General features: G+C 37.2%; 1 protein-coding gene and 1 long non-coding RNA gene across 2 annotated transcripts; one reads left to right on the top strand and one right to left on the bottom strand.

The window, feature by feature from the left end:
- Positions 1-36862: 36862 nt before the first annotated feature.
- LOC127470465 (uncharacterized) lies at positions 36863-65822 on the bottom strand. The gene is made up of 4 exons (XR_007904304.1): positions 65788-65822; positions 63999-64069; positions 45581-45673; positions 36863-37696 (listed from the first exon to the last, which is right to left on the bottom strand). It is a non-coding gene; the product is annotated as an uncharacterized LOC127470465 (long non-coding RNA).
- Positions 65823-67018: 1196 nt separating this feature from the next.
- Positions 67019-121664, top strand: MEOX2 (mesenchyme homeobox 2). The gene is made up of 3 exons (XM_051785995.1): positions 67019-68007; positions 107508-107680; positions 120362-121664. Exons 1-3 carry the CDS (start codon positions 67497-67499, stop codon positions 120584-120586), a joined length of 909 nt encoding a protein of 302 aa, XP_051641955.1. The 5' UTR covers positions 67019-67496; the 3' UTR covers positions 120587-121664.
- The last annotated feature ends 232 nt before the right edge of the window (positions 121665-121896 follow it).

Raw genomic sequence — 121896 nt, forward strand, 5'->3', positions numbered from 1 at the left:
CAGAAAAGAATATAATCTGAACCTCAGGCAAGCCCTAAGCCTCACCAACAGATTGTACTTCTTTACAGCAAAACTTGTCTCACTGCACCTGTTTTGCCTTTGCTTTGCCATTTTTTTTTTTTTAATTCACCCATGTGCATAATATGGTCAGTATGGTGGGTCTGAAAAGCACACTTTCAATCCCTGTGCTGTAATACATGAGCTTGGAATAATTCTGTATTTTCACATAGAACTAGATGGGTCTGCAGCTTCAGGACTCCAAATCTCCAGAGATGAATAAAAATTCTGAGGAAGACTGCATATTCACTACATTGTTTCATGTTCAGCTTTAAGATCATGCAAATGGCTGTACTGACATTTCACCTTTTGAGAAAGAAGTCTGAATCAGTGCTTGCAGCTGTTGTAGAATTTTCTCCAAACTGTTGTGAATCAAATCTCTTCCCTTGAATACCTTGCTACTTTACAAGACAAACTATGCTGAATATAATATATATTTTGCACAATTTGCTGCAGTTAGAGTTCCCAGATCTTCCAATATGGGGCAGCAGTTGCCAAATCCTGGCAGAAGAGAGTCACTTATTTCCATCTGTGAAAATATAATCCTCTTTCTCTATGTAGGCAGAGAGACGTTCCTAAAATAAGCCACTGAAAATGTGGAAGAGATGGAGTTTGTTTTATTCTTTTTTTTTCTTTCTATTTTTTTTTAATTTGCTGGCAAAGCAGAGGTACTGTGGTCCAGGAATGTTTCCATTTGTTACATTCCTTATGATGGCGAAACCTACACATTAATCTTTCACGTGATGTAGTTTCTGGTCAGAACTGTGAATCATCCTTTGGTTGCTGAAGGTGTTTTTAACTCATGTGAGTTGTTTTTCTAGCTAATTCAGTGTTCAAGGCCACATTATAATTTCTTTGCGATAGAAACTGATGCCTTGCTCACTAGATGCCACTATGATATTTTAAAAGACTTCTGGAATGTATAATTTCTCTTCTCTTTTGTGGAACTTTGTTCCACCCGTGGATCATATTTATCCCATATTTGGAGGTATAACAGATATATATGAGGCTTTTGTATCTGAAAATATTGTTCTTCAGTATAGCAGTTTAGAAGCATTTGCTCATACTTACCGACAAAGAAAACCTAATAAAACAAACAAAAATGATGATGATTTTGGCTGAATCTTTCATGGTTTTGACTAGATTCTCTCACTAAGCAAATAGACCATTAGCTTCAAATTTCTCCCGATTCCTCCCATCCTCTGACAGTCCTTTCACATATGCCCATGCCTTTGATTTGCTTTGTTTTCTATGCTCAGTTCTATGTCCCTACTTCGCTTCATTCTTCATTCTTCAGTTCTTCCAAAAAATTGAAATGCTGTGTGCCCCCAGTGCTGCATTATAGGCTATCTTGCCTAATTTGATTTCAGTAAAGGGCCTTGCTTATGCTTAATATTCATACCTTGCCTATCAGAATAAACCATAAATAACCATAATAATAGTCATGACTGAGTACTTGCTTTTGAACAAAGCACTGTTCTATCTTTTCTTTCCTTTTTCAGTCTGCAAAACACATTGCCACATTTTCCACAGGCTCATCTTCCACACCTATCAAACTTCAGCTGTTATACAACCAGCGTCCATTTGGTCAGCCAACAGTAGAAATGTTTTCATTGAGACCTACACTGAACTCAGCATAATAGCTAACAGGTGGTCAAATTAGAAGAAAAACAAGTTTTAAAAAAATGTGAAGCAAATAAATACTCAGGATCTTAAATGCTGATCAAACAGTGATTAAAAATTAGCTTATATTGACATGCGGTTTGGGAAAGAGCCATCAAAACAGTCCACGTCTTGTGGGAAGGACTCAGTCACTGATGAGGTTGAGAGGAAAACCCAGCAGATAATTCAGATGAATATTGTTTGGTCATTTTCTTCGTTCAGTTTACCAATGGAAATGAATGTGAACTTTGGTAGATGTATATAAATGTATTTAGTTGATAAAATAAAATACAAGCAGCAATGTGCTGTTGGAATTTGGAAACTCATACTGCATAATAGTATTGCTTCTTGTTGACTGGCAGAAGAATAGCATGGGTTTACATCCCTCTTCTACCTGGATGAGTGTTGTTGCTGAATCAGAATATGAGCACAGACAGTCTCACTTTTACTGAACAATTTTAAAATACACATTTCATCTGATTGAGCAAGCTTTAACCTTTTTTTCTGAGTGCTAAATGTGAATAAAATAATTATTAGAAAGGAAAGCAAATATTGTACAAAAAAGTATCAATATCTCAAATAAGCAGAAGCACATATATGCCTGTAGCATATAAAAAATGAAAGAGCAAATCGCTAACAACTGAAAAGAAAATGCCAACGTTCAGTAATTTCTAATGGCAACAAATAAAAAAATATATCTTTTTCACAGTAGACATAATGATAATTCTGGCAAACATATAAGATTATTACTCAATAATTTCATAGATTTTTACCAAATGAATAATACTGCATCATCCCAAGGGGAGAACCTGAAAAAACCCTCATTTACGTTGGTATAGCACCACATTAAGAAGTTGCCATAAAACTGAACCTTCATAAAGCTTCACTGATGTTTGTTTACCCAAGAAACATCATGAAAAGTACTTAAACCCAGTGCTTTGGCTGCAGCAAATGGACCTACCCTATAGTAAGACTGCAAAACTTATTTATAAAGAGCAGTGATAAATGCAGTTAACTTTTTATTTAAACATTAACATTAGAAGTGTTTAACAAAGGGAGAGGAATCAGGAAGCTCAGTTAAAGTTGCAGATCTGTTCTGAAGTCTCAGCATTGTTCCTTTTATTTTTCTCAGCAGCATGGGTTCAGGATGGAGTTGTTAGGTTTAAGTTAGAATTTCCTGGCTTTTTTTTTTTTTGGTTTGTGTTAAACCTCAGTATTTTTAAACATACTTTCACAAGGGATTCCACTGGTCAATTCTTGTCCCTTTTTCCTTTTCCCCCAACGTTATTTTATGCATATGTAATCATTTTACAGATGGCATACAAGAATTTGAAATGAACTCCTTCTAAGTTGTCCATTCCAAACAAAAATAACCAAATTTCACAACTATTTTCTCTATTGCTGTTTCAGTGCTTTTTCTGTGTTCAAATCACACTGGGATTTTTGGAGGGAGGGAAAAAATAAAAGTGGTTTTTTTAATGCTCTCCAGGAGATCCAGCTCCAGGCTCACTTCTACAGATAAGAAATGGTGTCTGGCTTCCTCTCACTTCTGCTATCTGCCTGCTACTGCTGTAGCATGGTATTCCTACCTTCAGTGGCAGCATACAGCTACTGCTTCTCTTTCCTCTTAGATCCACTATTATGAAAGGTACTAGCTGGAAATATGCAAACAAACTACACTACCAAAGAATTTTGAGTCCTTTTTAAATTTCATCAGAAATTTATTCTTAATTGTAAGAAGGTAAATGTGATGAGTCAATACCAAAACATTAAAGTAGAAATGTTGAACTTGAGTCAAAGTTAGTTTTTTCCCCTGTTTGTAAGAAAAGGATAACTAACTTGATTTCTTTTCTTGTTATTAATTTGGATTTGTTTGATTATCTTATCTATTTATTTTTTTATTTCCACAGCTTACCAGGATGTGCTGTAATGATGAGCTCGAGTTTCCTCACTTTCATTTTGCCAGACCAGACCATCCTCCTGTGATTTGTTGGGTTCTTGTGGCTGAGCTACCTTGGAGCAGGCTTGCAGTAGTTTATGCAATGAAATGCTGAAGTACAGGAGGGCGACACTGAAATGATAAGTTTTAAACTTCGTATTTCTTGAATAACATTTCTCTTTTCGCTCTGATTTGGAATTGATGTCAAAATAATGGAATTGGGCTTTTATGCACACTCCCACTGCAATGAGAATACACTGTCCTTATACATGTATTTCACTGGCCTGAGTTTAGATTACATGCATGAAGTATCCAACAGGTGTTGCTCCCTCCATCCTGATGAAGTACTCATTGGTGCTCCCTGGTGCTGTGATGATAGCTGTCTTTTAAACATCACTGTTCAGGAAAGAGCATCTCTCTATTTCTGATTCTGGTTCCAGAATTTCTTCAGTTTGTTCTGATCACCTTTTCGATCAGATCTCCTAAACAGTAAGAATGAGGGACTTATTAAAAGAGAGAAACCAGCTGTAGCTTTCAGGAAAATCATTAATATTTTTGAGACTATTGATAAAGTTGTAAGATTTTAAAGTGACTCCATTCCTATGGGATATTAAATATTTTGCGCTATACATTTAGAGTTACTGTGGGAACATTAATTATTTTCAGTGGTGAATTTAGTGACAAACTCTCTGCCTCACTAAACTGCTCCAGATACGCAGCCACTACCTGGAAGTCATTCTGAAAAAGCTAATCTTAATTTTCTTCTCATAGACAATAGTAAAAATGAAAATTGACCTATTTTTAACCACTTCTTGACTCATAAGTTGTTCTACTATTGCTGTTTTACTGGTATATTAACCATGAACTCTGAAGCCATGCATTATTTAATGTGCCAATATTGTATAACTTTGTCTCAAGAGAAATCTAATGGTATATTTTTTTAAAATTAGAAGTGAGCTCACCATTTTGTTCCAGCAGCAGTTTTCACTTGAGAAGTGTAAACATATTCTGTGGTTACAGTTTCTTGATAAAATAATACAAATATAAAAGCATTCCTTTGTGGAGTCCATTTGTGGAATTTTCGTGCTTTCTATCATTCTGAGGGGTGTGTGCACCATGAGGATCTGTGCTTTACAAATAGAAATTACCCATCAGATAGATGGATAAGATTATCCCCAATTCCTGTTACAGGGAGCTAAGCATGCAGATCCTTTGGATGTTTTCAGATATTTCAGCCAAAGTGGGTATGTGGTCTAACTTTATTACTGTGAGAAAGCCACAGGCAACATTCTCAGTTGTGTAAACTGATCCAGTAAATTCAGCTTTGCTGATTTATGTTAACTGATGATCTGACCCAGTGTTTTAAAGCTATTAAACATATCAGACATACAATAAAATATAATTGTTGATTGACTGTTTCTTACAGAACACAAACACAGAGAATGGGCATTTAAGACTTTCATAGTCATTCAATATTTTAAATGATGGTTGAACGCAACAGAGCTATTCTAATCTATGCCGGCTCAGCATCTGACACAATAGTGCTGAATGCTGTTAGATCATCTGGCTGTTTCTGTTTACTATAGTATAATACAAGAGCAATGGGACACTTGGCAAACTTAAATGGCAACAAGATTACTATAGATAAAAAGAAACATTTTCAGAGTACATAATTAACTATTGGAGAGTATCCTGCTCCTCAGTATTTTAAGGCAAGAAGGTTAGGATTATAAAATCACTTTGTCCAGGATAAAAATATAAAACAGTCCTGAATTCTTCTGTTTCACTTCCTGAGCTGACCGCAAGTTTCTGCGTGCTAGGTACATGCTTTCTGTTAGGCATAGTGTTGCTTTGTTTTCATTATGGATGAGCACAATGGTGGTCAGAGGAAAAAGATTCTGTTTTCCTTTGAAACATTTGACACTTTTCCCTGCCAGAGGAAATGATCCTGGCTCAAAGGACTCATCAGCCTGACCAAAATTAGCAATTTCCAAACTATTAGGTCAATGAAGGGATTTGCTGGATATCAATTCCTCAGCCTTTTAGGCAGTTTAAAAAGAACTCTGTTCTGGCATTTCTCCAGATTTTATATTGTGCCTGGAATTTCAGCCTCCAGCCTTTCACTCCAGTTCACTGGAGTTTACCCAGTGATCATTTGATGTTGATGTTTTGCTTTGACACGGTGCTAACATGATGTGCTGAGGATGGAGAAAATATCAAAGAGCACAAAAAACTCTTTTGCTGTTTAAAAATATTTGAAACCAAATCTAAACTTTGCTGATAGCTGAATCCTTTCTTTTTGTGATTTTTGGAACAGATAGGCTTTTTATCCAAACTATTTATCCTAATCAGCAGTTGGAGGAGAGGAATGTTAAATAAACCATTTTATTCTGATTCTTTCTCTGGATGTTTACCAGTCTGTTGACAAAGGCCAGAGAATGTTTAATGACTTTGCGGGGAGACTTGAAACAGAAGTGGGGATCACACTGGATGCTCCGTATTTGCTTTCTTTCACAGTGCAACAAAAGGGAAATGATGACAGACCACCTCTTGATACCCAGTTTGATTAAGAAAATTTATCATGTTCCTTGTCATGAGTTCAAGTCTCCCACATTGAATAATATAAACATTCTCAAACGGAGCCAGAAATAGGCAGATAAGACTCAGATGTCTCTACTAGAGAATCATATTCAGTCTAGAAACGTGAACATGACCTCAAAATAACTCTCATGTAGAACTAGGGAGGATTTAAAAGTACTTGAAAGCCTTCTCCCTGTGCGATTGACTCAGGACTCCCAGTCTGGTGAAAGGAAAAGTAGTCTCTTCCATTTCTGAATTCTGTGCATTCCTTGAGCTGACAGTAATAAGACACATATCGGGAACTCATTAGTTCCTGGAACTTTGAATTCATTTTTGTTCTGTCAGTTCTCATATAGAAAATTATCCCCCAAATTAGAGCAGCATTCTGACAGTCACGTTAGAGAATGCTACAAAGGAGATAAAAGTGGCATAGAATAAAAATATATTTCAAGACTATGTCATCAGATTTATCTCGTGAAAGCAAGAATATAATTTTTTGACAATAAGAGCTACATATAAACAAAAAATGTACACATTTTTTATTTGAAGAATTTGCTCTGTTTGTGGGTTTGCACACTTCTGAGTCTGCACTGCAGGACATAACCAAAAAGCCCATTTCTTTAGTGGCTTACTCATGGAAATCATGCATTTTAGTAGTGTATTCTGAATGCACTTAAAATGAGCAATAAACACCTTTAAGAAACAGATCTCAAAACTTGTACTTTCACATGGAATATTGAACTCCAGGTTTGTATGAATGTTCCAATGAAGGAATAAAGAGGAAATCTGACATCAGAGGTAGTGTTGGTTTTGTATCATCCAAACTTATGTTGTTGTAGGAACACTGTAGAATGAAGATATCCCATCTCAAATAATGACCATCTCCACAAGTATGACATTAAGTAGAATTTTTCCAGTTGAAGGAAAAACTTTTTAGAGCTTCAGTACAGCTCTAAACTGTACATTGAATTTTGAACAACCAGGAAACAGAAAACGGATTAAATACAATAAAAAATGTGCACAGACAAATAGTTTTTCCATTCCTAGAATCAAGGCTTAATGCCCTAGCTCTTCATCTCTGGAGACCTGATTCTCATTCTAGGGTGGGTAATAAATAACATGCTTGTTTGGTCAAGTGGTTATCTTCCATTTGCCAACTTTAAGGATACTTTTTGTGTATTGTAGAGTGGCTTTTCATAGATTGATTATCTTCTATGTAGAGTAAATTCCCCAGCAGAATTTTCAGCACATTTGGTAGCAGGATAGTCTTTATAGGTGGGTGGTAGAAAAATAACCTTTATTTTTATACAATACATATGGTAGACATGTGGCAGAAAACAGAAAATGACAGGGGATTTAAAACACCATCAAAAAAAAATCAAAGGGATAAAGTCAAATGAAGCAGATGGGCTTATGATGTTAGTGATAGTTGATATGAATATTTAGATAGAAATTACATAATAATTTTTGCTTACTAGATGTCTTCTATTTTTACCATAAAAGGTATGTCTGGTCCCTGAAAATTTCAGGTGCAGTAAAAAAAGCTCAGGCAATGCTTCTTTAGATAAAACAGCTCTGAAGGATGCGTCATAGCTTAAATCTAGGGAACATGGTTTGCTAAATAAAATGACTGATATTGCATTCATGCAAAAGTATGTGAAGAGTATTTGAAAAGGTTTTTCCACGTGTAATATTGAAATGTTTTGTTTGGAAACTTTTAAGTCTGTAACTGTTCAGATCTTTGACCTAGGGGTGAGAGGTCAAGCAATAACTAAGGTTAAATGGTGGGCATTTCTGGTCTACAGATATTTCACCTTGAGATGCTCTTCTTGTATGAATAGCTTTGTATGTGCATCCTTTCAGACCTAATTCTTTTATCACATTCCTTAATTCAGTACCTGAGCACCTTCAATAATACACTGAGCAATAGCATGGAGTATTTGTTTTTTCAGATCTCACTCCCATAGGAAAAACTATGTCTAGATTTTCTTTTGTAGAGCTTCTTTTGGTTTGATCTTCTCTGTTTATAGATACAGTTTTGGTTTTACAAGTCCATCTAAAAGAAATGTGCTTTGACCTTGGAGCAAAAGGTGGTGAGATTTCTGAAGTTTATTACTTGGTGAGTGGGCCCATTTCACAGTTTTGAAATGTCTTTGAGAAAATCGTGTCTTTTGCCTAGACAAACACTTTAGTTACTGTAGAGCATTGCACTATTCTGTTTTTAAATACAGTCTTCACTTCAGACTTGAAGAAGTTTTATAAATGCCCTGAGACATGGATGTTGCAACAGCAGGTCTGAGATTGATGTAATGATTTGTGATAATGAGTTTCCCCGGTGACTTCATATTCTGTGCCTGAAACTTGCCTTAAGCTGATGCTCCAACCAAGGCAGGAGTTTCACTCTATATTTAGATTTAGATTTGGATTGAACAGTATTGTCTTCTTTGAGACAGTGTTTTGATGTTTGAGAAAATGAATGAATTTCTGTCTTTCCTCTGAGCCTGTTTTAATCATACACATTCCACTTTTTTAATCTAGGCTATCATCACGGTTTTACCCCAACCAGCAACCAAGCACCACACAGCTCACTCCCTCACCAGCAGGATTGGGTAGAGAATCAGAAGGGTAAAAGCTAGAAAACTTATAGGTAGAGATAAAGACAGTTTAATAGGAAAAACAAAAGCCATGCACTCAAGCAAAGAAAAACCAAGAAATAATTCAGTGCTTCCCATGGGCAGGCAGGTGTTCAGCCATTTCCAGGAGAGCAGGGCCCCATCACACCTAATGGTTACTTGGGAAGACAGAAACCATCATTCTAAACCTTCTCCCTCTTTGTCCTTCTTCCCCCCACTTTATATACTGAGCATGATGTCACATGTTCTGGAATATCCCTTTGCTCAGTTTGGGTCACCTGTCCCAGCCGTGTCTCCTCCCATCCTTCTATGCACCCCAACTCCCTTGCCAGCATGGCAGTATGAAAAGCAGAAAGGTCCTTGGCTCTGTGTAAGCACTGCTCAGCAACAACAAAAACACCTCTATATTATTAACCCTGTTCTCAGCACAAATCTGAAACTCAGCCCACTGCAAAGAAAACTAGCTCTACCAAAACTAGCACAGTAATTGGGCTCTTAACATGTTTCCAAATATCAATGATATAGGCTCTAGTGAAAATCTCATTCCTGAAGAAATAGGTTGTTTTCTGGTTGCAGCTATTTCATGAGTCATCAGTGACTTTAGCATTTCCCTCTTCCCTGAGTAGGACAGGACATAAATGTTTGGAGTATGGATTCTTTTTTATCCTTTTACATTTATTGACAGCTCCTGGTGTTTCCAACTGTAATATAAGGAAAGCAGTATGGTATCATGATGAGTTCATCTGGAAGAATATCCATGTCTCTTATTTAACATATAGGAAATGAAGGCCTATTTCATATTATAAATTGTGTAGGTCCAAGGAATGAGTTAAATTGGAGCTTGTGTTTTTGCAAGAAGTGGAAACACAGGGGCATAACGGAAGTGGAAGTAACTTCCTGGTTGTCAAAGCAAATTCCCATTGGATTGAAGATAGATTTGAGGTCTTTATGTATTAGTACAAGAAGAATTTAGGAAGGTTGTGTTTTAAAAAAATCAGATAAACTTTGGAAAAATAACAATACCACAATAATTAGCCCAGAACCTGTGGATAATCATGCAATTATTATCCACATTAGCCAGATCCAAACTGATCAGTGGGGTTAGATAAAAACATACAGATTTTTATAGTTTGCATGAAAAATTTGGAAACAACACATGTGGACTGGGCATCTGCATTGCAAGTCCAATGCAAGGGGAATAGAAAAACAACAGGAAACTAAATTGTAGAAGAACTTTCAAGTTAAAGATTTAAAGATTTATTCAACTGACCAATAAATTGTGCTTACAAGAGTAAACAAACATATAACCTTTCTCAGTAGGTAGCGGTGCTCAATAAGACAGAAATTATGTGTGCTGAGTAATACATTTAAGATTATTTCACTATTTCATGTAGTGTTTTCAGTGGAGGTATGAATATTTCTGGCAAGATAGTTGTCTGATGACTGTGAATAAGTATATGCTCCCATATTCTGTTGACATGCACTTTAAAGGCATACGGCAAACATTTAAATCAGAGATGGAAGTGTGTATGGGAACAATTTTCGGCTGTATAACTCCATGCAGATTTGGTAGTAATATTCCTTGTTATTTATCTGTGCATAAAGCTTCATGACCTGATACACAACTGCAGCATCAACATAGCACTGCACAAGCAATTACATCTGAACTTCAGAAAAGTGTGTTCATGCTGCCATTTTGTCTTATATTTTGGGAGAGATTACTGAATCTAAGAAACATAAAAATGGACTAAAGCAAACTGGGTTTGCTCTGTAAAAGGGAGTCTACATCAATCACTGAAAAGTTGTGTGATGGTAATCATCAGAAAACTTTGGGGAATGGGAAGCCTGCTGTGGCTTGCAGTTACTGTTACACTCACACCAAAGTTAATGGGATATGAATATACATAACTGTCATTTGCACCTTGGCATGTCTTTTGCACTACTGTTTGTTTATATGATGTTTTTATTATTATTTTTTGTAGTTGGGGACAGTAGGGCATTACAGCAATATGGGCATAGACTGTAAAACTTATCAGATGTTCACTGCTTATAAACACAATACACTCCCTCTCTCAGTCTTTGATCTTATAACTAGCAAAAAAAAAAAAAACCGGGGGGGAGGGGGGAAATGACACTTAGAACCTTTTGTTTAAGGTCTTTAATTTAGCTTTATAACACTCAGATTGTATACTGCTGCATCTACTTAGTAAATCAAGAAACTGAGACAGCGAGATTAAGTGATTTATCCAAGTTACAAGAGACTCAGTGACAGAATTGGAATTAGAAGCCAAATGTGTTATTTCTTGAATCTTTGGTCCAACTCATCAGATTCAAGATTAAATATCAGACAAAACTCAGGAGCTTGGCTGCTGAGGAAACTGCTAAGTTTTGTTCAGATATCCTTAGGCTTACAAGTAAGTTTGTTTGTAATTCAGGTGCCAAGATAATAAATGAGATATAAATTATAATGCAAGTCATACTTTTGTATGATTATTTTTATTGGAAAATGCAGAAACTAAATCAAACTTTGCAGGGAAGCATGTTTGTTTCAATGATTTTTTTCCTCAGGAGAGCCTTTGCAGGTTCAAGATGGAATTTCTAGTTACAGAAACCCAACACAGAAATACTGAATGTGATGAGGGCTAAATGGTTGCAGTGCTTACCTTCAGTTTAGGAAAAAAGGGCTCAATCTGTGTTGCATCAATTCAGGATGGTGATTTGAGTCTTGTTCTTTTGCATCACCTAGAGACACTGGTTATTCTGGTGACCCTCTTGCTGTTTTCTCTCAAAACTCTGTAACAGTTGTCTGTTTCATCCAAACACCACACAGAAAAATCTTCAGAATTTTTTTTTTTTTTTGCTATAAAACTGTCCTTTCTCACGCAGCTTCTAATATAGGTACTTGAATGGTCTGTTAGTAACATGTTCAAAGTTCAAAGCAGCAGTGATCTAAATCATCATTCTACAGCCTATATGAAATATCTGAGCCATCAAGACCAGGTGTTTACAACACAAAAATTGCTAAAGTAAATGCAACACATTTCCATTAGTTTCTGACAGTTTTACTAAGGCAGCCAAAGCCTGAATGTACTTTGTGCCAGAGTCTCCTGCTCAATAGTAGAAATTATCTGTTCTGTTGAGGGCAGAGATATGTTGCAGCAGAAGGCAGAGGCGAAGCACAGTTGTGATGCGGAGAGAGGAAGGAGGAGTGGAGCTCTGCGAACCATATGACTGCATGTAACCCAGAGTTCGTGGTGTGCTAAGTGATGCTAACTAGAGGGAAAAAAGAAAGAGACTCCCTCCTGAGTTTCCACTACAGTCCAGCCCTAGGAAGAAGCCTGCATTTGTGTGTTTAACAAGGACTTCTAGCCTTCACTACTGTTGATTATGTTTATTTCTTAAATTAAATTATTTTTTAAAAATAAATTAATTGCATGCATGAATCCAACTTTTTAGTTAACATATTGGGATGCTTGGACTGGTGCCAATTCTGTATTTTACTTTCTGATTTTTGGAACGTTATGTCATGATGAAACCAGAGAAAGTGTGTAATAGATCCATTCCCTTGTTATCTGTGATCTTACTAGTTCCACAGCTTGCAAATCCTCCAAATTAGGTTCACATATCAGCACTTCAGCAGTCTTCAGCAGCATCAGCCTGACACAACATAACAAGCTTTCTGATACTGAAATGAATGGCTGCTCTTTAGCAGCAGTGATATAAACTGGATTTCACTTTCTTTAATGGCTGAGTAACTTTTGTTCAAGTATAACAGGAATTTATTTCAAACCCTCCCTCTACTTTGTGTGTGTGTGTGTGGGTGTCTGTGAATTAAAGTTTGTCAGTGAATGGTCTCTTTCTCTGCAGAAAGCTTGGGCCAGCTGAAGCCTAATATAAAGTGCAGAAGTCCTACTGATCTGTACATAAAAGAACATTGCAAATGTACTCTTCAAAAGTTAGAAAATTATCATTATGTTTTTATAGATAACATCACCCTGGTTTCCCTGCGCATGAGAACTGCAAGTAGTACATTTAATGGCATAATTGTAGACAGCACTTGTGGGAGGCATACTGAGCACAGGATGAACAATCCTCTTCCTGCAGCCCTTTGCCTCATTTACCGGACACCTTCTAAGCTGTGCGGCAAGTGAGGCAAGGCGAGGGACTGAGAGACAATGGGCTCATTCACTGCAGAACACTGATTCATTTCTGCATCACCTTTCACTCTGTACAGCAGATGAATCGGGGGGGGGAGAGAGAAAGGGGGGAGTGTGTGGAAAAAATAGTATGAGTTTTGTGTAATTAAAAATTGTATAATAATCTACAAGCACAAGAAGAACAGTTGAAAAAACATGCCTGATTTGAGAATTTCTTAACCGTTGCATGTGAAATATACCAGAATGAGTGTTTTCTAGTAGTTTTTTGATATTGTTGTAAGGTATGTGTACTCATTTGCAAGTGGCTGTTCTTTATGTTCATATAGAGTTGACAGTAATTTTAATGTATGAGATGATTAAATTTGAACGGGATTTTCCATGTCAGTAAATGTAGGGTTATCAAAATAGAAATATTCAGAAGAAAGCAGCCTTTTTTTTTCTTCCCCTTTTCTGAAGATTTCACAGGAGATGGAAATATTTGAGGTCTGTCAGTGTTTAATTTCTGCTTCAGTATAAGTTTAGCAATGACATATAAAAATTGTTGCTTTGGATCTTTCATGCTTCTCTTCCCAGTAGAAAAGATGCTGTGCATCTGGACTATGTTTTCCATACTGCATGGCAGTCAGTCCCTGGGGATGCATGCTAGTAGAGAAAATATATCCTTTTATTTCAGTTTGCATTTGACAGATCAGATAAAATACATTGATTCGATGATAGTAAAATAATTCAGCTTAAAAAGCTAAAAAAGAATAAGGAGATTTTTTAAACTTTTGTCTCAGTTAATTATAAAAATAAGTACCAGAATATCAGACTTTCCCCTGGGGTGGAAAGTTCATATTTTATCATCTATGCCACTTACAGATTAGGCAAAGTAGATGATTATATTGCAAATCCTGATTAAGACATACCAACTTATTTTCATCTTATTTTTTTTATGATTTATATTCTCATACAGGCTCTTTGTGTGGTCTGGACAGGGCCTCAGTAGAGCAAAGACTTCGAGACTTGTGCCAAGCTGTGCAATGTTATGGTGGTCTGATGATATGGGTTGCTGCTATTTTCTATTTTAATAACAACTGTTTTCTTTTAACATTATAGAGCTGGCAGTTGTTAGTGCTTTTAATTGAACTACCCATGAAGTGGGAATGATAGGTGGAGCTGGCACAAAGGATGATCCAGAATAAATTAATAATATTAATAACGTGGCTGGAGTTTATTTTGTCTGCAGAAAATCCCTTCTCTGACTAGCCAATAGACTCAGCATTTGTGTGTGTGTGTCTCTATCACCACCACCGCAGGCCTTAATACTTTGTATAGTCTGTTTCCCTTTAAATGCTGCTTTAGGCTTGAGTTCACATGTCTTTCCTTAGCTCATACTATTTTTGTAGCAGAGCCAACAGCCTGACAGCACTTTTGAAAAAGAATGAATAGGGTTAAAGTACCCAAGTAGTGATATGCTGTTTTGATGGCTGTTCCCCATAGTTTTGACTGCTGAGCAGTCAGTTATTGGCAAGTAACTGAGAACAAACAATTCAAATTCAAGCTGTAGTTTTCTTGTGAGCGATATCACAACTTTTGTAGTCTAACACTGAAATACTTCCTTTAGAAGAGTCCCCTTTCATAATGTCACTGTCAGAAAGATTACTCCAGTCTGTGTTATTCCAGTCCTATCCTCCCTAGATAAATTAATTTATAGAGGTCGCACTTGTTTCAGTGTACATGTTATCTAGCCTGCACTGTGGTGTGCCTACTGGCACAGCAGCTGCAGCTCACTGAGTCAACATGTGTGGGAAGAGACTTGGGAACCTTCTCCAGGACAGGCCAGTGGGCTCTCATTATCCAGCCATCTGGACCCCAGATTATTCCAGATGTGACATGTGCAGTAAAGGCTGCCACACAAATACGTGTTATGAATTCAGCTCATTTTATTTTGAGTTATAGAGTTTTGAATTCACTCTGTTCCTTCATCTACAATAAACAAACACATGTGTATGTGTACACACACACACTACTGCCTTTATATGCTGTACCTACGTCCTCACCCACTCACACCCTGAATAGCTTTACCAAACTTGCTCCTGTGCAAGTCCATCATTCAGCTTCTACGTGCTTCACCTCTGGGAGGTTGTCATTTCCACTCTTATCTCATATTGGTCCTTCTGGCTCTCTGACTGGCTTCAGTGACATTTACAGTGTTCCAGGAAGATGATTTCTCTCTTTATCTCTTTCTTAAATGAGTGCCATGACTGTATCTGGAGGGAGAAACCTGGCAGTTCAAGAATGGGAAGCAATTATGCATCATACACCCTTTAGCCTTTATATTTATCTTTTATATTAACAATTTCTGTGGAATGAGAAGCCAAGTCTTTGAACAAAGAAATATATAACAAGCTGGGACAAGTGTGGTGAGGCAAATGTTCATGTGGAACAAATATTTCTATAAACCAATTCAAGAGCACAGGAGAATTTTTTAGGGACTCATTTGCAGGACATAAATGCTGACCTTATGTAGTCTCTATGTATAGGAACCTTCCTCAGACTTATACGACAAAATACAGAGCAGACTTAAGGAATTAGTTTATATAGAAGGTTGGTTCCTAAAGCCTTATCTTACCTTGGGATAAGGAATTGATTGGGGTTATCTACTGTCTGACTTTGGGCACTCAAATGAAGCACCCCATCTGGAAGATTAGCCTTTCCAAACTCCTTACATGTACTCAATGGAGGATCCAGATGCATGTAGAAACCACTTCTGAAAAACTACCTGACAACTGCCTGTCCCTCTCTACTCACTGTAGGGAGGCAGACAGAATCCTAAGTCAGTAGACTAAGGTATGTGCTGTGAAATGCCTCTATGAGGCATGTCAGTTCTTTTTTTTTAATTATTTTTCTCAACAAGATTAAATTATATGAAAATGGAGCAAGTGTTTTGCTTTTTTTTTCAGCTTGGAAAGAACAGACATATATGGCATCAAATGTATTTTGGATGAGCATCCTCTACTATAATGCCTGCTGTTCAGTTGTCTGAAAGTGTGGAGGAATGGATGCCTTAACACATTCATTGCTCCAGGAAGAAACTGGTACAGTGCCCTTTATGTGTCTAGATCACTGTAGGAAAACAATCCGTTACTCTGAGGATGCTAAGTTTATTTAATCATATTAACTATTTACAAGTTCATATGTCAGTGGACTTTTTGATAAAATTGTGACTGGATCTGTTACTGGATCTCCATTCCCTGGCTCCTTTCTTTTTCTCTGAAATAAACACCTTTTGGTTTCTTGCAACCACATTTTTTTTCCTATGTAGGTTTTTTATTCACTTCTAGCTGCTTTTCTTTCTTAACCTGGCTCTCATACTTCCTTTTGACTGTAGCATAGTGGTTTCTCAGTTAAACACATTTCCTCAGCATTTCCTTGGCCCTCTTTCCAGTTAAGTTGAATATAAATAGGTACAAATTGCCATTCCAGTAATTTCTCTGTATAGTCATTGCTTCTGGTGTCATGCTGTAGTAAGGTCAGACCCTCTTTGAACTGGTATTGTCTCTTCACTTGATAGGTAACCTGACATGTTTTTTCACACTAGAAAAATAATAAGGTCAGTTTACAGAAATTCCTTTAAAACTTTATTGACCATCCTGTCTGGTAGTAGAGATGAACCTCTCTTTCTACATTTAGATAGTTATCCAAATCCATTTTGTCTCAGCCCTCTTGTGCATTGTTCTGGGAGTTTTCTTCCTGTGGACAGCTCAGCAGATCCATGTGGACCATCTCCAGGTCAGTCCCAAGGTTTTGCTGCTTTACAGCTCCTAGTTAAGAAATATTATGAAAAAAAGGGTCATTATTGTCTCTGTTCCCTCTTGTTCAATTTGGAGGATGTTCTGGCGCACACTAAGCTTCAGTGAATCCCAGTGATCTGGCACTGGGTCTGGGCTTTGCTTACTTCCTAACTTAGGCTTATAGGCCAGGAAAATGTTGTAATGTAGTTTCTTCTCTCCAGTTAGTCCTTGGAGATTCCTCCTCTTCAAATTCAACTGTAGACCTTCATATATTATTTTCTCTGCTGTTTTTCAGCTCAGCAGATTTCTTGTAACTTCCTGCCTAATGGATCCATCTCCTCCTCTTCACTCCTTATATGAACATGAGGTCATGGTGAGGTTGTTTACTCCTAAGTCTGCTTCCAGAAACTCTTGTCCTTTCAGTTTGTAACCTTTTAAACCCTTGCAGGACTTTAAACACTTTCAGCTCAGTTGATTCTTCTCTTCCGAGTTTTCAGTTTATGTGATTAATCTTTATTTTTCAGTGGGTGTACTTGAGTGCTACAAGATTCTTATGCAAACACAGAAGACAAGAAATAAATATATTGCAGAAAAGGCAACTGGATAGGAATGAGAAACAGTAACTTCAGTTTTAGCCTAACAAAGAAAAGAAAGAAAAAGGGAAGATGTGATCATGATAGAAGAGCTCCAAAAAGCAGAAATTAGGCACCTGTTCTTCTGGCATTTCACAGTTGGGATTGATTCATTAATTGTTTGATTCCCAAAGGTCAGCATTGTAAAGTTATCACAGTGAGGTTTGACACTTGTGCTCTTTTCCCACATCTCTACATTTCTGGTCACAGTTGACAGTACAAAACTATACTCACAAACTAGAGTCCTCTCTTCTGTGTTCAAGGAGGTCTGCACACTTAGTGTGGAATAGACACAGTGACAGCAATTTAGAAAATTCTGGACATTGTTACATTAATGCGAAAAATGTTCCTTGACTTTAAGAATATTATCTAAAAGCTTTACCAATGGTTGAAAGCTGAGCAATAACACAAGGAGAGACCGTCAAAATTATCGCTATTTACCCCTGGGCGTATAAAAAGCAAGCACATGTGGATGGCTGACCCCTCTGGTAGTGGGATAGGGGAGCCAGAACACAGCAACCTAGTCTATCAAGTTATGTTCCCAGATCAAAGGTAGCTAACAGCTGCTGGAAGGGAAAATAGGATAAGGAAACATGCAGACCTTTGGAATTATATGAATCAGTGCAATAAAAAAGATGTCTTGAGATGAATCCTGAAGCAGCTGATATTGGAAAACCTGCTAAGTATACAGTTTGTGTTAATTTAAAACCTAATTACCTTTCAAGGTAATACAGATGGGCATTTGGGGGCTTGTCTTCAGTCTGCATTCTAGGTGAGTTCAGCAAATATTTGAAACATAGGAGTTAATTAAATGTCCTGTGCAGGACAGGATAAATGTGATTTTGCTATTAACACAACAAGCTCACTGCAAGTGAGTTAGGCAGATTTAAATGAAAAATTCATCTTCTCTCTGAAAAAGAGAACATATCTGACAGCCAGGATACTGAGTTTGATGGGTCATATATAAAAAGAGGTTTGGAACTGTTGGCTACTTCTTTTCGTATTTGAAGGAAATTGGATTTGCAAAATTCTTCTTGTCCAGAATTAGGAGGAGAACTTAATTTTGAGCAGCAAAAATCCCACAAAAACTCACCATCCTTCACTCCTTCACCCTTTCACTTTTCTAAAGGTTTGGAGAATGGACCTGTAGGCTGATAATTATGTTGTTTTCAAAGTCGAAGTATGTTTTAATGGAAATATGCATCAAATAGTTTCCTTCTCACTGAAAATGCCTTTAATTTTAAAAACTTCAGAGTGTTTCAGGAAGTATTTTGAGTCTTATAGTTCTTCCCTCCTACTGACAAACACATACTAAAAAAAAAGAATATTTCCAACTAAGTATCAGCAATTGCCCGTGCTCATATAACCAAACATGCTGTTTTAGTAATATCTTGTCAGCACTGCCATGGTTTCATAAAGCAGAATTTCACTGGAAATGTTCTTTCTTTCTTTTCAGATAAATACTTATATATTCATATATACATATATATATACACATATATATACATATGTAGAGAAAGTTATTTTATTTAGTTGCAGTCTTTTCATGACCTGTGTAGTAGGATCTGTGCTGTAACCTCTCCCAGACAGAATCTACTGTGTAGACATCTGAGAAATATAATTATGTGTTTGAAGTGTGTGTACATAGCACTCTTCCTTCACTTTATTAGATCAAGTCATAGTATTTAATCTCTTTGCACACTTTGGATTGTGCAAAAAGAACAGAAACTGGTTTGTTCATTGTCAGTACCTGACTTTATAGACCACACTGAATTCTGGAAGTTCAAGCCAGAGCTTCAGTGTCTGGTTGTCATTCTCCAAACCACAGCCAGCATTGGGCAATGCCCTCCCTTGTGGTGCAATGTAAAGAAAAAAAGGATTTGGAGGCATGACAGTGATCATTCTTAACAGATATGTTACCTGTGGTGTTTCATGTAAGATTTTAATAATAGAAAGCTTTTGCCAATAGGGATGTTGCTTTCTGTTGATATAACCTCTCTTCTGAAAGGAAACCCTAGGAAGGTGGTGACTATGAAGAATTTATTCACCTTTTCTTTGATGACAGTGGTCAGCAGATGGGATTTCTGACACTAGAGTTAGAAATCTTTTGGAGAATTACACAGTGGTGGGGAAAAGTCTGAATGATTTGTCATTGGAAGACTTTCTACAGTTCTAGGACTTGATGTACCTACTAATAGGAGAGTAGAAAGAAATATGAATGAGTCTAACAGTAGTGATTTTTTACATTTCTTCTCATATATAGTCAGTTGATATTTTTTTTTTTACTGATTTATGAGAATTTCCTCTGGCTATTCTTGGTTCCCATGAAGTTAAAAATGAGCATCAATGGTTTGAGTTACTTTGCACTCAAACTCTTTGAACTGCCTTTTGTTTCTTGAATTTTGTAAGTGGATTTTGTAATTGAAGACAGACTACTCTAAAACTGCTTTTCCAATGACAGGTAAGATTAAGTGAGACACATCTAGTATAGTACCTGCATTTGCATTTATTGGTCCTGTAGATGTGAACTAGAAAAATGTTACTCATGACAAAATTGCTATAAAAGCATAACAATATTTAACTTTAAGCATACCGACCACACACACAATCAGTTAAACAGATGAGGTTCATCACTTCCAGAGCCTTAAACATAAACCTCCACAGGATTTTTCTCCTAGGAATTCTTACGTGATAAGAATTCTCTAATGCTTTACTTAACTATTATCAAACTGTGGCCTAGATTACATTTATAAATAAAAAATATAGAATAAGACTTCAGTTCTCATGTTTCCTACTTTAATCAACATGAATTTGAGGATATTCAGGGCTTTCCAGCATCAGATATGTTATATGGCATTCATTCTTTTCCCTCAGGACTCTGAATAAATACTAATTAAAATGAAGCTAAAATGTTCAACTTTTTAAATATGTATCTTTTTTTTTTTTTCCAGATCTACTTTTCTTCTGGATAACAAATGTGAATACAGACTTATTTCCTGCCTAACTTACTTTCCCATGCCTGTGTACTTTCTTCTTTTTTGTCCTTTTTTGTATGAAGGAAAGAAATAGTTTTGAAGAAAGTTGAACCCTCAAAATCCACTGGGTATTGTTGTGTGCTAGAGATTGCTAAGCATAGTATGCTAACAATGGGCCAAATACTGTACTAATTTCTCTGGGATAACTTTTGGAACCTGAGGATTGTACTCATTGAAGGAGGATAGCAGAACACCCAGAATACTTTCCTGAGCTCATTTGTCTATCCTCCTGTATAAAGTTTCCATGTATCACTGGTTTTTCACCTGGCAAGGTCCTATATCTTAAAATATTACAAAAATTCTAATTCTCTAGGTCTTTCTGTTAGCACCCAAATATCAGGCCAAAGTCTGATATTGTTATCTGGAATATGAGGAAAGAATTTTTGTGATTATGCACCATTTTGGCTCACCCTTAAATCTTTAAACTGATTGCTAACATGTCTCAAACACATTTCAGAGTTAATGCTCTTTGTTGTGGGACACGCGTTAATTGAAATGAAGCTTTCCAATGCAGTGAATGTGGAAATGTGAGGAGAAGATAAAGTTCGTGTGTAGTAAGAGTGTTTATGTGATAGTAGAGCCTACAGAGCTCAGTAGCTCATGGGCTTGGGTCCTTAGTGTAAGAAGAAGTACAAACTGGACAATAGAGAATAGAACAATGATTAGATATCATGATTTGGACATCAAGAATAATCTTGGATGTCAGGAGGAATTTTGGACATGAGGAAGAATTTCTTCATGGAAAGGGTTGTTAAACATCGGAATTGATTGTCTGGGGAGACAGTGGAGTCACCATCCCCAGAGGTGTTCAAGAAGTGACTGAATGAGGCACTTAGTGCCGTGGTCTAGTTGACAAGATGGTGATCAGTCAAAGATTGGACTTAATGATCTTAGAGATCTTCTGCAACCCAAATGATTCTGTGATACTGTAGTGCATGGTAGGGGTTAGGTCTGATTTTAACAATGGGCTCAAACTTCTGGCTAACTGACATTGTCAACATACCTTTGTGTAAGATTTCAGTGTCCTCTACATGGCTGTGGAGATGGGGATAATATAGAGCACAGAAAGCACAAATTTCTCACAGAACACTTCTGTGTATCTCAGCATAACTCTTCCTTGAAGCCTGGGCCAGAGTTCTCACTTTGCAATTTCTTGGAAAGTACAGCATGGAGTCAGATAGGGGTTACGGAATTTATAACCTTAAATGTTGTTATTAGTAACAATTTCCAGTTGCTGACAAAGGCAAAGCACCACACAGTTGCTCCATAAGCAAATATTTATGTATAATACATGAAAAGTAAACAGCTTTTACAGTGTTTCTTAAATAATTTCTCAATGTGATCAAGAAGTTAACCTACAAGTGTTTCTTCCTGAACAGACTAGTACAATCTGTTATTACGAGATACACTCACAGAATTTAAGTTTGTCTTGTAACATTGACTTATAATGTAAAGAATCAGTACTGCATTTGGATTTCAGTGCTTTAACAAATGTATATAAGGACATTATTTCCTGTGTCATCTCGATTTCAGAAATTATTTCAGTCTGTGTGGTCTGGAATACAGAGGTGCAACTTGGATTTTTTTTTTAAACCTGACAAAAAGATTTTGAGTGGTTCTCATGACTTTCAAAAATGTTTCTCTTGTCAGCAAACAAAGGTTTGGCAGAGCCCTTGTAACTAGACATATTCAGCACTTTTTCTTGACTTGTTTGCGTCAGCTTGTGTGGGAACAAAGAAAAAAATCAAGTATTGCCAAACCTGTGGACTCAAACGTTATCAATTGGGCTCCAGAAATTCAGAAAACTTCCTAAAATTAATAAACTTAAAAGAATATATATTGAAGAAAAGGGTCTTTCTGCCCACTCTGTGATGGTTGACCGTTTTGACCCATAATTTGAAACTTTTCTCTGTGGCAAATACAAACCTGAATCTACTCTAAAGGGGGAAATTGCACTTAATTTCACATGTCTTTACAAGATTCCAGAAGTTGGGCCTTTAGGAAGACCACCAAATAACAACAGACTTGTAGTAAAACTATAGTATGTTTTTGTTTTACTATAGTGAAACAATGCTGACATTGAAAGTGTTTAATCTGTAGCAACAGCATTACAGGTTTTGGGATGAAACCTGACAGTAACATTATTCTTTATCATTCAATTTAACCTCTAGCCAAACCCCTTGGTCTCCTAGTAACATCTCTGTGTATGACGAGAACAGGGCAGAAAGCAGCAATGTCATTTCACAGGGTATTTGGATATATCTAAATTTAGTTTCTTTCACGCAAAACAAAACTTAGACATTCCCTTTGAAATAAAGCTATCTGCAGACAGCTTTATTTGAAGTCCATACTCTGAGGAAGAACTTTGGAAAATTGCATTGATCTCATGGCATCCTTCAAGCACTCCAAAAAATTTTGAGCACAGTCATAACAAAACCTTTACTGCACTGGAGTTTCCAAAGAATATGGTATTTTGTAAAATGGAAACTTTTAGAAATATATGAGGTTATTTTGGTTGCTTTTGGGAGGCAACACATAAGTGAAAAAATGTTTGTGGTCCAGGTTGGAAAAAAAGGGGTAGGCCTCACTCAGCTTTTTTTATTGTTGGATGCATGAAAAACTATTCTTTCAAGAATTTGAATCTCTGATGTCACAGGCTTTTGTAAAAACCATCATGTGAGAGACAGTTGAATCCCTCCAGTGTAAATCTGCCACACATGTACAAATTGGAGAACTGTTTTTGTTCCAGTATGGAAGACTTTCATGTTTGGTAAAAATAAAAATGAAAATGAAATGAAAAAGAAAAAGAGAAAGAAAAAAAAATAAGAAAAAGAAAAAAGAGAAAAAGTTGTTCTGGAGTCAGCTTGTAGGGAAATGTGCCTGCTCTGGACCCTATGGGACAGGGAGTGAGGTAGGGAGGATCCTCCAGCTACTCCTTCTGGCTGCTGATTCAGCTGGGGGAACTTCTGCTGGACTGGATGCAAATGCAGTTGAACAGGAGACCTGGGCCTGCTCTACCTGGTATCTGACACAATCTTGACAGATGGCAATTTTATATCTATAACTATACTGACAAAGATTTTCCTCAATCTCTCTCTTTGCTTATATACTTACAGGTATTTATGCATATAAACTTTGAGAATTTAACTCTGACAAATACTAATTGAAATAAAAATTGCTGCTGAATTTTTGTGACTTACTTTCTTGCTGACCAGTTTCCTGCCTAACTCAGCCCCGAGCCTTTGAGAGTGCAAAAAGTACTAAACAGCCTGTCTGCATGGGTAAGTTATTCAGGAAAGACTCCTAAATGTGCATGTCTAATTACCCTACACTCTTCCATCTGAAGTCTCCACTTCTGCTGTCTGCATGTTGGCCATTACATGGTTCAAACATAACATGGTTCTTCCCTCCTTTTTAGAAATAACAAAATGTTGACATTTGACACATCAGTTGTACAAGTAACAAGGAAGCTGGATGTGTGTGTTTTTGAAAAGCATTAGTTTTTCTTTTCCCTCTCTTTGGGAACCTCCCTAAAAATTTGACTTAGTTCCAATTTCTTCAACAATTGGCCAAGACATAATTCCCAAATTTCCCTTTCCATCTCTCCCCACTGAACAATATTCTACTTCCCCTGACATGCCTGCTAACTTTTCTGGGAATCTTTATCCAGACCACAATAAGCTCAATATTTTCAAGATGAAAATCCACAGCAGCTTTTCTTTTGCCAGCCTCTGACCATCATTTCTTTTCTTGTTTTCTGTTTAATGCCAATGCTAATGTCAGCCTTTCTCTTCTTCTGTCTGCAGCTGAGCTGTTACTTACATGCATCCTTTGTATATTATTTCCCTCTGCTTAGTCTTCAGCCGCATCCCTTTCCCTTCATTCTCCATTTCCAAGATTATAGTTCATACTGTGCTTATCTCATGTCCTAACTGCACTTCTTTTCCAGTTTAGCCTTTCCAAATATGCTATGAAATCATTACGCATAGCTTCTGAGAAATCCTTCCTGTACCTTTTCCCAGCCACTCAGGAGGACTAGAAATCAGATGAAGATACGAAATTAAAAATGTTCTACGTGTCTCTCACTCAGTTGTTTTCTCCTTTGCCATATCCCGAAGCCTCTTCGGAGCAATTTTACAGTGGTTCCCCATTTAACTATTTAATTCCCATTTTAAAGTATCCTACTTCACAAAATCTCAAATTATACTGCTGTAAAGGTTTAGTGATTTTTCTACTTACCTTATAGACCTGGCCCTTTTTAAACACTGCCACTAACTTATTACAAAGAGAAATTTTTATTACATTTTGGCACAGCCAATGATGTGCATAGAGAGGTGTATATATACATATATATATATAACTCAAGCATCTGGCTCTTAATTATTAGACCGCATCAACCATTTGTCCATCCAGGGACTATCTGTAGCAAAGTCTTTTATCAATGGGAAACACTCATTCTTCCTTCTTTCTTTATGAATGCTCCAAAGGGAATCATAAAATCATCATAGAATCATAGAATGTTTGGGGTTGGAAGGGATGTGAATGATCGTCTAGTTCCACTCACATAGGTAGGGGCACATTCCACTAGACCAGGTTCTATCCAGCCTGGCCTTGAACACTTCCAGGGATGGGACATCCACCACATATTTGAAGGCAACATGTACCAGCATCACAGTAAAGAATTTTTTCCTATTATCTAAACCTTCTCTCTTTCAGTTTAAAGCTATTACTCCTTGTCCTATTTGTATAGTCCCTCTTGTGAAAAGTCCCTCTCCAGCTCTCTTGTAAGTCTCCCCAGAGCCATCTCCTCTCCAGGCTGAACAACCTCAGCCCTCTCAGCCTGTCTTTATAGGAGTGAATTAGCTATATCAAATACACTTTTTAAATCTGGAATGACATTGTTCTTTAGCTATTACACCATCCAGTAAAAATGACATACGAAACTGTGTAATTTCATCTCCCCAAAGCAATAATGGTTTATGCCTGCTCAACTGTTATGCTTCATGGCCTTAATTCCTAGGTAGAACTTCTGAAATCTGCTTTCTGAGATTAGCAGTGCCCTCTCGCCTGATTTGAAACAAAAATAATTGGAAAGGCACATATACCAGCTTCCAGTTTATAAGAGTTCATTATTTGAAATCCCCTGAGCTCCTCCAATTAGAAAACAACTTTTTGACTTAATATCCTTCAATTGTTAAAAACTTGCGTCATTGAGAGATCACAGTGAAACGTAAAGGTCCCAGCACATTGGCACTTGATTGTGAGGGGATGTGATTGTTCCACATTTAGACTGGAAAGGGTTAGGAACTCCGCTTCCCAATGTGCTTAATGAATGAAAGGAAAATTGGACCCTTGAGCCAGAGGCAATGACCTAACTGAGTGAAAAATGTTTGCAGGTTAACAAGGGCAACTGTTCCTTGCTATAATTCCCACTGGAGGTGAATGACAAAAAAGGCCAATAAACCTCAGACTTTGGATTATTTATTAACCTGTTTTCTTCCTAGAAGAAAAGACCCTAATGTAGCTCTTGGAAGACAGAACTGAAAAAGTGTCCTTTCACAAAGGGTAGATTAATGACCATGTGCACCGCTTAAAAAGATTAAATTATAATATTTAGTATCATTATATTTAGTATAATTTAGTATCATTATCTCTGTGATCAGTCAGATTTTTAGAAAGTCAACTTTACTGGGACTGAAACACAAGGAAATAAAAAATAAAATTGATTAAATGACTCTAATTTAAGCCATATTAGAAGAAAATGTAACTGGAAAGGACATATAAGCATTGCTGACACTGAATCAGAGAAACATATTTTATGTCTTGTCTTTACAAGCACTGCTGCCTAACATGCTGACACAGCAAATCCATAGCTTTCCTACAAGTACTCAGAAACTAGGGTGTGGTGGGATAGCCAAGTGTCCTGATGGAGAGTGGAGCCTCTCTAGTTGGAAGTCACGCAATTCACTTCTCACCCTGGAAGACAGACTTGGTTTCCAATCTTAACCATTTGTAATGAAGTAATGGAAAGATTCCTGTTGTCTTCACTGAGATCAGGTCTGGAGCCTAACACAGAGGTGATGGAAAAAAATTGCAGGGTAAGCACAGAACAATGCAGGAAAAGACTTAAGACTAGTAATAACCAGTAGAGCAGCTGTCAAACTACCTTTGCAAAAACTTCTGTGATGCCTTTTCAGGAAACAGTGTAGACTAGTCAGGAGAGAATTGAAGGGTATGATCCAAAGTTGAGCCCTTTCAGTGTGCTTTGTATTGTATTAGTCCCTAACAGAATATACAAATAACATATTGCTTCCTGTATTTGAAGTGCCAAAAATGAGATAGTTGCAAGCATTCTGCAAACCATATGTCTGAATCAGTCTGAGGCTGAAGCAAAAGGAAGGAATATGCATTTACATAATGCAACTCTCTCTGCAACATAGATAGGATAACCATAATGCACAGATGTACTATTAGTAATGGGAACTGCATTTGACTTCGTATTAAAACAACCCTGTATTTTCAAAAATGCTCTTTCCTCACCCTGTTGTGTACCCGCACATGAAAAAGCGAACACTGGGTTTATGTACTGATTTCCTCTCAGAATGACAGAACTGCCTTCCTGCTCAGATCTCTTCCTGAAAATGTATGATTAAATTTGTAGGGTCTTTGGCTGTGGGCTTACAAGTCTCATTGAATTCAAAATGGCTAACCAACTTATATTTGATTATTAATTCTTAGGTAAAGAAAATGTCTGAGAGAAGCAAGCTGTGCTTTCTATCCCAATGACTTTTAAGTAGTGCAGGTCGACCAGCATGCCAGGTCCTTTTTCACCAGCCAGCTTTCCAACTACTCTGCCCCCAGCCTGGAGCACTGCCTGGAGTTGTTGTGACTCAAGTGCAGGACCCCACACTTGGTTTTGTTGAACCTCATACAATTGGCCTCAGCCCACTGATCCAGCCTGTCCAGATCCCTCTGCAGACCCTTCCTACCCTCAAGCAGATCAAAACCCCCACCCAACTGGGTGTCTTCTTCAGAATGACTGAGGTTGTACTTGATCCCCTAATCCAGATCATTGACAAAGATATTAAACAGGGCTGGCCCCAACACTGAGCCCTGGGGAACACCACTAGTGACTGGCTGTCAGCTGGATGTAACTCCATTCACCACCACTCTCTGTGACCAACCATCCAACCAGTTTTTTACCCAGTAAAGAGTACACCCATCTAAGACATGAGCAGTCAGTTTCTCCAGAAGAATGCTGTGGGAGACAGTGATAAGACCTTCACTAAAGTCCAGGTAGACACATCCACAGCCTTTCCCTCATCCACTAAGTTGATCATGTTGTCACAGAGGGAGATCAGGTTAGTAAAGAAGGACCTGCCCATCACAAACCCGTGCTGTCTGTGCAGCTGCCCTCAAGAAGATGTTGAGAGTAGCTGCCCAGGAGCAGGTGGCAGTGCTTTTCATGGAGATTCCCAGCTTCTGTGTTAAATCTTCAACATCATCTCTAGCACCAGTAAGTAGGTGTTACAGCTGTTTCTCACAGCTTGAAGCTTGGTTCAGTTGTAGGGAAGTCTTCTAAAATCAAGAAGCTGTAGATAATAGAGAACCTGCCCTCTATCCTCTCTTTATGAGAGACAGTGCTCCTAAGTTGGGTGCCTAAAGTCTTAAGTCTGTGTCTTTGTCTAGACAGGCCAGATGTATTCCTGATTTTAAGAGGAAATTAAGTGAAAACTTGCCCAGTGTTGCTGGATATTGCCTGCAAAGTTTCATCTCTTGTCTCTTTATTGCATATTCTAGGAAACTGTGAAAGCCTGCGTAATGAATCTTTTTATTAAAAAAAAAGAGGAAAAAAGAATGAAAATAATTAAAATGAGACAATAACAAAGGAGAAAAAAAGTAACTGGTGAATAATATTTAGGTTAGTAGAAAAATGCTTCTTTGAGAAAGTAGCCAAATTACTAACTATAAAAGGGTAGAAACGAAACATTTTGGTACCATGAAAAATTAATGAGTGAGTAGGAGGTCAGAACTATAGTGACTTTTATTCAGCTCAGCTTGCCTTAAACTTGGATATGAACTTCTGAACTTGGTTTTCCACAACCTTTCTAGTTTGGGATATTGGTTAAGAAATTATTAATCATGATATATATATCACTTACTTTCTGAGTTATATGGGATATTGATGAATCATCTGTACTGCTCAGAGATTTGAAAAGCTTGCTACTCTCAGTAATCATTTATAGTCCATTATACATATATGCTTCTGTTTGTAATTCTTCTATATGTATAGTTTCAAGGTTTAAAAAAATAGAATTTTCTTGTTTAGAGTCCTTTAAACATGGATAGACATTTTTTCTCTGTTAAATTCTAAAGAGGAAAAAAACTAAGTTTTTTTACACAAAACTATTCTTTCACTCTGCATAAACTCTCTTTTATTCTTTATCTCAATTTTTGGTAGGCAACCACGCTAGCACTTGACTACCACTTTTGGATGTTCTGGAGGAGAGAAAAAAAATTGGCCACATTCTAGTGTTTCAAAACATAATCAGTATGTATTAAAGCTTTTGTGTTATTTCCAACAAAAAATGAAATCTTCTTTTCTTTACTGGGCACTTTTCCCAGGCACATAGTATGCAAACTGAATAGGCCATGAAAGTTCACTGACACAGAATTTCATAAAGGTGTTATAATGACCCTAAATGCCTACTTCTGCACCAGTTGTTTCATACAAAATTTGTAACCTCACAAATGTTACTATACATGCTTGCAGTCACATCATCACTGGCTATGATCTTGTCTCATAAATTAAGTAAGGTTGGGTCTTGTCAGTTCTTGGATAGAAGGCCTCCAAGGAAAACCCAGATGGTGCAGGCATTGATAGCAATTCAGTGGGAAGACCACCTACTGTGTTAGTACTCATTTTTCTTCTGGATTGAGAGCATTGTGTTTGGAAGGATGTTGCTGTTTTTTTCTGAGGTTGAAAATAAGAACCTGACCAAAATTAAGTATTTCAAGGCATCATAATAATAATAATCCTACATTATGAAACGTAAAAGTACAGGAGTGGTTCAAATATTGCCAGCTGAAATCAGAAAAATATTAAAATTAATTGGAAGTATCTTTTTCCCTTTTTCTTCCATTCTGTCTTCATTCAGTGCCTGTCCACTCCCTCTGTGAAATATTCACTGATAACTGACAACTAAAAGCAATTTTTATCTTCATCAGCATTTCCTGCAAGCTTTTGTAAAACATTTAAAACTCAAAAAGCATTACTGCAACAGAAACTGGAAATTCTCTCAGATGGGAATTTGTAGAGGTTTTTTTTAAATCTTATTATTTCCTTCTGTGGCATAGAACAAATAAAATGTTAAAATGTAATCTGTTCTGCCTTATTTCACTGACAAATTTCATCATGTCCTGTGCCTCCATAACCCTCTGTGGGCTAGAATACCTGGTTACACCATAGGTTTTTGGTGGAGCAGGGAGGGGTGCAGGCAATAAATGGTGCTACCTGAAAACCCTGGGCCAGGGGCACTGTGGCAAGTGAAGCACTATTTACTATTTGTTGTCTCAGTAGCGTGTATATTCTTCTTATTTTCTCCCCAAGTGCTAAATCACTATTACAGTGCATCACAGCAAATCTTGTTTAGGAGTGGTTTTCAGTTGTGGTTTTTTGTCATTTCCTCTAATATGCTTTAAAAAAAATAAAATGATTCATGAATCACAGACATTTGTCATGCTAAAGAGTCTTAAACCCAAAAATTTGGGGAGAAGCAGTTATAGTAGAAACAAATTGTTAAAGTTCCTGGTAGGATATATATATATATAAAAGACATTCTAGGCCTTTTGTTCCTCCTCATTCCCCTAATAACACTTGCCATATATATATACACACACACATATACCTATATAGGCTTCCTCACAGCTAAAATATGAATAATACTGTTGTGATTTTTGTATGCAGATTGACAAGATTATAACTGTTTCCGAAGGTTTAGCAACTAGTTTTAACATGCAAAAAGATTTTTTCAAAACCTAGAAGATTTCACAGCATTAGAAAGAAAAATCTTTGAAAGTGATGATTGGCTAATTTATTCGTAGCTATAAATAATGGGTCTTTTTTCACAGAGGATGTGAAAGACACATTTGCCTTCTACTCTGAGAGCCCAGCTGCTGTCAGGGTGCTATGTCAGAGAGTGTACAGTGGAGTAAAACTTCACATACATTTGCAAATACTCAGTCCAGAGGGGGTTCACTGAACTTGATGTTGATTATTCATAAACACAAAGTAGTTCTCAAGTCAAATAGTATTTTAAGGGAAAGTCACAAGGAAATTACATGTTCTGAAGATATCAGCAAGAAATCACAACCAAGTAGGGAATAACTGTAGACTCTAATAATGTGAAAGTCCTATTCATCCAAGCATGTTTCAGTAAAAATAATTGTGGTTGGTACTAGGCTTTATTTATATTTCTTAGAGCTAAATCTAACTGGAATAAACTTTGTTTCTTCTATTCTGTATATTTTTCCTTTTTCAGTGATGGGCTTCCTTTTATACTTCAGCTTTATTATCAAACTATGAGGGCATTTAAGGACTGTTGAAGACAGTGTTCAAATGAAGAGTTCTTATTCCACAATACTAGTAAATTGGGAGTAACCCATTTGTAATCACACTTGCAGTCTGCTAAACTGGAATATCCAGTGCAAAACTAAGCTCTTTCAGAACTTTGAATTTTGATTCTAGATTTGTCAAATCTTACTACCTCTGGAAGGTTTAAAAAAACCCCAAGACTGTCATTTCAGTCAGCAGAGGGGCTGACTTACTCAAAAGCACATTGATGTAATAGGAACCAGGATGGATTAAAAGCTCTGATGGGAGGGTATAATTAGACAGACTTTATATTGTGTTCCCCAGATCCCTGTTTGGTATCTTGGTGAGATGCCCTCTCTATTCTTACTAATAACATGTCTGTTTGATGGCCAGAATATTCAAAGTTGATTAAAGACTCTGAATATTGTCAAGTTCTGAGTGTTCGACATGAAACATTGTTTAAGTCCTCTAATATTTAGAAAGTGCTCAACACCTCTTTTATGAAAATCTGTTTTCTTTGAGCCAGGCCTATAAAATTATTGGGCACCTCAGAACATATAGGTCAGTCTCCTTCCCCACTAGCAACAAAATCTCAGCTGGGCAAAACTGCGATTGCTTCTGCAGCTTACCATGAATATCAAACCTCGGGAGGATTTCACTACCTTCAGTTTCTCCCACCAGCAATTCATAACAGTAATTAAATAAGTTCTGTCCTCTTTTGGAACATGGCCACAGTTTAAACTGTTCAGAGGCAAGTGAGTCAGATCAGGCTGAGTACTACCACCAAGCTAATCCCCTTTTCTCCAACAGTGTTCCCTCCTGGCCTTTGTGGTTTCCTCTTTGCAAAAAGCACCCCTCCATATTGTATTGGTTAACTGCTTCTGAATTTGTATGCAATACAATGTGAGGTAGCAGACTCCTTGGCCCACAGGTTATGTAATTTTACAACCTTAAAAGGTAAATTACTGAGAGATTTCTGGTGCTCCAAAAATAAGTAAGGGGAATATTTACAAAGTAAGATCTGGATATGATCTTTGCTTGAGTTTATGATCCTGCCTGTTGTTCCTCCATGTTTCCCATGGCTCCAGACAGACTCAGTTTATTATCCATCTCAGATATACTGCCATCTCCAAGCTTCTGGCAGTCACTGTTATCTGTCACACTGATGTGCTGCACAGGAAAATTTTTCTGCATTTTTTGGTGGAGAAATAAAAAGTTATTGGCATAGGTAGTTTGGAAGCCAGAACAGCTTTCTTACCCAGTGAGATATTATTGTGTTTCAGAAGCATCTGAAGGGAGTCAAACCTCGTCCACACATATGTTCAATTTTACATGGTGTGCTTAGGCCAAAATTTGGGGCCAGCTGCTCCTAAGTCTTTGGCATGTGCTTTTCTTTAACCACATAGAGCACTGGCTGTCTGTATCTGCTTGCACCATTGTGACCTCAGTTTCAGAGCCATATATAGGTTTCTTACCCTCTGAGTGTCTTTAAAAGAAAAAAAAAAAAGAAAATACATCATTTGGAGTTAAGTCTAGAAAAGCAGTTTGCTGTCTTTTGGCTTATTAAACTGCAGTAGTACTAGAAAATATAATGTGACAACTACTGCCTGAATTTTGCATCTATATGGAATAGATTTTAATATTGTTTTAAAACTTAGACAGTATAGGAAATGAAGCCTCAAAACTCATGTATTCTGGTTGCATGTAAACTGGTACTTTTTTGTCACACATGAGGACAGAGATTAAAAACAACTTTATAAAGTATTTATGAGGTTTTGATTTACCACAATTATTTTCTCTGGCTTTTAGAGTCTCTGAATAGTATCTTAATGCTAGATCATATTTTCTGACAGCAAAACACCAGATACACTGTAATGATTTGGCATTCAGCCTTTTGGAACGAAGGCCAAAACTAGCTAAATAAATCTTTTTCAATAGCAAGGAGCAATGATTGCATTGTAAACTCTGCATAAATCTGTGATATTACAGAAAGCAAATGTTTTGCAATAAAGTGACTTGAAAAAAAAATCTATGGAAAAAATTTCCCATACTGGAAAGATGTCAACATGGCATTTTGCTACCAGAGTCTTCTATACTGTTGCAACTGAACATTTAATAATGTGACAAAAAGTGTTTTTCTTGATCATTGTGCTCAAGACTGGGTGAGAATCTCAGACTGGAGTAGTATTTAATAAAAATATTAACTTTATTAATAACATAAAACACATTTGGATTCCTAGTAGTCAGTTCTATACAAGGTTAAGAAAAGGCAGGTGATCTGTGAAATTGCTTGAGCTCATGCTATGCAAGATTTCTATGATGAGAGGCAAAGCTCTGAGTTAGTTCGTATTCAGCTGGAGACAGTGGCATAAAATATTCACCGATGTGCATTTACTGATAGTGGTGTATGACTGTAGGTGTTAGAAGTGATGCAAGACATTAAGGTTGTTGTGCTAAACACTCTGCAAGGGTGTAGGCAGACACCCTCACCAACCTCACCCAAAAGAGCTTATACTTTAAAATACAGATGCCTCAGACCTGGTTGAAAGGGAAGCAGACATTTAAGAGAAGCAACTTATGCAAACCACAAAACTGCCAGTGGCAGCAGTGAAAGGAGGAGCGTTTTGGAGGCTGAGCACCATGGTGCAAGCTGTGACTTTCAGTCCATGGGAGGGTGGGTTTGTTTATTTACCCTCAAACTTTTGTGCGTGGAATGACTGTATGGAAACACAAAGCCATACGCTGATGTGACCATGCAGCCTCACAGGTCCCTCCAGCAGCTCTGTGTGTGTCAGACAGGAGAAACAAGAGGGCCCCATGGTGCTCCTCAGGTCAGAGCCTGTGAGCAGAGGGGTGGGTGCCCTCTGTGACCCCCTGCTCTATTCTCTTCTTGAGAAACTACCTCGGTTTGGCTTTAAAAAGGGCCAGAACCAGCTGAACAAATTTATGGCTATTTGGTGTAACATTTCCGTGCAGTTCAGGTTAATAGTTCAGTTGCAGTGCGAAGACTAAATCCACGTTCTCCAAATCATACAAACTCTATCTCAAAAGAAATAACAATAATGATAACTGTAACAATAACAATAATACTTCTTCAACTTGTTACATTATTAAAAAACCCAACATCCCGGCAAAGATTATTGGCCGAAACGGGGAGGGAAGGACAAACAAGGATGCAGAAGCCCATACTGATGTGAAATAGATGGCTCATAAAGTCCTGCGAGGGCAGATTTTAACTCCTCGGGCTTTATGATGACCCTTTGTATCACCATTTGGAGCTATTGCAGCAGCTACAAATAAAACCGGGTTGAAGCGACGCCTTGCCCAGGCTCCCCGCGCCGCTGCTGCCAAGGGGCTGTGCCGGCGGCGGGCGCTGCTCCGGAACGGCGGGAGTCGGCAGAGGGCAGAGCTCGGTCCTGGTCCCGGTGCCGGTCCCGATCCCAGCCCCGGCCCCTCAGGCTCCCCGCGCTGCCAGGGACGAGGCACCGTCCCCGGAGCTGACGGCAGAGGGGAATCTCGCAAAGGATGGTGGTTAGGGAGGGCTGCAGCGCGTACAGGCATGTAGGAGAGGAGCCTTGGAATAAATCCAGAGACCAAATCCTTGAGTCTTAGCAGCTGAAAGATGTTGAATGCTCTCCTTAGGCTGAAAAGCGCTTGGCACGCTCCCGGAGAGTGTGTCAGGACAAGACTGGCACTGTGGCGCTCCAGCGACCACGCGGAAAACCTTAGGATTACAGCTGTAACTTGGCCACTTCCTCACTTACCGCCTTCGGTTTCAAACCTCTCAACCCATCTGAAGCGGAGCGTCCCAGCATGATGCACTTCGCACATCTGATTGCTTAATTATTATCTGAGTTTCCACACATGTAGAACCACAGTTTCACCTGCTCATGTGGCACCCACATGTGCTGTCCTGAACACCAGGGTGTGAGCAGCTTGGGATCACTGCCAGTTTGCCTGGTATCTTCTGCCTTTGCTCATGCTCTTCATTCCAACTGCGGCTTCTGCATGCTTCCCTAGGTATGAAAATGTAAATGCATGCACAAAATAATTGTGCAGCTCATATAATACTTAGCAGAATCTTTGTTAACTGCTTTGAAAGTGAAAAGCGCCTTCTAAAGACAAACGGTTAAAAAGAATCTCTGCACAATAACTAAACAATTGCCAGGGAAAGTAAATACAGTTTTTAAATTTTAGGGTTTTTTTAAAAACTTCCCATCATTTAAAGCCACATGGACTTTAATTTAAAATGTTATCATGATGGCTGTTCATCAAGTGTATATTAAGTATTGCTCAATAAACAAAACAGGTGTTCTCTCAGAACCATGTCAGAAAATACATTTTTATTCTGAAAAAAATCCACTACAAGTGTTTGCACTTTTGTTATGCAAGAATACATCCCCTGTCCTCATACTACAGAACTTTTTTTAGAAGTTATTGTTTATCTGTCTTTCCAGTGTAAAAAATATTGATCTGAAAGAGTCTTCAAGAAAAAGTCAGAGGCAGGAAGACACAGGCAGAAAAACGGTTTGAGAAAAGCTACCAATACATTTATGTCCAGCAAATGAATGCAGGTTAGAAGAAAAGGGAAGTGGGAAACAGATTTCAAGGAACCAGGTACTTGCTGTGTGTACTAATTAGATTAACTTGCTCCTTGTCTAAAGCAAAGTACACTGCAAAATACAGAGAGAGGAATCAGTGATGGTTTTTTGGTGCCTGTGATGGTCCATTTGCATTGTTCTGGGACTTTATGAAGAATTTTGTTGTAAGGGCTGGTTTCCTTTGCCAGCCATTTCCTCTGGCAGGCTGGCAGCTTGGTGACACACAGATAGCAGCATTGCTTATGTTCTTGCAGCAAAGGTGGAATGCAGCCTCTCTATTTGATGTTGTGGCTCTGGGTTCATGCTATAATTCAGTCATTCAGGGTAAGGGGGCCAGAAGGCAGATAAGCTCTTTTCCAAGCAGCTGTTAACAGAGTTTGCAGTGTGTGCTTGAAATGTCACCTGAGCAGAGGCAGATTGATTTAGTAAACTGAGATCTGTCTTGGAACTTTGCAACCTTTCCCATCTTTGCCATTGCTTTCCTGCTGAATCACCTTTTTAGCCTAATGCCTTGGTTTCTTCTGTAAAATGGATGCAGTAAGCACTGCAGAAGCAATCAGTAATGTGTTCTTCTTTCTAGACAGAAAATGTGATGTATAATAACTGAACATTATTTATTTTTGTCTATGTTTTAGAAGACAGGGCAGGTTTTGTGTGGTCCTATTGGCTCCTCTCTCATCCTGCCAGTACTATAAGAACAGTGTTAGTGTAGGTTTTTTTTTAAATTTCCACTTGATTGTTTCAATCAGTTCAGAATAAATGAGTATCCATGTGCTTTTGGGCCAATTTTGAATGGTTCTTTCTTAACATTTTCTCAAAGAACTTGAAGATACATATGAAGTCCCTGTCATGGCAGAGGATTCTCGCAGTCAGGAAGCAATTGGTCATAGACCACCAAAATTAGAGGTAGGGAGTAGATAAGAAATCTTAAGAGTCATTTAAGTTTGGGAGAGTTTTAGATATGCAGAAGAAGGAGGTACATTCCAAAACTTAAGGGGGCAGCATTAAACAGATACTTAGTTTAGAAAAATATCTTAAACTTTGTAGATTGTTCTCTATTTTCATATCAATAATGTATTCAACATTTTCAAGTGATAGCATGTCAAGAACATCACAAACATCCACCCACTGTCTAATTGTGCTGACTAGTTATTTCTAACCTGATAATAAGCAGTGAATTGGTTAACAGTGTTGGTACTTAAGTGTACATATTTTGCTTCAAGGCGGACACTCCAGCAAGATGAATGGGGGAAGTTAACTTTGCTTGATGCTATTGTTTTAGCTGGTAAGGATGAGGACTCAACAAGATGAAAGTATGTTGGTTTACATTGTCAAGGCTATCTTCACAACCAGAAGCTAGAAACTTCCTTTATTATGAGAAAACAAACACATAAATTCTGGGAAATAGAATAAAACATTTCATTAATCTGCATGAAAGTCTTAAATCATTCAGATTCGTAGATTTGCCACCTATGGTAATCTTTTTCTTCTGCATTTGGAATAAGAGTTTGTTGGGATCAGACAGCATTTTTGCTTCCATTCATTGATGGGCTAAGAAATGACAGTAATAACAGATACAGCAGGCATCTTTTCTTCAAAATATAGTTCTTCGGAAATGGCACAGAAGCCAAAAGAAAGGCTTATGGAATGCTACCCTCTTCTATTGAAATCTGTTCAGAAAAATAAATGAGATTCTGTTCTTGGCTTCCTTTGCCTCGTTGAACAATATAGGATAAGTCATTTGATCTAGCTTTACACCAGCTTCTAAAGTGTGAAACAAGAATGAATGAGTTATGCATGTTTTCTAAAAGTGCTGGTAAATGCAGATGAAAAATTATGTCATCCCTAAGCACCAAATTGGGTGACCCTTATTCATATTGAAATAATGAGGACTATTTACAGAGTAGCCTGCTATTCACTGTGACTAAGGATGACAGAATCCAGGCAGGTTTTGCGTTGGCCCAAAGAATACTTCTGAATTGCTCATTTTGTTCACTTTTACAGTTCCATTTTCATAATATTAAAGGGACCTGAAAATTAATAAAATTGCAGGTTAGTGAATGATACTATATGTTTGAAGATATCCACACTCTAACAATCTTTGACTATATCTTCAAATACCAGTATCTCAGTTGTAGTATTACTGCTGGGATTTTCAGAAAAATAGCATGTAATGTCAACTCTCCACTTAAACTGTAACCAACAAACCCTGGGGAGCTATCAAGTTATCAGTCTTTAGTACCGAAAGCATAACACTGGTTTTAAGTATAGCTACTCAAAATGGATCAAGTTACAGATGGGTTGTGTTTTAGTGAACTAAAATTAATAAGATATTTTTAACCAAACAGAAAAATTCATAAGTGTAGATATCTGTAGCCAAGTTCCTGATTCTATAAGTTAATTTTTATTTAACCCTGTGAAAATTAGTTGTATGCACACATACATGCATGCAAACCACCTGTGAACACTGAAGTTTTCAGTACTTTGTTGCCCATAACCTCAAGCTGGAATAGAAATACTTCAGCACTCAAAATCTGGATCAGCTGCTAAGGTCTAAGATGTTTGCATTTGAACTTTGTGTACTTTAGAGGTATATGATATATATTCTGATCTGAATTAAAATATGTGGTAATTGGTAGGAAATAAGACAAAACCTTTCCTTGGGAAACTGAAATGTTTGTGTGTCAGATGTACCCATAAATGTTTTCTCTTTCTAAAGGAAAAAATATTTAGAGATCATTATGTGAGGATCTAAATCTGAGCAAGTCACTTCTGAAGAAACAGTGGAGGAAACATCTTTGGTGGCCTGAGGAAAACAATTAGCCATTGTCCTATGTACACTTAAACATGTAAAGACAAATCTGCTTGTCAGATCAGCTACAAAACTGGGAATTTGACGGCTTGTAGCAGCCAGTATTTCACATTTGCATTCACTATTTTCTGTCATTCTGTAAAGATCATGTCTCTATTTTCTGTCCAGTTCCACTGGTGAATCTCCAAGAGACAATATCAGTTTGGCTCCAAGTAATTAGTCTTTTTTTTTTTTTTTTCAAAGCACATAAATTATTACTGGGCCATTAATTTTGAGTGAATCTAATCCCAGTTCACTGTTGATTTTGGAGGGAATAAGTTATACTTTTCAGCCTATATAGCAAGGTTGTCACATTACCTGTCTGTACAGACTCTTTAGCACATGCTTCAGTTAAATAGAAGATCAGGACAACAAATACTAAGTTTACTTTTTGTGACTTTCACTGAAAAGTCAGAAAATCCACAGATGTCTAAATGAATTACAGAGCTACAAAAACAACTTTAAAATACCCCATGGAAGGTATTTATCCATTATTTTTAAAATGTTTTGAGATTTTTAAACAGAAGGAAAGGAAATAAAAAATCCTTAGTGCTATTGGCTTTTTGCATGCATATGTAATATTTAATTTCAAAATTAAGATGTTCATTAAGACGTTCAGAACTTCTAAAGTGAAACAAAGACAAAACTGAGTTTTCCAAACTGTACTTTTCAAAATGCAAATAGCAAAGGAACACTGGTTGCAATTTTATCGTTTTTCTGCACCTAGTCTTGTGGTGGATACAGATCCATTAATCAGAGATATTTATATGCTTTTCTTAGCATACTTTCCTAGACATCACATAATTTTGTGCATATAAACATAATATCTATCTATATTAGAAAACTGTTATTTCAGTTTTCCTGATGGGGAAGTTGAGGCACAGAGAGACTAAGGGACCTTTTCCAGATCGCAGAGGATATGAGTTAAAGCAGGCTAAAAGATCTTGAATTTATGATTAACTTCTAAATCACTATATACCTTTTCTTAGGACAAATCAATGCAAACAATTAATTAAACTGCTAAATGTTTATTTGAAAACCAAACAAAACATTATTAATTTAATCTGGCAAGTAAAAATCCCCCAACAACCCAGAATATTTCTAGAGTTAACTTTATTTTGAAGTGTATTTTATGGAAAGGAAGAGCAAGATTGTTATTTTTTTCCCATCAGAAAGATCTGTGCAGTTTGCCAATATCTGCCTTGGCAATACTTTTGTAGAAATGTGTATATTTTGTCTTTTAGAAAACTGATTTCCCAAGGCTGAGAAAAACTGTGAGCAAAATTATTTGGCAGGAAACATTTAAACGTGAAAATATGAAATATAATTCAGATTTGATAATTCTGTGTCAAAAGACACACTACTTAGCAATTCTTTAAAGACATCTTTAGCCTAAAAATATCCTATTGGTTAAGAAGAAAATGAAGGCAGCAATAAAAATTCACATAACAAAAACAAGAGCAATAGCAGTGAGTTTAAAACTGACTCTGGGGAAATATAGACAATAGATACAGGAAGCTGAAAATATCTTTAAAAAACTCTGTAAAGGATGGAGGAAAACAAGAAACAATACATTAAGTATATATAAAAAAGTGAGATCTTATTAATGGTTCAAATCCTGTACTCAGCAAGTATAGTAAAAACATGGATCACTATGTGCAAAAGGCAGATGTGCTCATACGTATCTGTTTTTCCAGAAAAGACAGGAAGATCTATTTCTACCTTACAGCTAATGTAAAGTATTTTCTATCCCATCAGTAGCTGGAAACTGAACAAATATTTTTTTTTTCCAAATGGGCAGTATCAGGCAATAGACTTAAACTAAAGCTAAGGTAATTTATTTCAGTGTACTAATAATTTTTTAATTACAGAATGCTGGGGAATTTGCAGAAAATGAATGCTGAGATTTTAAATGAAAAATCTGTTAAAAAGCATGGAAAAGACTGATTAAAATGGAGGTAATAAAGAAATAAGTGTAGATGACTTATAGTCAAATAGGGAAAAATATTTCTAATGTGGTACTGTGAGGATCTGTTTTTTAATACCAGGCAATGTCTTTAGCAAAGTCTGGAAAATCTTCAATTATCAATAGCAAAACTTACAAGTGACAAAAGCATTTAATGAACAAATAATGATGATGAAAGAGGAATGAGTTAACCTGGAGTGCTCATTACAATAAATTCATTACAACAAGATATTTTTGCATGGCCAAAACTGAGGCCAAAGGAAAAAGAATTTACATAAAACTTATTATTGGGAAGCTGAATCCTCTAGAAAAGACTTAAATATGAAAATAAGCTAAAAGAATAATGTTATGATTAAAATGTAAGATGCAATCCTTTCATGTCTAAGCAAGAGAATAAAGGTGGTGATACTCCCTCTGTTACTGTCATTAGTGAGGACGTTCCTGGAATGCTCTGTCAAGTTCTAGCATTAATGCTTTGTGAAGGACCTTTACAAACTGGAATGGGCTCAGAAGACGACTGCAAGAAAGGTATGAGGTCTGGGAAATGTGCTTCATTTTGAGACACTAAAGAAGCCCAGTTTACTTTAGGTTAGAAGAAGACTTAGTCACAGTCTGTAAGCCCATCCTTGGAAAAGATTTCATTGACCAGTTCTATTACAAATGAAGTATAATAAAGTATTTAAAGTTAATTTTTTTTAATTATTAGTGTTACTTGATCATTATCCAATTAATGATAAAGGTGGAACTACTGGAAATTTAATTTTGACAATTCTGATCTGGAAACAGAGCACAAATATCAAGTGATAGTAATTAATGTTTGGAACAAATTCTGACATAGCAATGTGCTGGATTTTCCATCTGTTGCAGTTCTTAAATTGAGCTGTAACATATCTCTCAGAAAAGACACCTGATGCAGAAATTGCTGTGTCCTGGTCTATAATTTATATAGCAGGTCAAGTTAGAAGACCAAAAGGTATCTCATGGCTATAAAATCAGCAAGGAAAAAGTAACTAGGGTACACTGTGGTGAAAAAGACAATACATATATACTACAAATACTACTATCATAATAAAAATAAAGTGGAAAGGGAAAATTATATTAAATAATAGAAGAAAGCATCACTGTTTTTAATGCATTGCTGACAATTAAAAGACCATATTTCTGATACTAAACCTTCCTCTAACTTCCTTGCTTTGTCCAATTCAAGTAATTTTTACTAGGTACAGTTCTGTCTAATTTGCTTTGTAATTTCTACTGATGAGTTGGAATTAAGTTTAAAGCATGTAAATCAAACACAATGACCACTTCAAAAAACACTGAATTTTATATATGGTTTCTGTATGCACCAGGGAGGCACAGAGAGTTTTTCTCCAGCTATTCTAAAAAGAACTGGAGTGCAGATGGGTCTGATTGAAAAAAAAAAAGTATACAAATATATCACGTGTGTTTATGGTCTTCTGTTCTTCTTAAATCAGGCACTTCATTCTACTCCATTGTTAAATGGATATACTAACAGTTACAATATTTTGCTAGGAAAGATTACAGATATTAAGACTTTGGGGGTTGTGGGTTTTTTTTATTTTGGTTGGTTGTGGAGTTTTTTGGGGTTCCCTTGTTGTTTTGTTTTGTGTCTTTTTGTAGTTGTTGTTTTGTTTTGGTTTTTGTTTTGTTTTGTTTGTTTTTCCCAATGAGAAAGCATTAAGGTCTATGATGAGAAAGTGCTTTATAGCAGCAATGGCACGTGTATTCATTTAAGAAATATAAATCCTTTAGTGTCATCTAGCAATTTTTGGGAAGACTCATAGATTCAAATGTGCATTATATTTTGTGTTCTAAACATATGGGCCAAAGTGCAGCTCTGTTGGCTCAAATCTGTATATAATGTTATCTGATGCACTGTCTTCATTTCTACTGTAACAGGCAGACTTCTCTTTAGTGACCAAAACCATATGTGGTTTTATGCTCTTCTTCATTTTGAGAAAATGCCCCTGTGTTTATATTTCAGGCCCTCTTATTAAAACACATATATCTTTCTTGGACTCATTAACAAAACGACTTCACAAAAATGTCTGGGGGGGACATCAAGCAAAGCATTGTCAGCTGGTCGAGGGAAGGGATTGTCCTGCTCTGCTCTGCACTGGTGCGGTCTCATCTTGAATATTGTGTGTGGTTTTGGTCACTGCAGTATAACTTAGAGAGCATCCAAAGGGGCAACGAAGATAGTGAAGGGCCTTGAGGGGAAGCCGTATGAAGAGCAGCTGAGATCACTTGGTCCGTTCAGCCTGGAGAAAAGGAGACTGAGGGGAGACCTCATTGCAGTTACAACTTCCTCGTGAGGGGAAGATGAGGTGCAGCCACTGATCTCTTCTCTGTGGTGACCCATGACAGGACTGAGAGAATGGCCTGAAATTGTGTCAGGCGAGGTTTAGATTGTATATTAGAAAAAGTTTCTTCACCCGAAGGGTGGTTGGGCATTGGAACAGGCTCCCCAGGGAAGTGGTCACAGCACCAAGCCTGACAGAGTTCAAGAAGCATTTGGATGATACTCTCAGGCACATGGTGTGACTCTTGGGGATGGTCTCCTGTGCAGGGCTAAGAGTGGGACCTGATGACCCTTGTGGGTCCCTTCCAACTCAGCATATTCTGTGATTTTGTGATTGCTTAACAATGTTCATTACAGACATTACAACCTCAACAACATGACAGTGTTAAAATTGAAAGCTTCTTCAATTAGACAGCTACTTTACAATACTTTACCTGAGAGCTTTTATCATTTACATTGACTAGCTTTTTCTCTGCTTCCTCTTATGCTTCTTCTGCCAGTGTTTGGCATTTGCTAAACTTTCTCTTCTACTTAGAATATTTTTTGAGCTTGGAAACTTTCCAGGTGGAAGAAAAGACTTTCTGTGAACTTTGATAAATGATTTTATTAATAGTGCAAATTTGCTAATTTCTATTGTAAATACAGGTACTATATGATTTTGTTTGTTTGTTTACTTGCTCTGTTTTTACATCCTAATAAATTATTCTGCACATGTTTTGTTCATTTCTGCATAGTTTTAGTCTCATAGAGGAAGTCTTTACAGATTTCATCTGTATCATTAGAAAATACTCAGAGGGTGGGAACATCTGGAAATAAACTGTATGACCCACTTTAGCATACTTTGCACTGTGAAAGCTTGTATATTATTTCAGTGGCCCCTGGAGCTGCTATTCTGGACAGTTTTGCTCAGCCTGGACCTCAAAACAACTCACCTCTTCTATCCCTTGCTCCCCCAAAATAAACTCATAACACTGAAGATGTGAGGGAGGATTGTGACCATTAATGTATAGATTACTTTTGGTTAAAGATTACTCTTCCCAGTACAGCCTGTATTCCTCCATTTCAAGGCTTCCAGTGCAGCCATGAAGAAATTGCTTCCTTGTCTCACCAAGAGAGTCATGATGGCAAGTACCTTGCTTCTTACTGCTATGTGGTGTATTAAAGGCATCTGTATTGAATCATTCATTTGTGCAGCACTTTGCACACAGCTTAGTGAATGAAGCAGTGAGCTAATGAATGAACATTCCTACTTAAAACAGACATATATATCTTTCAAGTTGCATTCCTTCATCTTGATGGCATACCTAAGCCCATTGGTTCAGTCCAAAGTAAATTCATAACATGTCATAGCTGGACAGGCCTCTGATGAGATTCTTTTCAACAAGTTAGCATGCTGTTAAGTCATTATTTTCAAGGTCTCTAACACAGAAGTCCCTTGTTGAAAAACTTTGCTTTATTTGGCCAACTGTATGAAGGCACGTTTGAGTGAGATTTTTAATTCCCAATTCATGAATATTATTCCAACACAAATGTAAATCTTTGTAAGCATCGGACTACTGCTGTGCATTCTAATAACATGTGGAAGATAATACCGTGCCCATTCTTAATCACTTAATTAAAATAATTGCTGGAACAACTTTATATAGCAATATATAGTTGTGGGATTTTTTATTTTTAAAAATTTGTGTTATTAGAATTAGTCACAGGGAGGGATTTTTACTGACTGGTCAACGGTGGTGAGTCTTAAAGCAATAACTTTAGTAACAAGACACTATATTCATTCCCAACTGGACAGAGTCTTGAAGAGGACAGAGTGGGGCAGTGGTGCAAGCTGCTGCTGGGACTTGTTTGGGGATCTCTGGGCTCTGTTGTAGAGAGGAAACCAAGCAGAGTGTTGGTTGGCTCTCTGAACCTTCTGGCTGTATTGAACCTGTCATATTTTTAAAACGCTTAGGCAACTGCGGGTGTCTTTCGGAGGAAGTAATTTCTTTTAGCATTCTTTTCCTATTGCTTTCTGACTATCTCAATACTTTCGTAAGGTGTTGCCCTTTGTAACAGGAATGTGAACTGTACTTAGGCCTGAAGAAAATTAAGTGACTCAGAAAATGAAAATTATCTGGAAAAACTACATTCCTCAGGAATACAGTATCATGGAGACTTGATTATTTCTTCTTGTGGAAGGGGCCAAGGTGTTTTATGATACCATGCAGTTGTAGCTGAGATTGGCCTGTAGCCCAATCAACTAGTCATTCCTTTCTGGTATATTTCTGCATTGGACTTGTGCTGAAATGCCCACAGGAGATTTGGGTAACTCTCTACAAATGCTTTTGCAGGTAGTGAGTGTTAATATAATTTAAAAAATCTGTAGTTTTCCCACCCGTCTCCTACTCTTCACCTCTCTTTGTGAAAAAGGTAAATCATTCAGAGGTTCCTTTCAGCATATACCAGTTTGTTGAATTTACAGGAAGGGCTGCAGTTCCTTTATGCACGTGATGCTTTCTAACACATCACAGGCATCTTAAATAAAATCCATAAAAAACATACATCAAACAAGCAAACAAAAAATCCTTTCCTCTCAAATATCCACACAGGAAAATGCTATGTAGCTAAGTGTGCTATTACAACTGTACCAGTAGCTTGTAGACTAAATTATGCTCACTGAATTGTGGATATTCTTTTAAAAAATGAGGGCATAAGACTCCTTTCTTGTACCAGCACAAGTTCAAAAACCCAGACATATTTAACCATCAGCTGCCTAAGGAAATGTCACTTACCAATGTTCAGGATGATCGATTGCATCCTTTAGATGTGCCATTCTCTCTCCTTCCTCTCCAAGGAGATCCATTCTCAATTTTTTACCTTAAAACCTAAAAGAATCATAACAAAAGCTTCTCACTTAATTCATCACTTCCACTTCCTCCATTTCGGGAGCATTTATGTAGCATAAAATATGCTGCTTGTGGTACTCTGCTCTTTGCCTACATGTGAGCTTAGAATCAGCTATGCTGATCAGACAGAAGGAACTGTGTTTTTGAAAATTTTAAAAAATAAAATCCTGTCTCAACCACTTTTAGAAACACCCGTGTGAAAAGAATTTGCCCCTTTCTCCCTGCTGTGTGCAGTATTAGAGTATTTGGAAGGTGTGCCTTTCAAGGCCTTCTGTCTTACAGCACTGATATCTCCTCTACAGTGGCAGCTATACTCAGTGTGGACGAGGCTCAATACATATACACTTTTTTGTTATAGTGTATGAGTATTATCCAGAACAGAAATGTGCCTCTGGGCCACCTGAGTTAGATCAGAGCAGCCCTGGGGGTGCAGCATTACGGAAATGAGCTCAAATTGCTTCTGAATTTGAAGTAGCCATACAAGTAATACAGATCACAAGTGAATAGCCCATACAGGGATCAAAACACAACCTTGACATTAGTAGCACCATGCTCTACCTGAGCTAACTGCTACTCTAACATTCACCTGTGATGTGCCTGAACTAATTACTCCTCCAAACATGCAAGCCCTGTGTCTATAGCAGAGATACTAGTTGCTTGCGTATGGTGGTGTACTATTATGGACACTTTGGACATATATAAAGAGGAAAACAAAACCCATCTTAACTCTGCCTGAGAGAGATCCAGTACTGTTTCTAAGAGAAATGGTCTGGATCCTGTCAGAGATTCTGCAGGTCAGTAACACACTACTGAAAATAGACAGCGACAGAAATTAAAGGAGAAGGGAAGGAAAAAAAACCACAAATGAACAAGCATGAATTTGATATTTCAAAAAAACTGCTCAGACTCTGACAGTTTATAGTTCAGGAATATATTCATCCACAGTGTTGTTTCATGTTTAATAGTTGCTGGTTATAGCCATGAATTTAGCTGGTGACCGTGGCAAACTAGTTTTTAAACTGGAGGAAAAAATATTATTCCTTATTTACCCTTTTCACACCACTCATGATTCCATAGGCATCTATTATACTGCTTTGTTCTGGGACCTCCTTCTAATTTTAAAATTAACAATTTAATTATTTTGTGTCCCTCTGACCAGTTAAACTCTGAAAGCATTGTTTCTTATCTCAAGCTGTTTAATTTTTTAAGAGGTTTTAGTGAAAGATTTTGTAAAGGAACAGTTAAGCTCTATCTTTTCCTGTAATTTATTTAGTGAATTCCCTCTGTAATTTCAGTTTACTTATCCATTAATTTTACCGTTTTACTCATTTTCTACAGAAATAATTTATTAACCTGCACTTCTATAGATCTCTTATTTCTCAGTATTTGTAGGTATTGTATCACTTCAGCTGCCTTCTTGACCATCAATACGAAAGCATTTTTAAGAGAAGGCACTGAACAGAGCTAATACAGGTTTATGTCCCGTTAATGTGAAGAAAAGGCAGTCGCACACAATTCTTACCTGGCATGAATGGCAGCCCTGATTCCATGTCAAAGTAAGAGTGTGAGTCCTCCTTCAGTTCTGTGAATCATACCCCTTATTTCTTCTTTTACATATCCATGAAAACATACTATTTTGCTTCAGTAGAATGCTGTGTACATTGCTTTGTATTGGGCAAGGGAAGCATTTTTTAAAAACGTATTTTGACTCAACTGGAATGAACTGTGTTCTTCAGTTTGTTTGTTTTTTCCGCTTTGTCTTGAAAAAATAAAATTTCTATTTGCACAGACTAAATACTTCCCAGGAAACAGATTATGATATTTGATTTTGCTCTGAATATGTACTAAGTTTTAACTTTTTTTCCTGTAAACGCAATATAATGTCTCAGTTCATATATCTGTGAGATCAAAAATGCACAGTTCCAAAGCACTGTGTAGGAAATCTATAAAAAACGCCAGGTGTCTGAGCAACAGTTTGACAAGTGGAGAGACAAAAGGAACATAGGGAAAGGAACAGTGTCAGAGAAGTGTGAAGACAAAGGGTCTGGAGGCAAGGTTCGTGCTCAGTGTCATAAGGGAAATAGAAACTCCACCGGTGTCAGTTTTCTCTCTGTAATGCATCTCTGTCTCAATTCATGCTAAATAGATTGGCATGCACTGCTGACTGCCTATTATTTTACAATCCATGTGTTTTTTAAATATATATAGATAATAGTACACTTCAGTCCCTTAGCTAGGTTATCAATAGGACATAATGAAAATCCACATATTTATAGATTTGGTATATGGTAGCATAACAGTTCTGGGGACTCTGGTGACTCCTCTAATGGAGTGGAGAGAACTGTGTCTTAACTGGCCTCTGGGCGAGAGCCGCTTCGAGATTGAGTCACGGGAGTCTAGAGAATGGCTCAATCATACAAAGTAGGTATCTGCAATAAATCAGATGAGTTGTGGTTGGAAGTACCTGCTTCTTCCAAATGTAAGTTTTCATTTTGTCTTTAAGCTACAAAATAGTTAAAGTTATACAGGTGAAACTTAGTTCAGGATGCTGCATCTTTTTACCACTAATGCTGCTGTATTACTTCACGCTCTGAGAAGAGCTCAGTCGGTTAAAGCATGGTGCTAGTAACATCAAGGTCATGGCTGTGATCCCTGTATGGGCCATTCACTTAAGAGCTGGACTTGATGATTGTTGTGAGTCCCTTCCAACTCAGAATGTGATTCTGAGCCAGCACAACAATACTCAGTTCTGCTTCTGAAAAAAAGAAATATTTCAGTGAAAAATTAATAAAGTTTTATTTAGAGTTTGTCTTGCTTCTGTCATAGTTTTAATTAATTTTAAGACAGAGGAAGTTGTCAAGCTTTGTTTTGTATCTATCTCCTGTAACAGGAGTTATCAGGAGAATACAACAGCAAAAGCTGGTCCATCCAACTTGTTTGCAGTGGTTCACTTTCAAACAAACACCACTGGGCATCATTCCCGCAACATATCAAGAACGACACATCAGGAATATCTATGTATGAGGACATGTGTAGATAACAGGTATCATCTGAGGCTTGTTTGTGCTGGGGGTCATATATTTCACTGTATTAAGGAGATAGTACTAATAGCTTGTGCATGTGTAAATTTTCCGCCAGAAAGGGTGATTTGCCAATCTCTAGGCCTTGCTTAATGCATTATCTTTCTGTCCTACAATGCTTTTTCCTCACTGTAAATTCCTTGTACTGTTCCAGAAATGCTTCCCAGTCTACAGCCAGGCAATCAGGCAGAGATGGAGGTGGCAGCTGCAGACTTCACCTGTTGAAGAGTGATCCCTTTTTCAGCCCTTTGTACTGAGTGATGCAAGAGCAGAGTTCCCACAGGGCTGAGGTTCAGTCTAACTGAGGTGACAGGACCTTGCCGTACCAGTATGAATGTCCCTGATTTTAAAATTAACTTCTTTCAAAGGAATATAAATACTGGTCTATGAGGTCCAGATACAAGTTCAGTGACTTATTTTGCTTAAACTAATCAAGGAGGGCTGTACTAAAATAAATGTGGTTTTAGCACAACTGAAAATTTATCCAAAAACTTCTTCTGTTTGGATGGTTTAAAATCAGGTTAATTAAACAAAATCACATTTACAGCTGGTACAGACAAGCTATAGCTATTATATTTTATGAAAATATAATAAATTCAGATCTTAAAGTTATGGCAGTAATGTTAAAAATATGATTTATGATAAAAGTTTACCAATGTGTCTATATCCAACTGTTGAAAAATGCTGAAAACTTTTTATGCCAAGGCCTTAAGGATACCTTCATTCCATATCTGCTTTTATGGTCCCTATTTTTTTTCCAAGATGCAGTATAATTCCACATTTTAGCCAAAGACTCCAGTCTTATGCTATATAGACTGTCAGTTGATTCTTTCTCTTCCTGCTTTTCTGCAGCATGCCAGCACTATTTCTTGCTCTCCAGCTTTCTTTTGGAGAGCAATTTAATTGCATTTGAATGCCTGGTCCCTGGACTGTTCTGTGGAGCCAGGTAGCTGATGATCAGGAAGCCAGCCTTTGGAGTCCAAGATTGCAGCTGGAAGCTGCTGGAACAGGCCAAACGAATCAGAGCTGTTAAAAAAATAGACTAGCACATGGGCTGTAAAAGATTGTCTTCAAATTCTCCCTCCTGTAGAGGGAAGTAAGTGCAACCCTTGCTATCTGGAAAACCCCATGAGACCCCAGATCGACAGGGATTATTATTTTTTTCATTAAAAATAAAATGTGGTTGCTTGTGGGTTCTGAGTGCTTGCCCATACAAGACAGTATATGGGGCTTCTTCGCAGTTTTTCTTTTGCTCCTACTGAAATCAGCAGGAAATTACAGTTGATCTGGGTGGAAACAGAATCTACACAAAGTTCAACTGGCTTTTCAGCTGAAAGCTCACAAGGATTTTATCACTGGTCAAAGATTCCTTCCTGTCTTATGAAGAACTTTCTATTAACCATAAAAGCTGAATTTTTCCACACTATCGTATGTTCACAGAAGTATTAGAACTGCCATACCCAATCAGACCAGTGAGCCATCTAGGCTAGTATCCTTGGCTCCAGATGCCTCAAAGGAAGGTGCAAGAAAATTCATAATGTCATATCCCAGAGGAAGTATCTTCCTAATCGTTGGCAGTTTTTGGCTAGCTATTGCCCTGAGCATGAGTGTTTATATTTGTTATACACTTTTATCCTATCTAAGGGTTATCTATCATGTATGTTCTATTGTTTGAACTATTCTCTACAGGTTTAGGCATAAATGTCACAATAGGACAGAGGTCATAAGTCATAGTAGATCAAAAGCCATAGTGTGTCAAATGTTGTAATATAATTCATGCTCGTGTATACAGCTCATATATAAAGTGATAGCTCATGCTAAGGCATTGCCTCACATTGCTCTTATAGCTACAGCTCCCCTAAGAGCGTTATAATATGCTATTGACTTTCTTGTGGATTCATCGTGCTGTGAATTATTTCTGGCCAGTGGAATGCATGGAGTTACCTTTTGGGTATTATTTAAGCAGGCGTCTTGTGATTGTGCCAGAGATCTTTTTTGCAGAAGTCAAGGTGTGTATTGTTTCCCTAGATTTTTTTTAAAGGAAAAAAAAAAAAAGGGAAGAAACTGAAGATTTACACTTTGGCTTAAAGATATATTGGGTATATGAAAACAGCTCTTTTTTTTCTCTCCCATAAAAGAACTGATCCCATGGTCTCAGCAGGAATATGTATATGAAGCCATATTCAATAAAACTTAGGTGCCACAATTTTTCTCTATTTCCTTTTAAACCAAAGAATAGACAACTGCCACGTATACTTTTGTCCCCAGCATTCCATCTTTTTAATTTCCTACATACAGTTGCTCAGTTTTTTCCCTCCTTCTTTGTTCTTTGTCTTGGAATAAAAAAGAGATAAGAAATAAAACAAAAAACACTGTAAATGATCCTCTTCCTGAGGACGCTTTACTCCTTCTAACTGTTTAACTTTTCACCCTTTGGGTGCTTCGTGGAAAAGCCATTACTTGCTTGCTGAGGAAAAAAGCATTTAATGAATCACAAAATCATTCAATTATTCTTAAAAACACTTCACATCACACATCTTTTTCCAAGTACAGTGAGCATTTTTCACATTTAAATGGTGCATAACTGCCTCATAGAATGTGTCCCTAGAGTTAGAGACATTTTAACAGAAAGGTTCCAGGAGTATATAGAGTTATTTTGATATATATCAAGTATTAAAGACATAGCACTAAAGATGCAGAATTTCCTCTTCTCTCTTCACTGTCTTTCAACAACATTTATGCAAAGTTGCCTTTATGCTATTGTGCAACCTCTAACTTTGTGCTGAGCTGAGATCCGCATGCTGTGCTTACTTCGGCTTGCTGCAGTACCACATGATAAAAATGAAGTAATAGTAAAGCTATTAGCTAGTATAGGGCAGCAAAGCATTTAAAATGTGTTTTGTAAATAAAATTGCAATTTATCCAGGAAGGGAAGTAAGAGACTTCGTCACAAAAGTACATTATTTTCAATTGCTGTTGAGGTTGTTGCTGATCTCTTGCTACTTTTTCTCTGCTTTCATAAAAGAAGTGCTTTCTGCAGACTGCAGTAGCTGCCACTTCCTACACAACTTTCTCTTTTTAGTTTTTTTTTTTCCCTCTGAGGTGTTTTGTTTGGTTGGTTGGTTTGGTTTTTTTTGTTTGTTTGTTTGTTTTTGGTTTTGGTTTTGTTTTGCTTTGTTTTTTTTTTTTAAAGGACTTACATTGTTATATTTTCTTTTCTGTATTTTATGAAAATATATGTGCATTTCCCAACAAAATCAGGTGGCTGACTTGATTTGTAAAACCAGCTTGAAGGCTGCACTTTTGCCAGGGCAAATGGGAGTCAGCCTGTTTATCTGAATGCCAGCGTATGAGCTGGCTAAGGAGCTGGCCTTGAATTTGTAAACTTTCCTGCACTTTTATATCCCTGTAGTTTAAACAAGTAATTTTTTCCATAGCAATGATTTTTTCCTTTTATTTTTTTTTTAATTTAATAGGAAAGAGTGGTATTTATACAATAGCTTTAGGCTAACTTAGATATCCGACTTAGGCACAGTTTTAAGAACTAAACCTAGGTGTTTGTACTTGCCTGCGTAGCTGGCAGCAAGACAGAGGTGCCGGGGGGCTGTAGGCAAGGGGGTGCTGCTGCAATTCAAAGGACCTAAATCAAATGCCTGAATAGACAGTGTGAATAAACCTCTAGATGACTGGAATTATTGGACCACATTAGAGAGAGAGCAAAAAAGTGAGGCTGGCATATGGTGAGTGTCCTACATATGGTATGTTGTTTATATGTGTTTTTTTCCGTTAGCATTTCTCTTTCCTTTGTTGCTCCACCTCCTCCTGCAGTCTCTCCTAACAACAATGTTAATTCAAAAACTTCTGTGGTTGAAGTGAAGTTTTTGGACCTGCGCTACTCTCAAAAGCACAAAAATCAGGCGAAATGAGTTAGCTCGCTCTCCCATACTCTGCCTCGCCTAAACAGTGCCCTAGGTGCTTGTGTGTAATTTCCTATTTCCTTTTACTTTTCTGGAGCCGATAAGGTGTGGGGGGGGTTAAAATCACTTGTCATAAAATTTACCATATTTCACCCCTTAAAGCCTGTGTTTTCTACTTACTCAAATATCAATAAAATTTTCAATAACTAGAAAGGGTAGGCATCAATATAATAGACACACACTCTTCATACTGTATTAATTCCTTTGGTCCAGTCAAATCCTGGTCTTATCCAAAGTAGCTTCAGGGGGAATCTCCCTTGTGCAGCAAAAAGCAGGCTCCACCTGGTTCCGATTAACTTTCCACTGGTTGGATCTGCCCAGTGATGGCGTAAGAAAATACAGAGCGGAGAAGCCTGCAATTGAAGCCGTAGATTCATGGCCTATAAAACTGAAAGGCTATTATGATCATCTACTCAGTCTGCCCCCCCCCGTGTAAGAGGCAACAGAACTTTTCTGAATTACTCTTTTTTCTCTGTGTGTGTGATTTTAACAGAAAAAAAAAGTCTTCCATCTTGATTTAAACCTTCCGGTGTGTTTCTCCAACTACATCTTCTTGCCACTGGCTTCTGTTACACCTTTGTCACCAGACTGAAAACTGTAGTGTTATCAAATTTCTGTTTCTCACATAGTTATTTATAAGCTGTGATCAAGTAGCTTTTTAAATGTCTCCCTGATAACCTAAATAGATCGAGCTCCTTGAGTCTTTCATTACAAGGAATGTTTTCCACTCCTTTCATCATTCTTGTTGCTTTCCTCTGAACCTTTTCCAATTTTTCAACAAACTCTCTTGAATTGTGGTCACAGTATTTCCAGAACTGGTTGCGTCTGTGCCAAGGACAGAGGTAACACAACCATACTGTATATTTGTCTGGTGATGTGCCCATGGGTTGTTTCAGATTTGTATCTACCCTCTTGTACTCACAGTTTTTTGCACTGATTATCTGCTCTACGGCCTTTTTCAGACTGACTTCAGTCTGTGAGCAGGGTCCCTACCTTGTAGCAGTGGTATAGTCTTTGTTATTATAGCAGTGTCTTATCTTTCCCTGGATCGAAATCTACCATTTGTTAACTGTGGCCAGTTTCCTGAGCAATCTGGGTATACAGTGACTGGGCTTGCTCTTTTTTTATTAATCTTTCAATAATTTCAAATGCAAACTTTCTAAATATATTTTTTTAAATTTGATAGAAGAGTCACAGGAAAAAAAAGTGACAGGGTCACGCGTTTGTGGATCACTGTTAAAACAAACACCACTATTTCTCTCCACTTAATACATGGCTGAGACTGATATTTGACTCTAATAGGTACAATATTGATTTTAATAATTTTTTTCTTCATCAAAATATTATGATTAACAATGAAAAGACTTTCCAATATTCCTCTACATATTTAATAATACTAAAATTACCTTTATCCTACCAAATTTATACCCTTATTAAGTGATATCTAGTTAGCTTTGGCAAGATGGTTTTCCAGAAAATTCTGTTCTCACTGCTTTGATTAAAATGAACTAATATTCCTAGAAGCCATTCCTTATTTTGCTTTAGATCAACGTGTGGTTGCAATGCTTACTGACATTTAGGTCATCACATTTATTCTTTTTAACTATTCACAAAAATTTTTACATAGTTCCCTTGAACCTCCCTAGTTCTCCAGGATATACTAAAAATCCTCACTAACCATGCAGACAGGTTCTCTGCCAAATGTATTAAAATACCTCCATGCAAATTATTTGGGTCTACTGATTTTAAAAATGTCTAGTTTTATTAGCTGCTATTTAACGTACTCCTGTGTAACTACTGAAATAGAGCATCATATTCATCTGATATGAATACATCATTTGAATTTTTCCCAAAATGCAGAAGAAAAGTATTTGAGAATGCTTTTTTCCTTTTTTTTTTTTTTTTAAATGTTATTACAAAAAGTCCTGGTTATTTCCATTTAGTAAGGATTTTTTTGTTCATAATGTAATTTCAAAATGTCCTCATATTGTCCCTGTCTCTGTTTTCTCTTTGTGATATTTGTCTTTCTTTAAAATGCTCTATAATTCCCAGCTTGTAATTTGCATTAATTGTTACTTTCCCCCCTTCTCCTCCCTTTTGTTTGCTTGTTGTTTTTTTATAGTATTACTTTCACATACAAAGTCATTTTATTATTTTCAACAAAGGAGTAGAAGATTTTCCTTGATTGTGACTTTAACAGACTGAAGATGTCAATCAATTTTTTCTTTAACACTTTCTCTGTATAACTGTTTCAGAGTCGCTGTCAACTTTGTAAAAGCTGATTGTCTTATACCAACAAATGTAAATATTGGATGTTAATGCATTTGCTCGTAACAAATATAATCGAGTTTTAGCTATGTGCGCATAAGCAATTAATTTTTAATACTGTGATTCCTCTGTCACTAGACTGAAGTCTTGTAGAGAATTCCTCCTTGTTGGATTCAGTTAGGGAAAGAGTCATTTTTAATTTGTTTTATTATGGACACTCTGAGGTTTCCCGTTTAATACTATTCCATACCTTGTAAGCATTTTTAACATGTTAAGCTATTTTGTGACCTGTATGAAAGAAATACAGACTTTTAAAATTATTATTTAAATGTGACAGCAATGAGAATCTTTCAAAGGAGGCATTAAGAGTAAGACAAAATGACAGCTTGATTCAACTACAGTTTAGATTATTGCTTCATAATAAAGTGTAGTTTTAAAAATATTGACACAGTTACTGAGAGGTGTGAAAGATTTAACGCACAGAAGCTCTTTTAGTTTTTTGGTAGGAGTAAAGTGTGAACCTGTAGTCACAGTGTTCTCTTGTAGCCTCTCTTTATTTACAGTATCACATGCAGATTGCTCACTTCAATGCTTTAAGCAGAAATACAAAACATACTGAAAATGCAGCTACAATTATAACAAATTATAAAATTCTGGAAATTGTGTCTGAAGTTCCAGACTCTTTGAAGTCAGTAGCACTCAAACTGTTAGACTTTCAGTAGTTTTCTTCACAAAATGCTGTTCCATATTATAATAATTTAACTTGCCACTAGCCTCATGGTAAAGTTCGCTAACTGGATCAAAACACCCTATTACCTCACCCTGATTTAATCCCATTCTTTAAGAGGGTGAAACCTATTAAAAATGGTATTAAATAAGAATGTTTGCAGGGAATGCATCTCCTAATTCTTGCTACATGATTTCCTGGAAACATTTTTAAAGAGGAATATTGCATTTCTATTTGTGTCGTGAGCAGACTATTCTTAACGACAGACCTGAACTGAATGTCTACAGTATACGTTTCTAATTTTAGGTATAGTTGCCTTATAATGATCTGGTTTAATTTCTTTTGCCCTTTCTCTTGCCTATTTTGATGCAAAGCTCTCCCGTTCAGTGCACAGCAAAGATCTCTACAGAAATCCTATTAAAAGATTACTGATAATTCAACTGGTCACCATCTAAAATTAATTGGTAGAATTTTAAACATTTTATCAGCAAAACCACAGTATCTTACCTGTTTTCAGCTATTTTTTTGCCAGTGCCTTATGAACGTACAATACTGACTTATATGGCAGTTGGGAAAGGAGACACCAAACATATTTGGAGAATAAAATAAGTATTAAAATGGATTAACAATCAATTTGGCTTCAATGCAATAAATGCAGAGCGACTCTGCAAGCACAAGAACTAGCTACATTTTCTACACAGATTTATTTCCTACTATGTAATGTACATAAAACACGTGAATTTAATTTGTTATTGGTATTCTGTACCATGAGGAGAGTCAAGGAAAAAAATCCATATAACCACACGAGTGTAATGTTAAATATGAGAAAAACCCTATTGTACCAATCAGACAAGAATTAATGCCACGAGAGTTATTAGGGGATGTTCACATGTGCAGGAACATTTGGATGATTTGAGAGAGGCCGAGGCTGACCAAGCCCAGTGGCTGATACACCCTATCACCAGTACAAAATAGTGCTTGAGGCTATGTATCTGGGAAACTGGACTTTCTCTGCTCATGCTCTTTCTGATCAGACTTGTCTTTTTCTGGCAGCTTTTGCCAGCAATCAGATCCACTGGAAACATAAAAGAGAAAATGACTGCTGGAGTTGTGCTGAACAAGCGGAGCGTTATTTTTCTTCTTGCTCTGTTTGCCCATATGCACAATGAAAGGAAGCTGGCAGAGGTCCTGATCCAGGAAAAGAATTAGGAGCTTTATCATCCAACAATAAGTTGAGCAAATTGAAGACCACAAACTACTTCTCTTCAGAGTACCCTTGAAGGATTCGGTGCCTTAGAGGTAATAGAAGGAAGTAAAGGGAGGTTGTAAAGATGAGTAGCCAGACAATGAGGGATGCTCGTACAAGGTCTGCTGTCGAGCATTGGGCAAAGAACACATGCAAAAAAATCTAAAATTCTAGATCTTGAAGTCCTGGTAATTTTAATTATTTTCAAAAGGTGCAATACTTTTTATTCTAAAATTTTGGTTGTTCACATAATAATATTTCAAAGGACAGCACATTTGATGAAAGATTACAGTAATATACATGGATTATTAAATATATATAATGAAGCTGGTAACTAAGAAGAAGTTGTTCCATTCAATAGAAATAAATGAAAGAGAATTTTAAAACCAGGGAGTTAAAACCCAAGAAGTCTTTCATGACCAGCGAAATACAATCTTTCTGCCCTTTGTTATCATATAACCCTTCCTCAGATTATGACTCAAGGAGCACACGGGAGAGGTTTTAATATCCTGTAAAACTAAAAATCTTAAAACAGAACTTTGACATGGTGACTGAACCCCTTTGAGCTTTTGAGCTGGTCTTTGGAAATTTGGAAGGAGTCCAGATTTTTGCTAACTCTTTGTTTTCAATCCAAAATAATCTGGAAATAATACCTGTAACATGAATGATATTAATGTATACCTGTAATAAGGACATAAACTGGTGGAAATATGACTGCTTAGTCTCCTCAAATAACAATATGAACTTTACCTTAACATGATCATCTCACACAAATTCTTTCAAACATCAAATGGCTAGAGTGTTATTTAAAGGACATTTTTTCCCGTTATAAATTGATGTGCACACAGAAAAAGATCTGAAAAATATTGAGCAGAAATCTAATCCACCCAAAATCTTTATGGATAAACTGTTCCCCTAGTAATCCCTCAACCTATAAACACCTCAATAAGACATCTAGAGAAAATTGTTTGAAATTCTTATAGACTCAGTACCTCTGAAAATGCTGCAAAGTTGGTCTACTAACACTGATTAACCAGTTACATAAGGAACTCAGGAATCATAAGCACTGCTCAATTTACTGGAATGAGAGGCTTTCTTCTTTTCCCTGCCCCTTGCTTGACAATCAAATTTTCCATACAAATTGGCATGGTGTGGTAGATTTTCCCTCTACTATTCCATATCCTTGATATTCTCTGCGTGGGGAACTGCCACTAATGCCAAAGGGATGCTTGGCCCGTTGTGCTCTCCCGATAGCTACTTCAGAAATGCTGTTGGATTAAATAGCGAGAGACAGCAGTGTTTCGGTCGTGATCCGTCAGGCGGATCTGAGAGGAGCCGTTTGCCCTGAGAGAGGATAGACTTTCGAGACATATGGTGCTATAATGGGGGGGTGGGGAATTTTCAATTCCAATCCACCCATTCCGGATGAGAGAGACTGAGCTAATACCCTCGTGTATGGTGCACTGCATCTAGCTACGGAAGTAGCGTTAGGATGGAATTTATGGACTCTCTAAATTGTTTGCCAGGAAATGTTTACTAGCTATGCACAATAAATGACTGTGAAAGCGTATTCCTGTGTTTAATATGGTATGGTTATTTCCTTATATTTTGGTCATACTATTATGATACCAATAAAGGAAACTTAGAAAAACAAAAAGAAGACAAGAAAACAAACAAGCAATGCATGTTCATATTTATGGGACTTCATTTGGGAAAGTCTGATTGACTACAAATTGTAAAGGGTAAACTTACTGCCTGCACCCCTGGATACATGCCATGCCTGCCATATTAAAAATTAAATATATGAGTTATTTTTAAAGCAAAATATTCTCATCATCAAGTCAAGGTATGTTTTTAAGAAAGCCCATTACCACTGCAGGGGGTCATATGTAATGAAATTACTGTACATGTATATGAGAAGGCTACCTACCAACTTTCCAAAATGGATACACAGCTTCATAATTTAGAAATTAAAGAGGCAGTTTTGGACTGCAGGCTGAAATCTTGGCATTTTGCTCTGAGATGTGACTCTGTCTTCCATACAGCTCACTGTTATACCAGGGACTACTGCACAGTTTTATAGGGTGTGTTAGATTAGATACATTCCCAAACATTTTACTCTGCTAGGAAGCAAAGTCAGAACTTTGTCTGGTAATCTGTGCAAGGAGCTTTTTCTGCTCCTTCATTTGATTTAATGTGAGACTTCTTTTTTAGTATAATGCGTCTAAGAACTCTCCCTGTTATTAAAAGAAAGCGGGCACTAACCCAATTTGTTTTAATTGTACATTAAGGGTTTGAGCCTGGAGGTAAGCTTGTATTTCTGCACGGCTGAACACCCTCTTTTAGCGTACACATATGTGTATTTATACATCCAGTATGCAGTTCATGATGGGATTTTCAAGTTTAGTGTCTTAGTAATAATGCAGTTTCTCAGTTTCCACTTGTATTTTCTGCAAATAAGAATAAATATAGGAGACAGGCATACTTTGTCCCTTTTTTCCTATGAATATAACAGAGGAGATTAGCTGATAAAAGAAAGAATGAAAGAGAATTTAAAATTAGACATCTCAACTTCTATAGCAGATCATTTAACAATTTTAGTGCAATAAAAAATTGAAAATGCATTAGTAAAATATTTTATCCACCAGGTTTGGTTCAAAATGCAATTTTCAGTGTGTTGGTGTTGGTTTTTTTTTTCGTAGTCACAGGGAACAGTATTTACATTTAGCTGCACTTTTAAAAATTGCTACTACAGTCTAACAATGAAGTTGATCCTGTAAGGTCATTGGGGAAAAGAAAAGACTCAGCACTTCTCAAGGTCAAGTATGAAGACAGTTCTTGTTGTAAAACACTTAGAGTGGGTTGTTTCTCTAAAATGTTTTTCTCTAGCAAGCTGATCACAGTAGTAAAAGTATATGAAAAATACATTATTTTTAATACTACTAGGAGGAAAAAGTGGTACTACAAGTTATCTTGGTAACAGCAAAAAGGGGTTTCAAAAATGGGAATGCGTAGGTTTGGATGCACTATGAACACAATTCATACCGTGAGATGTTAGTTTTGATTTGAATTTCATTGTTTCAAACAAAAGAACAGTATTTAAGAGGTTTTTTTCTATTACATAGTAAAAATCTATCTCAGCTTAAACCCATTGCCTACAACTAGCAAGCTGAAAAACGCAAAATGCTATGAAGGCAGTTTACCTGGACAGTGTCTGTTTTATTAGTTTTAATCAGAGTTGTATTGGGTATCGTGAAGGAAAAAACACGGCTTTCAGCGTAACATAGCCAAGAAGCTGACATGTCTCGTGCCTTTCTCTTCCATTAGAGACATGCTATGCCTCCAGATGCTGCAGTCTGGATTTAGGGGCATATACTGCTCTTGCACAAATAAGAGTTGCATATGTTATGAGTTAATTCCGTTTTGTTGTGTTCTCTTACACATGGCGTTTTTGAAACAGTTAGATGGAAAATATTTTTAGTTTACCATCTTGTATTAAAATATACTTGGATTATGAAGTAAAATCTAAATCCCTGAGTGATATGTTCTACAGCTCAAATACACAAATGCATGAAGTTCATGGACAAATTACCTATGAGGGAATAACACAAAACCAGACAGTGTCCCCACATTGCTGTACTTTGCATTTGTGTCTCAGTCAGCTGAAAAGTATTCCAAATAATACACCTCTTCTTACAGCTGAGCTTCACCAAGCCCGCAGTGCTAGGCACTTTTTTTTCGAAAGAGAAGGGATAGGAATAAATGGTCTTCACACTTTTATTGTGGGCATCAAATTTAAATGAAATATCTGAGACATACATTAAACAAGAGAGGACAGTGGCTACAGTGATTCAGTGCACCAAAATGCAATATGTAAACTTAGATGATGTGAAAATGACTCAAAGGCAGTCCCTTGCTAGAATAGTTTATTGAACCCAACCTGAGACCTATCACATTTTATCAAAGGACATGCAAGTGTGATGCTTAATAAAGCATGACAAATAAAAATATACTGGAAAGGTTTCTTTCAAGGAGTAGTACAATATATTCACAGCTCATCAGTAAAGCTGCATTCTGTTTCGGTGAAATAAAATATAAAATGAGTTTATGCAAACATGGATTTGGAAGTTGTCAGTCTCAAGGTATGTCACTCGAATGCTTCTCCATGACAGTTAAGAACTTACCTATTTTTTTTTTTAGTGTCATTGATGCCTGCAAACTTAAAATAGCTTCCTTAATCAAAATCTTTGAGACTTTATCTGCAAATTAAGCACTTCTTGGCATGTATTTTTTAGGGAAATCTATCTTTCCCCCCCCCCATTCTTTCACAAGCCAAAATATCTGCATCTAAAACCCCCCTCAATTTAATCTAAAATTATGATTTCAAACAATTGTTATTTTGCACTTAATTTCTCCTATCTGTTGTTAGTGTTACCTGATATTAGGTTTTGGGGTGCATGATGCAGTTATGCATTAAAAAGTACATCCAATTTTTAACTCTTTCTTTCCTACAGCTATTATTAATTAAGATTGCAATCCTGAAAATGTTTCTAGTCAAGAAAATCGCCATGAACGCAAAAAAGGACTCTGTAAAAACACAGGATTACTCCCATGTGAAACTGGTGAAATGAATAAAGCCTGAGCTCTGCAGGGCAGTGAATATCTTTCTGTTCCAAATACTAGCTAGTTAGGGGTTTCTGCTCCAAGTCTAAAGCTCATCACACTATAAATCATAGCATACACACCTGCAAAGTAAATAACATAATCCCAGCAGCTATAAAAACCTAGATATTTTGTAATTATTTATTCTTGGTGCATAGATATAGGCATATGTGTCTTTTTCTCCCTCCAGAGTAGAGAAAATTAGGAATTACTACGAATACACACTGTAAAAGTAGTATTTTACTCATTAACCTGTAAAAAGAGATGACGAAAATTAGTGACTTATCACTCTCCTAATGTCCTCTGATGGAGGCAGAATTATGAAATATGCCCCCTGCTGCTGATCCTGCAAGGACTTGGAAACGTCAGCCAGGGGGCAATAAATATTTCAGGTTGTGGTAGGTTTTTTCTCCATTTAAACCTTTGTAATGTAAGCATACTGTGTATTTACCCAGTAAATGAGTAAGTCATAGTGTAAATCTTTGATGCACAAAGTTTTCAATCATCTGTATTTTTTGTTCTGGGTGACTCAGACTTGAAGTAGAATCATCAAGATATTAACTTTGCAGCACAGTAAGAAGCAAACGTTGTTAGAAATATAAAGAGATGAAAATACACTTTGCCTTTCTTCCATGCACAACGGTATCTGCATTTTTAACGAGGACTCTGGTAAAATGTCTTTTCAATGCATATACAGATCAAAATCCACAATGTGAATTGTATCAAATAATAAATGATTAATATGTAAAAATACAAGCCTTTTTTTCCTCTGTGATTAGTAATTTTAACAGGAGAATGGACGGAGGGTAGCGTGTAATTGTCAAGATCCGGAGACAACAAAATGAAAAACATTTTTCAGGCATCATTGACTTGCCTGCATATGCATTTTGAATGCATTTCTAAATACAACTTAAAGATACACATTATTAAAGTGCCCTACAAAGCTTGTCATAGCTGTTTGCTAGTTCAAGTATTTTTAAGTGGAGATAATACTAGAATAAAGACAATTGTTAAATTGTAGTATAACATGCAGATTGGGAAACAAATAGTATTGTGCAAGATGGTTCAGTTTGCAAATAAATTATCTATTAAAAACAAACACACCCCAAAGTTTTGAATATAACTTGTTCTGGAACTTTTGAGTATCTAACACAACTTTCCCATAGCTCAAATTGTAGAAACGTTCCTGAAACATCATAGTTCAGGTGTGAAGCCTCAAGTACTTTACCATTTTAATATTTCATCAGTTTATTAAATTAAATAGGAAGCATAAGACATTTTATTTGTTACAGTGGGCTGACAATTCAAGTAACTTTTAGTGATGCAATGCAGACTTTTACATCATTTTCAGTGAGGGCCTCATAACTAGGCACAACTTTTCTATAATATACTAAATTGTTGGCATAACTTTTAAGATTTGTAATACTCAGAGATCATGAAAATTAGAACAGAAGCCATATGTATATGGGAGAAGTAGCTGAAATATGGATTCAGGCTTTTGTAGATCTGTTGTAGAAAAAATTGTGTCTGATAAGTGTTAAACCATGGCACATGTAAGCGCTACAGAGAGTGAAATGGAAGTATACCACAGAAATGCAATGTTAAAATTATGTGGTAAGCATTGTGGTAGTGTAATTTCTCAGAAAATGATGGTTTTATGGAGAAGTATTGTAAAGATACTGGTATACCATAGGTTTATGAATGGTAAATGTGATTATTGTCAATTTTCACTAGTCAGGGATTCAGTATTTTTGACTACTCAGTCAACAAATTATTCATTTTCTGTGCAATGATTTTCACTTAAGGCATTCAAGCATCTCTGTAATAATGCATAATCCCCCGGTTTTATTATTGCTTTTATCTGTGGGTTTCCATTGCAGCACAGGTATCATGAGAAACGAATCATATTGCTTCTAAGAGAGTTAAACAGGCAAAAATTATGGAAAAAAAGAAAAGGCTGAAAATAAGCATGCATCTGTTGTGAATCTGGATTGACTCTAAGGTTAAATGATGCCTACCTTCACCAAATTGCCATGGAAAAATACAAACTGATCATGTTTACAGTAGAATGAAACCTCGTCCTCTTGCTTTGGTAGGCTCTCGAGTACAATAAAAACTTTGGCTAAAATAAACTGAATTCATATTTGTAAGCTTTATCTTAAGTAAGAAGAATATTCTTAAATGGTGTAAAATGCCATCCTTTTACTGACTTCAGGTAAGTTACAACGATTTTGTACCACTCAAATGGTGGTCCCCAAGTATGACTATCTGATTTTACTGTAATACGAATACTGCAAATACGCAAACCATGCACTAGAAAGAACTGATCAAGAATCCTACTTACATTCTGATAAATATTCAGGAAGGTGATCCTTTCAGTCTCCAACATAAAAAGTGAGCAAGACTACAAAAGTCCTGAAGAGGAGGAATTGTAAATTGGTTCTTTCAGGTCAATTTTATATGATCTCTTTCCACATAAATTGTAAGTTAAAAAAACCAAAAACAACCCACCACCAAAAGCAAAATACACAAAGTGAATGCAAATAGTAGCCCATACATGAAAATATAGATAATGTTCCAAACTGTGTTGGCTCCAGATGTTTTTATAAGTTAAACAGTTTACTGTTTTCACATATTTAAAACATTCTATTTTTTCACTTGATGTTTATAAGCTTTGGGCAAACTTGCTGGCATTGATTTAAGTTATGCTTTTGTACCACATGTAGGTCAAACACACGTTCTGAAAAAATACAATATGAACAAGAATTCAATCATTAATATTGAGAGGTAATTGTAACTGCTTACACTTTCTTCAGTAATTGTTTCACTGAGACACTTTGCACTGAAGGTTTAACTAAAAAGTGTATTTTTTTACAAAGAATGGTATCATATAGCCATAGGTATTTGATAACTCTGCACAGAAAGTTTTTGAATCATTTCAGTAAGCATTTGAAGCTGCTTATTTGCCTTAACTTCAGTTGCCTATATTTGCATTCTCCTTTTATAGTTTAAAATGAAAGCATAAAGCTCTGTAGAGAATTGCATTTCCAGTTCTTGTGTGCTTAAAACCTGTTATTAAAGAAGTAATAAGAATACTTGATGTAGGACTTGTGAACTTATTAGGGTACTCAAAAACCCTGGGAAGCACAGTCCCGAATATTCAGATTTGACTATGAAGCTAATGGCAAACACTAAGTTTTGCCATTATAGCTTTGCTATTGCAGTCTTCTTTTTCTTCTTCTTCTTCTTCACCTTTTGGAGCCTCTCCTACCTCTCTCTAAAAGGTCCTATTTGGCTCCGTTTCTTATTTCTCTTGGAAACCTAATCTTTCTTCCTCCCCCTCGCACCCTCTCACTTTCTTCATTGTACTTCAGTTATTTCAATTTTTTTATCGTGTGCGAGAAATCCTGCGTGGCCATGCCCCAGAATTAAGAAAAGGCATTTTTACACCGGCTTGGGTTCGGGACTTCCCCGACCCGTTCGCAGCTGTGGCAGTGTCAGGGCTTCAGCGGCAGCGGCCCTTGAAGGAGGGGTCCTGGCCTCCTCGACGGGGTCTCGCCCCCGTGGCCGGGGCGGACGGACGGACGGACGGACAGCAGCAGGTTGGAGAGCCGCGGAGGGCAGCGGTGCGGTGCGGGGGGGCCGCGCCGCCGCTCCCCGAGCTCCCACCTGGGGCCGCCCGGCCCGGCCTCGCCGCCCGCCCGCCCCCGCAGCCCTCGGGCCGCCGCTGGCGGGGCCGCTGCGGGCGCGACGCACCGCGCCGGTCGCTGTCTCGCAGTTATTGCTTCATGGCAGCGCCTTGTTTGTGAGGGACAGCAGCACCCCTGTGCTGCCAGCCCGGCGAGTTCCCAAACCCAAGAGGGGTTAAACCATTGAGATTTCTTTGTCCTCCTCTCTTCTAATATTAGAGCACATATTGAAACGATAAACACAATGAAAAGCACGAAATATTTCATCAGTGTTGTAACTGTATATTTCCTTTATTCTGAAGAAATATCAAGTTTTGAACGGTGCACAGAGGCAGCAACTTCTGCTTTGGACTCTGCTCTCTTTGTAAAGACCGCGTTGTTACAGTTAAATCTAAAGACAGTTTTTAAAAAGCGTTAGATGTCAGAAAAGGGGGGAAATCTTACCGTCGAAAGACTGCTGCAGGTTCCAGCTCAGTCTGAAACTGCAGAGAAAAGCAGAGCAGCTGCTGAACAAAAGTTTTAGATTTTTTTTTTTAGAAAGTCTGCAAAACTAATTTCCCACAAAATAGGACTCAATTTCCGTTTAAGAAACTAGCTCTTGCAAATCTCATACAATTGCTGATTTTTTTTCCACTAGCAATTGAAATTCATTTTATCTTTCACACATGGACCCAAGAATTTACACTTAAATTGCAGAAATGCAATGGTTTTCCTTTTTATTATTTTTTTAATGTTGATTTGAGGGGAGGAGGAGGAAGGTACTTCGAAGGGTAAGAACAAAACCTTTCCATAGTGGGCACCTCTTTGGTCAGTGATTAATAAATGTGTTATCCTGATTTAAACCAGTTATGAGCCGCGTTCATGGCTACAGTGAATTCTACTACACACACGAAAAAAAAAAAAGGGAAGAAAAAAAAAAAAAGACAGGCCCAAGCTGTCCAGGTTGTCTCTCCTGATCTACTACGGACCGCAACGAAGCAAAGGAAGATACAAGAAATAAAAATTACGCGACTTCTTGTTTTGAAGGGGCAGGGGGCAAGAAGGAAAACTTCTCCTTCCGCAACAAGATTTGCAGGCACGGTGGGCGCCGGTGGGTTCGTTGCAGAACCAGCCCCTGATGCCAGGGAATAGTGTAAAGTGCATGCGGGCAGCCCGGGCAGCGCCGCGCTCACCCCGGGTGCGGGGCCGTGGGCACGGGCGAAGCGGGAGGATGCCCCGCACCCGCACCGGGAGCTGGGCGCGAGGGAGCGGCGTTCGGCCCCGGCCTCGGCCCGCTCAGCTCCTCACGCTGCTCTCGCACCTGGGCGCTCAGGTGAGGCGCTGCCGGGCGCCCTCGAGTTCCCGGGGAAATGGGGCGGTGGTGGTTCCCGCACGCCCGCCGGCCGCCCCAGAGTCACCCTCCGTATTTCGCCTCACGTCTTTATTGCGCTCCCCCGCCCGCTGCCCCCGAGGGGCGGCAGCGCCCCGAGCGGTCCGGTCAGCCCCGACGGGGCGGTGATAGCCCTGCGGGGGCCGCACGACGGGGGGACACGGCCGCCCCCCGCCCAGGGCGGGGTGCGCGGGCGGCCCCGCCGGCTCCGGGGCAGCCCCGGCGGGTGCCGCGGCGGGAGGCGCTCCCCGGTCCGCCTGGGGGCAGGGAGAGGCGGGCGGGCTGCGCCCCCGCGGAGCCGCCCCCCCGCACGGCCGCGGGTGCCCGGGGCGCGGGCGCGCAGCGCTGCCGCCCCGCTGACGGAGCGACTCGGCGCGGGGACGGCGCTGGCGTTTTGGAGGGAGTTTGCATGTGGTCAGTGCTGTGCTGCTGAGCCAGCCCCCAGCTCACATTACACACTACTGTATTTATAACCTCTCGAAGCTGTTTCCCCCTTCAAGCAGTTCTCTGGGACCACCTTCTATTGGCTTCAACCTCTCCTGCTTCTTGACATCTGAGCAGCTCTGAGAACGGCTCATCTAGGTCCGAGTGTTTATGCAGCGGAGACTGGCCACTAGGGCTAAAGACCTGGATTATCTGAGCTCAGCTGCCTGCTGCAGAGTCTGTCGGTGCCGTTTTGGAAAAAAAATCCCAGCCCCGATCTGTTTACAGTGAAAGTTGACAAAGGGTGGTGAAGTTGGATCTTTCCTAAACTCTCCTGCCTGGAACCTGAGACTTGCATGCCATGGATCACACACTTTTTGGCTGCCTGCGCAGCCCCCATGCCACTGCGCAGAGCTTGCACCCTTTCTCCCAGTCTTCTCTTGCCCTGCATGGAAGATCTGACCACATGTCCTACCCTGATCTGTCTTCTTCTTCTTCCTCTTGCATAATAGCGGGATACCCCAATGAGGAGGGCATGTTTGCCAGCCAGCATCATAGGGGGCACCACCACCACCACCATCACCACCACCATCACCACCAGCAACAGCAGCACCAGGCTTTGCAGACGAACTGGCACATTCCTCAGATGTCGTCTCCTCCTGCCGCGGCCAGGCACAGCCTCTGCCTTCAGCCCGACTCAGGAGGACCCCCGGAGCTGGGCAGCAGCCCCCCTGTCCTGTGTTCGAACTCTTCCAGCCTGGGCACCAGCACCCCCACGGGGGCAGCGTGTGCGCCAGGGGACTATGGCAGGCAAGCTCTGTCCCCGGTGGAAACAGAGAAGAGGTCTGGCAAAAGGAAAAGCGACAGCTCAGGTAAAGACTCGCGCGTTCCCCTGCGGGACGGGATCCCCGGGCGGCGGGTGCCGGGGGGAGGACGCGGTCGGGCCCCTCGTACCCGCCGCCGCTCGGCTCGGCTGGTTCGGCTCGGCTGGTTCGGCCCGGCCCGGCTCGGCCCAGCTGGGCTCGGCCGGCTGGCCCAGCCACGGCCGCCGCCGGGGGCTCGCCTCCGGCTGACACCGGACTGCCGGGGTCTCTCCTTCCCTCCAACGCACTCTCGGAATCTCCATCACTAACTCAAGCTTTATTGGGGCTACGCGAGGGGAAAATAAAAACAAAAAATCCAACACGTGATAGAGTATGAAATGAAGGTGGTGGTGGGGGGGAGAGTTCCCTATAGCGAAGGAGAGAAACGGTTGTAGTTTTCGTGCGGATTCTAGCATCTGGTCCTGCGGCCCCCTCCCCCCTGACCGATACGACACCTCTGCTTCAAAATTCAGAATCCAGCGCGCTCCTTCCCCTCCGCCCCTTCGCCACGGAGCTAACTGCGGCTCCGAGGCGATTGCACAACGCTTGGAAGCGCTGCCTTGGAAGCAGGGATTTGGGAGAGGAGCTGATGCCTCGCTACCCTGTAGGATCTGTGTGATCCTGAATCAAATCCTCAGCGTCTAAAGGGCAAAATTTGGAGTCCGTAAAGCAAACGGGTGAATGGGAGCTTAGGAAAGCTGCTTCATTTCATTTGATTTCAGTTTGCTGGTGGAAGGGGCAGAGGGAAGAAAGGAACCATCTGATTTTTAAAATCGCCATAATTCTTATTTAAAGGTGAACATAAAAACATATAGATCCACAGTCATTCCAGAGCGATGATTTGGCATCATAGAACATGCAAGAAAACTTGACATTATCTTTGCTTTCTAAAGCAGCAAAGCCTGTCAAAGTCCCGCTCTGACAAAAAAAAAAGCCACTCAGCGAAGGCAACCCGACTGATGGGACTTCCATTAGGGCACAAATAAACTGGGGGGTCACTAGCAATACACTGAGATAGGCAGGAGACACTTGAAAACGAGAGGGCTCAACAGATTGAAAACTCGAGAGCTGGCGTAGCAAATTGTTTGTTATCGCGGAAGAGAAAGTGAAAGGCTTTTCCAAATATTTATGAAGTTCACAACTGAAACCGTCACCTCTTTCATTCAAAAAGTTGTAAGCTTGGTAAAGTGGTAAGCAACAGAAACGATTTTTAAAAATGACCCTCAAGAATGCCATAATTTCCTTCATTGTCCATTACATTAAAAAGATTTACAGTAGTTTAGAACGTGTTTAACCGAATTTCATCTTATGTAGTGGTATACACACAGAAAACTCCTCCCAAGATTAAAAGCCATATATAGTTAAAACACTGTTGGTAAAATCTATTGTTTTGTCTTCTTTACATTCAGTGACATAAAATGAATTATCTGATTTTGTGATGTGCATCAGGAGTCCCTGTTACTACTGGGAGAATAACTGGATGCCTGCCGGTGTAAGGATTTGTTGTATTTGTCAGTCTATTTAAAGCTAAAGGAAAAAGGGAAATTGGTCCCTTTCACTGTTAGGGAAGTATCTGAATCACTTTCTGTTTATTTAATTTTACAATACAAGCCAAAAAAACACCAATGGGGAATGTCCTAAACCTTACCCTGAAGTGACTGGAACCTTCCACTGGATTAGTGGACAAGGGTTCGAGCTTAAGCCATGGTTACATTTATCTTGTGCTGTACTCTGATTCTCAGTTTCTGAGACTTTCTGAAGATCAAGGCAGGTAACTATTTCCTTTTCTCTTCCACTAAGAAAAAAATATTATGGCCATTCATACAATTGTGTATCTCTCAAACTGAAAATAGATGTCTTTTGACAACAGCTGAATAGCTGCTGTATCTTTGTTTTTTCTTCAGGAAAAACCCGAGTTTTGGACTGAACATTTAAGCCCACCCCTTTATTAATCTTGAACCCTGGTGCCCTTCTAATGTATGGCAGCAAGAACTATTTTTAAGTCACTATGTTTCTATATTTGTCATCCATAATTGCCCCTCAGTTGATTAAAAATCATCTCCTTTATTTCTCATTAATCTGTTTTTTTTAAACAAATTACTGTGCTTGAAAGAATTTCATCTATGCCTTCATCATACTTGGAACTACTTCAATAGACATTTGTAAAAAATCCTAATAGTAAATAAGTAAGAGGTAAAGAGAGAGAGACTTTTAAGTTTCAGTGCCAGCATTCTGAGACAGTTATTAATGCTTTTGAGTATTTACACATATATTTCCTCTTCTGAAGCATTTCACTTAAAGCCACAGAATGTTCAGTGTTTTCTTGAGCACTGAATCTGTTCCGCATTTCAGGGCTGAATTAACCTTAGGCTACCCCTTTCTTGCACTACTCTGCTTTTGTTTCTGTATGTTTTAAGATCAGAAACATTGAGTCATAAAACTGAGTTTGTAGATAGTTTAAATAAAATAAAACATGATCGTTCCTTCTTTAATTTGTCTTTTAAATAAGTAACTGCTGCTCAGCCATGTAGCTACTCTGAAAATTTACCTGCGGGGATACCCCATTTTACTTATTTGTTATGATGGTGGGAGTATAATTTTTTATAATTATAAACAAAAATCCAGAGGGCAAGCAAAATTTCGGATGATCGACTGTGTTTTCCCTTGGACTTCACATATTGGAGGAGAATGGGAGGATACAGAAATATTTTCCTCTATGCTTTTGTTTGGGATTGAGAAAGTGAGGTGAAATGCACTTTCGTGGTAGTTTATAAACTGACTTACAGTTTTTTTTAGCCCTAACCCAGATTTTAAACAGTTTGGGAAGTTCCCTTTGAATATTGGATAGGCTGCTACAGAACAGGGTGAAATTTTCAACTGTTCTCGTAAAGGACTGGGAAATACTGCCTACTTAGTCATCGACCCCTGCATGCTACAGTTGTCAGTGTATCCAGGTTTTGTAGTCGCTCTCCCATTATTTGCAGAACGTTCCTTTCAACCTGTGTAGGCCCAGAAGTGAGTCAGTAATCTAGACAGTTTACTGACCAGAAGTGGGCCAGTAAACTCTTCAGGTTGAGGAGTGATATACACAAATCTTTATATATTAACATTTTGCAGTGAGTAATGGTATCTGCACCCTTACCTTTGTAACTTAGCTCTGAGTGTGTCAAGGAAGTAGTAGTAAAAAGACAATACTAAATTTGAGGATAGGTTACAAATAAAATAGCTTATTTTAAAGTGCACTAATGATCAGAATTGTCTGTGTGCTAATGAGGTGCGGATGAAAACCATGCTGAGTGTACACAAAACGTATTCCTGGAGTGCTTTGTTGCCTTGTGGTACAAGTTGTTCTATATGGAATATTTTGGATTTTTTAATGCCTTCCCTTCTCATTATTTGCCTGTGAGTTTTGGGGACATTTTATTTCTGTTTATTATAGAGTAGGTTTTGATTCTCAGATGATGCAGGATACATCAAATGAAAAGTTACTGCCGTGATTTCCTAAGTTGCGTTACTGGGATCCAAGGTTTCTTAAAACTTCAGTCAGAAGAAAAGCATATTAATGCCTTCACAGGAAGTGTAATCTAGGTTTACTGAAAAATACGAAAAGAGAGTCAATCTGGTAGCCTTAAGGAAGCCTAAAATGCTACGGTGAAAAAAACATCTGTACTATGCTGAAAAGACCAGGGAGAGGTTGAGTACTGTCAAAGGAGTTCTTAAGCACTACATATAAATACATACAGATAAACATAAATTGTAAGTAAATTTCATTCCAATTAAAGTCTATTGTATTTAAACACATGCCCACAGGGAGAAAGGCATGGGAAGCCTTTTTATAAAAAAAATAACCACCAGCCAACTTTGACATGGAAAAATGTTTTTATTTGGCACAGATTTCTAAGGAAAGGCTAGCAGACTGTATTTACAATAATATAATCTAGAAACACTTCTGGAAAAGCATTTCAGGAATCCACTATTTCAGTAGTTCAATCCTGTGTTTCAATAGCTGTTCTGCTGGGTTTTTTTCATTGACAAATTGCATGAAAAGAAAATAATACTCTTTTTTCTCCAAAGTTTTAACATTTTATAACTTACCTATTCTCAACATGCAAGCAGTACATCTCTCGGGAATTTATTTTAAACACATCTAAATATCATAAATCATACATTTTTGTTTGAAATGGCCTCTAAAAAGCAGGTCATTTTGATAAATGATTATAAATACTGTGAAATCCTGAGTTTTGAGGACTTCTGATTGGTTTCTGAAACACGTCAGTAAGAAAAATGAGCTGCACACTTGTAGTCAAAAAGCACTGTGTAACTGATTCATCAATATGCCTGTGCTTTTCAGCATGGTTATAAACGGAAGTGAGAAAAACTACATAATAAAGCACAGTTTTCTGGAAAGAGTTAATTTGTTTGGTATCCAGTATAAAAGCATCACTTATGCATTAATAAATAAAAAACCCAAACAGACAAACAAAAAGCACCTCTATAGATTTCATAAATGAAACAATTTAAAAACCTGATGAATAATAATCATAAGTTTAGGAGAAAACTTTCAAGTCTGATTGCTTATCAAATGTTAGGCTTACTACTTGCTGAATTGTTTAATACATGAAAACTTGCAAGAAGTTCACTTTTGTTCTCAGGAAATATAATCAGGAATTTTTCTCAGACTAAAATTTCGAAAGACTATTTCACTGATACATTCTCAGAATTCTTTGCCCCTAATCAAAGAGGAAAAAAAAAGAAAAAAGGAAATAAGTATGATTTCTAATTATGCATTTCTGTCTTTTGGTATATATGATTCAGTAAGATTTATACTTTCCCTCCCTCCCTTTCCCCCCTCCCCCTCTCCCCGCCAACCCACCCTTTTAGAAACATCGGGAGCCCAATCCAGACGTTCACTGGAGCACAAATGTTTTTGTAAGAAGGTCCATTGACTCTAGTGGAAGTACTGAAGTGCTCAAGGTTTTTTAAGCCATTGGAGCTTAATTCTGTTACTCTGTTTTAAATTTTGGCCACAGAACTGTAACTCCATGTTATTCTTTTATTATTTGGTAATAAGTACTATCAAGGATTCCGGTCTTCAAAGCAAAGTCACCGAAGAGTCTGGATGAGTGGTACTAGAATCAAATGCAAAAGGAGATATGGACATGGGGACAAAAGATTCAAACATTCTGGCAATATCTGGATAAAATTTCCCTAAAAAAAATTTAAAAAGCATAGTTGTAGTTATCTTTTAGAATTTTTAAACTTTAATTACATGATAGAGAAAGACAAATGCTTTATAACTCTTGCAGATATTTGTTGATGAAATATTAGGATTGCCTGATTGAAAAATACCAATTGAGCATTATACATATACATTGAATTTTAATTACATTGGTTTAACAACCTAGGATAAAATTTGTCCCAACATATTTAGTGTGACACTTCTCTAGGATTTTGTAAAGTAAGTAATTGGATTCTGATTTTTTTTGTTAGACTTGTTGCCATTTTTAGACATGCTAATTATTTGATAGATGCTTTTCAATTGAGCCTGTTAGTCTTCATATAGTTTGCCATTTGGAAATATTCTTTAGCGATGCGATGACTTGATATGCGGTATTTCTGAATTCCCCAAGAGAAGGATTAAGCTCTGTGTCCTGAAATTCAAGGGAAGGTGACATTATCTTTGCTACTGTCTGTAATACCCTAGTATTGCTCACTGGATTATTGCTTTCAGCAAAGACACTGTTACTTGACAGCATGAATGGTTGTTGTAGCATGTTTCTCTTAGTAGCAAAATGTATTCTACCAAGTAATTTTGATAGTCTCCAGAAAGGAAGGGAAATAAATCTGGTTTCATCTGCTAGACTGAGCAAAGTTTAAACCCATCAGTAAAACATAGTTATGGTGGATTTGGGTCCAGTCCTTAGTTTTACTATGTTACCCTGTCTCCTTGTTCTAATACACTTAAGAATGCAACTTGAAAGGATGCAAAAGGAAAGTCATATTTTTTAAATATAAATACTTGCATATGTCGCTAGTATGATTTCTAACTGAAATAGTGTGGTGTTAGAGAATTTTGATAAACAGTGTTTGAGGCTACTTCATTACATCTGCGCACAGCTGGGCACTGAACCCAGCCTTGTGATTTGTCTCGAGCCTGTGCCTTGTCCTTTTATGACTGTTTCCCCAACCTATACAATGGCCATACCAGTGCTTTCTTTCCATTTGCAAAGTACTGTAAGTTCTATTAAATGAAAAGCTTTGCGTGCATCCGTGCTTTTTTTTCCTAGTAGGCTTTAAAGACTTACAGATCTGCATCACCATTTCTCTGCCAGTGGCAGAGTAGGAGCGAGACAGTGCGCAGCCACCACGCAGAAAGAGCCTTCCTCCCGCTACTCAGCAGGGCGGTCGCATCACCTTTATCAGCATGAGCTTGTGTGGCTGCAAAGGTGCGCGCAGCAAGAAGTCACTTGACTTCTGCGCTCGGTATCTGGGGTCGTTGATGTGTTGGTAGCTGCTTTTCTGTTGTATTTAATGAAAGTCTGAATTCAAAAATAACCTGATGTTATTGTGCTGGATGCACACAGTCTAGTCTTGTATTTTAAGTATTTGAGTCACTACAAAAAAACCGCAATTGAAATAAATGGTTTATAAACAGACGTGCTAAGGGAAATTTCACCAGGAAGATAGTGATGACAAAACTCATACCGATTTTTGGTAGGACCAGATTTTAAATTGTGAGTTCTTATTATAAACCTAGTTTAACTTGGGAGAAGGAGGTAGACCAGTTAGCCATACTAATGCTCATGTTTTTTTGTGATCCGCTGTCTTGAATTCTTCCACTGGAAAATATGGCAAAGGAAAGCTTATTTAAAAAACCAATGCTGCCATCAGTCTTAGTTTTCTAGCATGTGTTGTCCTTGTTATTTATTAATACATATTGCAAAATCTATGTACTTTGATAAGTTTACCTAAACTATATCAATTTAAAATAACATTTTAATAGGCAATAATCTAAATTACACTGATGTTATTAATTTTACTCTGCAAATTTTATGCATATATCTCTAATATCACTAGTGCAGAGTTGCATCAGTGTATCCTAGCATTCAATGAATGATGCAAAGTAGGAAAAAACCCCATTAATGTAATTGGATATAGTAGTAGATGGTTCACTGTAATATATGAAAATTTTCTTCCGAAGTCTTCTACTAAACATTATAAATAGACTACTTGGACTGTCAAAGTTCTACTTGTTAACATCAGTGATATTAAAGATGTAATGTTCACGGTAGATTAGGGAGGATGTCCTTTATTTTGAGATCTTAGACCTACAGAAGACAGTAACAGAGCTCCTGTTCAGAATGAGAGTTTATTTTCTACATGGAAGTGTAAATTTTTAGAAACAGTTTGGATGATAGGTTACTTGATTGGAAGTTGAGCATATTAGTAAGTAGGCATGTGATTTTATGTCAAAAGAGAAATCTGGAATCATGTTTGGAAATTTGTTACTGAATGTTTTATTGTTTAATGATGAATGTAATCACTGAATGCTATGCAGTCTGAAGTCCCTGGAGCTTCTTGCTCTATGGAAGAAAGCAGTCTGAACTTTATATTGAAAATTACCTGTGCTGAATAAACCTTGCAGTGGTGGGAAAAGGGGACCTTAAAACACATGAACAGAAGAAAACATCCATGAAAAATTAATGGTCATGTGAAAGAAAAGTTACCTTGTACTTGAAACTATATGTTCTTTTATACTTCTTTAATAAATGAAAAGAAATAATTGACCAAACAGCAGAAGAAACAACTCTCAAAGGAATGAGTCAAATCTTTTATTTATGATGGAAGAACATAGTTTTACTAAACCACTAAAACACAGTGGATTATGAAATGCTGACTAGAAACCAAGTGACTTTTTCTTTCTCTTTTCTCTTTTCTCTTTTCTCTTTTCTCTTTTCTCTTTTCTCTTTTCTCTTTTCTCTTTTCTCTTTTCTCTTTTCTCTTTTCTCTTTTCTCTTTTCTCTTTTCTCTTTTCTCTTTTCTCTTTTCTCTTTTCTCTTTTCTCTTTTTTCTCTTTTTTCTCTTTTATCTTTTCTCTTTTTTCTCTTTTCCCTTTTCTTCTTTTCTTTTCTTTTCTTTTCTTTTCTTTTCTTTTCTTTTCTTTTCTTTTCTTTTCTTTTCTTTTCTTTTCTTTTCTTTTCTTTTCTTTTCTTTTCTTTTCTTTTCTTTTCTTTTCTTTTCTTTTCTTTTCTTTTCTTTTCTTTTCTTTTCTTTTCTTTTCTTTTCTTTTCTTTTCTTTTCTTTTCTTTTCTTTTCTTTTCTTTTCTTTTCTTTTCTTTTCTTTTCTTTTCTTTTCTTTTCTTTTCTTTTCTTCTTTCTTTCTTTTCTTTCTTTCTTTTCTTTCCTTCTTTCTTTCTTTCTTTCTTTCTTTCTTCCTTTCTTTTCTTCCTTTCCTTCTTTCTCTCTCTCTTTCTTTTCTTTCTTTTCTTTCTTTCTCCCTCTTTCTCTATCTCTTGTTCTGTCTCTTTCTCTCTCTGTCTCTTCCTCTCTTCCTTTCTTCCTCCATTCCTTTCTCTTGCTGCTTCTTGGGCTAAAGAAAAATTGGTTGATTGAACATTATTTTATAGCAAATAGGATATGAAAAACTAAAACTGAAACAGATTACTTCAAGCTTTTAAAAGTCCTTCTTCCTCCTGCATTCTCTCAGATCTCTAATAGCTATTATTTTTAGCAAGTAAGTCTGAACAAATGCTGCCTTACATAAACTACGTTAGATGCACTTCAGTATCCTCTGTCATTATTTTGAGTTTTAATTCTTAGACTGTGATCCTATGATGATTGTAGTATGCTTTTAATTTTGTATGTTGGGACATGAATGAAATCTTGGGAAGCTGAAGTGAAAACTAACTATTGAGTGGAGCCAGGACTTCATAGCTGAAGTAGTCATAGTAGTTTGATATGAACATCCCTGAAGTTAGGTGTATGTTTACACATTTTGGTGAATTGAGGGCATTAGTCACTTAAATTTACCAAGCAGAAAAAACTGTTTCCCACTTTGGTCCTTCTAAAAATAGATACTAAAAAATCTGTTGGACATATGTGGTCTTACAATGTAGCCCCGAAGAGAGTTGAATGAACTGTGGGGTTTTCTACCTGCCAAGCAAAAAATGGCAAATTCTAGAAGCACACAATGTATCCTGGGTGTGTATAGGGGCTTCTTTGGAAGGGGGTGTTGTGACATGGGGAGTGAGGCTCCTCAGGCACATGGGTCTTGGTAGCTTTTCAAGCCTATTTTTTTCATCTGGTGGAGAATACCAGAACGCCGTAGACTTCATAGAATATGTGGACAAGCAAAACCTACCTATTAAAATGTGCTTTTTACTGTAAAAAGAACAGTAGGAACAATGACTAGATGTCTAAAAAGTTCGTGAAATATCAGTTGGTTTAGTGAAGAAAAAAGAACTTAGGTCAGATGTGTTGATAAACTATCGGATGACATATTTTGTGAGGCTTTGGTACACTGAGCTGCTAAAAACAGTGTGAATGGAAGCCTGGGCAGCTACAGCAATGTTGACTGCTTGAAGATGTCTTGTAAAAGTGTGCTTAGAATGCCAAATACTATTTTCTGCCAGAAGAAAACAGCAATCTAATGGGGGCTAAGACATGTTCACCCCTTTCAAATTGCTATTTTCTCAACTAGACATTAAAACCTAGTAAAAGTCTTCAAGTCATACTTGCCTTACATAGGGCTTAGGAAGAACTATGAACATTGCAATTCCCTTGAAGTTTGGAATTACTGGTTTGATTGACTCAGAATTGGCATAGTAATATTAAGCTTTTTTTTTTTTTCCTATATTCTTGTTTTGGGAGGACCACAATGACCTCAAGCTACAGCTCTGTGTTAAGTCTTTGTGATCCTGAGGACATTAGAATAATATACACTAATGGTCTCACTCATGACTCCCTTTATCTCCCTCCCTGCCTCTTTCTTTTTTTACACAAGTCCATTTCTGAAGGAGTGCACGCCTGTATTATCCTTTCAATTTCCATTTATCCTTGCAAAATGAGCACTTTCTTCATTTCAAAACAAATATACTACCCTCTACCTTAATCAGAGTTCCACTAAATGTAACCTACAACAACTTAAGAACTGCAGGGATCTGCTAAATACAACAGTAGTGTAAGGTAATGTTAATCTGTTAGGCAATGCAAGATGAAACAGTTATGGGTCAGATAAAAATAGAAGGCTTCATTAGCAGTTGTTCATGAGGCATCTTTAATCTGCAGCTTTATCTTTTCTTGTATTACCATTTTAATTTACATGATTTGTTCATAACTATTGGGTCAATAAAAAGAGTGACAATTCTGTCTGTATTATTTGGTTTTTTGTGAAACAATATGTTGTTACTAAAAGTAGCAAATGCAAAAACTTAAATTATAAATTAAAAAAAAAAAGATGTGAACACACACAGGAGAAAAACCTGGAGACGAGTGCAAATAATTTTGATTGGTTTACATTATGAAGAAACATTCTGCCAAACTTTCCCGTAGTTTGGCTTAGCTTTGCATTTTAATTTGTTTACTCCACTCATTCTGACCCCTTTTCTTTTTACACTTCGATGCTACAACTTTATAAGCCAGACATCTTTATTACTTTAATATGAGGGTATGTACAGAAATCTAACAGTATTCAAACCCTGTAAAGCTATCTTTATTTCACTGGTTCCAAACTGAAATGTAGACATGCAGAGAAGGCGCCAATTGAATTTGCAGTCTGCTGGCACAAGAAGTATCAGAGATTTAATATTACTGTATTTGCAAACATATCAGGAGAGCTTTGTCAGACATGACACCCAAGCAAACAATATTTTTGGATAGAGATTGTGTGTTCCCAGTACAGTAGCTAAATGTGTCCAGCCATTTTTAAGTATATTTCATGAAATAAAATTTACAGAATGACCCAGTCCTTCAAAGTTCTTGGGGAAGCCATTTCCTTCCCTCCTGCAAAAGTTACTCGGTGCTTTGCCAGTCTGCATACTGATCCTCTAATTCTGTCAAAGCTTGGGTTACTGTGTATAATTCTTTTGGAATTAACAGTATAATGTTGAAAAAGTTGAATACAAGCATGTCAGTTACTACTTTGTCATTGATTCCTTCAGTTTGATGATGTGCGGCTAAGAAATGTTGGTAGTTCCACAACATATGGGTAGATACCATGAAAATATTATTTATGGAGGCTCTGGCTTGCTTTTGTGTTTTACAAGCATGTTTCCACAACTAATTGATAGTTTTAATTCACGCACACACAAACTAAAAGCTGCATCCATGTTTACCTGGAAACACGTGGTTGACTTGTTTATGTAGATAAGTGGAAAGCTTGATGTCTCCATATAGTGGAGACTGGCTACATGTTATTGCTGGTCTATTAATTAAAACAGACTTTGTTAACATATCAGTGGTGTCTTATTACAAAAGGCAGAGGTGAAATCTACAGTGAGCTGGAAATTCAAGAAGTACTGTTCCTATCTGAGGTGTTCATATGAACCTACATGGAGCCTTAATAGTTCAGAAGTTATTTGGAGGGGAGTACATGTTCCCTATATATACCTCTGGAAGAGTATTTCTGAAAGTTTTGGAACTGAAAAAAGTCCAGGGAATGTGTGTATCCTGTTGCACAACAAGCACAAAAAGAAGGTCTCACTAATCAGCCTTTGCACCTTCCCTGTCATATCATTTGATGGCTCATGTACCTCTGCTCTCCCTAAAGCTTAATTTATGCAGTAACTTTTTCAGTTTCTTTGTAAAAGCAGAAAGTGTTTCCTTTCCTTCTAGGTCAAGAATGCACAGATGTAGGAAAAAAATGCTCACAAAAGAGGCCTGGGGTGAGCACAAAACATCTTTTACAGGCGCAAAACAACTTTGTCCTTGGTTTCCCCAGTACAAGGCTGTGGGCTGCTGCTTGCGCTGAACAGGGTGAGAGCTATGGTTTAGAAGATCTTATTTTGCCATGAGACTTCGCAAGCTTTTTTTTTTTCGTTTTCTCTCTCAACAGCAATGTTTTCAGTCTGTTTTGCAAATGACTTTTATACCACTTAGCAGAACTTGAATCCTGTTTTCCTGCTCTGGTCCTCTCTTGGCTTGTATTTTAATCCTGCCAAAACCAAACCTCATGAAATGATCCTACCTTTCAGTCATATCCTTTAGAAATTCCCTTCCTAGAATCATTCTTCTGGTTCCAGCTTATCCTCTTAAATTTACTTCCCTGCAAGGTGTTACCCAACTCCTCAGCCAGTGTTTTGGATTCTGTTTCTTATCTACTTCAGTTTTTTTCTCTATGTTGTCTTAATTGTGTTCTTCCGTTTTCCATTCCCACTCTTTGTCTTTGGTTTGTCTCATGTACATGCAAGAAACATCTAAAAGCAATATTCTGTCACTACCCATGGCCATAAACCCCTCATCTCCTTTACTGTGAGCTTATTTTTGGCAACCATAGGTTGCAGTGTGTAAGAAAAGTGTGCAAGACTGTGAATGACCTGGGAGGGGGGGAAGAGATGTGTTTCATGTGGTCTCTCTTGAGGTTTCAACTCCATAAAGGTGTGCACCACAGAGCAGATTCTGTAAACAGCTATAGAGAAATCAAGCATGACCCAGACATGACAATGCTGATGTTTAATATCTAATAACAGTGATGTACCCAGTGTTGAGATGAGTTATGTGTAAAAAGGAAGTATTTGAAACTAAGCCAAATGTGTGTGTGGGGGAAATCTAACTTTCTTAAAATGCACTGTTTTAACTCCAAGATTTTACGTAATAATTATTTATGCCAGAAGGGATGTGCTTCAAAACAAGTAAAGTCTCATTTTGAAGGGGCCTGTAAACTCTTTAAATAGCACTGGCAATTTATTCTTTCACTCTAGTTTTCTGTAAGAGGAATTTTGAAAACAGTAAAATATTTTTATGTGATTCCATTTCATTTATATAATAGACATGAACATGCATTTGGGGACGGGGGGTGTGCATGTGTGTATCAAATCTAAAATAAAAGCAGATAGGGATCTGGATAGCTGACATGATTTGACTGGACCAGCACTTGGTTACACTGGGCTATTTTATTCCTAAATGTGTTTTAAAAACAGTTTGGGAAAGATGAGGGAGCTTCAGTCAGAGAAAGAAAAGTAAAGATACAGGAGTCTTGCTGATACCTTTTGAATGCTTGGGCTTGGCAATTTTGCAGTTATTTTCAATATCTAGGCTTTTTCAGTGTAATATCAGCAGAGAGTGCATGATAAAATTACAGAATATATAAAATCTGAACTTTGAAGACATAAATTAACATGAGGATCAGATGACAAGACCGGCCACTTTACAGGTAGTCTCCAGCGGGCTTTTTTCCATATCACAAAAATCATACAGTTTGGCACAAGCTTCAGGCTCAGTGAAGTGGGGTTTATTCCAGGACTGAAAGAGCCAAAAGCAGTAGATGATAGAATTGAGGTGCATTTGCAGAGTAGGACAGAGACAGTTTTACAGCTTTTGTCTCAACTCTTCTTTCTCCTAACTAGGAATAAATCTCTTTGGATTTTGGTAAGAGTTCTATCAACTTTATGGAGGAGAAAGGGAGGAGACACTAACTAAGGAAAACCTAGAAGTGTGTTGTGTCAGTAACTCACATTTCTGCAGCACACATTAGAATCTATTAGAATTTAATAGACACTATTTGAGAAGGTTTAAAAAATGGTAAACAATACTTTTCTGATGCAAATTTAGAAAGAAATAAGAAAGTTGTAGACTTCTGAAAGTGATGGAGTCCTGGTCCCTTCCCCCACCTCCCATCAGCAAGCTGATGTTTCCAGCAACTTCAAAAACAGAAAACTTCTCTGTAATCCTAAATGTACATAAGGAACAGATTAAAGTTCTGATTTGTGAAAAAATTTGAGCATATGCTTAAGAGCCATTGACTTCAATGGGAGTTAAATATGTCCTCGCACACGCTTCTTGAACTGGAGACTAATAAGGATATTAAAAAGGATCAAGAGGCTGCCCCTCTTCAGGAAATGCTGCAAAACTGTCATAGCCAAAAGATTTTTGGTCATAGTCATACTGACTTTCATCACTAGCCTCCTTACCTCACTTCCAGTCTTCACAAAGAGGAGAAAAAGACCTGTCTCTCTGTCTCTTCTCCTCTCTTGTCTATAATGATCTATGACAGGCTAAGCTTTCTTTGGCTCAAAAGAGGAATTACTGACTCTGCAGTGTCCAATAGGGACACCATATCTTCCAGTGTAATGGACGTGGATGATGGTCAGATGGTACAGTGGTTGAACAACTGCCCTGAGAGAATTAATTACATGACAATTAATTACATTGTTGTATAGATAATTTATCTAGAAGAATCCTATTTACAGGGAAAAAGGTACCCCCTGCCAAACAGCTTTGCATATTAATATTCTTTTATTAGACAAGTGACAGACTGAGTGAAGTAGTGATGACTAAAAAGCTTGAGTGTGGGTTGATTCCTTTCAATTCAGTATGACAAAATAGGTTATATATATGGGTTTTGAGCGTGGTACTCATTTATTAAATGCTCATTTTGATTTTAAAAAATAGCTTGCTTTTCATTAGCAGTCTCGGGAAACAGACTCCATGGTGTAATAAATCTCACTTGCAGGAATTTTGGCCTGATACTCATCTTAAAATACTCTGAACTTTCTTTTTCTGAGCTTTGTCTCAGGCTCTACTACAGTCCTATCCCTTCTCTTTGTTATGCAGCTTCAGAAGGCAATTCTCATACATCCTTATAGACAGGAGTAGCTAGTTTGGGGAGTCTTTGTTCTCATCTTCAAGTAATTAATTCCAATTTTTTTGTTTAATTTTCTTAATGAAAACTCTTTCTACAACTGAAGGTCAGAGCTAACTTTGGCATAATGGCTGTTTAGCATAGTATCACTTATAGAAAATAATTTTTTTAAGAATCATAAAGCAGTAGAAACTTTAAACCTGAGTATAGTTTGGAAAAGAAAAACTGAGGAGAAGGATTCTCATTCAGTATAAGAAAAGCTGAAAATGGACTGTATGTTTCTTTCCGTCTATCATATTTTATTAAATTAGCTCATGTAAATTAGTAAAGATGTTTCCTGCCAACTCTGCTTATGTGCTTCTTGAAACAGTTTTCTTTCATTCAAGTCAGCAAAAACTCCAGATTTCCACCCGTAGTTTTGTGTCCAGTTGCTCTGCCCTTTGCTGCTCTGTGTGCTGTAAAAATAAAACAAAATATCCAGGTATTCTTTGCTTTTCTCCAGTGGAGTCTACCTGCTCATGAACTTGATTGAAAGTGTTGCATTCTTAATCAGAGATTTTTAAAAAATGTTTGAATTCACACATTTCTGCAGAACAGGTTTCCCATAGTGGGAAGGGGACTGGGAATGGACCATTACTGCGCCAGGTTTAGTATCAGATGTGTTTCCCATGTCATCTGTTTTAGTTGTAGAGGTATGGCACTACCATAATTCCTGTCTGTCTCAATAGATGCCCTCTAACATTTGAATACATGGTTTTATGACTACTCAGTACAGATTTCAACCATCCTAGGACGTATGAGGGTCCAGGCACAATGATGTACTCTGGACTTGCAGAGAGAGCATTGCAGCTCCTGTATCAGGATCCATGTCACTGTAGGATGGATGTAATTGTCTTGAGCAGCAGCAATTTTGTAGGCTTAAATCTTCCCTTTGCAGGGTGTAGCAAAGTACACATCGACCTATGTTCTACTTCCACATAATGATATGATCTCCATTTTTTTTTTCTTGTATAATTCACATGGTAATTTTCTGACTGTTTCTGCTACTGTTTATGCTGTTTTTCAGTCTGTTCTGTCTTCAAATCTGTGAGGTAATCTGTGACTTTTGGATAGTGAAGTAAGATGGATTAATATTTTTTTAAATGTATTAAACCAAAAAATCTTGTTCCCAAAGATATGGTTTTGGAAGATACATTTTTACAATTATTTCATCCAAAATTTATGTCTGCTGCTAATAAAAAAGAAAATACTACAAATAGTGCTTAACTGGGCATTTTGGAAAGTTAGTGTTTTATTCATCTTGTTATACTAAGGAATTTAAAAGCTAGAAAAGCTGGCATTAAACTTAAAGGGCAATGGAAAGTTGGTAGCCTAAACATTTGTTTTGATTCATATGGAAGGAAAGAATTTGGACCAGATGCCTGAAAGAGCTCAGAACCCAGCAGCCCCCATTGTTCTTCATTTAGGTGCCTAAATGGTAACAGTTGGGTGTGCAGTTTTCTTGAAAGCTGATCCTTTTGTGTTGAGGCAGCTTTTAGGTTTTAGCCTATCTCTTCCTGGCTATAGAACTTAACTGTAAATATTTTATTCCAGAATTGTCCCTCATCTATATCCTTCAAGCATTTGCTTATAGTTAGGAGATCTATTGTTAATACTGCAAGGCTGCAACCCTTTCGGCCTGTCCTGAATTTTAAAAATATGTGTCCTCACGTTGCTTTCATACTGGGGACATACTTTTCTGCATCTTATATGTTGGTAACATATTTGTAAGGAGTTCAACCAACTCCAGAGTGTGAACTCTTAAAATGCAGTACATTCATATGCTTTTGTTTGCTTTAGGCTGGCAATCCTATAAAATATAAAATATTTTAGAGAAACCAGGGCTGTGCACTTTCTTCTGTAAAGTAAGCTTCCAGTCCTAGAAAATGTCTCAAGTGAGCCTAGTGTATAGGATGATTGCATATCAGTGTGCTTATATTTTAAGGTTCATAATATACAGATGATCATAATATACATAGTTTCAGAATTGGGTTAAATCAAGATCAAACAGAGCATCTAGTGTGCCTTCTTATAGTAAAAAAAAATAGAAAAATTAGCTGTTGTTTTCACCTAAGTTCTGTATGCGCACACACACACACACACACACACACAAATACAAACACAATAAAAATACCAGTTGAAAGGTTTTGTGCTGTGAGGTGTTTAGGATGTTGCATATGATTCAAAAGAACCTTTGGACTTCATTCTTCGATTATGAGTTTTTAAAATTTAGATTTAATTACTAAAAGAGTAAGGCTATTAGTAGGCTTAAAAGATTAGGACTAAATTTTAATAAGCAAGCCCCCATGATACCCTGCATCCCAAAAAATTAGAGGAGATGGGTGGCTTTGAAATAAGAAACTGTAAAGAAATCAAGGAGAAAAAGTTGAGTTTCCAACAGGTCGGCATTATGATTTTACCAGGCAAACTGGCCCTGCTGAGAAGCAAGTACATTACTTCAGGCAAGTCACCATGACTATGCTCCCCACAGCAATCCCCACGTAGATCTGCTAGTTTAATTTCCTTCTATAATCTTTACACAGGGCTGCAGTTATTCCATACTTCAGATCTTTGGTTTTTAAAGAGAAAAACTAGCTTACAGTTCCTTATGTATAAACAGAGAGAAACCGTTCAGGATGTCCAGCTAGACTGGGGAGTAGGAGGACTCAAAATGCAATGATAATTCCAGTTCTAAATGCTGGGTGGATCGGTGGATCGAGGTATTTTTGTGCAGGTATGTGGCTCCAAAGAATAAATAGCACTCTCTATTTTATCATCTTAAATAGAGGAATTCTTACTATTTTGATGATTTTTTGAACCAATTATTGGCAGATGTGCTTTAGCCAACCATATGTATAGAGGTGATTTACAAATATATTCCTCTGCCTCAACAAATATTCCAGCTTCTTTCCAAATGGTGTGTTTGTTTGGTTGATGCATAACGTTAGCCAACTATTTTTCTGAAATTGAATCCAGATCAAATGGAATATCCTACTGGTTATATCTCAGGGCTTGCCTTGATCAGTGTTCTTCACCCTTACAGAGAAAGAGCAGTTATGTGGTTATCCGGGATTTTCAAAACAGGTTCCTGTATGTTATTCTAAATGTATTTTACCATCTTTGGCAGATGCAATTATCACATCCAGTTAGCACTGAAAGACTATAGCAACATAAATCTGGTAGTATCTTTCTCTACAATGTTTTGATTTATTTATTTTTCACATTGGAACTGTGCAATTCTCAGAATAAATCTCCATGCATTGCAAACCTCCCAACTGCTGAAAACCCTTTTCCTCTTGTTGGACTGAGTTTGATCAACCATATTGTACAATTTATATTGGGTCTCACTAAGTTTCATATCAATTTTCACGTTTTATTGCTCCAATCCAAATTTCTCATCTACTAGGAGCTACTGTGAATTGCCATATTGTGAATTGTCTCTCCAGAACTAAGGAAGTCTTGTCTATCCTGAGCTTTAATTGGAAGCGATAGGACATCCATTTTTTTCTTGCCTGTCACTGACTGACTCATTGCCAGGAGATATTCAAGAGTCTGGTTCCTTTTTCTGTATTTTCAAGTCTAAATGTAGGCCATTAATATACCTGGATATTTTTCAGTACAGTGATTATTGCATTTCTGTACAGAGCTCTTGGAAATTGTGTGAAAGGTGCTATATAAATGTACAGAGTAGAGTGGAGTGGATTAAATAGGACTGGACTTCTGGAATGCACATCACCTCTTACCATGAGTTCTCATAGTGTGGTTAGAGCCAGCCTGTACTTCATGAAATTTTTTTTTGTGATGTCCATTTAACCAATAAATCTGTCATCACTGACTGGTCTCCATTTCCTCTGAAATAAACAAATCACTATTAGGTTCTTTGAAGCAGCAGACTGCCAGGAAACACAAAAGTCACTTTTGCTTCATCCACAGAGATAAAGTAGTTAGTAAGTGGAAATGAGCTGCAACTGAAGGAGCCTCAGTGTTCTCACACCTGCTAGAAAGTACAGTAGATTTCCTCAGAGCAGGAATTTAAACAAACCTCAGAGTACTGTGTTCAGTGAAAGTGAGCTTGCCTAGCCAAGTAATGAATGGCAGGTCCTTGGAAACTACTTAAAGCAAGCCAGTTTTACAGGGACTGAAGAAATTTGAAAAAGTCCAGGATACTCTTCTAGGTCTGTGACATCCATTGCATCAGCTGTGGTTTGCCTGGTGCCATATTTCTGACCTTCACACTTCTCAGACTCCGTTTTTCAACTAGATGGTCCTCTGCTTCCTGCACTTTGTGTTTCATTCCACAGGTCACTTCTCTGGGCCTCGACTGCTTTTAGCACCAAGTGTTCTTGTGTTAGTTTGCATCTGCTTTTTCTTTACTCTTGAGTAAAGAAATCCCTTAATCTTGGGATTTATGTCATTGCAGTCTCTGTCTACAAACAATCTATGGCTTAAGTGTTATCTTTTACCTCTTTTCAATGTGAAAAACTAGTTTGGAAAAGCTAGTAAAGTCCTTAATTCATTCTGGTTGTTCTCTGCTGATCTGCTGCTGATCTGCTGCTGGTGGAAGTTAAGCTTCTGACAAGCAAGCATAGTGGTTGTGAGAGGAAAAAAAAGATTGGTTTTAGCTTCTGTAACTCATTTTTAGGTTAAGTTAATGAGCACAGTTTACTTTATAAAATTGAAGGAAAATGTCCCTGTTAAAAATTTGCAATCAATTTCAACAAAGGAGCTTTAAACTTTCTTCCCAATAAAAAGCTGACTTTGACCTGTACAAATGTCTGTAAATATCAAAACTACAAGAAACTGCTAATGGAAGGTGAACTCATGAAAGGAACATCAATAATAGAAGAAATACAGCACTTTTAGGAAAATCTAATGAATTTTTGTTTCGGGTGGACCCCATGGCCAGCATAAGCTAGTGAGAATTTTTTTAATGGGACAGCTTTACAACATAGTTTATAAATAGCATTGAAAAACCTTTCATTTTTTTTTATCCATTCCATTTTTATGCTTGTTTCTAAATAATTGGTGCTTGTTAAGAGTTTTAACATCAGTATTTCCAATGGCTTTTTTTTTCTTTGTTGGAAAGCAGTGTTACTGTTGGAAAACAGTGTTATTATATGCTCATTAAAAGTTCTGTCTTGGATTTGTATTCACATCCAGTAATATTTTTTTGTCTTTAATCCCATAAATAAAATATTTCATTTGTTCTTATCCAGATCCTTTTAATCGACTTATTTTCAGACTCATGATGACATTCCACTTTCTTTTTTATTGCTAGCAAATTTAATATTTCACATTTTGAGCTCACAATATGGTAGAAACTATTCTTGTAATTACTGCAAGCATAACCACAGGCTTCAGTTCTGTCCTGTCAAAACATGTATTCTAACCCCTGTATTCAGACTGCTTTCTGATGCTTTGAGTATATAGTGATTTTTGTAAGTTAATATGGACTTCTAAAAAAATTTACATTTTTTTAGTAGTAGTCACTTAAAGGGACATTTCTGCATCTGCCTCTTTCCTGCCATGAACTGAGAGTTTGCATGATTCCAGCACAGTGCTGAAGTGTCTCTTATCTTCCTTGGTGGGAAGATACTAGAGGATTGAAAGGAACTGGAGAGAAAGTGCTGTGTGGAGCCAGTGAGATGTGGCTCCTGACCCAGGAGCATACCCCACCACAAGACCTCATGTGAAGGTGGAATGGGGCTTCCCTTCCTCCTTCCTTTCTCTGTATTTATAATGGTTTGCACTAGTGATGTGGAAATGTAAAACAGACCTATAGTAAAGTGGTGTGAAACTAAACCAAAAGGAGTATGGCACTTGCTGTAGTGCAAGATGCTAGACCTGATTTTGGAAACTCCTGGAACAAATCTGGGGCTCCAGCTGACAATATATATTTCCTGGCAAATGTGTAATCCCATATAAGTGGGGGTTTTGTCAATAACAGAACAAAAGCAAGGAAAAGAAAGGCGTGTATCTGTCTGCCATACGTATGGCAGTTCACTTCCTACAAAACACACTACTTGTTCAAAAAAATGAGATTATTTTACACTTTACATTTGCCAAAATATTCTGAAATGAATCCATGTGCAAAATGAAAATGTGCTTAGAGATGATTTTTCAAAAGTATTTTTGTAGCTTCAAGTCTTGAAAAGGCACATTTGTTGAAGCTATGCAACTGTTTAGGTCTTGATTGTGTCACAGGAAAAATGTGTGAGCAAATAATGAAATGGTGGGAATAATCAAAGAGAACAGGAGAGAGATTATAGAAGTTGAATTAGCTGAAAATATTATATTTCAAATCTAGCTTTTTTTTTTTTGTTTCCCAGAGGTTTATAGCCCATCATTAACAAAAAAAGGTTTGTTCACATGAAGAAACATTTGCATACCTGTATCTTTATATCAATCAGGTAGCATGCAGCCTTCTGCATGAATGGGAATCCTGGTACTGTCACTTTCAATCTGATCTATAAAAAAGGGCAAAAAATAAAATAAATAAAATAAACCCTATTAAATAAACACAATACCTAAAGCATGTGTGGATAAATATTCTGTAAGGGTTATTGTGTTATTATGTCCTTAGATGATCTATCTGTGTAACTGCTAAAGCACCTTGTTGCAGGAAGAAAGAAAATTTGAGGGCCACTAAACAGCTAACTCTACAATACATGCACTTACAAGTTACATAAAAACTGTAAAGAATATTTTTATATTTTGGTGAGCAAATAAGGGATTACTTTCCCTCTTGATTCATTTAATATCTCTGAGGTTATAAACAATGCAGTGAAAAAGCAGATTTTTCCAGATTAAAAATAGTTGGATGAGGTAGTGCTAAAATGGAATCTTCAAGCTATTTTAAATAATACTGAGCTCAAAACTTTGAAACTTCTGTCCTTAATATGATAGCTAGTTTTATAACAGTTAAATGCTTGTGAATTTCCTGTTTACTTTGTCTTCCAAAAAAAATTGACCCAAAAAATGTATCATGCAGACAGCAAAAATCCAGTCTGTTGGACTCGATGATCCTTGTGGGTGCCTTCCAAATCAGACTATTCTGTGATTCCATGATTCTTTTCTATGAATTACTTCAGTCACATAAGCCTAAGTTTGGAATGATTGGGCAAGCTCCATGTAAACATCAAAAATTTCGGGTGTACAGAGCAAAAACTACAATCATGTTTTCCAGACTGGTTCACTGTTTTTATTTATGCTGGTTGAGTGCTTTTAGTATGAGATGAACTGAAATAATAAACAGTTTTTAAGATACTTTATGAGAACTGAAAGGTGTCATGTTCATGAATTATTTATATTAATATGACAGAAAATAATTAACTTCTTCCTGTATGTACTACATACAGTAGTGTATATGTTCATAATTTACTAAATCAGAGTTGAGAGTTTTTTATCTGTTCCTGTAAACCATGAATTCTGAAGCCACACTTTTATGGGAATGGAGATTCAATCTTGTTGGGAAAAAAGACCTGGGTCTGTGTTTATGAGCCTCTCCCACTCCTAAGTTTAAGAATTGCTTCAGTAGAGCACAATTGTCTTGGAAAAGTCTTGTCTTGGGAGGAAAAGTTGCCAGGTTGCTCAAGATATTTCTGTGGGGGTTTTAAACAGCTGGAGAGAGACCTTGAAGCAGACTCCTTACTTCAAAGGGGAGCCAGTGCACAGAGCAGGAAAGGAAAGTGGTCACGTGAATCTTCACGCTAAGCAGACTACTTGAGTGTTTATGTAGCAACTCAAACTTTTTTTTGAGGACGCGTGACTTAATACCCGCATATGCATTACATCAGTTAGCAAATTCTGCTCATTGGTGCCTGCTTTGTTTCGGGTAGGACAGGGCGTAATCTTCATCATCTGGAGTGAGAGCTAAGCACAGTGAGCATCAATCCAAGCAAATACACAGGGGCTAGGCAGTGACAAGGGCATCTGCCTGCACGTCTTAACATCAGGAGGAGGGGAAGTGAGGCGGAAGGCATTTGGAGAGAAGGATGCATTTCAGACAAGTACTTTGGTCCTGTCTAGAGTCAGCTATGCTTTGTCCAAGTGATGATTTGTTCCGGATATAACGTTGCCATTTCCTACATTTTTCTTAGTATTGATTTAGAGTAAACGAGGAGCTGAACATAATTTTTGTCATTTCAACATTATTGCCCTTACTGGTTCTTTACTACTTTTTTAGGAATATTGAATGGCTTGAGAAAGGAATAGTACAGATAGTCCAGGACATTGTACTCATACTGATTCACAGGGTTCTGGATTTGAGAGAAGTCTGTGTGTAATAACCAGTTAAAAATGGGATAGGTATATTTGATGATCAATAGCAGCAGAGGATGTAGAGAAATGACTAAAATGGAACAACATTATGGGTCATTGAAAGTCATTTTCCTTAGAAAAATGGGTACAAAAGGCAGTATATTTTTCTGAGCATTTCTACCACTTCTTTCTCTTCTCACACTCATTTCTGGGAGCTGTGAAACAACTTATTGTTCATATCCTGTAAGAGTGCTCCGTGGGAATATGATTTGTAAACAGGTTTTCAGAACTGGATTTGAGCTAATGACTTGCATACACTATGTGCGTTCTTTTACCAAGTTTTGAAAATTATTTTGATTGCCCTAAACATCTGCTGTGTGCAAAGGGAGTTCCAAAATATCTGTTTTCTAAATATGCCTAGGAAAATGAAAGTCTAGAAACTGATAAGTGATTTTACTCCTGGGCAATCTGTCATATGAGTTGCCTAAAAATAAATGACTGAATTTCATAGTTCTCTATTGACAAATGGTTATCTTGCATTTGCAATGACACTTATATAATTTCAGAATTTGCTTCCACTTTGGAACCATTTTTGGGTAATTGTGGCTTGTATTTCTGCTTCCTAAATATATTTCTAAAATTTTAAGTCAGATTTTGATCTATTAGGGTTTCTTAATCTGTTTGAATTCTTAATTTATAACAGGAATACATCAGACCCATATTCCATATTACCAATTTGTCATGTAGAAGATACTCTGATTTATATCCAAAAAATGGTGCTTTCAGATGTTAAAAAAGCATCTGAATTACTATTCTATTGACACAGCTCTCACAAAAGGTTGGTCACCATCTCAGAGATGTCTGCAGAGGTCTGCTAAGAACTAAGTATCATTTTCATGTTGCTTTCATCCTTTCATTCTTGGTTTAGACCCCAGCATGTTTCTTTTCTTTAGCCTTTGCTGAACCTAAGTCTGACCTCTTTCCTATGATTTTTAATTTCCCATAACCTTTGAGAAAAAATTTGGTCATAAGGAACTGTAAGAAGTTTCAGAATTGGGTCACTTAAGAGGACCATTTAGACTTGGAGAAACAGACTTTGTTGCCATTGCTTCTGCAGTTGTCCAGGAACATCATCCCCTGTTTGTATACATTTGACTAGATCATACACAATCTGAATGCCCTGTGCCCTTCTTTTCCCCTGTTATTTAAAATGTGAACTTTGTCTGATTGTGTTTATACGTAAAACAATCTGTAATTACACTAATTTGGCCAGTTCTTGCCACACCTTACTTGAACAAGGATCAAGGTCTTGTCAAAGATAGGTCACAACTGTGATGTTTTTCCTGTCTTTCCTTAAAACCTGCTCTGGTATAATGTCCAGGAGGATGATAGCTGGGATGCAGTGAGCAACATTTTCACTTGTTTGTTACCACCATGAAGAAGTGAGATGTAGCATACAACAAATGCATTGTCAGCTCTTGGGAGCATGGGCTTTCATTTGATAGTATGCAGTATAGTCCAGTATAATGAGGAGGCTGTTTAAGCAACACTGCTACACTAATATGAAAGAATAACATATTTGGAACTTTCTTTTTCTCATTCTATTTGCGTGCAAATGTCGTCATTCAAAGAAAGAACTTCTGGGCTCTTTCTACAGTTTTTGAATGAAACAAATGTCCTCCTAGATAGGGAACTAGCTTTTCTAGCTGCAGCAGGTATTCTTCAGTCTTTGAATTGTAGTCTTTTCCAAGTAGCATTATAAAAATGTATTTATGTATTTATGTAACCCTTAAGTCTTAGGAGGTTCATGCACGAGTACCCTAATAGTGTCCCTTCTCTGAGAATTAATGATGAATATTTTCAAGTAGTAATAAACTGTCTGAAATGAGCTCCTATTACCTGTCAGTACAAATTAAAGCAAATCCAATAAAACCAAATTGGAATTCATAGAATCATAGAATCAGTCATCCAGAAGGGACCTCTGAGATCATCAAGTCCAAGCCTTGATCCACTACCACCGTGGTTACTAGACCATGGCACTAAGGGCCACATCCAGTCTCATCTTAAAAACCTCCAGGGATGGAGAATCCACCACTTGCCTGGGCAGCCCATTCCAATGCCTGATTACTCTCTCTGTAAAGAATTTCTTCCTAATCTCTAACCTAAACCACCCGTGGCAGAGCTTAAGACCATGCCCTCTTGTCTTACTGATAGCTGCCTGGGAGAAGAGACCAACCCCCACCTGGCTACAACCTCCTTTCAGGGAGTTGCAGAGAGTGAGGAGGTCTCCCCTGAGCCTCCTCTTCTCCAGGCTAAACAACCCCAGCTCCCTCAGCCTCTCCTCATAGGACTTGTGCTCAAGTCCCTTCACCAGCCTCATTGCTGTTCTCTGGACCTGCTCCAGCACCTCAATATCCTTCCTGAACTGAGGGGCCAGAACTGGACACAGTACTCCAGGTGTGGCCTCACCAGCTCTGAGTACAGGGGAAGAATCACTTCCCTGGTCCTGCTGGCCACACTGTTCCTGATACAGGCCAGGATGCCGTTGGCCTTCTTGGCCACCTGGGCACACTGCTGGCTCATGTTCAGCTTCCTGTCAGTCCAAATTCCCAGATCCCTTTCTGCCTGGCTGCTCTCCAGCCACTCTGTTCCCAGCCTGTAGTGCTGCAGGGGGTTGTTGTGGCCAAAGTGGAGAACCTGGGACTTGGCCTTGTTGAACCTCATCCCGTTGGAATCAGCCCAACTCTCCAGTCTGTCCAGGTCCCTCTGCAGAGCCCTCCTGCCTTCCAGCTGATCGACAGTCCCCCCCAACTTAGTGTCATCTGCAAATTTGCTGATGGTGAACTCAATCCCCTCATCTAAATCATCGATAAAGATATTAAATAGAACTGGGCCCAACACTGATCCCTGGGGGACACCACTAGGGACCGGCAGCCAATTGGTGCTTAAATGATTAAAGGGCACTTTTGACATATTAAGATACACAAAAGAAAGTATGGATCTATTCAGTAGCTTTAGAAGGGCATGTCCTATTTACAAACAGGACACCATCCATACAAATAATTGTGTTTGACTTGCATGTTAATATATGGGTGAATTATTGCTCATTAATACACTGAAGGATGTTTAACTTGAACTTCTTATCTGGTCATTATTGACGCAATCTGAGTTGGAATGCCTGGTGATTTTTTTATGGTCTTGTCTTATAAATGTCTTCCCATTTTGTCCATAAAACTGAAGATGAACTTGAATGGTAGTTACTCAAGAAACCTTTTATTACATCAAGGGCTTGTTGGGCTGACATGAAAATGAGTGAAGAAAGAAAGGAGTTGATATGGAGATTTTTAATAGGGACTAGATCTGCTTGAAAGAGGTGAAATTTGTGGAACCAGGAATGGAAACGGGTTTATTTATACATTTTTGAATGACAGAACACCAAATAAGCAAGCAGTCTAAACCTGAAAATAGAGTAAGTAGGTGATGTAACCAATGAGGTCTTTTACAGTGACAGTAGACAAAAATCTCCATTGAAAATAAAGGAAAAAAAAAAAACAACAAAAGAAAAGACAGGCTTTAAAGTGAAACTACAATTCTAGAAGTAAAGTACTGGGTTTTCCTGGAGGGTTGGCTGATACAAAATGAAGCATAGTATAAAAATCATTAATTTTTTTTTGGTTTACATTTCAAGGCATGAGAAGACACAGATTTCCTGCTTTCAAAAAGAAAGTGAAAATATATGGGAGTAGGAAAGTACCAAATTATGTTTAGAAAAAGCTTAATATTCAGCTAAATGCACAGATCCATAAACTAAACACTTTTATGCATAAACCAGTGTTTATATAGTAATGAGGATTTTCCATCAGTTTCTTCAGTTAAACAGTAGCTGTCTCTTTGCTGTTTAATGGCAACAAGGTAATCCTGCATAAAAACATCAGATGTATCAGCATGTTATGGTCTTTGATTTTTCATATGAGTTCAGCATAGTTATAACCATAACAGACCAACATTTTACCCTCCTTTCCTTTTGATTTTTGTCTCAGATTTGTAAAATGAACTGCGTCCAATTTTGCTTAAGAAGCAAGCCAGGTTTTTGGATAACAGAGAAAGTCAATATCCAGTTTTTGTTTTTGTTTTTAAAGATGGAGAAAGCTTGTTTGGGACTGGGAAGATCTGCCAAATGCTCTAACACCAGCATAAATTAACTATTTACTCAAACCTGTATTTACATCTGTGAAAGAAGATATTGCTCCATGTTTTCAGTGCCCCAGAGGCCTATAAATACCCTGGAAAACATCACAACAATGTAAAACAACCCAGTGCAGTTATCCAACAAGAACCATTTTTATAGGGTTGTGCAGTACCAGAGCATGCTCAGTCCAGCCTCTGCAATAAATCCAAGCCTTAGTGACAGTTGTTCTATTGACTGGAGTCACTAGGGACTGCAGAAAGGAAGGGAGATGCAAGTCATGCTAGTTGGACACTTTAAATAGCTGGACAGCAAGCAGATGAATCCTAAAAGTGCTGTGCTGCTAAGGAGCTCTCAGCAGAACAGTAGGTAAGACAGAGAATGAAGTTGTTCAACACTTTACATCTGCCTATTGACACTTTGTCATGCAATAGACAATTGAGATCAGACAGCTCTGGTTTTGTTTTGCATCAATAGAAACTATCAGCCAGTGTATTGCAGGGATGGTTACGCTAAGCAAACAGTCCCTTGTTTGTAGGCATCCCCCTTTGCATCCAGATCCTGAGCAGCAAAGTGAGAGGCCATATTAAGGGCGGCTGTCAATGGGTAAAAAGAATTGGCAAAGGTTTTTCAAAGCTGTACAATTTTAAAATAAGATATCCTTGATAAAAATAGTATAATATACAATCATCTTACTTAATTGGGTGGAAACTCAGTAACTGAGTAGTTTAAAAGTAGATGGAATAAAGTTTTATACTGAAAAGAGTAATGCCCCAGAGCTCGTGCCTAACTGCTATACCTCATTTTTTTGCAAAAGTTGCAGAACTTTATTCCACTTCTTTATATACCTCTTGAATTTGAAAGGTGCTACATACTCTTTTTCAGAGCTGACAGAGCAGAGTTCAGGAGGTATTTTCTGAGGTTTAGAGGGGGATTTATCTACCTCCCTTCCTAATGCAGCATTCACTGCTGTTGTATGAAGTCCAGCCCTGGAATTGCTGGTTACCAGTATACATGCTGGGATTTCACTGTTGCTTCGAGCCTCCGCTTTTTAGAGTGCACTCTACATCCAGTAGGTACGCTAATAATTTATTGATCTATTGATCTATTGTGTCTACTCTTACTGCAGAGATCAAATCCTAGATTATATGGATGGGAAGAAAAGCAAAGAAATAAAACACCAGTTTTAATTTTTTAGAAAGGTGGACTTCAACACTTTTCGGAGTTAAAAGGGGGGCTTATGTTTTACCTCCAGCCTGCCATTACTGGAGGTGACAACCGATCACATTGGAGAATGTGGGCACTGATTTGAGTTGTTTTAACAGTACAATTAAATAAGCTCTTCATATGTTTTTAGTGTTACAACTTTTAGGATGGAGAAAAAAGTTATACCTACCCAACTTGTGTCTTGAATTGTAATGAATGTTTTCTAATTTTCTTATCCCAGTAGAGGTAGGTATTTTAAATGAGCTTTGTTTAAAAGAGTAAAATAAATACTGTCTGGGATTGTAAAACATATATAGGATTTACTATGCTTTGACATGCACTGTCAGACTATTTCACTAGCACATTACTTTACCAGGAAGGCCTTTCTTCTCTAGCTTGTATACAGCAAGCTATGTGAGATGAATGATGGAAGAGTCAGGCCATATCATTTAATATTTGTGTGCCAAATGGGCTCTCTGATTGGGGAAAATAAAAATTTTTGCTTTTGAATGAGTTTAGTGATTACAGAAAGACTTTCCATTACTGAAAAGGAGTTGGAAATGAAGCTGGGGACAAAATGTCCTTTTGATTTGACTAACATACTGTGGACTTGGGTTACTTTAACTATAGTCTCTCTATATCATACATATAAAAGGGCACAGCACAAGTATGGCATGAAAGTTTGCCATCTCAAAAGCTGTACTTGAACCCATACTTTAAGTAACCTCCTCTCTTAGATACATAGTATTTTCTTGCACTCTAATCTTAAAATAATAGGAAGTACTCCAAACAATTATGTTACAACTTTTTGCTCACATCAAAGTTGAAAGTTTTTTTTTATTGCACTGCCAAAGTGTTCCATTATGAGTCACAATCTTTAACTGTATAACTTTGATTGTTAGCAATCAAGAAAAATTAGTCATGAAAATACCCTCCCAGACTGTAAAATTAATAGTAAAATAGATTTAGCAGAAAATTAAACATGCATTATTAGCTAGATTTTATTTCTTTTAGAGATTTATTTCCTTTACCAATTATACTATTTAGAGAACTATTTTGGATTTTCTGTTTAATTATGTGAGCATTTTTCCATCCTTTAACAATTGTACTATAGTTCAAAAAGGAAATTGTGTTAGCTTCAAACATGACAAATCCTTTGGGTGTTTTTAGTTGATTCTGCCATTTACAATAATTATTTGAGAAAACACAAAGAAAGGAAAATGTGGCATGCTGCTAAGTAGGGGAGGGAACCTGTAAGTCAACACCAGCTGATAGTCAGAACTTCTAAAGCAGTCAATAGGAGATTTTCTGTCAAGTATTAACAGACAGTAATCATTTTAAGTGAAAAATGAAACTTTCAGGGTTGGTCCGAAAGCCAATGGCATAAACAGTTTAAACATCTGAAAAATTTTGTTTTACAACCTTTTTTACTTTGGTTTCCCTTGAAAGACAGGTATTTCCATATAATTGTATGTGGGAAAGTACTTTTCACTGTTTTTCCATTTTACAGTTAGTGTTATACTTCAGCACAATGTTGTAAAGTAAACTGTGAATGAAATAGTAGAATACACTCAGAACAGCAACCCTGTTGGGTATGAGAGTGTGCACGTGTGTGTGTTTTTCTGTTCCTAAGAAAAGGTCTGGATATCTACTAAGGTATGTTATGAGCACAGCTGGGCTCATTTTAATGCTTTCCGAGGGATAATAAGATTTACAAAATATGTCACTAAAACATATGCAGGCCAATACATTTGCACAGAAATCTGTATTTCTTAAAGACCCAGACAGGGATTACATTTGTGCCTCACACTGAAAGCTGTAATGCCACACTAGCTGAGCCATGTCCAACAGGGGCAGCCACTAAGGTAGTGAATGACCGCGTGGAATTGCTTGTGGGGACTGCGACATTCATCACAACTGTGAAATGGAAGGTGATTTGTGATTCTGCAGTTCTGCAAGGTGCTACATACACTTTAGAGGCCAGTTATGGGTGTTTAAAGAGGACAGGTTTTAGAAAGAGTAAAAACATTTGAGGTAGACTGAATTAAAAAAAAAAAAAGGGAGAAAGGCACACTAACATAGGATTAAACAGTAATATTGGATGTTAGGTTTCCTCCAGACACTATTTTTTTCTGTCATATGTTCAACATATATAAAATTTTCACTACATCATTAAGAGGTTCCAAAGAAATCTGTTCCATGATGAATGAGAAAAAAAATAAGCCGGTGTAACACACGTGGAAAAATTACATTGAAAAATACCACTGTGAAATGGCTTCCTGTTTCCTGTAGCAGCAAAATAATTCTTAGAAAGAGTTAAAAGTTGAATTCTTGGTACCCATTTATATTTTCCTTTGTGTAACTTTATCCTGAAGCTTGGGTGAGTTAGGCAATATGGAACCCTAAAGAAACTCCAACTGTATTAAACTTCTGTAAAGTGTTTCAACTTTTATTGCTTAGTATGGAAAACTAAAATCCTTGATTCTTTGGCTTATGTGCAAACTATTTATTTTTTTTGTTCAGACAGGAGCTTATGCAATTGCAATAAATTTCTTTTAAAAAGTAAACTTAAAAGTCAGCAAGATTTTGACTGTAAGTTTCTCCTGTACATTTTGAGAAAACATATATATGGGAGCCTAAGAAAATACTTTTCTTTATTTAACTCAAGACTTCTCACGATCATAGAGAAAGTAAACCAGTACTTATAATGGGATCAAAATTAGCTCTAACACCCTTGTGATTGAGAAGAGATTCCACTGAAATTCTTGAGCTCGTCCAGCTTTCTCACTGTAATTTAGGGAAGAACTTGGCCTATGCTAAGAAACTGGCTCAGATGGCACACTCTTTTCTGGGTCATTTGCTCTAGTGAAGGTACCTATTTTAGCACAGTGATCTACAAGAATAACTACAGATTCTGGCTTTTACTTTTTTCTAATGTAATGCCTTGTGTCTGAGGAGTGGAGGCAATGGCACTATCTATATGTAGCACATCAACTATGGAAGAAAGAGCTTTAGGCTGTACACGTAGTGAAGTCTGTAATCAAATTACACCTTGATTTCTGCAAACTATGGATAATGTGACTGTGTAAAAAAATTGTAGTCTATTTGCCTATGGATAAAACACAGCAATTGTTTATTAGAAGGATATTTGGAAATTCACAATGAAGATTTGATTTAGTGATATCTGAAAATTAAATAATTGACATTTTTACATGGAGTAACCAAGTAACTACATTAAAAGTGTTTTACTCACTGATTCAAAGAATAATATCCACAAAGTCTGCACTTTCTAAGCAACAGAATTATTAGCAAGGCCTGACTGCCATTTGGGAAGCAAACATGGGTAGTCTTGCATTGGAATTTAATGCTACTTAAGTACAAGAGACTTTGAATGTAACTGTAAAAGCACATAAAACTAATGGCCATTTCTATAAGGAATTGAAGATATAAAAAAGGTTTGTAAAATGTATTGCTTGACATACGTTCCCATCCCCACTGTAATTTGGATTCTAATACATTAACAATGGCATCCTATCTTTACAGAAAAAAAACCCAACTATTTTCATGGTATTTAAATTCTAGGTAGCGCATGCAGGAAACATACTGTTATATTTTGGTATATTACTGGTGACTTTTCTTAGCAGGAAGCCACTGCAACATACTTTTTCCATTCCTCAGCTACATCTCCATTTTTACTGGCTAAATCTCCATTTGTCTTAAGCTAAATATATAGCATTTTATGTCATTTAAAGTGGAGCAACCACAACTATATTTTAACTACAACAAAGAGGCAGATCTACATATACTTGTGAGAAAGCATGTCCTCAAAAAGCTTACTTGCCAAAGGATTAAATAGTCCAGAGTGCATTCTTTATCACTTAAGTATTTTAGGTATCTTTTTTTAATGTGAATTAAATATGGCCTTTTGTTAAACCTGAGTTCCAGAAAACTACCTAGTATTTTCAGCAGGACAAGGGTCTCCCTGATTTGCCAAGCTAAAATGAAAAACTACAACCCATCATTTTAGGGAGATAAGACTTGTTGAGAGATGATTAACTAAGTTCTATGTGTCTTACACTCTTTGCTTTTCTCAAGCAACCACTTTCCTACAGTTTCAATGCTTTAGATCTTTCAAGTACCATCTTGCAGAAAAGATCTATTTTCCCAAGAATTTTTATACAATAAAGTAGGGTCAAAAGGAGTATTTAATGCCTCCTTGGAGTTCTGATACAGTTGCTTTCCAGGGAAGAGTTTTTATCAGATGGATGATGATGACTGAGGCACGCACAGTGTTTAGGGTAGGTTTGGTCACTCTTCATTTATATTCGGCTTCGAGTTAGAAAGAGCCTCTGTGGGAGATGTCTAGGAGATGAGACTCAAAAAAGAGAAGTTATATAAACTTCTATCTCAACTATTTTTTTCTTCACTTGGAGGTCTTTTTTCTAAGAGACTTCTGCATGGAAAATCTTTTGATTTAATTTTATAGGCTAACTCTAATCACCTCTAATCTGTGGAGAGATGGTCCAGCAGGTCTAAACTTCATTTAATGAAGCTCTTCTACAGGAAAGCAAATTATAAAAATCATTTGGTAAATAGGCAAAAGACCAGTACGTGTTATTTGATGCTGCATGTAAGGGATGTATCTACCGAAGTCCAAATGGGAATTGGCAATCCCAGTAGACAAAGTCACGTTAAAATGTAGCCTGTAGAGTTTCTTTCAGGGAAATCTTGTGTCTCTTTTCCTATCATAAGCTGTAATTATACACACATTTGGGACAAAGAGTAGTGTCTGCCACAGAGAGATCTACTTGCTATGATAATTACTCATATGTTGTCTTCCACATTTGCATGATTTGACGAAGAAATGACATGTACATGCTACAAAGTTGGATTGATTAGATGAGATGGTAGAAACACATCTTTTTAAGCAGAGATATCTTCAAGAACCTGCAACATTAGCTATTACAGTGTTATGAATCAGTGTTTCCGATACTGCAGTATAATTCCTAGACTTGTACTTTCAGGAGGCAGTAATAACAAAATGTTGGCAGCAACAACTAGTAGGTAATGGTTTAGAATGGTATATAGTGTGTTTCAGAATACTCACAGGTTTTGCTGTGCCAGTTCAGTGTTTTTATTGGGTGCAGATATGAGGCTGTTTTAAATTGTTAATTGTCACAGACTGTTAGAAAGCATTAACTCAATAAGCAAACAAAAGTTTGCTTTCATTAGACTGAAAAGAAGGATTCGTGTAATTTTTGACATCGTACTTGTGCTACTGTGCAGCTTTGCCTATTTGCACATGCAGAGTTGTGAATTATGGAAGTGATGATGCTATTGTTTCCAATTTTCAGAAAGGATGCTCTAAATACATTTAGTGAATTACAGAAATAATTTTAATGACATCGTCAAAAGAGGCACTCAGACTGAATGTGTTCAGTAATTTGAAAGTATACTTTTTAACTAGGAAAAATTTTGTAAGAACATTATTTAAATGACTGTAAAGAGAAGGAAAATTATGAAACAAAAATAGATTAATTAAGTATGCAGCATTTGGCTGCATAGTCACAACTGGTGCAAATAAGAGTAGACATATCAAAGTAAACACAGCTATGTAGACTTAACTTTTTTTTTTTAACAAACATTATACTCAACAGGGAGTAAGGATTCAAATTAAGATCCTGCAAAGTAAAGGGTTTTGGACACAGGGTAAGCTTACATACTAATGCTGAGCAACTTCGAATTGAAAATTTAGAAAAAAAATAATAGAAAAACTTCATTGTATTCTGTGTTAAATGTCAAAAATGTCTGAAAGTGACTATTTCTGGGTAAATGTTGCTCTCACACGTAGTTTCTGGCAAAAAAATAGGAACCATATGGGGGCCTTTACGCCAGCTCCTTGCTTGTCTCTCAGTGAAGGATTTCATTGTGTCAGAAAATATAATTAACTATAAAGCATCAGAAACAACGGGATTAGGCAATTTAGAAGTATACCAGTATGTACTTCTGACTATTAAAAATATAGTAGTCCTCTCTGTAATATTCCTTTCGAACTGTAATAATACAGAGTTGCATATTTTCTTCATATGTGTATTTCAGGTTAGTGTTATTTTGCTAGATTATTGTCCTGATACTATCATACTTCTCCCTAAGTTCATATTGCTAATATCTGCAAAGAAAAAAACCAAACAACAAGCAAGCATTTGCATTGAATCCTGTATCATCCTTGTGTCCTATCAGTATTTAGAAACTTTTGTGTACCTTTTAGTGATTCAAACAAATGTAGAGGATTTAAGTTTGAAAGAAATATTCTTTCACACAAACTACTCAGAAGTAACAAGATTTTTGCATTGATTACTTTGTACAGATTGTTTCATTTTGAAGTATATATAATAATACCTGTGTAGTAGTTCTCTGCAAACACTCAAACATCATTTATAGGAAGGTATGCAATTAAGAACATTTAATTTATCCAACTTCACCATAAATTTACAGGGAAATAGTTTGCTCATGGTAGGGGTTTTTAAGAATAAGCATTGCAAGCTGTTAGCGAAAGTGTAAAACCTGAATATTGAACAATTCTAGGGGTGAAATTATGATGGCCTTTTTGTCACAAATCATAAGTGGTTACTGTCACTACTCACTCCCAATATGGATGTCAGGATCTGAAAACCATCTAACTGCCAACAGAATACTAGCAACCTGACTTATTTTTGAAAATTTTTTTCTGAGATTTTACAATGCAAGTATTAACTGAATGTTCATTTCTGTCTGAGAAATAAAGGTATGTCAGCTATTGAACTAATCCAACAAAAGTAGCAAATGCTTCTTGCACATTTTGCCTTTGACTATGACCATGCCTGGTTAGTAGCAGATATTTATGCCATGGATATCCCAACCAGTCTCTTTTCTGTGTTCAGTGACCTGTCTTTTTTTTTCCTAGGCATACATAACAAGGAAAAATACCAAAATGATCACTTTTCATATTCTGCAAATAGGAGTTTGCTTGGCATGCTTCATCTGTTGATGTAGAGAGAAGGAGATAGGAACTCTGGTGGGACAATACAAATGTTGGGATTAAGAACAATCCTTTCCTTAGAGTAAAGTAGCAGTAACTTTTGAGGTTAAAGAATAGTGTGATTAGTAATTTTTTTTTTTTGTAATAAATTTTGAGCTATTATTAAACTCAAGAAAAATCTGAGTCTGTCCAAGATTTGTAGAACAGCCACTCATAACTTTGAATGTTTTTGCAAATGGTACCCTCTACATCAGTTACCAACAAGCATTTAATAAGGGATATTAAAGATGCTGCCTCAAGGTTTTGAAAAGTGATAAAAACAGTTCTAAGAAAGAGGTATGATCTGCATCCCTCAAATCAGTGTTTAACTGCCTACATTACTTGACATCCAAAGAACAAAGGTTTCCAAAAGAGAGACTGATAAGATACAAATACCTGCATGTAGGCTGCATGTTCTGAAAGTGTGCCAGAATTTGTCTGGGAGAAGGCGGAAGACAGACAATATAGATTACTGTATTTTTCATCAAGTGGTTTGTACCATCTGTATATATTTTACGTGTGCCTTTTGAGAGGAAAGTAGTCTAACTTAGATCCCCCTACGCTTTGTTCTCTGCCTCTACACCTACTACTTGGCATAAGATGTAGCCAGTAGAAGAAAACTAAGGTTCTTGGGACCTTTTTCTTGTCTTAGTTGCAACAGCTGCAAAACAGATGTAAGCTAACATGAGTTCTGCCAAGGATCTCTTCCAAGTCTCCCACCCATTTTCCACCAAAGAGAAGCCAGTCCAGCGATATGAACAGAGTCCTGAAGGTCAGAAAGAGATGGGAGTTCCCAATCTTGGCTCTGTAGAGACTGTTAAAAAGAAACAATCAGTAAACCTGAATTTATCGCTTTGGAAATTAAAACAACCAAAAATGCTAAAATTACTCTTCCAAGCAGTACGACATCAATAAGACATTAAAAGGCAACCTGTATGTGAACCACAGCAACACTGTAGAGAGAAAGTCAGATGACACCAAGAGTTCCTAATTCGTGTTCACCCAACTGGTATCCATATAAATCTCCTTTTAGATATATTTTCAATATCTCAAATGCATTGAACAAAACACCATTGTCTTGCTGGTCATATCTTTGAAACAGATTTCCCAGGATTCCAGTTGCTCTGTTGCATTACCTTCAGTATTGAGATGGAGTCAGCTTTCTGTGTACCTGTGCCAGGTTTCTGCCTATTTCTCTAACTTCTGCTTTTAGCAAATGTTTGTATAAACCTTGTGGTTGTGTTTGTTTTTTTTTTTTTCAGAATATCTCAACTATTACAAATTCATTTAATGATATTCTCAATAAATAAATAAAAACCTGCAACTTTGCCGCTGCATCAGTCTGGAATCTTACTACTAACAAAACTGTGGCTGTCAGGCACTTAGAATCCAGCATTGACTTGAAGGTAGTATTGAACAATGGTAGAAATGTCTAAATGACCAATTGTCCAAGAATGCTTATATTTGCACAGGATCTGTGTGGGCTAACTGATAGCAGTTCTGAATCCTCTGTGTTCACAAAGATGAAAGACATATGCCACTCATGCCGTTATATTTCCCTTTCCTTATCCTAGCATCCCTTCCCTTTCCAGTATCCCAGGAACCTGTAATTTAGATGCTAATCACATTTGTAAATTGGGAATCATTTGCTCTGACTGTTATGAAAAAATATAAGGTTTTACTGATTGTACAGCAAATCTGTTTTCCTCATGGAACCATCCTGCAGAAAAATTGCTCGTGTTACAAGTCTCACTCATTTACAGAGGTCAGTAACCTCCTGGGAGATGTTTGGATAGATACTCTTGAAGTTTTTCCCTTTGAATATGCACAACAGCAGTAGCTACTAAGGTTTTACACTCATTACCCCTCTTTCTGTATCGTATCCAGCCTTATGTCTTCATTTCTAGTATTTAATTTTCAATACGGTATCACGGTCATCTATAGGTACATTATTTTTATTTAAGATCACAACCTATAGTTTGAAAACCAGTGAGCCATGGGTCTTTCTTACAGCGAGTACTGACATGGGAAGGCTTCTTGGCTCATGGTCTCACACAGGCATAGGGTGACCAAGACAGTTACAAGAGGACTTTAACAATGACCTGCATAAAATACATTTCTGTGTCATGCTGCAGATAAGGACTACGCACACCGCCTGCTTTCAAACATATACAAAACACATCTGGTGGTATAAGAATGGTAACCCCAGCTACTAAGAGTAATGATGTAGGTATCTCTCTTCATTGATTTATTGGAATGCTGATATACAAGTGATCTAAATAGTATTTGGATCTTATAATGAGGTGGCAAGACAAGAAAATTTGAAGGAATAAAAGCAATGTGCATGTTTGTGCAAGAGGAAAATGTGGAGAGAAGTTACAGTGACTCTAGTCTGCCAACTAGTATAAAGGAAGAAATGTGAATTTCTAGGTTTAAGATGGGTTTGATCTGTCAAATTTTCTGGGTAGAGTTTGGATAATAGACCTTGGCCCTCCACTGTAGTCAATGGGTCTGCCATCTAATGGGGTCCCATCCTAGGAAATCCCTACTCCAGTTCTGGCTGAACAGCTCCCAGATCCACTCAACAATTCAGTGGATACCCTCAGCCATACAGCCAGCAGTACACTGCACATTTGAAGCAAAGTTCTGTGTTCCGTGTCAGCAAAAGTAAAGAGGTTTGGTAACCTGAAGCCATTAGCTTTAAAACATTTTAAATTAATGACTATAGCACTGAGTCAAGCATCAACAGTTCTCATTAAAAAAAAAAAAAATCAACAGCAAAGTTTCCTTCCAAGCAACAGAGTGACTGACAAAAACTGAAAACATTTTTACACCTTTATAAAATGGAGATTTGAAACCAGACTCACTAGCCAGTTGGACAGTCTCAGGCACGCTGATGATTCATCTGACACGGAGTCCCAGGGAGGGATTTCTTGCGGGCCAGGTCATTTGGATGTTGATGCACGTTTCTATTTAAATCAGCAGCCGAAGTGTGAATTAATCTGTGACATTTTTAAGATGGTTTGTGAGGCCAGAATTTGACTAATGATACTCCTACTGCTCTCCTGCTAATTTTGGATTTATAGGTATTGTATCATTCCCAGACTTACAAATGTCTGGTCCTTTTTTTTTTCTTTCCCTTTTTTTTTTTTTTACTTCCACTCTCTCCTTTTTTTTTCCAGTTTGAACTCTTTTCATTTATTTAAACAGGTTTCACTGATAGCAACAGAATGACTGTCACTGAGTTAGTGAGTTCAGTAGTTTGGGCTAGGACCAAATGTACCTGTTTCTGAGAGTAAAAGGAATCATGAGGGTGATAATGAAACTTTCGGCAGAGCTCCTCAGATTAGGTAGCTCAAGTGGTAGCAAATTTCCTATACTGATACTAGCAGTGGCAAAAAGTTCTTAGCCTGTACCATAGCATAAGCAGGAGAAGATCCCATGGACATGCTCACCAGTTTCTTTTTGATGTGTGTTCAATTTCCTATGCTTTGTCTGTTAGCATTCCCTGAAAGTTTTATTGGACTAAACCCTAAAGTGTATGCTTTAAAACAGAGCTTTGGCTTAAGGTATTAGCAAAATGATAGGAGAGAGATTCTTGAAGTATTACTCATTAAAACACTAATCAAATGATACACATCCTGTACCGGTTGGATGCACTGAGAGTTGCCAGAAGTGGGAAACAATTGAAGCTTTGCAGAAATTCTACAGAGAATTGTTAGAAAATTAAACACTGCAAGATTTTAAGCTAAAGTTTGACGTGTGTGAATCTGGCAGCTCACGTCTGCCAGATTACTGCTGCTTTCCTGATTTACAGCAAAGAATCCATAGGAATGAAAGCAAGAGTGTGTTTCTCTGAGAAGAAAGTTTGAAGAATTTAATTTTAGCTTGTTGTTATCTTCAGGCTTGTTTCCTATTTAGCTATACACTTGTCATTACAACCATTTTTGCACTTTTTTTTTCAGATTCCCAAGAAGGAAACTACAAGACAGAGGTCAACAGTAAACCCAGGAAGGAAAGGACAGCTTTCACCAAGGAGCAAATCAGAGAGCTAGAAGCAGAATTTGCTCATCATAACTATTTGACCAGGCTGAGACGATATGAGATAGCAGTAAACCTTGACCTCACTGAAAGACAGGTATTGATGCAAAATAATGGACTGTAAATGCTCGCTCAATATGTACCAGTTGTTAGTAGTTCCTCACAGCAGAGCTCTTGTTTATTGTACTAATAGTTATGTTGATATATCAGATTGAATGTTTTCAGAAAATGATATACATTTATTATCTCTCTGCTGTGCAAGTAATTTATGTTTTTATATGCACCACTGACAAGATTAGTTTCATCTATTAGGCAGAGATAGAAGGTAAAAGCACGAGTAATATGTCTGTTAGACCAGGGCACATCTTTTCTAATCTGTCCACACTGGCGTCTCTGAGGAGGTGGTAAGTCCAACATACTGTATACAGAAACAGTTGATTTGTCTGCATGCAACAAATATGAGCGTCTTGGTTCAGTCTATTAAATATATGCAGTTGCCATTTATCCAGAGTTTCAGAACATCCTGTTTCCAGATGGCAGCAAGAATGGGAACACCAGCAAAACTGGAATAAAGGCATTTTAAACCACTTTATCTTACCCTGCTCTGTGAAAGCAAAGGAGATGATGGAATTTCTTATCACTGTTGTTGGTTTCCTGCTCACCAAACCCTGGTCCGGGAAACACTTCTGCATGTGCTTACATTTCATCATGCATGTTGTCACATTGATTTCTAATGGAAATATCCACATTACGCATGTACTGAAGTGTTTCAGGATCTCATCTCTAGACACTGTATAGGTAGTGAAGTCACATTTCAAATAATATCAACATACACATTTAAAAAATGTGTTTTAGTAAAGAAGTTTAGAATACCAGCTTCAAGTACACCAAATCTGATGAAATATTACCTACAGTTTTATTATTAAAATGGAAAGCTTTTTGCCCACTGATGGACAGTCATTCTTTCTTCAGAAATCAATATTAGATTGAGGGATCGCTTTAGACACAATCAGTAAGATGATGATATACTCAAAGTAAGGTATATCAAAATAGCATGATAATTTGTGAACTCTACATGTAAGGTTTGCCCTTTTCTTGAGTTTCATTAACACCTGTTGTAAGTAGATATATCAGCAAAAATCCAGCCGTGAAGACACAGGCAAATGCCACAGGTTTTTTTTTTGAAAGCTTGTAGAGAGTGGCTGTCCCTTCAGTCTTGTCAAGAAGAATACAGCAATTTCTTTTTTGACTTGACCACATTTCCCAGGTTCCACTGGGGTAATTTTCAGTTACTTAAATATGGTTGTTATATTTGTGAAGCACACCATTTTGTATCAAATAATGGATAAAATTTTGCCTTTTTTATTTCACTGCCTAAGGTAATCTGAGAAAAATAGATTAATTTTCACACCTGATTTTGACAGCTGAGGGGAGGAGGAGTGAATTCTTGTCTCAGTGACAAAGGTAGAGTCCGTGGTGAAACTGAAAAATAAGAAATAAATTTTAAAAAAGATTTGCTAGCCACTTTAATGGGAACCAATGAGCTGAATTCAGAATATATATCCCCATATTTTATAATGATGAATTTGGCCCGGAATTTAACTGTTCTCCCCAATAAATTCTACAGTCTTTTCTTCAAAGATCATGTCGAGTAGTACAACTAAATGAAGAGACATTTCACTATCCTAAAGGAATTGTTACTCTAAAAGCATTTTACGTACTGAAAAGTGACAATTAAATATTGAATATCGTCTCTGGAGGAGAAAAGGCAGCCTGGCTACATGAGTGCAGAGAATTCATTTAAGTCATGAGAGTACTCGCTATTTTCTAGCTGTCACAAAATGTCAGTTTTAAGCATTCTGCTGATAATTGTGATAATTTCTATAGCATTGTCATTAGTCTATCTAAGTATGTAATCTAATTCTTCTCTGCTTCCTCAGATTATCACAGAGTGACAACTGAGCTGCTAGAGATAACTCCCTTCCTTCCTGTTTTCCTGCCTTCCTTCCTGCCTTCCTGCTTAACACCACCCTTGCTTAGGAAAAGGAAAGCATTAAGATTTTTAGTTTGATAGAATCCAGTTCTGTATCTTGCCACAGTAAAATGGTCTGAGAGAAGAAGAAGAAAAGGAAAAAAGCAAAAAAAAAAAAAACAAAAAAACCAAAAAGAAAATGGAAAGGAAATTCTGGAAATATTTTTCAGTTTCTGAATTATACTAAGCCAAGTAATGTTGTAAACTAGGAATGTCTCTTTTAAATCAACTATATTGCTTTGATGGAAAAATGGTGTAAATAGGCAGGGATCTGGGTGTGGGTTTCCATGGTATATGGCAGACTTCAGAAGTTGAATGCCGTAAATCAAAAGAATTGACTTTTCTTGCATGTTTGTTTTACATCAGTATTCCTTCAGTGTCTTACAAAGTACTTCAGGGTGAGTGTGGTGTGACACTAATATTTCTTTTCTCCAGTTAAGAGAGTGAACTCGGATTCAGGACCTGTCTTTCCGTCATTACCAGAATAAATTATTATTATTGAGATAACAATACTTATTTGCATACTTACTACTGTTACTACTTTTTTTTAACTAGCTGTCCCAATAGATCATATTTGATACCAACCTTAAACAAGTGCAACAATATGAACTAAAATATACTGATAGAAAAAAAGCCTTGCACACTCCCTCTCCCTACCCTCCTGGCCTTTCCAGCGAGGTAGCACGTTTAGAAAATTGCTATTTGTGGAACAGTTTTTCTTTACTATTTTCCGCCCAAAGCTGCATTGCAGAAAATGGTACTTTATAGTTCCTTTATTTGAAATAAATGAACGCACAAGTGATAGCCTTGATCTCATCTCAGGCTATAGACCTCTTTGTGTTGGAAGCTTTCTTGATCTCTCATGAAACACTGAATTTGCACACAGAGAATTGAAACTTGCTTCAGATAATACAATGACAAAAAACTAGAAGTGGGTATTAGATGATCTAACATATCTGCTCAGAAAATAGGTTTGAGAGCAGATTTAACCCCTGATGGGGGTGCTATTTGTTTAGCATTATTGTTTTCACTAGGATTTTAGAAAATTACAAGCATATTATTCAGAGACAGAAAAACAAAAACTAATCTGGGAAAAGTATTGTTGGGTCATCCTAAAGTTACAACTTCCAGTTATTTCCCAAGATGTGAGATGAATCACGATGCCTATTATCTTCAGAAAGCTTTATCTTCCTCTTGACTGTAGTGATAATTTCAACCATACGTCGCAGCTTAAAAGAGCCACTGACCAACTAGCACTTCATAATTACCTTTCTGTCATTTAAACAAGCTGTAGAAAAAAACTATGTCTGACTATATTTAAAAAGCTGTATAAGGGTATTAAAGTGTTCTACAGTCATCAAAGTAAGGCTCCATTTGACTTTTGAAATAACTTACAAGATCAGTTCAAATATAAACGGCTCATGGAAGGCCATTTCACAAAATAATAATGAAAAAAAAACCCTCATAACATATGGATCAGGAGAAGGAAGTAATCCTATCACTCCCTTGAAAGGAAACCCAAGTTACAAGACAGGAGGATGAAATGAAATAAGTGCCTCAATTGCCTAGATAATAAGAGTGCACTTTGAGAGCATTATAAGCACATCTGGTGGTAGGATGGCTCTATTATGTTACTGTAAGCATTCCATAAATATAGGTACATATAATTCCTGCTCCATCTCCTATAGAGTGCACTCACAATCCCAGCTCAGCCAGCAGTTAATAATTTTCAGCTGGCAGGCCTTTACTATATTTTGAAGAGCTAGTTAGACTAAAAACTATCTTAGCTCCCTAGATATTTGTAACCTTGACAAGCGCATTCTTGGCTTTTTTGTACATCCAGATAAACTTGGAGAAAGTTCCATGCAGACTTTTTAATATCTCACTGTGGGATGAGGAGAGGAAGCAGCTGCAGTGGGGTATCAGAGGCGTGGCAAAATGGACATTTTTATGGAGTTGATCCTGCCAAATATAGAAAGAGTAGGAGATCTTTCCACCTCGCAAGATCTTTTTGCATGGAGCTAATCAAAAGAGTAATGTTGCAGTTCTGCAGGCTAGCTAAGGTTACCGGAATAAATAATCCAAATATGCTTCTGTTTGCCAACATAAATGGAAAATCCCACCTAGTCAGACTAAATTCTGCTGATGGTGATGAGAAGGTTTATTTCTTCTCAACTTTAATTTCCAGTATCTGTCCAGAAGCCACCAATCATTTATAAAAGGCCTAAAGCCACTGATTTTACATAGACAAAGGACAAAATCTTGTCAAAATGAAGAATGCTTTTGTATTTGTGTTTGGCTTCCATGCATGTGGTACCAACTTGGGATGAGTGAAAAAGGAAGAAGTTTTGTGATGCCTTTTTCTACCAGAAATGGAAGCAAGCAGTGCTACTATTTAAACTATACTTTGGTATAGTACCATAACCCCCACTGTAGCATTGCATTTTTTATGACCATACAAATACTATTAGAAAAGTTTCCTTCAGACCTGGTTATCTGAATGTTTCATCACAAAGGACTTCATTAAAATCCTTCTCAGCATTACAGAGCTTCAGGGAAGCTAATAACTGCATTTTTTAGACTTGACTGTTAAGGTAAGAGTAGCATCCCTTAGTCACCCAGGTGAGAAACTAGGGAGTTCAACATTCTGCAATCATGTGTTTGTTCTGCACAGCCTCTGGAAGTGTAAATGTCTCTCCATGCATCACACAGCACGACTAGTTTCCTACGTTAGGAAGCTAGTTTTCTGAGGTTAAGTGGTGAAATTATTCCCCTGTATACTTTCAAACAAAATACGACTGAATTGACAGGACAGGCTTGACCATATCTGTCTGATTTGTCACACTGTCACATCTTCTCTGAAAGGCAGCTGCTCATTCCATGCTTCTATGTGTTAAGCACTCTCTATACACACACTATAATAATGAACCTATGTGGTTTGAAATCCTTTGGATTTTTTGTTTATTTACTGTGACATTCTTAATAAAATAAAACTTTGGTATTTGTTTTGAGCAATATAAATACCAGCAGTAAGAGTTACTGTTCTTTCTTAGAAAAGAATGCACCTAGAAAATTTAATAATAACTTGTGCATAATTTTGATTTGTAAAATAATTCTTTTTAAAAAGTATATGGCAAAACTTCAATCAGCATATTTACTTTTGCAGTATTGATTAAATTCAAACAAGCATTTCCATATGCAAAGATCTAAGTGCATTAAGCTGTTAATTGTGAATGTACCCTACACCTGCAGAGAAACCATGTGAGGTTCTGGGTGGGGAGAAACCTCTGTATGTGCCAAGCAGCCCATGCAATATAAAATATTAGCAGCTCATATGGCTGCTTTTACAAAGTGTGTGAGGTTCTGACATTACCTGTCCCTGCCCGTTCTTAGACTCAAGTTGAGAAAGATGCACCTTCTTCTGTCACCTGTTTAAGGAGAGAGGAGCTTTTAAGGTTTGTCATTTGTGGGCACTTTAAGAAATAGAAGAAATCTGTTGGGAATAAATGATATTAGAGGTTAAAAATGAACATGTAGTATAAAGAACATATTTTTTATGCAGGCCATTGAAAAATGTAAAATCTCTTTCTAGTTTCACTGGTTTCTACTCTTCAAGTCATTTGCCTTTCTTTGTACTAAAGCAGTAACAGAAAGAAGCACCAGCATACTCATCTGAAAGTCAGTCTTGATTACGTGCAATTTTTTGACTTTCACATTCAGCTGACCTGTGCAAAATGGGTGCACAGTGATGCACATTAGAATGTTTTTTTTATCATGAAATAAAATACGTGAGAGCAATTCACAGAGGTAAATGCCTACACAAAGAAGAAGAAAGTTCAGCTAAAGATGATCTTCCCCAAAAATTAGTTTTCCACCATTTGTTTCTTCTGTAGATTTAGAATCACAGAATCATAGAACCATGGAATTGTTTGGGTTGGAAAGGACCTTAAAGATCATCCAGTTCTAACACCCCTGCCATGGGCAGGGAACCTTTCACTAGACCAGGTTGCTCAGATCTCCATCCATTCTGGCCTTGAACACCTCCAGGGACAGGGAGTTCACAACCTCTCTGGGCAACCTGTTCCAGTGTCTCAGCACTCTCACAGTAAAGAATTTCTTCCTAATAGATAATCTAAACCTACTCTCCTTCAGCTTAAGATCATTCTCCCTTGTCCTATCACTATATGCCCTTATCAAAAGTCCCTGGTCATCCTTCTTGTAAGCCCCCTTTAGGAACTACACACATGTAAAAAAATTGGATGAAAGCAGACTCTAAAAAGATATATTACAGGAGAATAAGGTAGAGGGAATTCTAGCAGCAGATTGCCTTTCTTTGCCTTTGACCAAAAAGAGAAAGACTAATTATTATAAAAAATATTTCCTTAGACTATGTAAAACAAGTCAGTAGGAGGAAGGAACATGCAATAGTATGCCCCTTTCTGCTTAAGGTATGTTAACTGTGAAACCTACTTTGGAGAGATTTTGAATAGGAAGGGTTAACTGCTTGATCATGAAATCAGTTTTGAAGATCATTGGTGGAGAAGGTGGCAGTTATTTGGATGGGGTAGAGGGAGGTAAACTTAGTGTTCCCAAAGACTTCTGAAACTGGAATGAAGTACTCCCATCACTGCTGCCCTCTGAAATATAATGTCTATTCTATCCCTGTCTAAACGTGGGAGGTAGAAAGGAGAATGTGTCACCTAAGTAGTACCCAAACCTCAACTGACTTCTATGTAATGATAAACCAGAACTCACTCCTACACCTTCCTGGGTGCCAAAAGCTCCAGCTGTCCTTTGTGCACCTGCCAAAACCTCCCCTTTTTCTCAACAGCTGCTGCAAAGTACTTGTACACACTCAGTGCAAAGTCCTGTAATTTAACACAGAGCAGATCTCTTTAAATCAGTGAGCAGGTGACTTAAGTAATTTTAATCGAAGGTTCTGATACCACTCATTAATTTCCAAAGAGACGTTATGGATTTTGATAATATTTTATAACAACTAAGAAGACATTTAATACTCAGATTTATTTAAGCTGGTTTTAATATTCAAAATATATTTAAGATATTTAAGAGAGTTTTTTTTGGAATAGAAATTGAAATTCCTTTAAATTATATAGGTAAGAAAATTTAGTTTAATTTAATAAAACTACCTTAACTTACTCTCCCATGCATCCAGCATGACTGAAATACAGGAACTATTTAAAATTTCATGTTATCTTTATTTATTGAAGTGAACTGATAATTATGACTACCATTTCTGTAAACATTTTAAATCAATAGATTTAATTCTTCCAATACTTATATTTATTCATAAGAAAAGAAACTTCTGGCTGTACATTTCTGTTTGCTTTTATAAGTTTGCTGAATAAACTACCATGAAAATACTATCTCTATATATGCAAAAAAAGGTAAGCTTCAGCTGTAAACACCAGTGATTTCTGTAAAGTTCAGGAGTTTGACTTTCCTTAAAACTTGGCAACATAAGTGCACTATCTAAAAATAACAGGGATGTTTTCAAAGCCAAAGCAGGTTAGAAATAAACCTCATTTTTTAAAATTTTGAAAACTTGGGTTACTTTTTGCTATTCATATGTTTGTCCATATTAGAGGAAAGCAAATTGACAGATTTAAAAATAATTAAAAAAAAAGAAAATGGACAATGGAGGACCAGGGCAGAATGCTTAAAAGGCTTGATGGTTTGGTTTTCATGACATATTTAGTTATAATAAAACATGGAATTTAGGATACTGACTTCAAAGACTCTTAGAAATATGCATCTCTTAAAGCAAAATAAGTTTCAACTGGCATTCGCTTTGCTTTCTAATTTTTAAGGTTTTTGAGATATCAGGCCTCAAATTTTAATCTTGTTTGGGACTCCTGCCACTAAAACTTGGATTAGAAACGTAATTTTAGGAAAGCCTCTTTCATTTCAGAGAAGAGCTTTTTTAAAGAGAAAGTCTTTTTTCTTAAAAGAGGAAAGACAGCAGACAGTGCAACTAAGGTAGTTTGAATTCAGTTATGCTTTAATTTTTAAGTCAGTTTTTCTTTAAGTTAATGTGACTGAAGAGCTCTGCTGAAGGAGGAGCACTAAATCAGAAGTTTAGGAAACATGGTCATTTTGAACCAAAATGATGTGTTGATGTCCACATCAGGAAGTTGTATTAAAGATACACATGAAAGACAGCACATCATGTGACCCTAAAGACTACCAAGGACCTTTTATCATAAGTATATAACAATTACTTTGGCAATGTAGACACTAACAATGTCAACCTCCTTGTTTTGACTCTCGTCCTGTGATTACTACAGAGTAGGTCCTAAAATAAATTGGACACAGCAAAAACATTTATCTTGTACATCAGGAAAAATCTAATAAATAATTTACTCGTATCTTAAGTAACAGTCTAATCATCAGATGTGGAGATGCAGATGCTAAACAACTTGTTGACTAAGGGAAAAGAAACAAGGCTTTCGTGCCATAAGCAGATGTGCTCAATAGACTGGATCATAAGTGCTGATTTAGAAACAGCTGTTAATGCTACCATCATCTTTAATACAGTTCATTTCCCTCCACTTCCTTTGTTTTCTGTACATACATATGCTTGCTCTTTACAGTCAAGTTGTGCTAGTCAGAGGGTGGAGAAGAGGGTTATTTTGATAAATAGTAAGCAGTCAGGACCTGATTCTGGCAGGTGATGAGCACTCTCAGATCCTGTTGGAGCTGATAGACTTGAAAAATAGCATATAAAGTTTCATAAATTCTATAGTATTAATTTTGCCACAGTAGATCTTTAAACTACTTTAAAAGGATATAATTTTTTGCAAAAGTTGTAAAAGGCACCAGCTAGTTATTTTACTGGGAAAAAGTTCAAGAGTTTTTTAAGTTCACTTCAGTAAGGATTTCCCTTTACTCTCTATTTTTATTTTAATATTTCTTTGTTTTTCTTTTACTCAGTCGCTCTCATTTCTGTGTCTCTTGATCTTTCTATTCTATTCTATTCTATTCTATTCTATTCTATTCTATTCTATTCTATTCTATTCTCTCTCCTTTTTCTTTGTCCTCTTTCCTTTTTTGTTTCTCGGGGTGTTTTGTTCTGATTCACGTTTTGTGCAATAGCTGTAAATTTTAAATGAGTTCTGTGTTTAAAAAGCATGGTTTTCCATGAATCCAGATAAATCGGTGCTCTGAAGTACTTAACACAGAGTTTGATTCACTTTCTATTACTAAAATATAGATGGATCACATATCAGTAACAACTATACCCTCCATAAGTGACTCTTCAGCTCCAAAGGAAGTTCATAATTCCAATATCTAAATTTGATCTCTAGAGGAAATAACAAGTGAAGTACCTGTCTCATATTATTAGCACATGAGCATCAAAGTCTTCATCTAAAGTCTATTGAGCTGTATGGAAAAACTCAAATTGACATTCGTACACTTTGGATCAGGACAAACTGGACTTTAGTACTTCATAATGGAGGACATAAAGAAATATATATAAAAAATATCTAATGTATTCCATCATATCAGAGTCCTGCTGTACACTAATGCAACAAATTATATCAAAATAAACTCATAATATTTTCAACAATAAACGCCACTATATCTCTAGCTTTTGAAAATAATCTTTGATGTACCAAATAAAGACATTTCTTTTTTTATATTCTCTAAGTAAACAAGATGCAGTTTATTTACAGTCATTTACAAAAAAAAGCCTTTTTTAACTTCTTTTTTCTTTTTAACACTGTTACCGTTTTCTCTTTGTGGGAAGGCTATATGCCAGTCAGTAGTACATTTTATTCAATGGGATTGTCAGTGTTCCTGCCTTTCTTCTACACTCAAGAGAACGCATGCAAAGGTACCTGGAGTCCTTTTAGCCTGATTTTTCTCAAATGCCATGTTTCCCAGACCGTGAGTTGTGTGCAAACATAGCATTGCATTCTGGATACTCCGAGGAATATGTAGATGGATCTCGCACTTATGCTTCAAAAGGGAAGTCATCATCCTTTAATTCATTTATATCAACTAATATGCAGACATTGACCTCAACTCATCCCTGGTGGAGGCACTTCGAGGCACGATCCTATGAACTAATCTGAGGGCAGGTGATCTGAGTGAAGAAGTACTCCCCAGCCTGGCATTGGCTACTTATTATTACCTGGAAGCAGGTGTCAAGCAGTTCTCTTGGGTTTAATGCTCTAGGAGACAGATTCTTCTCAACTCTGCTATTGTGAATTATAAAAATTATAATTATAATTATAAAAAGCAGAAGCAAAATATATTGTAATAAAAACCGGAAAACAACAACAAAACTTATTTATTAAACTGGAGTAGAAAACTGTCAAGAAATGTTAGCTCAGAAGATGTGAGAGTTTAGCTTTGTCTATGAGAGAAAAATAATGAGCACCTACATCAGAAACCAGGCAGTAATTATCCTGCTCACCCCTATTCCGTCCAGGATAGTTTCTGACAATGGTTATAGGAGTACTAGCTTCAATTTCTCAAGTATCCGAAAATAAAATGGTTGCATCTGGAAGGCTGTTTGCTTGGATGTCCCCTGGTCCAGTAAGTTAAAGTAGGTTGCATCCAGGCTGTGCACTGAAATTTTAGCTTCAAATGTATCGTCATCTATACATTATTATTTTGTTTTAGAATTTCAGGGCCGTCAATTATTCTGTGAATGTTCAAGGACATAAAAATATCCAGAGAATTTCTCACATCTTTTAACAATTACACCAAGCCTGTAGTTTCTTACCAAATAAAATTCTTTTGGTCCTTATTTCAGAAGAAATGTGATAATATCCCATGGTACTGGGTTGAATACAAAATGGGGGTTTTTTGATGTTTAGGTTATGCCTGAAGTTGCATCTACTGCACTATCTTGCACCAGTAGAGTAGTGCCTTTTGCAAGAGAAACTTCACTGTTAAAAAAAAAAAACCACAACCAAAAAACTAAAGAAAATAACATCAAACTTCTTCCAGAAGGCTGCCCTTTTGAAGACACTGTTTTCATGGACACTTCTGACAGCAGTCCTGAGTGTGATAATTTCCAACATCACAGCAGCTAGTAATATTTACACTCATTTTATTTTACAAGGCAGATTCTTTGGCTCTGATGAGTTGACTAGGGGAAAAGATGTGCTGTGTTTTAAGGCTCTTAACTAACCTGGAATCTTTTCGCTCTGTTCCCAAGTGATTTGCTTTAACAGCTCACTTTGATTTGAGCAGGAATATAGAGTATTAAAAAAATAAATATACCTTTCTTCCTTCCCATGTATGTACACAAAGATAGTGACGTAATCTATCAGTTCAGTTGTAGTAAAATTCTAATGTAAAATTCAAAGTGATAGTAAAGGTTAAACGCTGTGATGTTTCCTGGATGTGTAAGACAGATTCAGCAAAACAGCATTTTTGTGGCTCTATTACTCATGTTGTACAATATGTCCTGCTGTGCCTGTTCCTTGCTGTTTCTTTTAGAACTCTGAAACGCATTCTGCTTAACGCAGCAGAGGATATACCAACATTGCAAGCTTTCTTGCTTTCTTTCCAAGTGAAATGTTGCAGACATTGTTTATTTTTCTGTGGAACCTTCATCTGAAGAGCTGCACAGACACACGCACAAGATTTTTCAGCAACATTAACTCTAAATGAATCAAACCGAATAATATTCTATTCATACTGTTTTCGGTGACAATACTTTCAGTTGATCTGAAATCAGCCTTTAATCCAGTCTAATATACTTAACAGATGCTATGCACATCTTTTGTTTCTTTTCTTTTGGCTATTGAAAAAAAAAAAGTCCTTGTGGTTTGCAGTGCAAATAATTTAGGTTTACTTCTCCCTCATATATTTCCATACAGAGAAGGGGAGGAGGGGAAATGAGTTTCAGCTGGAGTAAAATCTTGGGGTTTAATGTGACTTAAACACAGATACATTTTTAATCTTCCATGCTATGAATTTCTTTTCCATTCTTATCTGAAATTATTAGCTTATTTTGATTCAAATTTATAAACGTCGTGCCCTCTGACTTTGAGGATATCTGTTTTCTGAAAAATTTGACCAGGGTCTATGGCTAAATGTCTCAGAATCAAGGATGAGTTGACTAGAATGATTTAAACACATCTGTGAAATAGACAGGGAAGTCTTAAGTTTGAATGCTAAGAATATTCTTTCAGATACTTCAACAAGTTACAAAAAAAAAAGTGCTTTTAAACTGCTGCACCTGAAGCTCACCACCAATTTGCAGAAACAAAACAGAAAGCAATGCCAACTTTTCAGTGCAAGTTCCTTTCCAAAGCAACTACCCTCCTATGAAGGGTACTCTGTTACTTGAAATGCACAGTTTTTTGCACAGTTTCCCTTGATGGGAAACATTTTGCCTTTGTTTCTCTCCCTGAGAAATGGCATTAATATGTTTTTCAAGAGTTACCCGAACTTTTTAATGTTTTCTAAAGGGCTCTGAGATCTTCCCATGGAGCTGTCTGCAGCAGATAGCCTAGCTGTCTTCCTACAGTAACCCCTTTTCTTCCTTTGCCGTCATCACATCTGCAGTGTTTACGTCCTGTCCAACACTGGACTGCCTGATCTTCAAGGAAGGCTTGCTAAGCTTTTTACCATACAGCCAGAAAGGCACATTAAAAAAATAAGAAAAAAATCCCCAAGTGCTGCACTACAGATAGAAAGTTCATTATTACCTTCAATGACCCCATCTTTTTTTTTTCCTTGTTGTGTCCTTTTTGTGTGAAGGTAAAAGTTTGGTTCCAGAACAGACGGATGAAGTGGAAGCGGGTAAAAGGGGGCCAGCAAGGAGCAGCGGCCCGGGAGAAGGAACTGGTGAATGTGAAAAAGGGCACGCTGCTCCCCTCCGAGCTCTCTGGCATCGGCGCAGCTGGTCTCCAGCACACAGGGGACTCACTAGCCAACGACGACAGCCACGACAGCGACCACAGCTCTGAGCACGCACACTTATGATACACAGAGAGTGCCCCAGCTCCGTTCTCAGGAAAGATGCTTTGCTGGCAAGCCTTACACAGGCATCGTTTACTTATGCAAGTGACTCTGGCAATGATTTTTAAAGTTGTTATGGAAAATTCAGGCTTATTATGTCTGCTTTTCTCGATTTTTAGATGGTTTACAGTAAGTGCCGTGTCTTAAAGGTGCCTCAAGAGTGGAGAAGTGGAAGACAAACTTACTTTGAACATTCCAGATTTGTTTGTCGTGTTTATGACAGCGGGCAGGTATTTTTGCTTTAGCTTGCACTGAAAATTACATTGCTCTCAACAGATGTTATATTCTGAAAACCACAGTGCCACAAAATCACTATCTAGTGGATAAGAAATGTATTTTAACTCTGTATATATTTACCTTACAGCATTTTCCTGTCTTCACTAATTTTTAGCAATGCATTCATATTAGCTGATGGCAATAGTCACTCATGACAATAAATGGCTTTTTGTCTCTTTATCTTTGTTTTGTTTTTCCAAAGACATACAATACATGCAGATACTTTTGTTCAAGTAAAGAACAATACAATAGTGTCTGCTAGGACACATCCTTGTATGACAGACAAAACAAACCTTATGTTGCATTTACTATCAACTGCTGCTAATAGGGTATTATTAAACTTACCTAGCTCTTCAATTCTTCCTATCTTATAACTGCAAAAAGTGATTTTTAGGATCATAAGGATAGTCCAGTAACCTGCCAAAAATGTCATGTTCCACTCATGCACAGTGGAAACTTTCCAAAGGATTATTAATTTCTACTTTTTCATGATTGAGTACATTGATAAATACTGACATTTTGTAGAAATTTTGTTGCTTCGTATTCAGTTTAAAAAACAGCAGATAAACTGAAAGTTATTATCAACTGCTTATGTTGGTAGAAATCAAAATATGAAGGTAACTATATTGTGTCCCATGTGTAAAATCAAGACACATTTTCTGTTATAAGCTTTTGTGTACATACAGGCAAATACCAAACCCCAAAATTTAATGCAAAACATTGATTGTACTTTGTAAAGAAATATGTTTAATAAATAATCATTTTTAAATAATTCTCGTCTTTCTACAGTGATTTCATAGGATTCTAAAAGTGATTTTTGCCTAAGCAGCTCTGTCTTTTTTGGGTCTTTCAGAACTTAGTCTGTCTGGGGGCAAGAGAAAGCTGTTTTCAAATTTAGGTTTTTAATCTTGGGTAAACCTTTTACCTTGATCCACTTGGGAAACTTTTTCCTTTAGCAAAAAAATTTAACTGGCAGCTAATGATGTCTTCAGCCAAGA

Source organism: Manacus candei, unplaced genomic scaffold (assembly GCF_025592945.1).
Source record: "Manacus candei isolate 608988 ecotype Guabito, Panama unplaced genomic scaffold, ASM2559294v1 h1tg000021l, whole genome shotgun sequence".
Lineage (NCBI taxonomy): Eukaryota > Metazoa > Chordata > Aves > Passeriformes > Pipridae > Manacus > Manacus candei.

What these genes read in the sequence shown, in the direction of transcription:
- MEOX2 (XM_051785995.1), top strand. Translation starts at nt 67,497, where the DNA reads ATGGATCACACACTTTTTGGCTGCCTGCGCAGCCCCCATGCCACTGCG. An exon ending in AAGGAAAAGCGACAGCTCAG is followed by an intron (nt 68,008 to 107,507) that starts GTAAAGACTCGC and finishes TTTTTTTTTCAG; the next exon opens with ATTCCCAAGAAGGAAACTAC. An exon ending in TTGACCTCACTGAAAGACAG is followed by an intron (nt 107,681 to 120,361) that starts GTATTGATGCAA and finishes TTTTGTGTGAAG; the next exon opens with GTAAAAGTTTGGTTCCAGAA.